Consider the following 144,179-nt stretch of genomic DNA (forward strand, 5'->3'; position numbering starts at 1 on the left):
GGAGTCATTAACATAAACAGGGATAGATCCTTCACCTCAATTAACAGGTCTTAGTAACAGGGGATTAGGTACGTATGCCCAATAGGTATAATTTTTTGCTTCTGCTGAAGCCAGGGGTATATTCACTGCAATGGTTATCAGGACAAGCATAACCATGATGAGGTTGCCTGGAGTCACCGGTTGTTTCTGCTCGGTTTTACTCTACAAGCTGGAATCCACACAGGTTCTAGACTTTCTCCTGGGGAGATACAAGCAAACCCTCTTCCCCCTGTAATTAACTTCCCCAGTGACCAAGTATTTGTTAGTGGATCTTGCCACCAAATCACAGGCTTAGTTGTATTTGTGGATGTAGCCTGAAAATGTCGCTCAGCTGAAGTTTCCATATTTGTGTCAAAATATTCAAAAAATTAGGAGTAAATAAAGCTTTATTCAATATTGTTTATTGTCCCATGGCATCTCCCCCTTTTCGTTTTTGTATCATATGTTTAAGTGATTGATTAGCTATCTCCATTATGGCCTGTCCTTGTGGATTTTAGGGAATGCCAGTAGAATGTTTTATAAACCAAATTTTAAGAAATTGTTGGAATGTTCTACTGGTATAAGCAGGGCCATTATCATTTTTATAGTTTTTGGTAGTTTTATAACAGCAAACAAGCATATGAATGTCTTTGTACATGTTTTTTAGTCTCACTGGATTGAGTAGTGGTCCATATAAAATGAGAGAATGTATCAATTTTCATGTATACATAAGAGGGCTAACCAAAGGAAAATATATGAGTTACATCCATTATAACTATGGATTTCATATGGAATTGTATACCATCATTATATCAATGGCTCAGTCACACATTTGATAATGTTCAGTTCAGTTCAGTTGCTCAGTCATGTCCAACTCTTTGTGACCCCATGAACCACAGCACGCCAGGCCTCCCTGTCCATCACCAACTCCCAGAGTTCACTCAGACTCACGTCCATCGAGTCAGTGATGCCATCTAAGCATCTCATCCTCTGTCGTCCCCTTCTCCTCCTGCCTTCAAACTTTCCCAACATCAGGGTCTTTTCAGATGAGTCAGTTCTTCACATCAGGTGGCCAAAATATTGGGGTTTCAGCTTTTTCAATGTTTTTCTTGCCTTTTCAATGATCCAGTGAATGTTGGCAATTGGATCTCTGGTTCCTCTGCCTTTTCTAAAACTAGCTTGAACATCTGGAAGTTCATGGTTCATGTATTGTTGTAGCCTAGCTTGGAGAATTTTGAGCATTACTTTGCTAGTGTGTGAGATGAGTGCAATTGTGCAGTACTTTGAGCATTCTTTGCCATTGCCTTTCTTTGGGATTGGAATGAAACCTGACCTTTTCCAGTCCTCTGGCCACTGCTGAGCTTTCCAAATTAGCTGGCATATTGAGTGCAGCACTTTCACAGCATTATGTTTAAGGATTTGAAATAGCTCAACTGAAATTCCATCACCTCCACTAGCTTTCTTTGCAGTGATACTTCCTAAGGCCCACTTGACTTCACATTCCAGGATGTCTTGCTCTAGGTAAGTGATCACACCGTTGTGGTTATCTGGGTCATGAAGATCTTGTTTGTACAGTTCTTCTGTGTATTCTTGTCCCCTCTTCTTAATATCTTCTGCTTCTGTTAGGTCCATGCCATTTCTGTCCTTTATTGTGCCCATCTTTGAATGAAATGTTCCCTTGGGATCTCTAATTTTCTTGAAGAGATCTCTAGTTTTTCTCATTCTATTGTTTTCCTCTATTTCTTTGCATTGATCGCTGAGGAAGGCTTTCTTATCTCTCCTTGCTATTCTTTGGAACTCTGCATTCAAATGAGTATATCTTTCCTTTTCTCCTTTGCTTTTCACTTCTCTTCTTTTCACAGCTGTTTGTAAGGCCTCTTCAGACAGCCATTTTGATTTTTGATATTTCTTTTTGTTGAGGATGGTCTTGCTCCCTGTCTCCTGTACAATGTCACGAATCTCTGTCCATAGTTCATCAGGCACTCTGTCTATCAGATCTAGTCCATTAAATCTATTTCTCACTTCCACTGTATAATCATAAAGGATTTGATTTAGGTCATACCTGAATGGTCTAGTGGTTTTCCCCACTTTCTTCAATTTAAGTCTGAATTTGGCAATAAGAAGCTCATGATCTGAGCCTCAGTCAGCTCCCGGTCTTGTTTTTGCTGACTGTATAGAGCTTCTCCATCTTTGGCTGCAAAGAATATAATCAATCTGATTTCAGTGTTGACCATCTGGTGATATCCATGTGTAGAGTCTTCTCTTGTGTTGTTGGAAGAGGGTGTTTGCTATGATCAGTGCATTCTCTTGGTAAAACTCTATTAGTCTTTGCCCTGCTTCATTCCGTATTCCAAGGTCAAATTTGCCTGTTACTCCAGGTGTTTCTTGACTTCCTACTTTTGCATTCCAGTCCCCTATAATGAAAAGGACATCTTTTTTGGGTGTTAGTTCTAATAGGTCTTGTAGGTCTTCATAGAACCGTTCAACTTCAGCTTCTTCAGGGTTACTGGTTGGGGCATAGACTTGGATTACCGTGATATTGAATGGTTTGCCTTGGAAACCAACAGATATCATTCTGTCGTTTTTGAGATTGTATCCAAGTACTGCATTTCAGACTCTTATTGATTATGATGGCTACTCCATTTCTTCTAGGGGGTTCCTGCCCACAGTAGTAGATACAATTGTCATCTGAGTTAAATTCACCCATTCCAGTCCATCTTAATTCGCTGATTCCTAGAATGTTAATGTTCACTCTTGCCATCTCCTGTTTGACCACTTCCAATTTGTCTTGATTCATGGACCTAACATTCCAGGTTCCTATGCAATATTGTTCTTTATAGCATCGGACCTTGCTTCTATCACCACATCCACAACTGGGTGTTGTTTCTGTCACATCCACAACTGGGTGTTATTGCTTTGGCTCTATCCTTTCATTCTTTCTGGAGTTACTTCTCCACTGATCTCTAGTAGCATATTGGGCACCTAATGTAATGGACAACAATTCTTGAAACAGGCAATACAGAAAACAACTTAGTTAGCAGTAATAGTAAAATCATAAGTAAGAACTTAAGTCAAGAACTTTTATTAGGTATAGCCCAGTGACATTTTTAAGTCATCTGACTTAGTTTATTAAATGACTATATCTAGTTGTTAATTTTCTGGTTGCAGAGCATCTGATCTTTATTCAAAGACTGGTACTGAGATAAGCTTTAGAAACAAACTTACAGTGTCCTTTTCAGTGAAGGATATTTTTAACTTAAATTAATGAATGTCCTTCTTAATTTAACTTAATGAAGCCTCTTAGCAATGTAACATAACCACAATTTAACAAGTGAGTCATATGGACATTAATTAACAAAACTAGAACTTAAGATTCAATGAAACATATTAGATGTCATAGACCTGACATCAGTTGGGTGGATTTTTTTTTTAGAGCTCCCCAGTATACTCTGAGGTTTTTGTATATGTCTGGAGACAATCTTTTTTGTACCATGATGAGGGTGTTCAGAACCCAAATGTCTCCAATTTCTGGAGGGATGAGGCAGAGAGGAAAAGAAAAATATTTTAATTTTACTCACAGGTGTAAATCACTAAATTGTTTTAAACCATCAGTGACTTGAGGACAAGAGTTTCTTTATATCTGAAAACAAAGATTAGAAGCCAGTAACACGTCAGACAAAAAAATCATGAAGATTGTAGTCATATTTTGCAGCCTGTTCAATCTCATGAAACCAATCCTTTTGTTTGTGGTCCTTGCCTGACGACAAAGGACGTCAGTGAAAGTAATGGTCTCCAAGAAGCTCATGAAGTTTTTGCAGTGTCTGTACGACCTGACCAGCAAAGTGGGTGCCCTGATCACTGGAGATTGCAGAAAATGTATTTTAACCTTTTTTTTTTTTTCCATTGTGAGATATTAACCCTACAGCCAGGAAAGGCTTTATAGTATCAAATAAAGTGAGGTTTGTCAGGGAGCCAGGAAAAGCCAAGTGGCCATTTTGGACCTCCCGTAGCCCTGCTGTTTGGTTTATAGCCATTATTTATCCATTTTAAATTTCCTGATGAGGCGTTAATTTTGTAGAGGCAGAATGAGCTTTGTCTATGTGTGCTATAGTCTCCATAGATCATTGTGAAATAACACTCATTTATTTTATCGAAGTCACAAAAGATTTTAAAAGCAAGTATGAATCACTTAAAGACTAAGAGATTTACATAGTCTGTAATCAAAAGCTATACTCCAAGAAGACTTTGTTTTTTTAACAGGAAGAGAAAACCAAATTCCAGATTGGTACCAGCTTATATTCATTGTGAAACAATAGTCATTCACCTAGTCAAAGTGACAATAAAAGATTTCAAAGGCAGTGTAATGTCTTAATAAACTTGTATCACGCACAAAATTCTCTTCCACTTGCCACAGACCTTTTTTACACTTCTGGATTCATCACTTTATTTGCCCATTCAGAGAACAGCCACCTATAAGTTCAGATTTACTTCCTTTTTCCTTAATAGAAAGTAATTCCATCCTTATACCTTTTTGTTGAACATACATGTCCTACTTTCCTTCAGCAACCACGAACTATAGTTTATATCATCATTCTGTAGACTGGTAAATATAAATCACCCATAGCTATATCATTTGCAAAATTATCTACACAATGTCTATGTGAATTAGATCAGTAAACACACATTAATACCAGCTATCAACTCAATAGTGAATATTTCCTAGTTCACACAAGCCTGAAATTCATTTTAGTTTAATTTTTTGGAATTTAGAATTGTTTGATTCGTAAGTGCTTACTTCTCTTTAGGCCAATTAAATAGAGCTCATTGACCAATCAGCCTTTAGTAATTTTGTCCAAGGACAAATACACACTGTGAGTCACACATAAATTTAGACAGACATATAGACAGAGATCTCATAGTTTTCTGCTTGATATTTAAAATGTCTTTGTGCCTTCTTTTATTCTTGGTTTGAGTTCTACCAATTTGTTCATGGCTGGAGTCCCAGACAGAGTGGGCTGTTTATCCCAAGGACATGATATGAGTTAACTTTAGGTTTTTTCCCAGACCTGTTTTTGTTTCTCAGGAAGAACTGGAGCTCCAACAAAGTATTTTAACAAGCCAACTTTTTTTCTAATTGCACGTGCAAGGAGAACTGGTTTTGCAATTTCAAATAAAGATTTTATTTTAACCAGTGTTCTCTGGAGTCTAAATAATATCATGGCCATTCAGTGTCAAAAATGTCATCTCTCTCTTTTTGTAGTCATAGTTTCATAGTTAAAAATTAAACCAGAGAATGTTCAAATTGGCTCTGATGACAGGGGTAGCCTGACTAATAAGATGTTGTCCCAGCAGGGATTGTCTTTCTGGGGAGGTAAAGTCTTCTCTTAAAGTAAGGAAAGCCTGTCCTTTAACCTCTATTTTCTCCCAGGCTCTTATGCAGTATCACCTCACCTGTTCTATAGCCTGATCTTCCGTAAGCACTTGATCTTGAGTCCTCCCCCAATTTCCACTGCCTGTCAATTGATCTAAAGACATGGGGATCTATCTGGCTTGGTCATGAGACACCATAATCAAATGGGAACCCTCAGCTAGTCCCTGCACTATTTCCACAGTAAAAGGAGAATTTACTCCATAATTTTGAACAGTTTGCTTAAGTTCATTTAGTATTTTGAAGGGAATCTGCTTGTGTACAGTCTCATACACCCCATTAGGATTATTAGGATCTGTCCCAGGAGCTACTCATTCATGTATTGTCATTGGAAATGTCAAAGTCATAACCTCCAAGTCAGCCCACCAAATACCTTTCTGGAGGGGTGACAGAACTGTTGCCCGTGGCAAAGAAGGAAAAGCTTAAGTCACTCCATTGGTTAAGACAGGAGGGGGAGGAAGTGGAGGTAGAGGAAATTCATCCTCTGCAAAAGCACAGAAGGAACTGTACTTTTAAGAGCCTCCTGTGTTTTTTGTTCTATCCCTGCTGGCTTTGGATATTCAGGTCTTCCCTCTGATGGGGATTCACATTCATCCTCACTCCCTCTGAGTTTTCTGGAGTCTGAAGAGGTTCTAAAATAGATTTTCTCAGTGTCCAAGTTGACCAGATAGATACAGGCAAGGGCACTCCCTTGCAAAGAAGTTTCTCTAATTCACTACCTACCTTCTTCCATGGCCCTAAATCTAAAATACTCAGAGAAGGGAACCATGAGCAATGTTTCTCAATGGTTTGTAAAAGCTCCAGTAGCCGGCCCTCACTTATTTTTGTTCTTCCTGCTTTTAGAACCTGCTGCAAGAGGCATATATATGGCCAGTACTGTTCCAAGCTTTCTGAATTTCCCATGCTTAACTCCAGTTTCAATACCTGAGAGAGCATTACTTACCACAAAGGGGGATTTTCTGAGGCCTCATCCCTCTTCTTCAGGACCGTGAGCCGATATTGATATTTCACCTGCAGTTTCGTTCTCCACAATCCTTCACTTTTCAGCCCCATGTTGGGTGCCACTTGCTGGAACCAGTTCAGCAGGCAGGGATCAAAAGTGGTCGATGCACAGTTTGGGGAAAACAAACTAGAGACAGAATTAAAATTTTAAAGATGGGACTGGGGGACTCAAGCCCTCTTGGATCAAGAGCCCCATTCCTTGGAGCCAAGTAACTTTTATTTAGTATCTTTGTAAGCAGAAAGTATCTGTTGTGGTATGATGAAGTCAGCCTCCTGTGTCCCCAGTCATGCCTCCCGTTTTATTGATTACTTCAAACTATCTTTGAATAGTTCAAAAAACATTCTTTGACTATTTCAAAATATCACAGTAATCCAAGTCTAAGCCCGGATCAGTAACACTGAAGAAGCTGAAGTTGAACGGTTCTATGAAGACCTACAAGACCTATTAGAACTAACACCCAAAAAAGATGTCTTTTTCATTATAGTGGACTGGAATGCAAGGTAGGAAGTCAAGAAACACCTGGAGTAACAGGCAAATTTGACCTTGGAGTACAGAATGAAGCAGGGCAAAGACTAATAGACTTCTGCCAAGAGAATGCACTGATCATAGTAAACACCCTCCACCAACAACACAAGAGAAGACTCTATCCATGGACATCACCAGATGGTCAACACCGAAATCAGATTGATTATATTCTTTGCAGCCAAAGATGGAGAAGCTCTGCTCAGATCATGAGCTCCTTACTGCCAAATTCAGACTTAAATTGAAGAAAGTGGGGAAAACCACTAGACCATTCAGATCAGATCAGTTGCTCAGTCGTGTCCGACTCTTTGCGACCCCATGAATTGCAGCACGCCAGGCCTCCCGGTCCATCACCAACTCCCGGAGTTCACTCAGACTCATGTCCATCGAGTCAGTGATGCCATCCAGCCATCTCATCCTCTTTCGTTCCCTTCTCCTCTTGCCCCCAATCCCTCCCAGCATCAGAATCTTTTCCAATGAGTCAGCTTTTCGCATGAGGTGGCCAAAGTACTGGAGTTTCAGCTTTAGCATCATTGCTTCCAAAGAACACCCAGGGCTGATCTCCTTTATAAGGGACTGGTTGGATCTCCTTGCAGTCCAAGGGACTCTTAAGAGTCTTCTTCAACACCACAGTTCAAAAGCATCAATTCTTTGGCGCTCAGCCTTCTTCACAGTCCAACTCTCACATACATGACCACAGGAAAAACCATAGCCTTGACTAGACGAACCTTTGTTGGCAAAGTAATGTCTGTGCTTTTGAATATGCTATCTAGGTTGGTCATAGACCATTCAGGTATGACCTAAATCAAATCCCTTATGATTATACAGTGGAAGTGAGAAATAGATTTAAGGGCCTAGATCTGATAGACAGAATGCTTGATGAGCTATGGATAGAGGTTCATGACATTGTACAGGAGATAGGGAGCAAGTCCATCCCATGGAAAAGAAAAGCAAAATGGCTGTCTGAGGAGGCCTTACAAACAGCTGTGAAAAGAAGAGAAGCAAAAAGCAAAGGAGAAAAGGAAAGATATACTCATTTGAATGCAGAGTTCCAAAGAATACCAAGGAGAGATAAGAAAGCCTTCCTCAGTGATCAATGCAAAGGAATAGAGGAAAACAATAGAATGGGAAAGACTAGAGATCTCTTCAAGAAAATTAGAGATCCCAAGGGAACATTTCATGCAAAGATGGGCACAATAAAGGACAGAAATGGCATGGACCTAACAGAAGCAGAAGGTATTAAGAAGAGGTGACAAGAATATACAGAAGAACTGTATAAAAAAAGATCTTTATGACCCAGATAACCACGATGGTGTGATCACTCACCTAGAGCCAGATATTCTGGAATGTGAAGTCAAGAGGGCCTTAGAAAGTGTCACTTGAACAAAGCTAGTGGAGGTGATGGAATTCCACTTGAGCTATTTCAAATCCTGAAAGATGATGCTGTGAAAGAGCTGCACTCAATATGCCACCAAATTTGGAAAACTCAGCAGTGGCCACAGGACTGGAAAAGGTCACTTTTTATTCCAATCCCAAAGAAATGCTCAATGCCAAAGAATGCTCAAACTACTGCACAATTGCTCTCATCTCACACACTAGCAAAGTAATGCTCAAAATTCTCCAAGCCAGGCTTCAACAATACATGAACTGTGAATTTCCAGATGTTCAAGCTGGATTTAGAAAAAGAGGAACCAGAGATCAAATTGCCAACATCTTCTGGATCATTGGAAAAGCAAAAGAGTTCCAGAAAAGCATCTATTTCTGCTTTACTGACTATGCCAAAGCCTTTAATTGTGTAGATCACAATAAACTGTGGGAAATTCTGAAAGATATGGGAATACCAGACCACCTGACCTACCTCTTGAGAAATCTGTATGCAGGTCAAGAAGCAACAGTTAGAACCAGACATGGAACAACAGACTGGTTCCAAATAGGAAAAGGAGTACATCAAGGCTGTATATTATCACCCTGCTTATTTAACTTATATGCAGAGTACATCATGAGAAATGCTGGGCTGGAAGAAGCACAAGCTGGAATCAAGATTGCTGGGAGAAATATCAATAACATCAGATATGCAGATGACACCACCCTTATGGCAGAAGTGAAGAAGAACTAAAGAGCCTCTTGATGAAAGTGAAATAGTAGAGTGAAAAAGTTGGCTTAAAGCTCAACAATCAGGAAACAAAGATCATGGCATCTGGTCCCATCACTTCATGACAAATAGATGGGGAAACAGTGGAAACAGTGGCAGACTTTATTTTGGGGGGCTCCAAAATCACTGCATATGATGACTACAGCCATGAAATTAAAAGACTCCTTGGGAGAAAAGTTATGACCAACCTAGATAGCATATTCAAAAGCAGAGACATTACTTTGCCAACAAAGGTCCATCTAGTCAAGGCTTGATTTTTCCAATGGTCATGTGTGGATTTAAGAGCTGGACTATAAAGAAAGCTGAGCACTGAAGAACTGATGCTTTTGAACTGTGGTGTTGGAGAAGACTCTTGAGAGTCCCTTGGACTGCAAGGCGATTCAACCAGTCCATCCTAAAGATCAGTCCTGATGTAAAATATCATGTATGAAATGAGTTGCCAGTCCAGGTTCGATGCATGATACTGGATGCTTGGGGCTGGTGCACTGGGACGACCCAGAGGGATGGAATGGGGAGGGAGGAGGGAGGAGGGTTCAGGTTGGGGAACACATGTATACCTGTGGTGGATTCATTTTGATATTTGGCAAACTAATACAGTTATGTAAAGTTTAAAAATAAAATAAAATTAAAAAAAAAAAAATGAAGGACCGATGTTGAAGCTGAAACTTCAATACTTTGGCTACCTGATGCGAAAAACTGACTCTTTTGAAAAGACCCTGATGCTGGGAAAGATTGAAGGCAGGAGGAGAAGGGGACGATAGAGGATGAGATGGTTGGATGGCATCACCGACTCAATGGACACGAGTTTGCATAAACTCCGGGAGTTGGTGACGGACAGGGCGGCCTGGCATGCTGCAGTCCATTGGGTCACAAAGAGTCAGACACTATTGAGAGACTGAACTGACTGAACTGAACTGATATTTGTTATTTTCTTGTACAAGGGATATCACCTAGCTTAAGGTCATAGACCTGCCTATGCCTTGGGAAAACATTTTGGTTTGTGCACAAGCAGCGTTCTGAACTTGTGCTGACCTGGCATTTCAAGGTCCACGCTGTTCTTCCTTAGTTTATCAGTAAGAACCACAACTGATCTACCTGACATACTTTTATCTGGGTTATGCTGTATTGCTATATTTTGCTTTAATTTTTTTCTCATGGTGAGTTTTTCATGGCTTAGCCAGAGCAATAGACGGCTAACTATTAACCCCTGCACCAAGTGTATCTTTAACTCCCTTCTAGCAGGATCCCCAAACCAGTCACAGCATGCCATTCGATCTGTGAGAAAGTGTGATGCATGAGAAGTTAGAGTAGAAATAGATGGCCCTATTAAGTAGTTTCAGTCATAAACCTTACTTTAGCAGATTTCACAAAATAATCATACAGAAAATGCACATAATACTATATCCCAGTCCCAGAGCCTTAGAATACATCTGTATGAGTCAGGGATCTGAATTCCCCTTCTAACCAGACTTGCCTATTACTGGGATTGGAGGAAGTGTCTGTATTTGATATGAGTAGAAGTTACATTAGGGCTTCCCAGGTGGCTCAGTGGTAAAGAACCAATGCAGGCCACTCAAGAAATGTGGGTTCAACCCCTTAGACAGGAAGATCCCTTAGAGTAGGAAATGGCAACACACTCCAGTTTTCTTGCCGGGAAAATTCCATAGACAGAGGAGTCTGGCAGGTTACAGTCTCTGGGGATGCAAAAAGTTAGACACGAATGAATGAATGAGTGCAAAGGAGTATCTGTTTTTGTTTCAAACAATAATTATGAAGAAGAGTTGCCTGTTGGATAGGGCTGGTGTGAATATTTGACATTTTTAGGACTTAATGTATTTTGAAAACTCTTCTGTATTTGGGAAAATTAACGCTATGAATCTTGCTTGCCTCCCTTCATTGAGGTCAGAACTCAAATACTAACCTCTCCTGCAGGTAGCACTCAGATATGTACCCTTGCATTTGAACTACCCAGGTGAGTGAGACTGATTCAGAGATAAACAGGGTGGCATTCCTGTTTTTGCAGGGGAGCGCTCCCATTTGGCTGGTGTAGGTGGCAGCAGGAATTTCAAGAGCAAATTCCTGATGCACAGACAGCATCAGTGATGGAGGCAGTGGTAGATGTGGGCCATTGGGTTCTGGTGCTTCATGTTTGATGGAGGAGGTATCAGTGGGGTTCATATCAGACCAGTGTACTGCATGCCCTTTGGTGTTCCTGAAAGTGTATCCTTGAGTCTGTTTCTTCAACAATCCACAGTAGTACCTATTAAACTTTAAGAGGTTATTTTTCTGATTAAACTAGCCAGACTGGATTTTGTTGTTTGCAATGTTTATGCATAACATAAAAATGCTATGCATAAAAATGTTTAACTCGACTTATCACTTTTTATAAAGAAGTAAAAATTCAATTGTAAATGCATAGCTTTTCAATTGTCAGATTGGCAAAGATCAAGGATCTGATTTGTTGGCATTACTATAGGGAAACAAACCCTTTCATTGCTGAGAATATAAACTAATAATTTTGAAGAAAAACAATGGTACAGTATTTATCAAAGTATAAAACACAAATATCTTTTGATGAAGAAATATTATTTCCATGATTATATTCTACATATACACCCTTGTATGAGCCACTAAAGAAATGTACAATGACATTGATTTTTAAGCTGCTTGTAAATGGAAGTATTAAGACAAAATAGATGCAGTCAAGCAAGACCTAGTAAATACATAGTTGAAGATTCACAGAATAGAACATTTACCTGCTTAAAGGAGAAAGCTCTATAAGAATGAAACAGATATACTGTTAAAATAGAAAAGCTAGGTGTGGGATAGTGGGCATGGAATGTCATTATCTATATGAAAAGAAATAGGCATTCAGAAATATTTTACATATATTTGGAAAATTCCTGAAGAAGGCAGCACAAATAACCATCATTTCTGGGGAGGGAATCTGGGTTGAGGGACATGCCAAGAGATGGTTACTTTTCAGAGAATATGTGTCGCTTTTGAGTATTTTATTTTATTTGGCTATTCCAGGTCTTAGTTGTGGCATGCGAGATCTAGTTCCCCGATCAGGGGTTGAACCTGGGTCCCCTGCATTGGGAGCTCAGACTCTTAGTCACTGGACCACCAGGGACACTCCATGAGGTTTTTTTCTTTAGTTCAACTCTGTGACAACTGTGTATTGCACATTGTGGCACATGGGATGCAAAGGTAAACCACGCACTGTTTCCATATTTAGGGAGCTAAATAACATAAACAGGTGATGGCTGTTGTTCAGTCATTCAGTTGTATCCGATTATTTGTGACCCCATGGACTGAAGCACACCAGGTTTCCCTGTCCTTCACCACATCCTGGAGCATGCTCAAACTCATGTCCATTGAGTCAGGGATGCCATCGAACCATCTCATCCTCAGTTGGCCCCGTCTTCTCCTGCCTTCAATCTTTCCCAGCATCCCTGTCTTTTCCAATGAGTTGGCTCTGTGCATCAGGTGGCCAAAGTATTGGAACTTCAGCTTCAGCATCAGCACTTCCAATGAATATTCAGGACTGATTTCCTTTAGGATTGACTGGTTTTATCTCCTTGCATTCCTAGGGACTCTCAAAAGTCTTCTCCAACACCTCAGTTCAAGAGCATAATTTCTTTGGTGCTCAGTCTGTGATTAGGGTGTACACAGATGCAGTGGGAGCCAGAGCAGAAGCTCTTGAAATGCACAAAGGGAATTTTCTGGAGTAAAAGGCACATAGAAATTGAAGGAAGAATTAGGCAGTAGAGCTATAAGCAAAGCTATTCCAAGCTTTACAAAAAAAAAAAAAAAAAAGAATCAGATGTTAATTCAGTTAGGTGCATAAAATAGTCAACTTAAGGGGAATTATAAGCATTTTAGGATGAGCATAGTTTGGGTGGAGGAAGATGTGGAAAAATAAATTAAAAAGTTATTTAATGTCCTTAGATATTGGATATTATCCTTACAGAAAAGATGACTAATTAAAGTTAGGAGGTGGAAGGAGAATCCTGTGTGGAGACAGAATGGGAGTTCTAAGGCATAGTGCAAGGCTTTTAATTAAACTAGAGAAGTCCTGGAAGAGATAGGAATGCATTCAACTACTATGAACCAAAATGCCCAATAACAGTGCTATAACTAATAGCTATTATTGGATACAGATCTGGAGGGAGGCATCTCAGGGTTGGTGTAATAGGCTCAGAGATGCACCAAGGAATCGGGTTTCTTTTTTTCATTGTTTTCTGCTATTCTTGGGAAAGTTGGCTGGTCATCACATCATTGCAAAGTTGCCACCATTGATACTGGCATCATGGCTATATTCATGGCAGGAAGAGGGAGTCAAAGGGATGGGGCAGAAAGCCTTTTCTGTTTAAAGTTTTTCTCTTTTTGATGAAGAAAGACATTCACAGTAGATTTGCTCTTGTGTCTCATCTGTTATTCTCTCCTTAGACCACCATTGATAAGGGGAATGAGATTTTTACTCATGGTTTTAGACCAATTATGATTCATCTCCTGGTAGAGGGCTTCCATCACTGAGATCAAAAGATCTCCATACATTGTTTAAATCATTTAGCATTTATTAAATATATATATCTCTGTGTAGTGTGTGTCTATATATATATATATATATACACATGTCTCTTTATATAATACACATGTCTATACAGACATAAGTATGTGCATGTGTGTGTATATATATATATATACACTTTTTCTCCTTTTTCTTCCTCCCAGAGAAGGAGAGCAAATGATTGTTAGAAGGTCATAGGTCCCAATGTAGAAATGATATAACTTTCTAAGTAGCTCTGGAACTTTTTCATCCAATTCTTCTTAATATCCAGAGATGACCAAAGTGGTTTCCTTTTCCTTCCATATCCACTCCTGACCTTATTCAAGTATAGTATTTTTTTTAATTAAAAAAAAATGTAACTAGAATCACTGATGGGCTGCCCTATATTAGTTTGTTACCACTAACTTCATGATTTAACACAAATTTATGATCTCACAATTTCCATGAGGGTCAGAAGAGACAGGCATGGTTAATTGTACCCTCTGCTCAGGGTCTCACCAGGCTGCAAAGTGTTGACCTGGGCTGTGATCTCATCTGAGGCTTGTGGCTTCTTCCAAATACACCCGTTGTTCACAGAATTCAACTCAGAGTTGTGGGCCTGACATGCTCAGTTTCCAGAGGACTGATGGGCAGTTAGTTCACACTGCGGCTGTTTGTTTCTCCATAAAAGCATAAGGGCATCTGCCTCACTAGGAATGTCTCCCTCCCGCCTGCCAAAATAGAGTGCTATCAAATGGAACCTTATCAAAATAGTGACTACCACATCATATTCACAAACCTGCCCGCATTCCAGGGTTACCCCCATGACTATGGGTCAAGAATCTTGGGGGCTACTGCAGAATTTTGCCAACAAGTTCTCATGACTTGTATTTGTATTTTTGCTTGTTTTCTATTAATGGGAAGTAGCAAATTCCATCTTTATATTTAGTACTTTACAAACTAATGTCTGATATAATGCCTTTCTTCAATACAATCTTAAAATTATTTTCAAAAGGAGTTAAGCCATGCCATATTTCCATTTTCATTTTTGCAGTTTCCTAGGATCTATTTGAAATCCTAAAGGATGATGCTGTGAAAGTGCTGCACTCAATATGTCAGCAAATTTGGAAAACTCAGCAGTAGCCACAGGACTGGAAAAAGTTTGTTTTAATTCCAATCCCAAAGAAAAGCAATCCAAAGAATGCTCAAAGTACCACACAAGTGCACTCATCTCACACCCTAGCAAAGTAATGCTCAAAATTCTCCAAGCTAGGCTTCAACAGTACATGAATCGTGAACTTACAGATGTTCAAGCTGGATTTAGAAAAGGCAGAGGAACCAGAGATCAAATTGCCAACATCTGCTGGATCACCAAAAAAGCAAGAGAATTCAAGAAAAACATCTACTTCTGTTTTATTGACTATGCCAAAGTCTTTGTGTGGATCACAACAAATTGTGGAAAATTCTGAAAGAGATGGGAATACCAGACCACCTGACCTGCCTCTTGAGAAATCTGTATGCAGGTCAGGAAGCAACAGTTAGAACCAGATATGGAACAACAGACTGGTTCCAAATCAGGAAAGGCGTACGTCAAAGCTGTATATTGTCACCCTGCTTATTTAACTTATACACAGAGTACATCATGAGAAATGCTGGACTGGATGAAGCAGAAGCTGGAATCAAGATTGCTGGGAGAAATATCAATAACCTCAGGTATGCAGATGACATCACCCTTATGGCAGAAAGTGAAGAGGAACTAAAGAGCCTTTTGATGACAGTGAAAGAGGAGAGTAAAAAAGTTGGCTTAAAGCTCAACATTCAGAAAACTAAGATCATGGCATCCAGTCCCATCACTGCATGGCAAATAGATGGGGAAACAATGAAAACAGTGAGAGACTTTATTTTCTTGGGCTCCAAAATCACTGCAGATGGTGACTGCAAACATGAAATTAAAAGATACTTGCTCCTTGGAAGAAAAGTTACGCTCACTTCATGGGAAATAGATGGGGAAACAGTGGAAACAGTGGCAGACTTTATTTTTGGGGGCTCCAAAATCACTGCTGATGGTGACTGCAGCCATGAAATTAAAAGACGCTTACTCCTTGGAAGGAAAGTTATGACCAACCTAGATAGCATATTAAAAAGCAGAGACCTTACTTTGCCAACAAAGGTCCGTCTAGTGAAGGCTATGGTTTTTCTGGTGGTCAGGTATGGATGTGAAAATTGGACTGTGAAGAAAGCTGAGTGCCAAAGAATTGATGCTTTTGAACTGTTGTGTTGGAGAAGACTCTTGAGGGTCCCTTGGACTGCAAGGACATCCAACCAGTCCATTCTAAAGGAGATCAGTCCTGGGTGTTCTTTGGAAGGACTGATGCTAAAGCTGAAACTCCAGTACTTTGGCCACCTCATGTGAAGAATTGACTCATTGGAAAAGACTCTGATGCTGGGAGGAATTGGGGGCAGGAAGAGAAGGGGATGACAGATGATGAGATGGCTGGATGGCATCACCGACTTGATGGACAAGAGTTTGGGTGAACTCCGGGAGTTGGTGATGGAGGGAGGCCTGGCATGCTGTGATTCATGGGGTCGCAAAGAGTCGGACGTGACTGAGCGACTGAACTGAATTGAACTGAGACAGCATATTAACAAGCAGAGACATTACTTTGTCAACAAAGGTCCATTTAATCAAAGTTATGGTTTTTCCAGTAGTCATGTATGGATGTGAGAGTTGGACTATAAAGAAAGCTGAGAGCTGAAGAATTGATGCTTTTGAACTATGATGTTAGAGAAGACTCTTGAGAGTTCCTTGGACTGCAAGGAGATCAAACCAGTCCATCCTAAAAGATATCAGTCCTGAATATTTATTGGAAAGACTGTTGCTGAAGCTGAAACTCCAATACTTTTGCCATCTGATGCGAAGAACTGACTCATTTGAAAAGGCCCTGATGCTGGCAAAGATTGAAGGTGGGAGGAAAAGGCAATGACAGAGGATGAGATGGTTGGATGGCATCATGGATCTATAGACATAAGTTTGAGTAAACTCCAGGAGATGGTGGTGGACAGGGAAGCCTGGCATGCTGCAGTCCATGGGGTCGCAAAATGTCAGACATGACTGAGTGAACTGAAGATCTTGTCATACCCTTTCCACTCAATGATGGCTTAAGGGGAAAAAAAAAAAAAAAAAAAACCTAAGGATTTTATAGCATTATTTTACTACAAAAAAGGGAAAACACAGAAAACAATATATTTTCCCTATAGTGAGCCTTTAACAAGTAAACAAGTAAAAAACAGAGCACACTAAAAGTATTATTTTTTTTAAGACATGGCAGGACATAAAAAGAACTACTTCCAGGTACTGAAAGAGTTGTAATATAGTTGGGAAAGAAGATATAATTACATAACAACTAAACGTGGTCCACTGGAGAAGGAAATGGCAAACAACTTCAGTGTTCTTGCCTTGAAAATCCCATGAACAGTATGAAAAGCAAAAATATATGACATTGGAAGATGAGCTTCTCCAGATCGGTAGGTGTCCAATATGCTACTGGGAAAAAGAGGATAAATAGCTCCAGGAGGAATGAAGAGTCTGGGCCAAAGAGGAAATGACACCCAGTAATGGATGTGTCTGGTGGTGAAAGTAAAGTCCAATGCTGTAAAGAACAATACTGCATAGGAACCTGGTATTTTAGGTCCATGAATCAAGGTATGATGGACGTGGTCAAGCAGGAGATGGCAAGAGTGAACATTGACATTTCAGGACTCAGTGAACTAAAATGGATGGGAATGGGTGAATTTAATTCAGATGACTATTATAGCTACTACTGTGGGCAAGAATCCCTTAGCAGAAATGGAGTAACCCTCATAGTCAACAAAAGAGTTTGACATGAAGTACTTGTGTACAGTCTCAAAAATGACAGAACTATCCTGGTTCATTTCCAAGTCAAACCATTCAGGATCACAGTAATCCACATCTATGCCTCAACCTTTAATGCCAAAGCTGAAGGGTTCTACAAGACCTTCTAGAACTAACACCAAAAACAAACAAACAAAAAAGTCCTTTTCATCATAAGGGACTGGAATGCAAAAGTAGGAAGTCAAGAGATACCTGGACTAACAGGCAAGCTTGGCCTTGCAGTACAAAATGAAGCCGGGCAAAGTTAACAGAGTTTTGCCAAGAGAACACACTGGTCATTGCAAACACCCACTTCCCACAACACAAGAGGTGACACTACACATGGACATTACCAGATGGTTGATACCAAAATCAGACTGACTATATTATTTGCAGCCAAAGATGGAGAAGCTCTATAAGGTCAGCAAAAACTAGACCTGAGGCTGACTGTGGCACAGATTATGAGCTCCTTATTGCAAAAATCACACATAAAATAGACAAAGGAGGGAAAACCACTAACCATTCAGGCATGACCTAAATCAAATCCCTTATGATTATACAGTGGAAGTGACAAACAGATTCAAGGGATCAGATCTGGTAGACAGAGTGCCTGAAGAATTATGGACAGACGTTCATAACATTGTACAGGAGGCAGTGACCAAAACAATCCCCCCCAAAAAAGAAATGCAAGAAGGCAAAGTGGTTGTCTGAGGAAACCTTACAAATAGTTGAAGAAAGAAAAGAAGCAAAAGGCAAAGAAGAAAGGGAAAGCGATACCCAACTGAAGACAGAATTCCGAAGAATAGCAAGGAGAAATGAGAAAGACTTCCTCAGTGAACAGTGGAATGAAATAGAAGAAAATAATAGAATGGGAAAGAGTAGAGATCTCTTCTGGAGAAGGCAATGGCATCCTACTCCAGTACTCTTGCCTGGAAAATCCCATGGACGGAGGAGCCTGGTAGGCTGCAGTCCATGGGGTCACTAAGAGTTGGACACGACTAAGCGACTTCACTTTCCCTTTTCACTTTCATGCATTGGAGAAGGAAATGGCAACCCAGTCCAGTGTTCTTGCCTGGAGAATCCCAGGGACGCAGGAGCCTGGTGGGCTGCCGTCTATGGGGTCGCACAGAGTCGGACACGACTGAAGTGACTTAGCAGCAGCAGCAGAGATCTCTTCAAGAAAACTGGAGATACCAAGGGAACATTTCATGCAAAGATGGGTGCAATAAAGTATAGAAACAGCATGGACCTAACAGAAGCAAAAGATATTACGACGAGATGGGAAGAACACACAGAACTGGTACACAAAAGTTCTTAAAGAACCAAATAACCATGATGTTGTGTTTCTTCACTTAGAGCCAGACATTCTGAAGTCTGAATTCAAGTGGGCATTAGAAAGCATCACTACAAATGAACCTAGTGGAGGTAATGGAATTCCAGCTGATTTATTTAAAATCCTAAAAGATGATGCTGTTACAGGGCTGCACTCAATATGCCAGCAAATTTGGAAAACTCAGCAGTGGCCAAATGACTCGAAAAGGTCAGTTTTCATTCCAGTCCCAAAGAAGAGCAATGCTAAAGAAAGTTTAAACTACTGCGCAGTCATACTCATTTCACATGCTAGCAAGATTATGCTTAAAATCCTTCAAGTTAGCCTTCAACAGTATGTAAACCAAGAAATTCCAGATGTACAATAGTTAGAAAAGGTAGACGTACCAGAGATCAAATTGCCAACATTCACTAGATCATCGAAAAAGCAAGAGAATTCCAGAAAAAAAATCTACTTCTGCTTCACTGACTACATTAAAGCCTTTGACTGTGTGAATCATAACGAACTGTGGAAAATTCTTAAAGAGATGGGAATACCAGACCACCTTACCTGTCTCCTGAGAAACATGTATGCAGGTCAAGAAGCAACAATTAGAACCAGACATAGAACTGATTCAAAATTGGGAAAGGTGTACATCAAGGCTGTATATTGTCACTCTGCTTATTTAACTTATATGCAGAGAACATCATGCAACATGCTGGGCTGGATGACTGCCAACCTGGAATCAAGATTGCTGGGAGAAATATTAACAACCTTAGATATGCAAGTGATACATCCTAATGGCAGAAAGTGAAGAGAAACTAAAGAGCCTCCTGATGAAGGTGAAAGAGGAGAGTGAAAAAGCTGGCTTAAAATACAACATTCAGAAAACTAAGCTCATGGTATCTGATCCCATCACTTCATGAAAATAGATGAGGAAAAAATAGAAAAAGTAGCAGATTTTATGGAGAAGGCAATGGCACCCCACTCCAGTACTCTTGCCTGGAAAATCCCATGGACAGAGGAGCCTGGCAGGCTGCAGTCCATGGGGTCGCTAAGAGTCGGACACGACCGAGCGACTTGACTTTCACTTTTCACTTTCACGCATTGGAGAAGGAAATGGCAACCCACTCCAGTGTTCTTGCCTGGAGAATCCCAGGGACGCAGGAGCCTGGTGGGCTGCCGTCTCTGGGGTCGCACAGAGTCGGACACGACTGAAGCGACTTAGCAGCAGTAGCAGTAGCAGCAGCAGATTTTATTTTCTGGTGCTTCTAAATCACTGTGGATGGTGACTGCAGCCATGAAATTAACAGATGCTGGCTCCTTGGAAGAAAAGGTATGACAAACCTAGATAGCATATTAAAAAGCGGAGACATTACTTTTCCAACAGAGGTCCGTATAATCAAAGCTATGATTTTTCCTGTTTGTCATGTACGGATGTGAGAGTTGGACCATAAAGAAGGCTGTGCACTGAAGAATTGACAACTTTGAATTGTGGTGCTGGAGAAGACTCTTGAGGGTCCCTTGGACTTCAAGGAGATCAAACCAGTCAATCCTAAAAAAATTAACCCTGAATATATTCATTGGAAGGACTGGTGCTGACTGAAACTGAAGCTCCAATACTTTGGCTACCTGATACGATGAGCTGCCTCATTGGAAAAGATACTGATGCTGGGAAAGATCGAATACAGGAGGAGAAGAGGGTGACAGAGGATGAGATGGTTGCATAGCTTCACCAATTCAGTGGATATGAGTTTGAGTGAGCTCCGGGAGATAGTGAAGGACAGGGAAGCCTGGTGTACCGCAGTCCATGGGGTTGCAAAGAGTTGGACATGACTTAATAACTGCTGCTGCTGCTAAGTCGCTTCAGTCGTGTCCGACTCTGTGCGACCCCATAGACAGCAGCCAACCAGGCTCCCCCTTCCCTGGGATTCTCCAGGCAAGAACACTGGAGTGGGTTGCCATTTCCTTCTCCAATGCATGAAAGGGAAAAGTGAAAGTGAAGTCACTCAATCGTGTCTGACTCTTAGCGACCCCATGGACTGCAGCCTACCAGGCTCCTCTGTCCATGGGATTTTCCAGGCAAGAGTACTGGAGTGGGGTGCCACTGCCTTCTCCCTTAACAAATGAATAACAACAAATATTTAAATGGAGATTGAATGCAACAATGAAGGCCACAGACAAGGATATAAATTATTAATTATCAAATTAACCTCAGGGACAGCATGAGTTTAGAGGAAAGCGTTTGGATAATTTATTGTGGAGAATAAGCTACCCTTAATTTAGTGGCTTAAAGCAATAGTGTTCTTGTATGTCACAATTGTGTGGGACAGGCATTCAGGCAGGGATCAGCAGAGCAATTATTCTGCTTCAAGGAGCATCATGTGGCACTCATTGGGTCTTGTTTTAAGCTTCAAGAAGTGTCCTGCAAAAATCTAGTACCTTACTGACCTTCACACCCTCTTTCTTTATGGCATCTCATCCTTCCGGTCCTCCATGTAGTTTGGGCTTCTCACAGCATGGTGATCTCAAGGTTTTCACACTTCTGGCGTGACAGCTGTCTTGTAAGAGAAGGGAGGAAGGAAATGGAGGCTCCTGTGGTCTAGATCCGGAAACTCACACAGTGTCACTTCAGCAACATTCAGTATTTCAACAGGAGTCACAGAGACCACTCAGCCTGAGGAGAGGAAGTGCAGGACACTCAGCATACCTCGTGACAAGGACCATGTCAAAGCAGGTGTGGCCTTATTTAATTCACCATGGAGGGAAAGGTTAGTTTGGACCAGAAAGATCAGAAAAAACTGTATATGGAAGGAGTATATAAACTGGTTTCAAAGGATATGAATCATTTGAAAATAATGGAATGGGAATAAGGCTAAAAAATATTAAGTATATAAATATAAGACAGGAGTAATAGGGAAAACTTTCAAAATACTTAGCAAAACAAGAATTATATTTCTTCATCAATTTATTTTGCTCTAACAACAAAAGGCAAGTGGGAATTAGCTTCAACGTGGCAAGTTACTTTTTCCTGGTCATAGACACATTGATTTGCCTGGGAAGATAATTTTTCTTTAAATGTGGTCAGCTTATTTGAAAAAAGGTGACTTTGAGCTTAAGGAGATAATAGGGTTAATTGGGGAAGGTAGGTCAGAGAACATTTTATTTTGAGAAGTGTTTACTGTTAGAACTCTCCAAAGGCCTAGGGAAACTTTTGTATATAGTCCTGAGACAGGAGGCAGGGCAGCAAGACAAGGGTGTGATTTAGCAAACAGTGATCTGGCAGTTTGGGTTTAGCAAGTCTGCTCAAAGGTCCTAAGAGTGTAATGGTGAAAAGTGTTTAGTCCTTTTGGGTCTCGAAAAAGCTTTCCTTCAGGAAGGTTTAATCATTATAGCCATAATTTCCTGACTGAGAAGAGGACTTCCTTAGATTTGTAGATCACAGATAAATAGCTCTCTAGACTAATAGGCATACAGTACATGCACCGAACACTGAGCCTGGTATTTGGTAGATATTTAATACTGCTTAACAAATTGTACTACTCATATTCTGTCTTCAAATTTAGATAACCTACCTTTTCCCTCAAAGTTTTGTCTATGTAATAAACTGGAAACAGAGGAATATTTTTACAATACATACCAATTAAAAATTAGTCATTCCTGTAGGAGGGGAGCATAGCTCTTGTTCAGTGCTCCAATTTTCAAAATGTGGATCTAACATTTTCTTTCTTTTTTTGTTTTTGATACTGATAAATTTTCAATGCATGACTATCAAACGACATTGGAAAGACAAGGGGAGAGGGAACAAATTTCATGAAAAATACTTTAAAATGTATCTTTTAACGCATTATAACATCTTGGAGAATTATCACATCTTACCGCTCTTTTATGTTGTGAAAATTACTCTTTATATATTTAATAATTTTTAGCCTTATCCCCAGTCCATTTTTTTTTTCAATGATCCATAGCCTTCATCCTCCTCCTCAGATAAAGCAGTAGCTTTTAGTTGTTGTATTTCATTGGGAGCACTGAAAAATTCCAAGCTACAGTAAGCAAGGGATAACATTAGTGTCGGAGTTTGACAAAGGTCAACAGGCTTGTGCATTTTACACAGTTGTCTACTTTTGATAGTTTTGTTTCTGGAGCTCTAGGTGGCTCCTCAGAAACTGCTAGGCTAAGCAAACTAAAGGAAAACATACACTGGGACACCCTGAGACTCCGAAAGCTTAATCTAGAGTGAACCGGTTAAGCCTTCAGAGACCAGAGCCAAGGCTGTGTACGATTGGTGGGCAGAGTAAAGACTGATTAGCCCAGATGCAGAGCGGAGGGACACGGCCTTCCACCAGCGCATACATAAGCCTCCTTAATAACACAGGATGGCCGGGAGGAAGAAGTGTTCTCCATCCTCAGTCCCACTAAAGTAAATAAGTGAACCTTGGTGCATATGAGCTGCAGAGGTGTGTGCACCTCTGCACATATAGTGTGCTGATGAATGTATAGATATCAAGGGTTTCACTCTCTCCCCCAGGAAATGGGCTAGGCGTCGCCTGCCAGCGTCTTTAGCAACCTCCCTCCCTGACCTGCCCGGGCGGAGAGGACGGAGGCGGGGGAGGCGTCGGCGCGGGTGTGATCACCGCACGTCCGGGAGCGCCTGCAGGCGGCAGCGCGCTGCATAATTGATGGAGAGCCGGACGGTGTTCTGGGTCGGCTGCGGGAGCGGTGCGAGTGTCTCGGCGTAGGAGGGCAGGGCGGCCGGCCCCTCCCACTCCGCCTTTTCTCGAGTGTCCATACCCCGGCCTGGCAGCGGGCGCCGGGCTGCGGGCGAGTGTGCGCGGCGACCCCGGGCACCGAAGGCGGTGCGTGGACGAGAACCGCGGCTGACCTGTTGGCGTCATGCGCGCCCTCCAGGGTCTGCGGGGGCCTCGGGCCCTGTCCCTGCCGCTGCTCCTCCTGTGCTTCCTCGCCGCGGTGCGCCGGAGCTTGGAGGACGGCCTTTCCACAGGTGTGATGGTTGCAGGGCCAAGGAGCGGGCGGAGAGCGCGCCGGGATCGGGAGGCAGAAGTCCAGGGATGCTGGCGGCCGCGGGCGGGGGCGACGGCCGCCTCCGCCTATTGGCCACGCGTGGGTTATCGCAACCTGCCGGGAGACTGGGGCGCCCCGCGAGACGGGGACGTGGGTAGTAGGGCAGTGTTTGTGTGTTTCTAGGAGAGGGCGTGAGGTTGCGGGTGGGAGCAAGGCGGCGACTTGGCCTGTCTAAAGTGGCAGGATTTCTGAAAGACACATTTTCCAAGGCCACCTCCCTTCACTTGAATCGATGCGTGTGTGCTCAGTCGCGATAGTGAGGCTTAAATACCACCTCCTCCTTCCTAGCAGGCGGGTGGCTTTGAGGATGTATTTTAGAGCTGAGTTTAAATAACAACACAACACAACCAACCAACCAACTAACCAAACAAAGCCCCACGACCGGAGGATAATGTGAGTGTGTATCTTCTTTTACACCTTGGTCTTTTAAAACAAAGACTGTAGGTTTTTCGTTTGTTTATTTTTGTTTTTGGTTTTTTTTTTGGTGGTGTAAGACACTTTGAAAGAGGGATTTTTGGTGCAAAGCAACACCGGATTTGCCATTTTAGCTTCACCTGTTTATAATTTTTATGATGAAAGTATTCCATCTCACGTGCTTTCTAATGTAAGTCTCTGTGTTATACATTATTACCTGCTAATTAGGATAGTATATCACCTCTAGCTTGGCAAATATTGCCCATCAGTAACTCAAGTCAGGATCTTACCCTACACAAGGTTTTGAACGTTTCATAGGCATTCATTTTTATGAGCTTATTGCATGTAGACTTGTAACATATTTTAAAAATGGAAAGATAATCAAATAATAAGATTATTCATTTTTTAAATAAATGTACTTTAACAGGTCTAGCTGTTAACTACTTGGACAAAACATTTTGGGTTGCCTCAGTTTCCAGATTTCCTTGCCTCACTTTCTCATTCATACCACTTATAAAGAATGGTCAAGGACATTCTTTTTTCCCACCCTGGGGCTATCCCGCATTCACCCGTCGTTCACCTGAGAGTATGGCACTTCTGAGGACCAGTGCATCTTAGGTGTGTCCTAGAACTTGGTTTCTCAACTTGACTGTATGTTCGAATTACTAGTGAGCATTAAAAATACTGATATGGTGGATCCTGCCTTAAAAATTCTGATTCAATTGTCCTGGGATTCAGTCTAGATGTCAGGAGGTTTAAAAGTTCCCATGTGAGTTTTATCATAAGATCCTAAGCAGGTTGAAAACCACTGCTTTAAAATGATACGACCTAGAGAGTGCACTGTTAGATAGGTATTCCATTGGTATCAGGGAGTCAGGTTTAAATTGACACTTAGAGTAGACTTCTAAAGAGAAAAAAAGTAGGAAGCAAATGAAGGTGGAATAAATTAACAAATGTCTTAAATAGAATGATGTATACCACGTATGTTTTGTTGAATGTCTGTGTATATATGTAGTCTAAGTCCTGAACTTTTAACTGCCGCTTAAGCTAAAATTATGGAAGAATGTGACATATCAAAAACATGAGGTTAGCATCTCATTTCAAGGGAGAATTAAAAATTGTGAGGCAGCCTCATCTCACTTTATAGATTCTGTATCGAACTTGATGAGATTCAGTTTCCTCTTTGCTAAAGACCATTGTGAAGTTTACCGCCTTTTTTTTTTTTTAAACCTAGGTGCTTTTGAACTACTTGAAAAGAGATGTTCTATAAACCTAAGATTTGGGGCCATATTTAAATAATAAAAATGGTTATTGTGTTTTTTTATCATAAATGTATCATATTTACTATGTAACAACTGCATGCCAGGCATTGCACTATGTAATTTACAACTCTGTGGGTTAGTTTTTATTATCTCTGACTTTCAGATGAGGAAATTGGAATTTTAAGGAGCTAAATAGTTGCCCAAGTACACATAATTAGTTAAGCAGTAGAGCAGGAAGTTTAGCATTGTTCAGTCCGACTCCAAATACTGTTTTCTTACACACAATACTCACTTGTCTCTCTGAAGTGGGTGTGTATGTGTGTGAAAGTTTGGAATCACTGACAGAGAGCAGAGTGTGTAGATGTAAATACTTGATTTGGACTGAAGGGCATGATGACAGTCTGAGTCCTAGAATAAAGTTTGGCACAAGGACTCACCTTAACTCTTTTAGGCTGTTTCTTAATTAAATAAGAAATGTAAAATAGCTTTATCGAAGGAGAAATATTACATAAGTGGGAATATTTAAATGCCATTATTACTCTTTGGGGGAAACAAATTGAAGGAACGAGCCATGCTTATCTACTGAAAAATGTTTGCAGGGGAGTCATTTGAAATGATCGTTTTTAACCTCTAGATGATGTTGCTTACATGTTTCCTTGATCAACGCTCCCTTCTTTTCAAGAGATACGCAGAGCAACTGCCCACTAATAAGTATTCATTGCAATAAATATTATTCAAGCACCTACATATGTCTGACATTGCTAGTCTGTATCTAAGAAGAAAACCTTAGCTGTTTTTACTTTTCATAGAATTTAAACTTTAAAGGAACAGATTGATTGTAAACCTGTCTTTAGTAGGGTTGTATCTGATGGATCAAAATTTTGACCCTAAATTGTTACATTTACAGTTACATTATTTACACATTGTTCAACTGGCTCTTCCTCTTCCTGGTCTTTTGTCCCCACCTTCTTCCCTCCCTTCTGGGAGGCGGGTCTAATAGCCTTTAGGTGGGGAAAGGCAGACATCATCCCCCTTGGTGAAGAGAACCTGAGGTTTCAGGTCAGGGCATTAGAAGCTGAGCCAGTCAGGATGGCCTCCGAGTAGAAGAGCAGCCATGTGTGAAGTGTTAGAGCCTAGGCACAGGAGGTGGCTGTTCATGAAGAAAGGTGGCACCAGACCTCAGGCCTTATAAGCAAGGGCTTCTAAACAGCCATGACATGGGGGTCTGATCCTGATCATGGGATGGAAGTCAAGTATGCAGGAGCAGACAGGGCAGGCCGCTGGAGCCTGAGTGGGTGAGGAAGACACTTCTTGGACCTATGAGTGGCAGCGGCAGTGGGAGATTAGATTAATCTAAGTAAAGTTGGCAAGGATAATAGAACCCCGGTTTTCCTCTAGAGAAGAAGGAAATAAACAGGGAAAACTAAAGTGAATCTTGCAGTGTTAGATTGCAACTGGCAGCATTAGTGTGAAGTTGTAACTTTAAATATCTATCTGTATCTCTTATGTCTCTCTCTGTGGCGGATTCATTTCGATATTTGGCAAAACTAATACAATATTGTAAAGTTTAAAAATAAAATTTAAAAAAAAAGTGAAAAAAAATGGTTGCATCAATATGAACGTGTATGTATAAATATATGTATAATGCATATGCATGCATGCATGCTAAGTCGCTTCAGTTGTGTCCAACCCTTTGTGACCCTATGGACTGTAGCCTGCCAGGCTCCTCTGTCCCTGGGATTCTCCAGGCAAGAATACTGGAGTGGATTGCCATGCCCTCCTCCAGGGGATCTTCCCAGCCCAAGGATGGAACCTGCATCTCCTGCATTGGCAGGCAGGTTCTTTACCACTAGCACCATCTGCTGCTGCTGCTGCTAAGTCGCTTCAGTTGTGTCCGACTCTGTGCGACCCCAGAGATGGCAGCCCACCCATCTCTGGGATTCTCCAGGCAAGAACACTGGAGTGGGTTGCCATTTCCTTCTCCAATGCACGAAAGTGAGAAGTGAAAGTGAAGTTGCACAGTCGTGTCCGACTCTTAGCGACCCCATGGACTGCAGCCTACCAGGCTCCTCCGTCCATGGGATTTTCCAGGCAGGAGTACTGGAGTGGGGTGCCATTGCTTCTCTCACCTGGGAAGCTCATATAATGCATATATATGTCATATATATTTACAGGTGACCACTCTACAACACAGCTTAATCTGTGTACAATTTATAGTCAGCCTTCTGTATCAGTGTGGTTCCTTTGCATCCAAGGATTGAATCAACCGTGGACCACATAGTAATGTGTTATTTACTACTGAAAAAATATGTGTAGACTTGGATCCTTAAAGTTTGAATCCTCATTGTTCATGGCCAACTGTATATATATTATACCCATTACATATAGGTGTATATAAATATGTGTTATGCATCTGTGTATATGAATATACACAATGATTTCTTAGCTCTGTCCACTGAAATGGAGCAACAATTTTCCCATAGTGATGAGCATACTTAGTACCCAAATCTTCATTCTAAATACATTTCTTCCTAATAATAACTAGAACTTTGTATAGAAATGGCTGATTTTAGGACTGGAATGGGGAGAGGATGTGATGAGCTTGGACCCTTTTGTTCCAGAAAGCAATGAAGTGTTCAAAAAATGGTGAGTAATGTGAAAAGGATACAGAAGGCAGAGGGAAGGGGCTCCCACTTGATGAACAGAGCATCAAAGTAAATAATAATACTGATGGACTAGTATCCATAGCCGCTGAAAAATGTCCATTGCTTTATATAGGTATTCATGAGAACATACTTAACTAAATTAATTGAGTCAATTGAAAGTTTGATGAGGCACAAATTATATAGTTTCAAAGTGGGTCAGAGAGTGATAATTGTGTAGTCATGTCCGACTCTTTGTGATCCCATGGGCTGTAGCCTGCTAGGCTTCTCTGTCCATGGAATTCTCTAGGTAAGAATACTGGAGTGTGTTGTCATTTCCTTCTTCAGTTGCAAAGTAACTTCCCACAAAGTTTTGGGAAGTAGCTTGCCAGAAAGTATTAATGAAAAGAGAAAAAGAATAATTTAAAGTGGAGAATCCTGGCTGACATCACTTGAGTCAAATGATCAAAGTGTAAATCAGTAAGGAAAAGAAATAAAAATTGTGTGTCCTCTGATAGGATGCTGTGAGAGGAAGGCATTGTCTCCTCTATGATATTCCTGCCAAAGATGTCTACTCTGAATCTAATTGTATTACAACGTAACTATCCTGGAACTTGCATAAGCATCAAGGTCATGAAAGTCAGGAGAGACCAAAGCTGTGAGAGTGAAGAGAATAGAGGGACATGGTGGCTCAAGGCAGCTCCTGTGATCCTGAGCTGAAACCTTTGAATAAAAAGTGCATTATAAAGACTTGTGTTGAAACTCCGGTGAAGTGTGGGATGAGATCAGAGGGCATAAAATCCTAATTTCCTGATTTTCACAGCAGTATTGGGGTGTTGTGAGGTGTGTCCTTTGTAGGAAATATACTGTCTTTTTTCCAAGGTCAAGTGAGTCTTTAGGTCAGCAACTTATTCTCCAGTGGGGGAAACATTCTTTATTCTGAACTTAAAACTTTTCTGTTAGTTTGAGATGGCTTGAAAAGAAACAAACAAAAAAAAAAAAAAAAAAGAAAGTTACCTCTGAGAACTCTTGACTGATGCACCACAAGTATGGTTGAGAAACAGTCATTGGTTTATATAATTAGGTACTGTTTCTCAAAGGAGTATTTGTCCTCAAACAGAGACAGATTATAAGTGTTGAGACTGTTTGTCCTGGACTGTAATCGTTTCAAGTTACTTTTATATAGCTGGCCTCACATATTTCACAATATCAGGTGAACCTTAGAAATAAACAACTTTGGACACACACATTGACATAGAGGGAAAAAAACCTCACTGTATTTTACTAAAAATAAACTCTCTACTCCCAATAAAACGTCACTATTCAGGCACATCTCAATATATTTTAGTATAGAAATAATAGATATTATGTTTAAAAATGGTGTTTCTCTTTTACTTGGAAATAATATTTTTCTGTTATCTGTAAAGTTATTGTGGTTTTATCATTACTAATGTATCCCTACTGTCAAGATAGAATATTTTTTTATGACAGCCTCATAATTACGTTTCTGAGATCCTGCAAAGGAATTTGAATGTCTTATCTGATTGATCTTGAAGCCTAGAGTGCTTTTGTGAGGTAGCCAAGAGCCTGGAGCTAGCTAATGACTGTAAATGGTTTCTTGGTTTGCATTTTAAAACCACATACAGCACTTGGTGCAAATTCTCAAAATAGGCCCCAGCCATGAAGGTTGTAAGAAAAGTTCAATCTTTAAAATAGCTGCACTTAAACCTGTAAAATAGGAACTCAGAGCCACAGGGTCATATGAAGATTTTTAAATACTGTGTTGAGAAATCAGGGTTGAAGATGTACCTGTTTTGAAATCAGGGTTTCTCAACCTTGGCAGTATTGACCTTTGGGGCTGGAGAATTCTCTGCTGGGGCGGTGCAGGGGTTGGCAGGGGGCATCCTTTCGAATGCTTGGCAGTATCACTGGTCTCTACCTGTGAATGGGTGTGTTGTGTCCCCACCCCATCAAGTGTTCAAGCCTTGACCATTGGTACCTATGACAGTGGACTTGAGAGTAGGGTCTTTGTAGATGTAATCATGGTAAAATGAGGTCATAGTAGATTAGGGTTGACCCTTAACCGAGTGACTGGTTTTTATGAAAGAAGGGAAAGGGAGATTTGGATAAAGAGACACAGACACACGGAGGAAAGATGGCCAAATAAAGATGGAGCCAGAGACTGGAGTGATGCACCTACAAGCCAGGGAATCCCAAGGAATGCTGGCAACTACCAGAAGCTAGCAGGGGCTCCCCAGGTTGCTCAGTGGTAGAGAATCTGCCTGTCCTTGCAGGAAATGCAGGAGGGTTTAATCCCTGGTTTGGGACGATTCCCTGGAGAAGGAAATGGCAACCTACTCCAGTATTCTTGCCTGGAAATCCCATGGGCAGAGGAGCCTGGTGAGCTACTGTCCATGGGGTGGCAAAAAGTAGGATACAACTTAGTGACTAAACCACCATACCCTATATAAATAAAGGGAGAAATGAAAAGAAGAGGAAAAAATTGTGAAGATATATAAATATATACAAGACAATACAAGAAAGAAAACGTGGGTGGAAGTCAAGGCCCTTCTTTCTGTGGATGGTCACCAGGTCACTACTGCCATCTATGACCATGTGTCCTCAGCTAACATCTCTGCTAATTGGGTTTTACATTGTAAAACCTTTGAGGTTGCAAAGTTGGACACGACTTAGTGACTGAACACGCACATACTTTCTCTCTCTCTCACTCTCGCTTGCTCTCGCTCTCTTTTACCCTCTGATCCACCCCCTGACCCACCCATCCCAGAAGCTAGGAGAGGCAAGGAAGAATCCTTACCTAGTACCTTTAGAAGGAACAGGCCCTGCACCTTGATTTCAGGCTTCTAGCCTCTAGAACTATGAGAAAATAAACTTCTGTTGTTTTATGGCACCGTATTTGTGGTAATTTGGTATAGCAACCCTATGAAACTAATGTAACCTACTAGATACAAGTAGTACCCTACAAATTGTGACAACTTGAATGTCTCCAGACATTGCTAAGTATTCCCTGGGCATGGTGATGGTGGGGGGCAGAATCACCCCTAGTTGAAAACCATCGAACAATATCTCAGTCTCCAAAGAATAACCTAGTCAGTGAAACATTTAAAAAACCCAGTCTCTAGAAAGAGCAGAAATGCTAGTTTTATTTGGCATAAGTTCACTGTTAAAATATCTTGATGACCCATGTAAAGGTAGTTTAAAATATGGGTTTCCACACTGCCCTTCAAAATATATTTTATTGCAAACATCATATTTAAAGAGAAGTTCAATTTGCATTTCTGTGTGACCAAGTTTTAAAAGTAGGTTTATAAGGCTGTGTAAAAGTATACATTGCTTTTGTCATTAGGCTTTTAAATTGTTTTTTAATTTTAAAAAGAATCTAAAAATCACCTTCTTGTCTAATAGTTCCCATACTATGTAAAAAAAAAAAATGCATTCCCTATATAGACTGTTATCTGTCCATGACATAGAAAGTCTGACTTATAAATGTTCCCATCAGAAGCCTATTTTCTTACCAAACGTTTTGACACACTCTCTCTGGGGTCTGTAGGAATCAAGATAGCCTTATTCCTTTTCTTTTTTGTAATGAAGCTATAGATAGGGGATAGAAATATAGAAATACTATATTTCTAGAACCCAGAGGTAGAACTCTAAATGTATTGCTTACAAGCAGTATTGGTAATTAGATGTTTTAATGCTATAGTTCAGCTGTATCATGACTTAAATGACTTTTAGAATTTGGCCTGGGATCTCATGGTTATATATAGTATTCCTTCCATGGGGAAATATATTCTGATGAAATATATTCTGATGAAACCTTTGTTTCATAAATAGTATACATTATCTATTCCTAGGTTATTTTGTTTTTGTAACTGGGTTGCTCATTTATAATGCTATATGTGTGCTAAGTCGCTTTAGTTGTCTGACTCTTTGCAGCCCTATGGACTGTAGCCTGCCAGTTTCCTCTGTTCATGGGATTCTCCAGGCAAGAATATGAGAGTGGGATACCATGCCCTCCTCCAGGGGATCTTCCCAACCCAGGGATTGAACCCATGTCTGTTGCATCCACCTGCATTGGCAGGCAGGTTCTTCTCCACTAGCACCAGCTGGGAAGCCCATAATGCTATATATCAGAATGCTAAAACTAAGACTTCTTAAAATGTTAATTTTATAGTTGATAGCAACCAATACAGGCTTCCCTGGTGGCTCAGACAGAAAAGAATCCACGTGCAATGTGGGAGACCTGGGTTCCATCCCTGGGTTGGGAAGATCCCTTTGGAGAGGGCATGGCAGTCCACTCCAGTATTCTTGCCTGGAGAATCCCTGTGGACAGAAGAGCCTGGTGGGCTACAGTTCATGGAGTCATGAAGAGTCAGACAAGACTGAATGACTAAGCACAGCACAGCAATCAATACATTATGTGGATAAGAGAGAGGAAGACAAGGAATGGTGTTTATCCTACTAATAGCTTTTTCTTACACTTTTTTTCTAAATGGAGTTCAGATCCTTCTGAAATTATAAAATTTAAGATTTTCAGGAGGGGTTAGAGAAAATGCTTATTCTTAAACAGAGATATAGTTGAACTTATTTTCTGACTTAAGTAAAAGCAAATCTTAAAACCCAATGCAGTTTTCTAGTGTTACTTATCACAAGCTGGAATCAAGATTGACCAGAGAAATATCAATAACCTCAGATATGCAGATGACACCACTGTTATGACAAAAAGTGAAGAACTAAAGAGCCTCTTGATGAAAGTGAAAGAGGAGAGTGAAAAAGTTGGCTTAAAGCTCAACATGTAGAAAACTAAGATCATGGCATCTGGTCCCATCACTTCATGGCAAATAGATGGGGAAACGGTGGAAACAGTGAAAGACTTTATTTTCTTGGTTTCCAAAATCACTGCAGATGGTGACTGCAGCCATAAAATTAAAAGACGCTTACTCCTTGAAAGAAAAGCTATGACCAACTTAGACAGCATATTAAAAAGCAAAGACATTACTTTGTAAACAAAGGTCCATCTAGTCAAGGCTATGGTTTTTCCAGTGGTCATGTATGGATGTGAGAGTTGGACTATAAAGAAAGGTGAGCACAGAAGAATTGATGCTTTTGAACTGTGGTGTTGGAGAAGACTTGAGAGTCCCTTGGACTGAAAGGAGATCCAACCAGTCCATCCTAAAGGAGATCAGTCCTGGGTGTTCATAAGAAGGACTGATGTTGAAGCTGAAACTCCAATACTCTGGCCACCTGTTGCAAAGAACTGACTCATTTGAAAAGACCCTGATGCTGGGAAAGATTGAAGGCAGGAGGAGAAGGGGATGACAGAGAATGAGATGGCGGGATGGCATCACCAACTCAATGGACATGAGTTTGGGTAAACTCCGTGAGTTGGTGATGGACAGGGAGGGCTGGCTTGCTGCAGTCCATGGGGTCACAAAGAGTCGGACACAACTGAGTGACTAAACTGAACTGATCCTTTTATTTTTTTGAATTTACTTCAATTGAGTAGGGCCCCATTTAAATATGTAAAAATGTTTCCTTAATATTAGGTAGAAAGCATGGCATGCTTATTTCATTTAAAAAAATGTTAATGGCATAAATTATAAACCCTTCCAGCAATGCCTATTTTAAAAGGTAACATGTTAAAGATATCTAAATAGAGACCATTTTGCGATTTTCCATGAAACAATAATAACAGGTGAAAATTAGATGTTACTCAGTTCTTTGATGCAACACCCTCATGCTCCATTTGCCAAGTGAGGTGTGCATGCTCAGTCACTCAGTCATGTGTGACTGTTACCCCCGGAATGTAGCCCTCAAGGCTCCTCTGTCCATGGGATTCTCCAGGCAAGAATACTGGAGTGGATTGCCATTTCCTTCTCCAGGGGATCTTCCCCACCCAGGGATCGAACCCACGTTTCTTGCATCTTCTGCGTTGGCCGGTTGATCCTTTACCATTGTGCTGCCTGGGAAACCCAATTCCTTGAGGAGAGAAAGAAAATGTTTTAATCTCTGGCACAACTACTAGAAGCTAGCTAACTCTCTTACGTTGGCATTTTGGCCACTACCTGTAAAAGAATACTGAGTGGAACGCCTCCAGCAATGACTAAGAAAGGAGTGGGCATGGTAACTTGAGGAATGTGTGTTCCGATCTTGGTGCCATCACTCAATATTATGCAGCTTTTCTATCCTCCTTTCTTTCCTCTATGAAATGAAGCCCCAAGGAACACGTCGGTGGCAGTATTTGGATCAGGATACAAATTTTGCCTCTCCGTTTTGTGTACTTCTCTTTGTGACTCAGCTAATCCTTTCGGGGAAGTATTCAAACCACATCTGCCTGACTCTCCTGCCAGTTTCCCTCAAATACCATCGTTGGCTGAGTCAGTTTCCTGTCGTCCTACTGAAAGCAATAAGGTTTACATTCTCACTTTTTTGATTAAAACATATCTTGGCTAAACAAAGAGCTTCTCACTTTGCTTTTCTGACACCTTGTGCAGACTGCCCTGCTCTTGTACTGAAGACTCTTAAAGGTCTTCCCAAGACAAAATTCACAACAGTAGACATGCCCTTTTGCACTTGGGACTTCAGTGGAATCTGGAGCCTGATCATGAATGCTTTAAAGGCAATACGAAGTTAGGATACAGGTGATGGCTGATTTACGGATGTCTGGTTGTATTTTTAATATCAGATGAGATCAGATCAGTCGCTCAGTCGTGTCCAACTCTTTGCGACCCCATGAATCGCAGCACGCCAGGCCTCCCTGTCCATCACCATCCCCCTGAGTTCATTGAGACTCACGTCCATCGTGTCAGTGATGCCATCCAGCCATCTCATCCTATGTCATCCCCTTCTTCTCCTGCCCCCAATCCCTTCCAGCATCAGAGTCTTTTCCAATGAGTCAACTCTTCGCATGAAGTGGCCAAAGTACTGGAGTTTCAGCTTTAGCATCATTCCTTCCAAAGAAATCCCAGGGCTGATCTCTTTCAGAATGGACTGGTTGGATGTCCTTGCAGTCCAAGGGACTCTCAAGAGTCTTCTCCAACACCACAGTTCAAAGGCGTCAATTCTTCGGCGCTTAGCCTTCTTCACAGTCCAACTCTCACATCCATACATGACCACAGGAAAAACCATAGCCTTGACTAGACGAACCTTTGTTTGCAAAGTAATGTCTCTGCTTTTGAATATGCTATCTAGGTTGGTCAGGAGCTGGCAGTTGGAAGTAGTCACAACAGCTAGAATAACTGGAATTATTTCAGTTTTCCTACTCTTTCAGCTTGCTGTTTCCTTTTTCTCCTATTCCTTCAACTTTTGTAAATTCAGATTTTTGTCCAAGCCAAGCCTAGACCCCTTTTTTCTTCTTGCTCTAATGTAGGCCCTAGGTGGACCCATCCATCCACGTCCTGCTGATGCAAAATGTGAAGATAACCCAGCCTCATCTCCCTGGTGTGTTATCTCCAGTTCTCTTCCAACACCAGAGTCATTCAAAGATGTAGATCAAGCTTCATATTCTGGAGGTCACATGCAAGCTTGTATACAACACACAGGCTAGTTATAGTCAACATTATGAATGGGTGCTACTCTGAAATTTTAATGACTGTCACAAATGGTGGGCCTCAGTCAATATCATTATGAGCCATGTAGCTTTATATTCCATATTGACATCCTGCATGTATGCTCTGTATGTTCACTTATTTAAGTGAAATGAGAATGACAGTGTTTCTTCCAGCTTATGTCACTCATATTGTTGTTGATAGTGTGGATAATAATAATGATAATAAGTGTCAGACCATCTCAAAAGGGTTATGAGCTTGTTTCAGGGATAGAGTGTGATGAAGACCTTCATGATGATATTCCACTCTGCAGTAGGCTAGGCCAAGTGGAAAGACCTCCTGAGCAAAGAAAGTACAAATATCCAAGCTTGTGTCTGCAGGCTTCACAGAACAGATAATAGAGTGGAGCATCTGTCTTGATCTCCTTGAGATACTTTCTCTTTAATGCAACCTCTAAGTGAGCTATGCCCAATAACAACAAAAAAAGGAACTTTCATGTTGATAAACTTTTTGGCTATGTCTGTGTGTTTGAGAGAGAGTGACAGAGAATATGAATGAATGAATATTAGGTGTGGATGAAGGAGAAGTTTGTATTCTTGACAGCCTAGTGAGAAACTCAGGGCATATTTTCCTAAATGATCACTGTCAGAGAGCAGTGTGATTTACGTATGTTATTTGTTAAAGGATATGAGAAACTGCATTCCACCTTCTAAGATTGTATTCAGTTCAGTTCAGTCGCTCAGTTGTGTCTGACTCTTTGCAACCCCAAGAATCGCAGCACGCCAGGCCTCCCTGTCCATCACCAACTCCTGGAGTTCACTCATACTCACGTTCCTCAAGTCAGTGATGCCATCCAGCCATCTCATCCTCTGTTGTCCCCTTTTCTTCCTGCTCCCAATCCCTCCAGCATCAGAGTCTTTTCCAATGAGTCAACTCTTCCCATGAGGTGGCCAAGTACTGGAGTTTCAGCTTTAGCATCATTCCTTCAAAAGAACACCCAGGGCTGATTTCCTTCAGAATGGACTGGTTGGATCTCTTGCAGTCCAAGGGACTCTCAAGAGTCTTCTCCAACACCACAGTTCAAAAGCATCAATTCTTTGGCACTCAGCTTTCTTCACAGTCCAACTCTCACATCCATACATGACCACTGGAAAAACCATAGCCTTGACTAGACGGACCTTTGTTGGCAAAGTAATGTCTCTGCATTTCAATATGCTATCTAAGATTGTATTAGAAGTGATCAAATCTTTGGACCATGGGCTTATTTGAGAGTTAGGCTCCTCTGTCTTTGGGGATTCTCAAGGCAAGAATACTGGAGTGGGTTCTATGTCCTCCTCCAGGGGATTTTCCCAACCCAGGGATGAAACCCAGGTTTCCTGCATTGCAGGTGGCTTCTTTACCATCTGAGCCACTGGGGAAGCCCAGCATAAATATAAAGTGTACATATACTATACAGTCCATGGAATCCTCTAGGTCACAATACTGGAGTGGGTAGCTGTTCCCTTCTCCAGGGGATCTTCCCAGCCCAGGGATCGAACCCAGGTTTCCCTCATTGCAGGTGGGTTCTTTACCAGCTGAGCCACCAGGGAAGCCCTGGAGAGCAGTGTGATTTAGATATGTTATTTGTTAAAGGATGATTTTATGAGAAACTGCATCCTACCTTCCAAGATTGTATTAGAAGTGACCAAATCTTTGTAACATGGTATATTGGAGAGTTAGGTTCTTCAAAATACTTTTTTAAAAAATTAGGCAATATTGTAAAGGCAGTGTGTAAGCTGAAGCAACAAAAATGATAACTTGCTTTGGTAACATTTTTCATACATGTTAGAAAAAAAACAACTAGAAATCTAATCTTGCAAATGGAATAACTTTTTAAGCAGAGAATTTAAAAAAATGTGGTATAAAAGAGGCTCAAGTTTAATTTAAAGTAAATGAAAAGTTTTCAGAATGCAGTCAAGTTTACAGTAATGAGCCTTTCTCCTTCTCTGCCTTGTTTGGTAGAGTTGGGGTAGACTTCCTGGGAGGTAATGTCTGTGTCCTAAAGTCAAACAGAGAATAGCTGGTGTTTAGGAAAAAAAAAAAAAAAAAAGGAATCTTTGAGGAGAATGCGACAGATGGAAACAGAAACTTTGCTTTTTTGATGAAAGTTTTCGAGAGAAGAGATGAGTGACGCAGCAAGACTGGAAGTCAGTTTGGTGGAGGGCAGGCTGGGTTGTGACCGTAAAGCGGAGAGCAGCGCAGACTCTCCTGTGGATCCGCTGCATGCTCCCTGTCCTCTAGCAGCCAGCACACTCTCTCCTTCCTTTGTTAATGTACTTTATTATGGTCTCTCTGTCCGTTTTTGTCGTCTCACCTTCTCTCTGCCTTTCTATGCCTTCCCCCCACCCCACCCCCGATACTCTTTATCTAATTCCTCAATGTCATCATTTATATTTTATAAAGAAATTACAAATCGTAGGATAAGAGAAGGTTTGTTTTTTAAGCCGCTTGATGTAAAGCAATAGGGATTTTTGAGTAAAAAAATAGAAAGATGGGAAATTTTGGTACATTTAGTAGCTCAGTGTATTTCTGAATGTCTGTGGAACATAGAAGACCTAGTGAATGAGAGTTTCCTGAAAACATTATTTTTCATTAATAGTATACAGTACAGCATTTTAGCTGTTGTGTGAAGTAGCTTTTAGGCAGTCATTTAACTGTGATAATAATATGTAATCACGTGTTCTTTTTTCTTACAGCTGCACCTTTTAAAAGTCTACCTGTCCAGGAAGAAATGATGACAAAGGACTCTAATCTTTCTTTGGAGAGTCATAACATATCAGTGACTGGTAAATGCATTGTGTTTCTAGTAATTTAATAACCAGATAATTTTTTATTTAATTAACCCACTGTATTTTCCTTATGGAGTACTAATCTCTACTCACAGGTTGGAGGAAGAAACACACCAGTACCTAATAGAGTTATAATATAGTGAGATGGGAGTCAAATGTGAAGAGGGCAGTGTGCCCTAGTGCAGGGAGGAGGCGGCCAGTCAGCTGGGAGGATTAAGGAAGGCTCTCTAAAAGGACAGCTGAGGAGAGGGGAGGGTTCATTTTAATTTGCAGATGCTCTTCTGCTGTCCTCACACCTTGCTGGTACAGCCATTCAAGTCACGCTGCCTTGAGAGGAGAATTCAGGTATCTACTGGAAGACCTTTAGACAAAGAAATTAAAGATGTTACCTTTAAGTCAGGGACAGTGCTATGGAAAAACAAGTAAGGAATCCTGAAATAAAATGCAGTCTGCTTTCTCCTCACAGTTTTGGATTCCAGTGTTTTAAAAGTAATCTCAGAGCCTTTTAAATGTTATCTGTTTTAGTAACCATATTAGAAGTATAATTAGAATTCTAATCCTGTTTTTTAAGTCACTGATAAGTTTTATCCAATCCTATGTCCAGTCTTTAACTGTCCTCTAGTCTTAAGAATGGTTTCCCTGTTTCTGTTTAATGTGAGTAAAAGGTGTGCCCTCCCTGAAATCTGATGCCATTGGAATGTTTGCAGTGAGTTTTCTGACAGAAGAACATCTTTATGCCTTTGTGCCACTCCTGTTTGTTTCCAGATGTCCCCACTCTAGTATTTGGAGTGTATTCCTTCTTGTAAAAAAGGAATCATCACACTCCTGTGTTGCTGCTTGTTGGTTTACTTTTCACAAGTTTTAATGGTTGGTTTCCTTTGTTAGGACGGAGTGTTTCTTTAAGAGAGATTTATGTAAGGACATAAGTTTGCAAATCTATTCATTAACCTGGTAATGCTGGCAGGAGCACACCCCTCATTTATCCTGTATAGCTGGAGCTCAGGTGCAAAAAGGATCAGGTGCCCACAGAAGGAGTAAAAATTGGACTTTTAGTTGATGTCAAGCTGATTATTTACTTACTTAACCTGTTTGGAGGGTTTCTTTCCTAACCACTCTTTTGTTCTGATAACTGCTATTAAAACCAGCATTCCTACAGTATCCAAGAGAGCAGGTGTTCACAACTGTCCATTACTCACTGTCTGCCTTGGCCTGATCAAACTGGAATCAGGCTTTTCTTTTCCTCTCAGACCCCTGACCTTCGGCTTGCCCCCCGTCTGAATCCAGTGCTGCCGTCTGCTTTTCCCCCCTAGGTTGCCCCACTGCTTCTTAAAAGTTCTTTCCAGTCCTCTTACCCCTCTGTGTACAAGAAAAGTGTTTTTTTTCTGTTTGACACTGAGATGCCTGTAGATCCAAAGCTTGTAGCATTTCCCCGATTACAGTAGAATTTTTGGAATAAAGACTCCTTATTTGGGCGCTCCTGGTGGCTCAGTGGTAAAGAACCTGCCTGCCAATGCAGGAGATGCGGGTTCCATCCCTGGGTCAGGAAGATGCCCTGGAGAAGGAAATGGCCACCCACTCTAGTATTCTTGCCTGGGAAATCCCATGGACAGAGCATCCTGGCGGGCTATAGTTGATGGGGTCACCAAAGAGCTGGGCACGAAACAACTAAAAACAAAAGCAAACAAGGCTGTACTGTCCCCAGAGCTGGAAAACAGCAGCACAGACTTTGCTGCGCAGGTATTGTGTGCTGTCTGCCCTCCAGCACCCAGTACATCCTCTCTGTCTTCACTGTTTATGTCCTTTATTATGATCTGTCTGTCCGTTTTGTCCTCTCATCTTCTCCCTGCCTTTCGATGTCTTTTATTTTCTGGCACTCTTTATCTAATTTCTCAATGTCTTCATTTATATATTAGAAAGAAATGACAAATTGTAGAATAAGGAAAGTTTTTTTTTTTTTTTTTAAGTCAGCTGATACACGTCAGTAGGGATTTTTCAGGAAAAAACATAGACTGGAAATTTTGTTACATTCATTAGCTCAGTGTGTTTCTAAATGTCTATGGAGCATATAAAACATAATGAATCAGAGATTCCTGAAAACATTAATATTGTGTATATACATTAATATTTCATTAATATTGTGTATATACAATATAGTATGTTAGCTGCTGTGAAATAGCTTTTATGCAGTCATTTAACCTTGAAAATAACATGTAATCATATTTCTTTTTCTTACAGCTGCACCTTTTACAAGTCTACCTGTCCAGGAAGAAATGATGACAAAGTCCTCTAACCTTTCCTTGGAGAGTCATAGCTTATCAATGACTGGTAAATGTATCATGTTTCATGTTTCAAATAATATAATACCCAGATAATTTTTATTTTTAATTAAGCCACTGTATTTTGCCTTATGCAGTACTAAATTCTGCTCACAGTCTGGTGGGAGAAACACCCCAGTATCTCATACAGGTAAAACCTGTGAGGTATTCCAGTGCAGGGAGGAGGCAGCCAGTCCAGCTGAGAGGGTTAAGAAAAGTTCTCTAGAAGAAAGACAGCTGAGGAGAAGGGAGGGTTCATTTTAATTTGCAGATGCTCTTTGTTGTCCTCACACCTTACTGGTACAGCCATTCAAGTCACTCTGCCTTGAGAGGAGAATTCATGTATCTACTGGAAGACCTTTAGGCAAAGAAATTAAAGATGTTACCTATAAGTCAGGAACAGTGCTACGGAAAAACAAGTAAAGAATCCTGAAATAAAATGCAGGTCTGCTTTCTCCTCACAGTTTTGGATTCCAGTGTTTTAAAAGTAATCTCAGGGCCCTTAAATGACTCAGAGTTCAGTCGCTCAGTCGTGTCCAACTCTTTGCGACCCCATGAATCGCAGCATGCCAGGCCTCCCTGTCCATCACCGACTCCCAGAGTTCACCCAGACTCACGTCCATCGAGTCAGTGATGCCATCCAGCCATCTCATCCTCTGCCGTCCCCTTCTCCTTCTGCCCCCAATTCCTCCCAGCATCAGAGTCTTTTCCAATGAGTCAACTCTTCGCATGAAGTGGCCAAAGTACTGGAGTTTCAGCTTTAGCATCATTCCTTCCAAAGAAATCCCAGGGCTGATCTCCTTCAGAATGGACTGGTTGGATGTCCTTGCAGTCCAAGGGACTCTCAAGAGTCTTCTCCAACACCACAGTTCAAAAGCATCAATTCTTCGGTGCTCAACCTTCTTCACAGTCCAACTCTCACATCCATACATGACCACAGGAAAAACCATAGCCGTGAATAGACGAACCTTTGTGGGCAAAGTAATGTCTCTGCTTTTGAATATGCTATCTAGGTTGGTCATAACTTTCCTTCCAAGGAGTAAGCGTCTTTTAATTTCATGGCTGCAGTCACCATCTGCAGTGATTTTGGAACCCAAGAAAATAAAGTCTGACACTGTTTCCCCATCTATTTCCCATGAAGTGATGGGACCAGATGCCATGATCTTAGTTTGCTGAATGTTGAGCTTTAAGCCAACGTTTTCACTCTCCACTTTCACTTTCATCAAGAGGCTTTTTAGTTCCTCTTCACTTTCTGCCATAACGGTGGTGTCATCTGCATATCTGAGGTTATTGATATTTCTCCCGGCAATCTTGATTCCAGCTTGTGTTTCTTCCAGTCCAGCGTTTCTCATGATGTACTCTGCATAAATGACTCAGAGTAGTTATCTGTTTTAGTAACAATATTAGAACCATATTAGAAGTATAATTAGAATTCTAATCCTGTTTTTTAAGTCACTGATGAGTTTTATCCAATCCTATGTCCAGTCTTTAACTGTCCTCTAGTCTTAAGAAAGGTTTCCCTGTTTCTCTTTAATGTGAGTAAAAGGTGTGCCCTCCCTGAAATCTGATACCATTGGAATGTTTGCAGTGAGTTTTCTGACAGAAGAACATCTTTATGCCTTTGTGCCACTCCTGTTTGTTTCCAGATGTCCCCACTCTAGTATTTGGAGTGTATTCCTTCTTGTAAAAAGGAGTCACCACACTCCTGTGTTGCTGCTTGTTGGTTTACTTTTCACAAGTTTTAATGGTTGGTTTCCTTTGTTAGGATGGAGTGTTTCTTTAAGAGAGATTTATGTAAGGACATAAGATTGCAAATCTATTCATTAACCTGGTAATGCTGGCAGGAGCACACCCCTCATTTATCCTGTATAGCTGGAGCTCAGGTGCAAAAAGGATCAGGTGCCCACAGAAGGAGTAAAAATTGGACTTTTAGTTGATGTCAGGCTGATTATTTACTTACTTAACCTGTTTGGAGGGTTTCTTTCCTAACCACTCTTTTGTTCTGATAACTGCTATTAAAACCAGCATTCCTACAGTATCCAAGAGAGCAGGTGTTCACAACTGTCTATTACTCACTGTCTGCCTTGGCCTGATCAAACTGGAATCAGGCTTTTCTTTTCCTCTCAGACCCCTGACCTTCGGCTTGCCCCCGTCTGAGTCCAGTGCTGCCGTCTGCTTTTCCCCCCTAGGTTGCCCCATTGCTTCTTAAAAGTTCTTTCCAGTCCTCTTACCCCTTTGTGTACAAGAAAAGTGTTTTTTTTTTTTCTGTTTGACACTGAGATGCTGTAGATCCAAAGCTTGTAGCATTTCCCCGATTACAGTAGAATTTTTGGAATAAAGACTCCTTATTTGGGCGCTCCTGGTGGCTCAGTGGTAAAGAACCTGCCTGCCAATGCAGGAGATGCGGGTTCTATCCCTGGGTCAGGAAGATGCCCTGGAGAAGGAAATGGCCACCCACTCTAGTATTCTTGCCTGGGAAATCCCGTGGACAGAGCATCCTGGCAGGCTATAGTTGATGGCGTCACCAAAGAGCTGGACACGAAACAACTAAAAACAAAAGCAAACAAGGCTGTACTGTCCCCAGAGCTGGAAAACAGCAGCACAGACTTTGCTGCACAGGTATTGTGTGCTGTCTGCCCTCCAGCACCCAGTACATCCTCTCTGTCTTCACTTTTTATGTCCTTTATTATGATCTGTCTGTCCGTTTTGTCCTCTCATCTTCTCCCTGCCTTTCGATGTCTTTTATTTTCTGGCACTCTTTATCTAATTTCTCCATGTCTTCATTTATGTATTAGAAAGAAATGACAAATTGTAGGATAAGGAAAGTTTTTTTTTTTTTTTTTTTTTTTATGTCAACTGATACAAGTCAGTAGGGATTTTTCAGGAAAAAACATAGACTGGAAATTTTGTTACACTCATTAGCTCAGTGTGTTTCTAAATGTCTGTGGAGCATATAAAACATAATGAATCAGAGATTCCTGAAAACATTGTGTATATACATTAATATTTCATTAATATTGTATATATACAATATAGTATGTTAGCTGCTGTGAAATAGCTTTTATGCAGTCATTTAACCTTGAAAATAACATGTAATCATATTTCTTTTTCTTACAGCTGCACCTTTTACAAGTCTACCTGTCCAGGAAGAAATGATGACAAAGTCCTCTAACCTTTCCTTGGAGAGTCATAGCTTATCAATGACTGGTAAATGTTTCATGTTTCAAATAATATAATACCCAGATAATTTTTATTTTTAATTAAGCCACTGTATTTTGCCTTATGCAGTACTAAATTCTGCTCACAGTCTGGTGGGAGAAACACCCCAGTATCTCATACAGGTAAAACCTGTGAGGTATTCCAGTGCAGGGAGGAGGCAGCCAGTCCAGCTGAGAGGGTTAAGAAAAGTTCTCTAGAAGAAAGACAGCTGAGGAGAGGGGAGGGTTCATTTTAATTTGCAGATGCTCTTCTGCTGTCCTCAGACCTTGCTGGTACAGGCATTCAAGTCACTCTGCCTTGAGAGGAGAATTCAGGTATCTACTGGAAGACCTTTAGGCAAAGAAATTAAAGATGTTACCTATAAGTCAGGGACAGTGCTACGGAAAAACAAGTAAAGAATCCTGAAATAAAATGCAGGTCTGCTTTCTCCTCACAGTTTTGGATTCCAGTGTTTTAAAAGTAATCTCAGGGCCCTTTAAATGACTCAGAGTGGTTATCTGTTTTAGTAACAATATTAGAACCATATTAGAAGTATAATTAGAATTCTAATCCTGTTTTTTAAGTCACTGATAAGTTTTATCCAATCCTATGTCCAGTCTTTAACTGTCCTGTAGTCTTAAGAAGGGTTTCCCTGTTTCTCTTTAATGTGAGTAAAAGGTGTGCCCTCCCTGAAATCTGATGCTATTGGAATGTTTGCAGTGAGTTTTCTGACAGAAGAACATCTTTATGCCTTTGTGCCACTCCTGTTTGTTTCCAGATGTCCCCACTCTAGTATTTGGAGTGTATTCCGTCTTGTAAAAAGTAATCATCACACTCCTGTGTGCTGCTTGTTGGTTTACTTTTCACAAGTTTTAATGGTTGGTTTCCTTTGTTAGGACGGAGTGTTTCTTTAAGAGAGATTTATGTAAGGACATAAGATTGCAAATCTATTCATTAACCTGGTAATGCTGGCAGGAGCACACCCCTCATTTATCCTGTATAGCTGGAGCTCAGGTGCAAAAAGGATCAGGTGCCCACAGAAAGAGTAAAAATTGGACTTTTAGTTGATGTCAGGCTGATTATTTACTTACTTAACCTGTTTGGAGGGTTTCACTCCTAGCCACTCTTTTTTTCTGATACTGCTATTAAAACCAGTGTTCATACAGTATCCAAGAGAGCAGGTGTTCACAACTATCCATTACTCATTGTCTGCCTTAGGGCTTCCCTGGTGGCTCAGATGGTAAAGAATCTGCCTGCAATGCAGGAGACCCAGGTTTGATCTCTGGGTTAGGAAGATCCCCTGGAGAAGGAATGGCATCCCACTCCAATATTCTTGCCTGAGTTTTCCATGGACAGAGGTTGTCTACAATCCATGGGGTCACAAAAGAGTCGGACATGACTGAGCAACTAACACAACACCCTGTCCACCTTGGCCTGATCAAACTTGAGTCATGCTTTTCTCTTCCTCTCAGACCCCTGGACTTTGGCTTGCCCCAAGTCTGTGTAAGCAGTAAATGCATTACCCCAGTCCAGTGGTGCTGTCTGCTTTTACCACTGGGTAAAAGCTTCATTTCTTCTCAAGAGTTCCTTCCAGCCCTCTTACTCCTTCTTATAAAATTGTTTTTTTCTATTTGACGTTGAGATGCCTGTAGATCCAAAGCTTGCAGCATTTCCCTTATTGCAGTAGATGTTTGGAATACAATTGTTCCTTAAGTCTGGATTTGATTTTACTCAAAAAATAAAAAAAAAAATTGACATTAACTTTGGGCTTCCCTTGGCTCAGCTGGTAAAGAATCCGCCTGCAATGCAGAAGACCTGGGTTTGATCCCTGTGTCGGGAAGATCCTACCCACTCTAGTATTCTAGCCTGGAGAATTCCATGGACTGTATAGTCCATGGGGTTGCAAAGAGTCAGACAAGACTGACCGACCTTCACTTTCACTTTTCTTTGAAACACAGCGTCTCTGAGCTGTGACCCTTTTTATGGTAGGCTGTTGTTCTGGTTGCCTTTGCATCTAAAAGTTTGGTTTTAGGAACTGCCTTTATTGAAATATAGAATTTAAATCTGAAGGTGTACTCAAGTTTATTAGGAACCATAGGCTTTCTTCTTCTTGTTATCACTAGGATTTTTAAGGTACTTCATAAAGAGAATGTTTTCATATATTTTCACCTTGTTTATTTGAATTGTGCTTAGCAACATTTCTGTTTTGTTGCTTATTATTTTTTCTTTTCCTGTGGCCTTTTAAAAAATTCATCTCTTTTGGGACAAAATGTCTCTTTTAGAGAGATCTAAATGTGGACATTGGTTGCAGAGTTGGCTCCAGTTCATAGCATACTTACTCAAAGATGCTTGAGACTGAGAAACAGGTCCTGTGCCTTGGAGAGTGAACAGCATGACCTTTGAGTCATGATAGCAAATTGTCTACTGATTTTATGTTTTAAAAATATTGCTAGTAATTTACCTAACAGATACAAGGTAATGTCTAGGTGTGTATTTTTACACATAACTGAGTTTAAACCTCATAAGAACCCTAAACAATAGATACGGCTACTATTTGCCACTTGCTCATGAGGAAAAAGAAGCACTGAGAGACCAAGTGAAGGGACCACAGTCACAGGTGGGAAGTTGGGAGTTTGATTTTCAAACCAGACTCTCTGGCACCAGGGGCTTATGCTATTAACCATTATACTATGTACGCAGCCTTTCTTAATGCCCCGTTACTCATTTCTTTCAACAATGTTCCTAATATAATTATACCTATTTTAAGGAAACTTAGCTTTGTTTTTGAGACTATGGAAAAAGTTTCAAAAACAATGAAAAGGAGGGTATTTTAATTGTTCTTTGCTAAACAGTTTGTCTTGGAAATTGCACTTGCTAAGATAGTGGATATATTGTTAAAGTATAACTGACCTAAGAATAAGGTATGCTTTTTTTCCAGTTGTCTGATACCACTGGGTTTCAAAATTGATCTTTTACTAATGGACTATTTTTACATCACTGTGCGAGGTTTCCCAGTGTCAATATTCGGAAGTCATTGTTTGTATTACAGCAATCAGAGTGTTTCTTTATTGTTTTATTTTTTTCTTTCTCTGTGTATGTTATGGTGATTGGTGTCTCCATCAGTGTGTTACAGTTTAACCAAAGAGGTTATAAATCAAAACATCTGCTGGCAGTTTTCTTGACTACCCTGGTAATGCTGGCATAGGCTGTCCCCACTGGCACATTTTATTTACCATTTTAAGATGTGATTAGCTGTCCTGGCAAGGACCTGATGAGACAGGGAGTAGACAAAGCAGGCATTGGAGGTACAGATGAGTATATTAAAGCACAGAGTGAAGTTTGGGAAGATTAGTCTAGGTAGGGAAAGGCAGCCATGTTGTTTAGACCAGCTAGGCAGGAAGGCTAGGGTTAGGATTCAGATTCCATGTTCAAGTGACTGGTCAGTGAGTTTGAGAAAACGTAAAGAACTGATGTTGAAGCTGAAACGCCAAAACTTTGGCCACCTGATGCGAAGAGCTGACTCATTTGAAAAGACCCTGATGCTGGGAAAGATTGAAGGCAGGAGGAGAAGGGAACGACAGAGGATGAGATGGCTGGATGGCATCACCAACTCAATGGACATGGGTTTGGGTGGACTGCGGGAGTTGGCGTTGGACAGGGAGGCCTGGCGTGCTGCGGTTCTTGGGATCACAAGGAGTCGGACACAACTGAGCAACTGAACTGAAAGAAACGAGTGTCCCTTATGTTTGGCTGCTCAGACACTTTGTTGCTGAGAAGATCTGAGGATGATTCCAGTGAGGTGTACTTGTTTAGGATGTTTCTCAGAAGCAGATCACCAGTTATCAAATCTTACGTAGACTGTTGATGTAGAGAGGAAAAGGATTGAGAATCCTAATATACACAGAGAGTGAAAGAGAAGGTGGAAGAGGATCCGTCATAGAACACAATTGATAGTAGCTGTCAGCAGCCTTTGTTTTATGCTCGAGTTTCTCATTATCATAAACATTAACATTTTGGGCTGGATAACTCTCTGTTGCTGGGGTCAGGGGCTGCATGTTTGCGGGCACTGTAGGATGTTCAGCATCATCCCTGGCCTCTCTATCCACTACGTTTGAGCAGCACCTACGAAGTTGTGACAACCAAAAATGTCTCCAGATATTGTCACATGTCCCCTAGTAGACAAAAGTATCCTCAATTGTAAACCACTGGTTGACACATAAAAAAGAATAGCTGTATTACTGTTCCCTGTCCCCTCAGCGTGGGGAGACAGATGATTTAATAATCACATGGTTGTTAACATTTAATAAAAAATTTCACCAAAAAGTTAGATGATGGTGCTGAGCATAAGTGGGACAGGGAACCTGATCAATTAAAAGCCTTTTCCCTGCCCTTTTGCTGATTTCAGATCCTCCCCATCTTTGAGAATTAAGTTAAAAGCTATGTCCCCAGTAAAGCGCAAATAGAGAAGTACTGTTTCTGTTTCTCTGATATGTATCCAGCATCTTTTAATGAATTTTAAATTACATAAATAAAAATGAATTCATTTGAAGAAATACTAAAATGTTATTTCTAGCCCACGATAAATTAGAGAATCTGACAGTTCTCTTGACACATCTAGAAAATCTAAAATATAGCAAACATTGATTCTTTTAAATATAAAATCTTTTAAGTATATAGCTAAGTACTGCCAAAAGATATAATCAATAAACCAGTCTATAATAGGAATGGAAAAGAGTGTTACTTGAGCCAAATGGAAGACTATAGCCCAGGAGACAGATTCAGGAAGCACTTGAATTGTGTTTTACTGGACTACAAAATGGGGAAGTTTATAAAGGCAAACACTGCAAAATTAACTTAAGTTGTTTGTCAAGAATTATAATTAGACTAGGGATCCAATTGTGAATTGATGTCATATTAGGTTTCCTTGTGTTTGTTGCCAAGGCACTTGAGTTCTCATAGCCACAGACTTAGAACAAGGCCTTGAATTTAGGCAAAGAGGGGAGTTGGAACTGAAAAGCCCCAGAAAGCTGGAGCTGAAAACCCTCAGAATTCTATAAACACAGAGAAAGGATTCACATAGTGTAAAAAACAGCTGATTAGCACAAGGAGATGCTCAGCTGGCTTCTTGGTTGTAGCTCTGTTCTGCACCAAAACAAAAGACTTCCATGAGTTTTCTAAGACAAGAGCCTGCTCTCCCTAAGGCTGCAATTCAGATTTACATTACTTGCATGATACAGGAGCTTCCAACCTGAGAAATAACACAAAAATGACCCTGACAGGTGATACTTCTGCAGGAAAGCAAATGAAAAACATCTGTGGAAGGAGGAATCGTTCTCCTTGGCTGTGCAGTTCATATTTGGACCTGCTTGCGAGACAGAAATGTGAAGTGCAGTGAAGCAGTTCTAACACTGAGCATCCACTAAGGAGCAGTGGGATTACACCTTCCAGAACTTCAGACTCTAGAATACCAGGGAAGGACGTGAAGGAAGCAATACTTGAAACATGAGAAAAGAACATTATGCTATTAAAAAAAAAAAAAAATATATATATATATATATGTTGGGGGGTATCTGTATAAGGTGATGGATAATCATTTTCCAATATATATAGGTCTAGTCATTATGATGTACACACTGAACTTACACAGGGTTGTATGTCAAGCATGTCTCAGTAAAACTGAAAGGGAAAAAAAATCACTTTTGAAAAATAGCTGAATAGAACTTCTGGGGATAAAAACAAAACTTGTCAGACTTGACTATTCACTGCTTCCATTCTCAGATCTCTCTCTTTTTGCCAGTGGTAATCTCTGTTCAATGTATGTGTTTATGTGTGTAGTAACCATAGAAGCTATATAGTATTTTTGGCTATTCTTTAATATTAATATTATAAACCCATATGTATCCATCTGAAAATTGTTTTTTTTTGGTCATCTTTCAACATTAATTCTGGGGGCTCTAGCCATATCATCTATGCATGTAGCATGTTCTTTTAGCTGTGTGTACAGTATAGATACACAGGCTTGGGTATTTTTCTCTCAAGAGACCTTAGTTTGCTTAAATTTTTTTCTAATGTAACCATAGAGCAACAGACACTTCTACATATCTCTTTCTGGGCATGGTTGTCTGTGTTCTTCTAGGATAAATACCACAAAATAGAATTGCTGAATTAGAAACTATGCACATTTTAACACCTACTTGCAAACTACCCTCCAAAGTATCTTGATAATTTACTCCTTCCCCCCATTTGCATATTTGAGTATAATTTTCTCTAGATCCTGACCAGCCTTGATGTTATTAAGCTCTTTGCTATTATGAGCATGAAAAGGTCTACCTGTTGTTTTAATTTGCATTCTGGAGTTAGACATATATGTGTGCATTTATATGTTAATATCATTTATTCAGTTGTCTGTTGGGCTTATGAAAAAAGTGAAAGTGTTAGTTGCTCAGTAGTGTCTGACTCTTTGCGACCCAAGAGATGGTAGCCGACCAGGCTCTTCTGTCTATGGAATTCTCCAGGCAACAACACTAAAGTGGATAGCCATTCCCTTCTCCAGGGGATCTTCCAGACTCAGGGATGGAACCCAGGTCTCCTGCATTGCGGGAAGATTCTTTACTGTCTGAGTCACCAAGGAAGCCATTGGGCTTATATGGTCTTCAATTTATACAAATGAGACAGCTATAAATTTTGAGTAGTAATTTTTACTTTTTATAAAAATTGCAAATATTCTTTCTTTAATTTTTTACATGGTTTTTTTTATTGTGTATTAAATTTTATTTACACATTTCTGTTAATATTTTCATAGGAGTTTTTTAACCTTCCATTTTTAAACCATTTAAAACATAGTTCTTTGTATTGTGTGTGATAGAACACTAACATTATTATATAGATGTATTATTTTATATAGACATATTATTTTATATATGTCCCCAAATGTCCCTAAATCCTTGCCTGAATAGTTCTTTTTTTCCCTACTATTTTGAAATACCACCCTGATCATATTACAAATTCCCCTATGCTATTTTGTTTCTCTACCATTTAAATGTTTTTCAAACTTTTAATAGTGCTCTACAAAGTAAGGAATGATTTACCTTGTGAACTGATGTACTACCATGCATGCATGCACATGTCAAGCAACACCCACACGTAATAGATGTATTACACTTTGATGATTTCTATCTTACAACCCATTAAAAAACAAATCTGATGGTAATTAAGTTGATTTTCTGTTCTACTGTTTCCAACTTGCAATCTGAAAATTTCTGCTTATTTTATATCATTAATTTTCTTGGTGTTTTCCAGCATCACTAACAAATTAATATTACTTCTTGAAACATTATACTTTTGTTACTTTTTTTCAAAAAATAGCTTTTTCTAATTCCTGTACTTTTACTCTTTCAAGTGGATTTTTTGTTTGGAACCAAGTTCCATAAAAAATCCTTTTTGGATCTGACTGACTTTTAACTGAATCTATGGATTATTTTAGGGGGGAGAATATTAGTATTTTTATAATCCCGCTATGGTTTTTCCAGTAGTCATGTATGGATGTGAGAGTTGGACTGTGAAGAAGGTTGAGCACCGAAGAATTGATGCTTTTGAACTGTGGTGTTGGAGAAGACTCTTGAGAGTCCCTTGGACTGCAAGGAGATCCAACCAGTCCGTTCTAAAGGAGATCTGTCCTGGGATTTCTTTGGAAGGACTGATGCTAAAGCTGAAACTGCAGTACGTTGGCCGCCTCATGCGAAGAGTTGACTCACTGGAAAAGACTCTGATTCTGGGAGGGATTGGACGCAGGAGGAGAAGGGGACGACAGAGGATGAGATGGCTGGATGGCATCACTGACTCGATGGACGTGAGTCTGAGTGAACTCCGGGAGTTGGTGATGGACAGGGAGGCCTGGCGTGCTGTGATTCATGGGGTCGCAAAGAGTCAGAGACGACTGAGCGACTGAACTGAGCTGAATACTGTGTTGTCACCTGTGATTTAGATCTCATTTGACTTGGAATATCTATTTAGTTAAATTTTTCCACACATATGTATATATATACTTAAAATTTGTACATAGATATACAACATGACTATACACACACACACACACACACATGTTGCTACAGTCAAGCTAATTAACATGTCATCTTCTCACATAGTTATCATTTTTTGTGTGTGAAGAATGCACTTGAAACCTACTGTCTTAGCATATTTCCAGTGTTCTATACAGAATTATTAATTATAGTCTTTATGCCTATATATAGTAGCTATAAAGTCTTAGACTCTCTAGTCTTACTCATTCTATGTAACTGCAACCTCATACATACCCTTTGATCACCCCGTCCCTACCCCTCTTCTGTCCCTGATAACATCAACATTCTGCTCTCTGCTTGTTTGAATTTGACTTTCTTTTTAGATTCCACATATTAGTGAAGGGGCTTCCCTCATAGCTCAATTGGTAAAGAATTTGCCTGCAATGCAGGAGACCTGGGTCCAATTCCTGGGTTGGGGAGATCTGCTGGAGAAGGAAAAGACTACCCACTCCAATATTCTTGGGCTTCCCTTGTGGCTCAGCAGGTAAAGAATTTGCTTGCAATGTGGGAGACCTGGATTTGATCCCTGGGTTGGGAAGATTCCTTGGAGAAGGGAAAAGCTACCCATTCCAGTATTCTGGCCTGGAGAATTCCATGGACTATACAGTCCATGGGGTCACAAAGCGTCGGAGATGATTGGGCTACATTCACTTTCATATTAGTGAAATCATACAGTATTTTTTTCTCTGTCTCTTGAGTTATTTCACTTAGCATAATGTCCTTAATGTACTTACCTCTTTTTAATAAGAGTTTCTATTTTTAAGGCATGTTTGGAAACACTGTCCTATGTGAAAAATTTTAATTTGCTTTTTCCATTTGTTTCTTTTTTTTAAATGTAAGAACAAAGTAGATTTTTATTTCACATGATATGATTCCTAAATGAACCCATTAAGGTCTGCTGCTGCTGCTGCTGCTGCTAAGTCTCTTCAGTCGTGTCCGACTCTGTGCGACCCCATAGACGGCGGCCCACCAGGCTCCCCCATCCCTGGGATTCTCCAGGCGAGAACACTGGAGTGGGTTGCCATTTCCTTCTCCAATGCATGAAAGGGAAAAGTGAAAGTGAAGTTGCTCAGTTGTATCCGACTCTTCATGACCCCATGGTCTGCAGCCTACCAGGCTCCTCCGTCCATGGGATTTTCCAGGCAAGAGTACTGGAGTGGAAGGTTACAAATGGCTTAAAGGTCCACATACTTTTTTTCCCCTTCCAGTTTTATTGAGATATCATTGACATATAGCACTGTTTAAGGTATACATCATAATATGACTTATATACATCATGAAATTATTACCATATAAGTTTATTGAATAGCCACTATCCTATGTAGATAAAAAAATTGAGAGAGTTCCCTAGTAGCCTAGTGGTTAGAATTCCAGGCTTTCACTTCTGTGACCCAGATTCAATTGCAGGTTAGAGAACTGAGATCCTGCAAGCCATGTGGTATGAGCAAAAAAAGAAAAAGTTTCATTATGATGAGAACTGTTAGGCTTTACTTTCTTAACAACTCATATATAACATACAGCAGGTGTTAATCATATTTATCCTGTTGTACAGGATAACATCCCTTTTTGTTGTTGTTGAGTGGCTATGTTGTGTCCAACTCTTTGCCATTCCATGGACTGCAGCATACCAGGCTTCCCTGTTGTTCACTATCTCCCGGAGTTTGCTCAAACTCATGTCCATTGAGTCAGTGATGCCATCCAACCATCTCATCTTCTGTCATCCCCTTCTTCTCTTGCCCTCAATCTTTCCTTGCATGAGAGTCTTTTCCAATGATTCTGCTCTTCACATCAAATGGCCAGAGTATTGGAGCTTCAGCTCTAGCATCAGTCCTTCCAATGAATATTTAGGGTTGATGTTCTTTAGGATTGAATGGTTTGATCTCCTTGTTGTCCCAGGGACTTTCAAGAGTCTTCTCCAGCACCACAATTCAAAAGCATCAATTGTTCAGCACTCAGTGCTTTTTATGGTCCAACTCTCACATCTGTACGTGATTGGAAAAGTCATAGTTTTGACTATATGGACTTCGTTGGCAAAGTAATATCTCTGCTTTTTAATATGCTGTCTATGTTTGCCATTGTTTTTTTCCAAGGACAAGTGTCTTTTAATTTTATGGCTTCAGTCACTAATTGCAGTGATTTTGGAGCCCAAGAAAATGAAATCTGTTACTATTTCCACTTTTCCTCCATCTATTTGCTGTGATGTGATAGGACCAGTTTCTATGATCTTAGTTTTTTGAATGTTGAGTTTCAAACCTGCTTTTTCAGTCTCCTCTTTCACCCTCATCAAGAGTCTCTTTAGTTCCTCACATTCTGCTATTTGAATGGTATCATCTGCCTATCTGAGGTTGTTGATAATTCTCTTGGAAATCTTGATTCCAGCTTGTGATTCATTCAACCCAGCATTTCGCATGATGCACTCTGCATTTAAGTTAAATAAGCCGGGTGACGATATATAGCCTTGACATACTCCTTTCCCAATTTTGAACCCGGTTCATTGTTCCATATCTGGTTCTAACTGTTGCTTTTTGATCTGCAGGACAGTAGGAGGGCACAATCACATTAAAATCAAATCCCATATTCGCTGGGTAGGCAAACCACAAACTGGAGAACAGTAATGCCAAAGAATTTCTCACAATGTTATGAAGGTTCTAGGCTCCACATCAGACTTCCCAACCTGGGGATACAGCAAAGGGACTGGGAATCCCCAAAGAATCTGACTCTGAAGGCCAGCTAGATTTGATTATAGGACTTCCATGGGATGCAGGGAAGCAGAAACTCTTTGAGGGCACAAACAAAACCTTGTGCAGGGGCCCCAGGGGGAAAGGGGCAGTGACCCCTCGGGAGACTGAACTAGACCTGCCTGTGTGTGTTTGAGGGTCTCTTGTGGAGTCATGGGTTAGCAGTGGCCTGCTGTGGGGACCGGGACACTGGCAGCACCAATCCTGGAAGGCACGTGTTGGCATAAGTCCCCTTGGTGGTCAACATTAGCTCTACCACAGAGCCTGTAGACTCCAGGACTGGGTCGTCTCAGGCCAAACAACTAACAGCAAGGGAGCACTGCTCTACCTAGGATTAAAGATTTACTGAGCAGGGCCCTACCCATCGGAGCAAGACCCAGTTTTCCCCACAGGCAGTCCCTCCCATCATGAAGCTTGCACAAGCCTCTTACCCTCATCCAACAGAGGGCAGACAGAAGAAGCAAGAAGTACATTACATCCCTAGTACTTATCTATCTTATAATTGGAAGTTTGTACCTTTTGGCCACCATCCTGTTTCCCTTCCCCAGACCCCCGCCTCTGGTCATCACAGGTCTGATACCTTTTTCTATGAGTTTGTTTGTTTTTAAAGTATAACACTACAACACTATTTTAGTTCCTGGTGCATATTACAGGGATTATATATTTCTCTATATTTCAAAATGATCAACACTATAAGTCTAGTTAAGTCTACACCATCTGTAACCATATAAAGATGTTACATTATTATTGGCTATATTCCCCACACTGTATATTTCTCATCTGTGACTTCTGTATTTTGTAAGAAAGTTTATACCTCCTATTCTCTCTCACCTATTTTTCTCAACCCTCTACCCACCTCCCCTCTGGCAACCATATGTTTGTTCTCTGTTTCTGTGACTATGTTTCTGGTTGGTTGTGTTTGTTCAGTTGTTCTGCTTTTTATATGCCATATAGAAGTGGAATCATTTAGTAATTTTCTTTCTCTGACATATTTTGGTTTGCATAATACCCTCTAGGTCATTCGTGTTGCAAATGGAACTGTCTTGTTTTAACTTACTTTGGTTTGCATAATACCCTCTAAGTCATTCATGTTGTTGCAAAATGGCAAGATTTCATTTTTTTTGTTTTTTTTATGGCTGAGTAACATTCCTGTGTGGGTGTGTGCGTGTGTAGATTACATCTTCTTTATCAATCATCTCTTATTGGGCACTTAGGGTGCTTCCATATCTTGGCTATTGTAAATAATGCTGCAGCGGCTATAGGGGTGCATATATCTTTTAGAATTAATGCTTCTGGTTTTTTTTGAATAAATACCCAGGAACGGAGTTTCTGGATTGTATGGTGTTTCTATATTTAATTTTTTGAGAAACCTCCATAGTGTTTTCCATAATGGGTGCACCACTTCACGTGTCCACCAATAGTGCGCAAGGGTTCCCTTTTCCCCACATTCTTATCAGTACTTGCTATTTGTTGTCTTTTGGGTAATAGCCGTTTTGATAGGTGTGATATCTCACTGTGCTTTTGATGTGCATGCCCCTTTATGATTAGTGATGTTGAGCATCTCTTCATGTGCATGTTGACCATCTGTATGCCTTCTTTGGAAAAGTTTCTTTTCAGGTCCTTTGCCAATTTTTTATGCAATTTTTTTTTTTATGTTGAGAAAGGTTCATATACGTTTAAAATGTTAAGACTGTATTGGGACAGAGGTAAATTACTCTGAATTAAAGAACATTCTTTTTAAAAATATAATTCAGGAACTGAGCAAATGAGTATGGTTTGAGAGATGTAGATGTCATGGATGCTTTTATAACACAGTAAAACAGCCGAAATGCATTGCGCTTGTGGAGTTTTGGGGAAGTTGACACATTGTCCATTGAGTTAAATAGACAGACTATTTTTTTGCTAACCAAAAATATTTTCATGTTAGAGATAAAACTTTTTACATGTTTTTAATGCTTGTGATTTCTTCACGGGAAGGAAATCAGGCTGCAGAAACACTAGCATATATAAAAAGCAGTGAGATAACAGTTAAGGCTTGGAGAGTGACTTGGCAAGAAGAAAGACTACACTGCAGTTTTAATGGAAGCATTTAGTTGAAAGTATAAATGTTTAAAATATGTTGATCAAGGTAAAATATTTTTTCTTTTTCATTTTATTTTCTATCTGTATAAGGTGATGGATGTCCCTTAAACATTTATGGTCATCATTTCATAATGTACATAAATCAGAACATTATACTGTAAACTTATTATAGTGTTATATGGCAATTATGTCTCAAACTGGAGAAGAAAAGAATTTTTAATTAAAAATGTTAATCACATCATTCATCTAGTAACACACTGCTGTATTGCTTTGTTGTTGTTGCTCAGTTGTGTCCGACTCTTTGCTACCCCATGCACTGCAGCATGCCAGGCTTCCCTGTCCTTTACTATCTCCCGGAGTTTGTTCAAACTCATGTCCATTGAGTCAATGATGCCATCCAACCATCTCATCCTCTGTTGCCCTCTTCTCCTCCTGCCCTCAGTCTTTCCCATCAGCAGTGTCTTTCCCAATGACTTGGCTCTTCCCATCAGGTGGCCAAAGTATTGGAGCTTCAGTTTCAGCATCTGTCCTTTCAATGAATATTGAAGGTTGATTTCTTTTAGGATTGACTGGTTTGATCCTTTCTGTCCAAGGGACTCTCAAGAGTCTTCTCCAGCACAATTCAAAAGCATCAGTTTTTCAGTGCTCAGCCTTCTTTATGGTACAGTTCTCACATCCGTACATGACTACTGAAAAAAACCATAGCTTTGACTATATGGACCTTTGTTGGCAAAGTGATGTCTCTGCTTTTTAATACACTGTCTAGGTTTGTCACAGCTTTTCTTCTGAGGAGCAAGCAGAAGAAATATATTGCTATGTTATAAATTTGTTTCATCTTCTATTAATGTTTTCTTTCATTTAAAATCTTGGTTCAGTAGTTTGAAAGTGATGAAGTTATTTCCATTGTTATGAGCATTTCACATCTTTGAGAGCTGGGATATACTATTTATTGGTTATAAGAATCTGGACTCAGCCACACCTAAGTTTGAGATTTTCTGCTATTATTAAATTTATGCTTGATTTTGGGCAAGATAGTCAAACTCTGCTGGCTTTAGCTTCCTCATCCATGAAATAGTGAGAGAATAATGGCACTTAACCCTGTGGAACTGCTGTGAGGATTAAATGATATAATTAATATATAACTTTCAGCAACATACATGATAACTTTGTTATAACCCCCAGTGAGATAAATGGTGAGAGGAAAGAAGTGGGTAATTATTCAGCAATTACTATGTTATATGACTACTACTTTTTCATGATAGCTCATTTAATTCTTTCTACTGTCTCGTAAAATATATATTGTCCCATTTTATCAATGGGGAAATTGAAGTGTCCAGTACACTTTGTTTTGCCCTCCCCCTACAAGAGCCCCTGACATCAGGCCGCTCTCTTGTGAAATGGGGGAATGATTCATATTCTAACTTCCTGCTATGTTGGGAGGCTCCAGTTAACCGCATCACCGAGAAGAGCGTGGTGCCCTGGAACCACCTTCTGGAACATAAATACCTCTACACTGCTTCCCGCTAGGAGTGATAATGGCACTCATCTCTCTGCCAGTTCTCCCCGGAAAAGTTTGTCATCAGCCTTAAGAGGGGCCAAAGATAGAATGCAAGAGTCAAGTAGCCTTTTCTGGGTTCTCTGACCTTGAGCATCTCTTGCCCTGCAGCAAGGCCCAGCTCTCTTCGCTCTGAACAGGGGAACCCTGCAGAAGTTAAGACTTGGGCTGAGCAGCATTCAGCAGGAATAAACTCAACTCAGACCTGGGAAAGAGATTCACAGATGTCCACAAAGACTTTATCCCTAAAGCAGAGTTTTGTCAGATATGAAAGGGTGTTTTGGAGATTTGAGTGATGGTGCATGTCCGCATGTCCACCATGCTCATGTCTGCCACGTGTCCTAGACATTTTGACTTCCTGAGACTTTCTTTACAAACTAAGCTTTCCTTTCAGAAATGAAGGAGGGGAATAAACCAAACCAGTTCAGTCTTCTGAGGAGCCATGCAGTACCAGCAAAGGCTGTGACTGCTATGAGCAGAGACTACAGAGACGCAGACCCCTCCATATGTGTGGAATTGTGTAGTGTTTGTCCTGTGGCTGCCTTATTTCACATGGTGTGGTGTCCATGGGCATGGTATCCTTAGAGTTCATCAATGTTGCTGTATACTGTTGCTGAATGAATTACCTTCTTTTTTTAAGGCTGAGTGATGTGTCACTGTTTGTATATACCCCATTGTTTTTGTCTGTTCATCACTGATGGATGGATGGAGTGTTTCTGTATCTTGGCTGTTGTGATATGAGGTATCCAAAATAGTCAAATTCAAAGAAGCAAGGGCTTCCCTGGTGGCTCAGATGGTAAAGAATCCACCTGTAATGCAGGAGACCCAGGTTTGAGCCCTAAGTTGAGAAGATCCCCTGGAGAAGAGAATGGCTACCCACCTCTGTATTCTTGCCTGGAGAATTCCATGGACAGACGAGCATGGTGGGCTTCAATCCATGGGATCACAAAGAGTCAGACACAAGTGAGTGACTGACAGTTTCATGGAAGCAAGAATATAGTGGTAGTTGCCAGAGGCTAGTGGGAGGGGGAAATGGGGAGGTATTAGTCAAATGTACTAAGTTTCAGTTACGCAAGATGAGTCAGTTCTATACTGTGCCTACAGATGAGATGGAAGGTCTCATGGTAAGTGTCCCTTCTATGATTAAAAGAAAAAGAATACCCCCCCTTTTTTTTGGCAAATGAAAGGTATCTAATCAGAGCAGATAAATAATCCAAGTTTTGCTTTAGAAGGACAACTTTTTTGTTGTTATAGAGAACAAGCAGAAGAGGAACTGTAGTCAAGAGAAGTTAGGAAATCATTTTTCTGGTCCTGGTGAAAGATAATGAAAGTGTAGGGGAGGAGAAGGTTTTCCTGGACCCTCTTAGGGGGTCCCTGACTGGGTCTGAAAATTAAACTGAAAAAATAGATTAATAGGAGAAAAGCATGAATATTAATTTAATGTAAGTTTTATGTGACACACATCCTTCATAAGGAAATGAAGACCCAAGGAAACAGTTAAATCTGCATATTTTTATGCTAGGCTTGATGAAAAGTGAATAGTTGTAGGGAATATGATAGAGAGTATGAGATACATGTGATAAACTGGGAGAATTTTAGAAAATCCTGTTGTTAGAATTCTTCTATGTGTCCCTTTGTCTTTGGAGTTAAAGATGCTCCTTTCCCCCAGGTACAGAGAGGGCACCTCTGCATCAGGATTTTATGAGCTGTTTCAGGAGAGGTGGGCAAGGGGAATGCCAGTGACCTTCCTGCTTCTGCTATTTTCACAAACTCCTTCAGCTTAAGATAGTTAGTATACCAAGGTGCCATATTTTGGGGGTAGCGTGTTCTCAATCTCATCAAAGCCCCTAAGTAAGGGGGTTAGAGACAACTGGGCAAATCTGACATTTCAGAGATAAAAATCAATTGAATTCTACTGGATGTGATTTTCTTAGGGGTCAGGAGAAGAGAAGGCTAATGCATCTCCCTTGGCCCTTTTGAAATTGAAGAACATTTGGGATATCTAGATTTAGATGCTCAGTAGACAGCTGGAGCTGTGGGCCTGGAGGTCAGGAAGAAAGTCTTGAATGGAGCCAACAGTTTTACAAATAAAGGATATTAGAAATAATAATTGAGTCCAACATGGGAAGGTCAAGTTGAAAAGTAAAAAGACTAGAGAGCAAAGTCCCAAGGGAGACCAACATTTAGGGGTAATTGGAAGAATTAATGTACACATTAATTAATGTACACATTTTCACAATGTTAGGATTGTGAAACAAGAGCAAAGTTAAGGGAATTTTGGTTTTCCCAGGTGGCTCAGTGGTAAAGAATCCTCCTGCCAATGCAGGAGATACAGGAGACACTGGTTTGGATCCCTGGGTCAGGAAGATCCCATGGAGAAGGAAGTGGCAACTCATTCCAGTATTCTTGTCTGGAGAATACCATGGACAGAGGAGCCTGGTGGGTTATAGACCATGAGGTCCCAAAGAGTTGGACATGAGTTAGTGACTGAGCACACAAAGGGAATTTTGAGGAGTGGGGCTTCCCTGGTGGTTCAGATGGTAAAGAATCCATCTGCAATGTGGGAGACTTGATTTCGATCCCTGAGTTGGGAAGATCCCCTGGAGGAGGGTATGGCAATCCACTCCAATATTCTTGCTTGGAGAATCCCCATGGACAGAGGAGCCTGGTGGGCTACAGTCCATAGGGTCGCAAAGAGTTGGATATGACTGAGCACGTAGAAGTAGTCTCTGGCAACATCTGATGTTTCGAAGACATCAGACAAAAACGAGCTTGGAAAAGAAGTCATCAGGTTAAATAGGCCATTTTTAACCCAAGAGAAAGCACTTTCTGTAATGTGGTAGGATAGAATATTCTATATTGAAATGAGGGTGTGGGTGAAGACAGAGACTCTTAGGAAGAAGTAGATTTCTTTGACAGACAGGTCTAAGATTTATGGCTGTCCTAGAGCGAGGAAAATTTACAGAAAACAGAAGCTCAGGACCAAATACAGCAGATCTATAAACATTTTCTCCTGTTATTAGTACCTGGTATAATTTGTGCATGTACATCTGCTGAAATGTATAAATCCCTTCAGTTTTACCTGACTCATATTTTTTTCTCCTGTATAATTGGATTTTGTTAAGGTCTTTCCATACCTAGGAGTTTTGTTTTGTTTTGCTTTTTGGGCATAAAATTCAACTCAGCAGTTTTGGAATTACATGGGTAGTCATTTCAAGCATGTGCTCGCTCACAAAGCGCTTCACACTAGCTGTACTTCACTGTTCGAAAAACTTTGCACCAGCCATTGCTTAAGGAAGCATTTTTGTAAAGTTTTAAATGTAATTAAGAGTGATGTTATGGTGTTTTAAATTCAGTTTTTTTTCTTTCTACATTGTGGCTCTGTATTACGCTTTTAATGATACTATACTATTGAACATGAGATGGAAAATGTGTTTCTATAAAGCAATGTCCTCTCCCAAACCCAGCCCTTTCCTTCCCAGTAGAAGTAAGCATCCCTGGTCTGATTTTTGTATAGTCTCTTCCGTGCTTTTTAAAATTGTTTTATCACTTAGGTGTACATCCCTAAATATTATAATTTATTTTACTTTTTTAAAAATGCATGTTTTAAAATGTTTTTCTATTCTCTGTATTTCCCAAAAACTAGTAATTGGATTGAGAGACTTAGTTTTAGGCCTCCCTTCCACTTTACTTTTTTTTTTTTTGGACAAACTTAATTCTTAGGTAATGTGGTGTTCCTCCTCAGCAGACACACAATTCTGTTGTTGAGATGATTGCAGCGGTTGATGCAGAATGCCTGTTCCTGTGATTTCTGCATTTATTTGTTGAAATTCTATAAAGAGAAAGTTATCCTTCTTTCTTATTTGGTTACCAGTGGTACAATTAGTATAGAAAGAGCAGTGTGCGTACTTGATTTTTGTTTTTAATTTACCACTGTTCAAAATTTTAATAAGTCGGCTCTATGTATCTTCCTAAAGTTTGATATATAAATGTTTATATCTTCCTATTTATATATAGATATATCACCTAATGGCGTTTTACTGGTATTTCAAATGCAGTGAAAACTCAGAATTGCAGGATGTTTATTTAAATTCTTCTGTCTCACAACTGCATCTTTATCCCATTCCTACAAGTTCTTACGGATTTCAGAAAACTGGGAATGAGAGAATTAGTATATCATACAAAGTATATTCACAAAACATTCTTGTAGTAACTACCAATAGCATGATCAGTAAAAGGAGTTACAACAGTCACTCCTTTCTGTTCCCGCTGCTGCTAAGTCACTTCAGTCGTGTCTGACTCTGTGTGACCCCATAGACAGCAGCCCACCAAGCTCCTTTGTCCCTGGGATTCTCCAGGCAAAAACACTGGAGTGGGTTGCCATTTCCTTCTCCAATGCATGAAAGTGAAAAGTGAAAGTGAAGTCGCTCAGTCGTGTCAGACTCTTAGCGACTCCACTAACTGCAGCCTACCAGGCTCCTCTGTCCATGGGATTTTGCAGGCAAGAGTACTGGAGTGGGGTGCCATTGCCTTCTCCATCTGTTCCCACTAGTTTTTGTGTTTCCAGTTGTACTGTTTCTACCCCGTCAGGAGCATATGGCACTTCTTTAAATAGAACTCTTCCCCCTATATCCTTGTCAGCTAGCAAGAGTTTGAGTAGATTAAGATCTTAGAGTTAGGCTTTTGTGATTCTATTACTGTTGCAACAAACCTTTTTTTTTCAGCTTTGCCTATCAAAGAAAATAATAAAGGGAACCAAATCTGTGTTGACAGAGGAATAATGCTTCAAAGGAATGTTACATTAGGTAACTGTAGATATAGCACTATTGTTGATTATTTAAACTTTTTATATGTTGAATTTTCCCTAAATGTAACTTGTACATCTTTTTTCGTTTGTTTTATTTTGTGGCTAGTAGAACACTCCAATATACCAGTAGAAAAAAATATCACTTTAGAAAGACCTTCTAATGTAGAACTCATATGCCAATTCACACCATCTGGAGATTTGAATTCAGTAAATGTGACTTGGAAAAAAGGTGATAAACTACTTGAGGATAATTATCTCGTCAATGCAACGGGAGGTATCCTGTATACCCAATATAGGTGAGTATACACGATTTTAACCTGTATGAAATCGGTTAAATTCTAGATACTTTTGCTGACTGAGCATTCTTTCCTTTGCTGTCGCTTGAATGTTATGCTAATACTCTAATTTGCATATTTACAGAATTGTTTCTTTTTTAAAATTTTGACTAAAGGCTGAGTCTTTTGGTTTTCATTAAGAAGCATTTTTGAGAACTAAGCCTGTATTAATAACATAAATTATCTTTAGGGTCGCCGTCATTAACAGCAAACAGATGGGAAGCTATTCTTGTTTCTTTGGTGAGAAAAAGCAACAAAGGGGCACATTTAATTTGAAAGGTCAGTACTAACCATTTATAGAGTAATAACTTTAAGTAATCTAGCATTATACTCATAGAATTCTGAATCCTCAAATTTTAAAATGATTATTACAATACTAAGAAAGTCATCATATGCTTTCTGTGGAATTATAAGTGGTGATATTGAAAATGGAGTTTCCCAGTGCCTTCCCGGTTGAAAATACAGGTTTTAGTTTGAAAGACCAGGCTGCCAGGTCATTTATACATTTCTTGTAGCACTCTTTTGAATGTATTTATTTATTTAGCTCTCTAAACCCGGAGCTTTCATAATATTCTTCTGGGTGTCTGAGTTATTGCACTCCTAACCTGTGAGATTATGCTTTTGGTGTTCTGTATCAGTGGCCCTAGGACTTGAGATTTTAGGGACCTATAAGATTTAAAAATAATACGAGGATGCATAAAGGTTGCCTGCTTTTGATTTAATCAAATAAGGCCAAACCCTAGACTGTAATCCACAGCTCTCCCCCATGGGAAAAAAAAAAAAAAAACAAAAAAACAAGTCAAAGTATTTTACTCTTGCCACCATTAAACCAAAATTTTAAAGGTCTTAATCTCATAATATAGACTAGTTGTTCAAATTGGGTAATTATCTTCACAAAAAAATCATATTTTATGATATTAACAGCTAGCTGCTCTGACAAAGTATACTGTCCCCAGAGTCCTATCAACAGCAGGATGGCCTGCTCCGTCATTGCCATGATTTCAGATCGTTGCCTCACTCATGCCCCCCTGTAGTCCCTCTGCAAGCAGACTCATTTCCTTCAGGTGGTTTAGTATATGTTCCTACTGAATAAATATAATAAATCCTGTATTTATGCACTTTGGTCTTTGCAAAGGCAGAATCTGTTATCATCTTTTGATTATTTTGATCATGGATGTTCTCTTTTAACCATCTTTCCTCTATTTGCCTAATTTAACCTAGTGAATGTTAGATACGTCATATAAATTTCCTTCCCTTATTTCTTTTCTTCCTTTCTCTTTTCCTTTCTTTCCCCAGTCTTTTTCTCTGCCCCCTGAAACCATTCTAATGAGCTAACAGATACTAAACTTGTGGACACACACACAACCCTAGTAAACAATTTATTGTGTCTCCTTTAAATGCATAAAGAAAGGCTAAAGGTCTTGAGGAAATGCCTATCAAATCTTGAGGCTCAAAGTGCCTCCAGGAGATTCAGCTTTAAAAATTGCTTTTTCTCTTCTTCTAAATAGCACGGTTTTCTCGAAGTATGTACTGTCATACCTGTTCAAAGTTTGAATATTAAATTCATTTTTTCTTACTAGCACTCATAATAAATTACTTACATTACTACTTGGAACTGATCATTCTGGCCTCTAATGTGAAGAGAAGCATTTTCATTTACAATGTACCATGTTTTGGGGACTTCCCTGGTGGCTCAGACAGTAAAGAATATGCCTGCAATGCAGAAGACCCTGGTTTGATCATCCCTGGGTTGGGAAGGTCCCTGGAGAAGAGAATGGCTACCCATTCCAGAATTCTTGCCTGGAGAATTCCACGCACAGAGGAGCCTGGTAGGCTACAGTCCATAGGGTGGCAGAGTCAGACATGACTGAGTGACTAACACTTTAACACTAATAAATTTAATGCCAGTCTTAAAGAAGGCCTCTTGATTTATATCTGTTTTGATTAACTAGGCTGATGCTGGCTTTTGTTAGAAGCACCTACATAAGGTCTAAGTTTGAAATCAAGTTCTTGAGGAATACAAAGAGCCACTGAATATTTACTTTTTTGCTTTTGATAGATTTCTTGAAACAGTTTATTTTCAGTTTATTAGTTTTAAATGCCCACTTAACAGTGTAACTTTTAAGTGTGTTCTATATCTTAAAGATTTTATATAATTAATAATTTGGGCCCTTCCAGATTCTTGTTGGTAAAATAATTCTGTTTATTTAAGGTGACTATTACTTGGAGGAATTATTTCATTTGAGGATAATTTAACAGCATTTGAGAATAATTCATATTATGGTTGTTTAGATCTTATAAGACTTCTAGACTAGTGTATATTTTTTACAAATATCCTGTATTACTATTTTTCCATGTGGATTGTTTATGACTTTTCCTAAGAAAGGTTATCTTTTCAATTGAGTGTAGATGAAAAGCCCATTTTATCCTCTATTTGAGCCTATTTTATCCTCTAATTGAGCACCGCCCCCCACCAAATTCTGCTACATGAGTCAACTGGAGTGCATGTGCCTGAGACTTCCAAACAGTTTATCAGCAAAGTCCCTTTTTCTCCTTTTATGGGAATTGGTTGATTTATTACTGTTGTTTTTCAGTCAGTAAGTCGTGTCCAACTCTCTGTGACCCCACCGATTGCAGCACACCAGGCTCCTTTGTTCTCCACTGTCTCCTGGAGTTTGGTCAAATTCATGTACATTGAGTTGGTGATGCCATCTCACCCTCTCATCCTCTGCTGCTTCCTTCTCCTCTTGCCTTCAGTCTTTCTAAGCATCAAGGTCTTTTCTAATTAAAATTAGTAATTCCTGCTAAGGCCCACTTGACTTCAGACTCCAGGATGTCAGGCTCTAGGTGAGTGACTATACCATCCTGGTTATCTGTGTTAGTAAGACCTTATCTGTAAAGTTCTTTTGTGTATTCTTGCCACCTGTTCTTAATCTCTTTTGCTTTGTTAGGTTCTTACTGTTTCTGTCCTTTATCATGATCCTTGCATGAAATGTTCCCTTGAGATCTCCGATGCTCTTGAAGAGAGATCTCCCATCTTTCCCATTCTATTGTTTTCCTCTGTTTCTTTGCATTGTTCTTTTAAGAAGGCCTTCTTATTTTTCCTTGCTGTTCTTTGGAACGCTGCATTCAGATGGATATATCTTTCACCTTACTCCTTTGCCTTTCACTTCTCCTCTTTCCTCAGCTATTTGTCAGGCCTCCTCAGACACCCATTTTGCCTTTTTGGATTTCGTTTTCTTTGTGATGGTTTTGGTCACTGCCTCCTGTACAATGTTACAAACCTCCATCCATAGTTCTTCAGGCTCTCTGTCTACCAGATCTAATCCCTTGAACCTATTTGTCACCTCCACTGTATAGTCATAGGGATTTGATTTAGCTCATCCCTGAATGGCCTAGTGGTTTTCCCTACTTTCTTCAATTTAAGCCTGAATTTTGCAATAAGGAGCTCATGATCTGAGCAGCAGTCAGTTCCAGGTCTTGTTTTTACTAACTCTATAGAGCTTCTCCATCTTTGACTGTACTACAAGATTATAAAAAACCTGAACATCCCTGATTAGTATGTTGTGAAAAAAACCTGCTGACTGTGTGTTTGTCTGTTGGTGACAGTACAGGGAGAAAGCAAAGGTCACACCTGAAGCTTGCAACTGCTAATATGTCAGTGACTACCTTTCACCGAGAAAGAGCAGTGATGGTCTACCATGTTTTTCAGCAGAAGGTGAAATATTCTAAAGTGGATACTGAACATGTCTATAATAACAATCAGTGTTAAAAGTTCTTAGTACCAAGATGCAGAAATTTTGTTGGTAAAGAATAAGTAATAGGACAAAGAACTTAGAAGAAACAGTGAGATTTTGATAGTACCAAGAAATCTCTCTTCTCCCAGCCATCTGTCCTTACCTGGGAGCATCCAACAAGTCAAAGTAGGGAAGAACAGAATAATAGAAACAGTTGGAACTTCATCTTCAAAGTGTATTGATAGAAGTGTATAGTGTATTAATAGAATGCTAGTTAGCTGGCTTTGACTACATGGGAGAATCTTTTTCTAATTCAATAACACCTAAACGTCCTTGAGCCAAAAGTGACACAGGCTGATGTTTTCTAGTCCACAAATGTGCAAATAGAAATCTCTAAGCTTACAACTCCATAGGGCTTTCACTTCCACTAAGTGGTTCCTAGACCTTACCTTCCTTGACACGTCTGAATCAGCAAATTTACTATCTTAAAAGTTGAATTCTTTCAACTCAAAGAGTGTGTGTCCTACTTTATCCAGAGTTCCATAAAGTCAACAGGACACATTAGAATGCTCTAACACTGTCCTTCTATTCGTAAATATTTCTAAACATAAGCAGAAGCCCAGAACCAGCTGTTACCTCTAGAAGTTTGAACAAATCAGTGTTCCCTGAGTATAGTGCCTTTTCTAATTTGGATGCACATCACTCTTATCAGCCAAAGAAAGCATACCAGAGCAGTGATTAATATTATTTGGCTTTTAGTTTAGGGTATCATCAAGGAAACAGAAGAGATGCAAAGAATACAGAATGTGAATTTTGTTTCCCTGTGGTATCCCTCAGTCACTGCCAGTTATCTGCAGTTAACATTTAACCTGGGATGCTTTCATAGCATACCCATGTGTTCCTCACCCAAACGTCATAAAATAGCCAGGATTTTCTTGAAAAGCACACTTCAGCTACCAGTTGTGCCTCCCAAACCTGTGCCTCTTAGAGGCTTACTGCAGGCCAATGTATCTTCTGCCATCTCAAATGTTACCTGTCTTCCACTTTTGATTCTTAGCTTGTGGGTGAATTTCAATATTTTGATCATATTTCAACACACATTCCCATGCTGAAGCATGGCCTGATTAATTTCCAAAAAGAAGCATGCTGAAATTGAGAAGCAGGATAGGTGTCTGGGAGATCCACAAGCTGGGAAAGCAGAAACTGTGCCCTTAACTGGTGCTCAACCAAACCAGTTTCACAGTTTATCTTCAAAGCAGTGCTTGTTTTAAGGTGAGCCTAGCTTGGCTCCAGAAATATCTGTATCAGAGCTACACTATGAAAAAGAAGCACCAAATATGTACATGTTGTACCTCTCCATGTGGAACTCAAGAAGGGTGGCTCTGTTCCATCTGAGGTTTGGAAGGAACCTTGTGGCTTCAGAAAAGAATCCCAATGTTAACCAAGCTCAAAACTACTTAATCTGCAGGTCTGTAGTTGCTTAGTCACTCAGTCGTGTCTGATTCTTTGCAATTCCATGGACTGTAGCCTGCCAGGTTCCTCTCCATGGGATTTTCCAGGCAACAATACTGGAGTGGGTTGCCATTTTCTTCTCCAAGGAATCTTCCCGACCCAGGGATTGAACCCATGTCTCTTGCATTGGCAGGCAGATTCTTTTACTCTCAGCCACCAGGGAAGCCAGTCTTTTAATTGAGGCCTCTCCAAAAGTAGAGTTGATCTTTCCAGGTAGGACTTTATCCCTCAAAGTGCTTCTGTGTTCTCATACTCCATTTAGTAGTAAAACCACATCAGCTCTTGGGAATATTGGAATGGAGTCCAATTGGAAAGTGCTCCTGAGCTGATAGTGTTTTGTCAGGAGACCCAAGAATAACTCCATTCTTACCTGGCACAGTCGTTCCTCTTCACAGCAAAATCTCAAATATAGAAATACACACAGAAAAGAGACACCAGAGAAAAATAACATCTCATTATCGGCCAGACCTGGCTACAAACCTTGCTGAAATCCTTGGGTGGCTTCTTTTTTCTCAGTTAGGTCTTACTAACCTTAAACCGAAGCACAGTCACCTAGGCTTTCACAGTCCAAGCTCAATTTGGTACTTATTTCCCCAGATAGGAGGAGCTGCTGCTGCTGCTAAGTCGCTTCAGTCGTGTCCGACTCTGTGCGACCCCATAGACAGCAGCCCACCAGGCTCCCCCGTCCCTGGGATTCTCCAGGCAAGAACACTGGAGTGGGTTGCCATTTCCTTCTCCAATGCATGAAAGGGAAAAGTGAAAGTGAAGTCACTCAATCGTGTCCGACTCTTAGCGACCCCATGGACTGCAGCCTACCAGGCTCCTCTGTCCATGGGATTTTCCAGGCAAGAGTACTGGAGTGGGGTACCATTGCTTTCTCCGAGATAGGAGGAGAGACCCTCCCAAACCAGAAAAAAACATGCTGAGTATGAAGCTGAGTTATTTACACCTCCAGATTCCTAGCCTTAGAAAACAAGGCCCAATCTGTGCCCTGGAATATGACCCATCCAGGACTCACCCCCCATCTAGGACTGAAAAACTGGAGGGTTGAATGAGAGTAGGGAATTTAATACCGAGGTCACCAGGGAAATCAGTCCAGCCCCTCCCCAGACTTCTGTTGTCTTATTCTCCAGTGCCTCCTGAGGAAACTGGCTCTACCATAAGAAAAATGAAATAAAATATGTTCTTTGGTTCAGGCTAAATTAAACCTTTTAACATTGTGACGTTTAAAGTTATTGTCTTATTTTTCAGGAACTTAAAATACAGTTCTCATGTTCATGTCAGTATGTGTAGTCAGTCTTCTTTTGGGTGCTAGCTTTGCTTCTGGTTTTCTTGTATGGCTAGGCTAAGGCTAAGTCACTTCAGTCGTGTCCGACTCTGTGCGACCCCATAGACGGCAGCCCACCAGGCTCCCCCGTCCCTGGGATTCTCCAGGCAAGAACACTGGAGTAGGTTGCCATTTCCTTCTCCAGTGCATGAAAGTGAAAAGTGAAAGTGAAGTCGCTCAGTCGTGTCCGACCCTCAGCGACTCCATGGCCTGCAGCCTTCCAGGCTCCTCCATCCATGGGATTTTCCAGGCAAGAGTACTGGAGTGGGGTACCATTGCTTTCTCCTTTCTTGTATGGGTTCTTCTATTAGAGTGCTGTCTGGACCTACAGATGGCCCTGAGGAGTAGCCACAGAGGAAATTGAACTGGATAAAAAAAATGATCTAGTAACAACACTTACGTGAGAGATACCCTCTTTACTTGTATTATAAAAAGACACATGTATAGTATTTAAAAATTTAGCTCACGGTGTATCAAAGTATTACTTGCTTTATTCTGCCTTGTTAAATTCAGTATGTGTTGAATGGGCCATTTCCTTTATATTCTTAGGTTTTATAATAATATGTAAAGTTATTATTCCATTTATTCTTTCTGCTCCATATACTACATAGTTCTGGAAACAATAATTTCTTTTTAACTTTTAACCAATTTCATTTCTTTTTATGGTAAGGAGAGGTAATTAGGTCCCCTGATTTAAATTGTTCTAATTTATACTTAAATTGTAATTCTTATACAAACAAACTCTTATTCATCTGTGTTAGCCAAGGACTTGAATGAGTTTTTCAAGCAGTAGAATTTGTTTTACAGCTTCACAGCAAATTTTTTAATGTAAATATTATTAAAGGATGAATTGGTACCAACGCCAGCATCTCGAAGGTACTGTTTCATCATTCTTCTGGGCCTTGTCCCCTGTGAATTCATTTTTTATTTTCCATCATTTAAATCACCTTTCTCAGGTGAGCGGGGTGTTCTGTAAAAGACTCAGTTTGAATGCTTTTCCTCATTCAGGGGTGTTTTTATACATTCTTAAAGTTCTGAAATGAATTCAGATGAATTTCCAGTTCTCCTTTCATTCTGTGTTTTATTTTTTCTGTCTTCCACATGGCCTAGAAATCATTCTTGCACATGACAATAATCTACACCATTAAGCTGGCTAATGTAGGAAGGCCATGGGTGTTATAAATTATAAGAAAGCTCTATTAATAAGAGCAGTACCACTACATGGACACAACAAAAGTTTGAATTTTGTGGTGTTCATTCTACACCAAGGGCTTTCCTGGTGGCTCAGCAGTAAAGAATCCTCCTGCCAGTGCAGAGGAGATGTGGATTTGATCCCTGGGTCAGCAAGATCCCTTGAGGAAGGAAATGGAAACCCACTCCAATTATTGTTGCCTGAGAAATCCCATGGACAGAGGAGCCTGGTGGGCTACATTCCATGGAGTCGCAAAAGAGTTGGACACGACTTAGCAACTAAACCACAGCAACTGCTCTACACCGAGCAATGTGATGCATTGTGTTCCTGTACTTAGTTCTTTACGTAGCGGGGGGTATAATCTGCCTATGTCCTCAACACTAGTGACTCTGAAACTATAATTCTAACTCAGATATTTCCTGGATCTAAATCTTACGTTTGTCACATCACCGTCACATTGTGCTGACTAATTCAAACACTCATGGTCTGATCTTTGAAATGGACAAATAATGACCCCATTTCCCTTAAAGGCCCTCAGCCTCATGGTGACCGAAAGGGAATATGGGACGCTAGTAGGCTCTCAGAAGGAGTGCTCAGAATATTCTCTGGCAAGCTCAGCTCACCAGTTTCTTGTGACTGGGATGAGCTCAGTTACAACAGTCACATGTGTCTCACGTCTCTCCTTCCTCAGGAGCGCCCTAGTGGTACCTCACTAGGTGCTCATAAACTGTTAGTGGGGGTGATTATAAATTATGATTGGCAGTTCACACATTTGGTTAATGTAAAATTGTACCTCATTCCATCTTGTCTAAACAGGTTTCCTTGGTTATAACAGGTACAGTAATCATTGACTTATAGATTGCTCTGCCATCTTAATATTGCTGGACCATTTGCACTGGTGATATATCTTTCTCATTTGCATCTCTTTATTTTTAGCAGTGCCACATTCAACACTACGCTGGGCAGATTTACTGAGGAAGGAGAGGGTGATGTGTGCAATTATATTTAGCCCCATGTGAAACCATAAGGAAAATGGAAGACTTCCCACATTCGTCACCATAACATTCATCACCTAAAGACAAACTGTGAAGAAATCCAATCCTATTTTTATCCCCTATACAAGTGGTTATGTGGAGGAGTGTGTGTGTGTGTGTGTGTGTGTGTGTGGTGTGTGTGTGTTAGTTGCTCAGTTGTGTCTGACTCTTTGCAACTCCATAGACTGTAGCCCTCCAGGCTTCTCTGTCCATGGAATTCTCTAGGCAAGAATACTGGAGTGGGTTGTCATTCCCTTCTCCAGGGGATCGTCCCGATTCAGGGATCAAACCCTGGTCTCCTGCGTTGCAGGCAGATTCTTTACCATCTGAGCCACCAGGGAAGCCCATACAAGTGGATATAGAAGTCAGAATTTATTTTCTAGTTATTATGATTATTTTCCCCTTCCTCATGTTTATAATTCACATATCCATAAAATGCTGTTATCTTTGGGGAGTAGAAAGCCAAGAGCATTTAGAAAATATATTTAATCTGGAAACCTAATTTTAGCAACTAAAATTGATCGTTCCATTTTCCACCCTGACCTTCCCCAAAATAAAATCTAAAAATAGGATAATGAATAGCAAACAATATATATAAAATTTGTCAACATAATATTATTAAAATGTACATATAATTTCAAATACTCTCTGCTAGCAAACCAACAAAAAGGAAAAACAAAACACAAAACCTGCTAAAATTAGTAAAAGAAAAAATATCAACGAAAGTCATCTTTGTTGATAAGTTTCTATCTCCAGTATAAATGTACATTCTCTAATACATGCCTTGAAGTCCATCAGAAGGAATTGATTTCATCATGGAGGCTACTGGTTGACCTTTATTGCTTTGCTTATGTTGTTCTGTTTTAATTTTCTTACCAAATTATTCTGGAGAAGGAAATGACAACCAACTCCAGTATTGCCTGGAGAATTCCATGGACAGAGGAGCCTGGAGGGCTAGAGTTCATACGGTTGCAAAGAGTCGGACACGACTAAAGTGACTTAGCACACACATACCAAGTTATTCATAGCCTTAAAACTTAATTTTTCTACATTTAGTACTCAATTTTAGTCTGTTACTAATGACATCTGTTTCTAACTTTATGAAATAGATTATCACAGTGACTATTAGGTGTTTTTTTTTTTTTAACAAAACAACATGAAATAATTTTTAATCTCATTTTCTTTCTTAAATTTCCTGTTTGTTTCTCATCGTCTCACCTTCTCCAACCCTTTTCATAAATTTGTATGAACTAAGAATTTTAAATCCTAAAAATTTTGTCTCCTTACTTAAGTGCCATCTAAGGGTAAACTTTAAGAGAAATATTTGTTCTAAAGCAATTTAGTAGGTGGGACGAAAAAATAGACTTGAAAAACATCAAGTTTCTTTCATATCCAAAGTATGTAACAGTTTAATACAATATTTATAACTGTTATTAGGCTCATAATAGAAGACTTTTCTTCTCTTTCTATGCTATGCTATGCTAAGTCACTTCAGTCGTGTCCGACTCTGTGCGACCCCATAAACGGCAGCCCACCAGGCTCCCCGTCCCTGGGATTCTCCAGGCAAGACTACTGACAATTACATTGCACTACCTACCTACTCTGATCCTTGGAGGGATTGGGGGCAGGAGGAGAAGGGGACGACAGAGGAGGAGATGGCTGGATGGCATCACCGCCTCGATGGACATGAGTTTAAGTGAACTCTGGGAGTTGGTGATGGACAGGGAGGCCTCGCATGCTGCAATTCATGGGGTCGCAAAGAGTCCGACACGACTGAGTGACTGAACTGAACTGAACTGAACTGACTATTCCTCTCATTAAATGTGCAAAGAACCTACCTACTACAACGGTCCATCCTAAATACTGTACATTGATTTCATTTTATATAGAACTAAAACTACAGAAAGAAAATCATATATAAATGAAAAAATGAAAGGATAAATTATATTGAACTTGAATACATCCCGCTATTCAGACTTTTTAGTAATATGTATATTTCTACATTTTCCTTAGTTCCTGAAATTAATGGACAAAACAAACCATTGATCACTTACTTGGGGGATTCAGTTGTCTTGATGTGTAAATGTCAAGGTTGTCTTCCTTTAAATTGGACCTGGTACGGTGGCAATGGGAGTGTACAGGTAAGATAATATTTCTTTGACTTACAAAATAAACACACATTTATTTGATAAGTAATAAGATTGTATTATACTCAAAGTTCTTAGGACTATTTCTACTTCTCTTATCTTATTCTTAAATACATGATCATGGAGAAAGAAGAGTGATAAATGGAGTTGTTTGATGTTTTCAGCACTTTACATTATACATCTGAAGATACTCCCAATGTTTCATTAGCTGGTGCTTTGTTTTTACATTTAGCAATTTATTTAAATTCACTGAAAGTTACAATTCATTTTTAGTTGATAAGCTTAGGTATAACCCCAACAAAAATGATTCTTTTTTTTCCTTATCATTTCATGAAAGTAACTTGAAAAAAAGGAAGTTATCTTTTCCTGCTTCTGTCTCTGGACACATTTGTGATAGAATGCAATATAGTGGCACTATTTAAGGAAAGAATGAAAAAAAGGTAACTTAAACTTAGGTTTTGGGTTCTTTTAGTGTCACTGACCTCTTTTATGCCTCCAGGGACCTAGGGGAAGCCAGATACTTTAAATTCCTACTAAAAAATGAATGGCTTTTCAAAGACCTGATATTAAGAAAAACATGCTGCTGCTGACAAGTGCTCAGTCCTGTCTGACTCTTTGCAACCTCATAGACCGTAGCCCGCCAGACTCCTCTGTCCAGGGGGATTCTCCAGGCAAGAATACTAGAGTGGGTTGCCATGACCTTTCCAGGGGATCGTCCCACCCAGGGATTGAATCCAGGTCTCCTGCATTCCAGGCATATTCTTTACCATCTGAACCACCAGAGAAGCCCAAGAATACTGGAGTGGGTAGCCTATCCCTTCTCCAGGGGAACTTTTGGACCTAGGAATTGAACCAGGGTCTCCTGCATTGCAGGTGGATTCTTTACCAGCTAAGCTACCTGGAAAGCCCGCATATGTCATACTAGACAAAAAATAGCCAAATCTAATTATATTGAACTTTTAGAATACAGTCTGTGCTTCTTTCCATCTTACTAAAGGTCTCTCAATTTAGCCCCAAGCATGGATCATATTAGGATATAAGAAAAGTGCAGCGAAGAGAGTACAAGTCAAAACTTTAGGTCAAGTGTTTTTTCAAAATGTACATGAACCATCTGCATTGGACTCAACCTGGGGTGCCTACTAAACATGAGGTGCTTTGATTTATCAGCCCTGAGTTAGAGAGTACCTTTGTAACAAGATCACAGGCAATGCTGTGCACAGAGAGCTAGGTTGATATAATTTTTGGCAAATAATAAACTCACAGTTCTTCATCAGATGATCTCCAAGAATACTTATTCAGATTAGCATTTATTGATCACTGCAGTTGAATGATAGAGCAATGAAGGCAGCAAATGGCCTAAGAATAAAATTTAATTTAAATGATTAAATAAATCAGCCCCCAAATAGCTTGGTATGGATCTTAAAAGACTGAAGAAAACCCAGTGAATTCCAGAAACCGACCTGATTGATAGAGAAATTCAGCTTTGAAAAGACAGAAAGTATACAGACCACCATGCTTACCAAGCTCACAGGAAGGTCTGCTAGTCCTTCTACATCAGCTTCAAAGGCCCGAAGATTTCCGTTCCAGTCTGAGGAACTCCCAGTGTCAAGAACCAGGAAGCTTCCTTAATAGGAATGATCAGTTTAATAGCTTTATTAACTTAATAGTTGATTTAATGAATGTATGCCTGCACTTGTGAAGGAGTAAGTACTTTGAACAACTAGTCAGGTATTCTAACATGAAACCTGGATGGCTGGAATTTTCCTGTATGTTTACTTTCAATAGACTATTTACCCATGATGACTTGCATGCCGTAGTTTCAAACGCTCAGTGCTAAGCACTTAAAGCAAAGTATCCTTTTCCTTTGTTTGCTACCTCCGAAAGGTCAAACTCTGATAAGAATTGAGCTATGTTATGTATCATTTCAATTCAGTTCAGTTGCTCAGTGGTGTCTGATTCTTTGCAACCCCATGGACTACAGCACGCCAGGCATGCCTGTCATCACCAACTCCCAGAGCTTACTCAAACTCATGTCCATTGAGTCAGTGGTGGCATTCAACCATCTCATCCTCTGTTGTCCCCTTCTCCTCCTGCCTTCAATTTTTGCCAGCGTCAGGGTCTTTCAGATGAGTCAGTTCTTCGTATGAGGCAGCCAAAATATTGGAGTTTCAGCTTCAGCATCAGTCCTTTCAGTGAATATTCAGGACTGATCTCCTTTAGGATGGACAGGTTGAATCTCCTTGCAGTCCAAAAGTGACTCTCAAGAGGCTTCTCCAACACCACAGTTCTAAAGCATCAATTCTTTGGTGCTCAGCTTTCTTTATAGTCCATCTCTCACCTCCATACATGACTACTGGAAAAACCATAGCTTTGAATAAGTGGACCATTGTTGGCAAAATAATGTCTCTGCTTTTTAATATGCTGTCTAGATTGTTCATAGCTTTTCTTCCAAGGAGCAAGCGTCTTTTAATTTCATGGCTGCAGTCAGCATTGGCAGTGATTTTGGAGCCCCCCAAAATAAAGTCTCTCACTATTTGCACTGTTTCCCCATCTATTTGCCATGAAGTGATGGAACTGGATGCCATGATCTTAGTTTTCTGAATGTTGAGCCAACTTTTTCACTCCTCTTTAACTTTCATCATGAGGCTCTTTGGTTCTTCTTTACTTTCTGCCATAAGGGTGGTGTTATCTGCATATCTGAGGTTGTAGATATTCCTCCTGACAATCTTAATTCCAGCTTGTGCTTCATCCAGTCCACCATTTCTCATGAAGTACTCTGCATATAAGTTGAATAAGCAGGGTGACAATATACAGCCTTGATGTGCTCCTTTCCCGATTTGGAACCAGTCTGTTGTTCCATGTCTGGTTCTAAGAGTTTCTTCTTGACCTGCATACATATTTCTCAAGAGCAGGTAAGGTGGTCTGGTATTCCCATCTCTTGAAGAATTTTTCACAGGTTGTTGTGATCCACACAGTCAAAGGCTTTGGCATAGTCAATAAAGCAGAATTACATGTTTTTCTGGAACTCTCTTGCTTTTTTTTTATGATCCAATGGATGTTGGCAATTTGATCTCTGGTTCCTCTGCCTTTTCTAAATCCAGCTTGAACATCAATAAGTTCATAGTTAAAGTATTGTTGAAGCCTGACTTGGAGAATTTTGAGCATTACTTTGCCTGCCTGTGAGATGAGTGCAATTGTGTGGTAGTTTGAACATTCTTTGGCATTGTCTTTCTTTAGGATTGGAATGAAAACTGACCTTTTCCAGTCCTGTGGCCACTGCTGAGTTTTCCAAATTTGCTTGCATATTGAGTGTAGCATTTTAACAGCATCGTCTTTTAAGATTTGAAATAGCTCAACTGGAATTCCTTCACCTCCACTAGCTTTTTTCTAGTGATGCTTCCTAAGGCCCCCTGACTTTGCATTCCAGGATTTCTGGCTCTAGGTGAGTGATCACACCATCGTGGTTATCTGGGTCATGAAGATCTTTTTTGTCTAATTCTTCTGTGTTCTTTCCACCTCTTCTTAATATCTTCTGCTTCTGTTAGGTCCATACCATTTCTGTTCTTTATTGTGCCCATCTTTGCATAAAATTTTCTCTTGGCATCTCTAATTTTCTTGAAGAGATCTCTGTCTTTCCCATTCTGTTGTTTTCCTTTGTTTCTTTGCACTGATTACTTAGGAAGGCTTTCTTATCTCTCCTTGCTATTTGGAACTCTGCATTCAAATGGGTATGTTTTTCCTTTTCTCCTTTGCTTTTAGCTTCTCTTCTTTTTACAGCTATTTTTAAGGCCTGCTCAGACAACCATTTTGCCTTTTTGCATTTCTTATTCTTGGGGATGGTCTTGACCACTGCCTCCTGTACAGTGTCATGAACCTCCATCCATAGTTCTTCAGGCAATCTATGAGATCTAATCCCTTAAATCTATTTATCATTTCTACTGTATAATTGTAAGGGATTTGATTCAGGTCATACCTGAATGGTCTAGTGATTTTCCCTGCTTTCTTTAATTTAAGTCTGAATTTGGCATTAAGGAGTTCATGATCTGAGCCACAGTCAGCTCCCGGTCTTGTTTTTGCTGACTGTATAGAGCTTCTCCATCTTTGGCTGCAGATAGTATAGTCAATCTGATTTCAGTATTGACCATCTGGTGATGTCCATGTATAGAGAATTCTCTTGTGTTGTTGGAAGAGGGTGTTTGCTATGACATTGTGTTCTTAGGAAAAACTCTGTTAACCTTGGACCTGCTTCATTCCGTATTCCAAGGCCAAATTTGCCTGTTAGTCCGGTATTTCTTGATTTCCTACTATTCATTCCAGTCACCTATAATGAAATGGACCTCTTTTTTGGGTGTTAGTTATAGAAGGTCTTGTAAGTCTTCATAGAACCATTCAACTTCAGCTTCTTCAGTATTACTGGTTGGGGCATAGACTTGGATTACTGTGATATTGAATGGTTTGCCTTGGAAATGAACAGAGATCATTCTGTCATTTTTGTGACTGCATCCAAGTACTGCATTCCAGACTGTTTTGTATACTATGATGGCTACTCCATTTCTTCTAAGGGATTCTTGTCCACAGTAGTAGATATCATGGTCATCTGAGTTAAATTCACCCATTGCAGTCCATTTTAGTTCACTGATCCCTAAAATGTCGATGTTCACTCTTGCCATCTCCTGTTTGGCCACTTCCAATTTGCCTTGATTCATGTACCTAACATTCCAGTTTCCTGTGTAATATTGCTCTTTACAGCATCGGATTTTACTTCCATTACCCATCACATCTGCAACTGGGTGTTGTTTTTGCTTTGGCTCCGTCCCTTCATTCTTTTTGGAATTATTTCTCCACTGATCTCCAGTAGCATATTTGGCACCTACCGACCTGGGGAGTTCATCTTTCAGTATCCTATCTTCTTGCCTTTTCATACTGTTCATGGGGTTCTCAAGGCAAGAATACCGAAGTGTTTTGCCATTCCCTTCTCCAGTGGACCACGTTTTGTCAGAACTCTACACCATGACCCGTCCATCTTGGGTGGTCCTACATAGCATGGCTCATAGTTTCATTGAGTTAGACAAGGCTGTTAACGTATAACTTCTCACAAATTTCAATATGCCCTTTTGCTACTAAGCTGTTTTCTTGGTACTGTCTTATAGCTTTCACTCAAAACTAGATCATTCAGGACATATATTTTTTTATGGAATATGACAGGAATGAATTTTAATGTCTCCTTATATTAGGTTCCTGTTGGTGTTCCAGTGAATGATAAGTATGTGATCAGTGGAAACCATGCTAATGAAACAAGGCTCAAGATAACGCACCTTTCAGAGGACGACCAGGGAACTTACTGGTGCCATGCAATATTCGAGTTAGGGGAGAGTGAAGGACACGTTAAACTCGTCGTGCTCAGCTATTTGGTACCCCTTAAAGCATTTTGTGCAATAGCTGCTGAGGTTGTTCTCTTAGTGGCTATTATTCTGCTTTTTGAAATGTATACTCAAAAGAAAAAGAAGCCCTCAGGTAAGATTTCTTTTTTAGATAACATTCTCATGTTATGGCTTACTACATTACAGTGGCTTTAGAGTTTTGGGGGAAAAAACCTAACTTGTGTTATTTGTAGTGGTATTTATGTTAATATCAGTGATGACTGTGAGCTAGGAGCTTATATTGATGGACTTCTTTTTTCAACTTCCTAAAAAGCTTTAGTGTTAAAATATGCCTTTTATCCCCCTTTCTTTGGTGTTACTGGTACCAACACACCAATTAAGTGATAACATGCTTTGGTACTAGAATATTAGAAAATTCTGTGGTAACTTAATAGAAAAGATCTCAAAGATAAACAGTTATTCTTCCACTTAGATAACTCGTTTTTAAAAATGTTTTATCAAACATTTTTGAATTCTCATCAAAGAGACATTGCCTGCCAGATCTGTTTTCATAGCCTGTTCCTAATGGTTTACAGACTGAGAAACTACTGGCCCCCTAGGAAAATTTATCTTGCACTCTGTATTTTTTCCTATTTTGTGCTATTTAGTAACTTTAATCATTACAAGTCAGCCAGTCCTGTTTTTGATGATCCCAGGCACTAGACGAGGCTTGATCAATTCTTGTCAGTTATACCTCAGCATGCACCTTCTGTTTAGTCATGTCTGACGCTTTGTGACCCCATGGACTGTCACCAGCCAGGTTCCTCTGTCGATGGGATTTTCCAGGCAAGAATACTGGAGCAGATTGCCATTTCCTTCTCCTGGGGATCTTCCCCACCCAGGGACTGAACCCGTGTCTTCCGAGTCTCCTGCATTGCAGGTGGATTCCTTATGCGCCGAGCCATCAGGGAAGCCAATGTTTTGCTTGATCAAAGCAGCAAGTCAGGGGAGCAGGGAAGGAGTAGACATGACGGACGTGCAGCTGTCCCCTCTCGTTGCAGAGCAGCGTGGGCAGTCAGGGATGTAGAAGTCAGGGGAAAGTAGAATTGCACATATATGTTCCACAAAAATAATAAACCAGCCTAACAGTTAAGTTCTTCTTTTGTTACACAGATGATGGGAAAGAATTTGAACAAGGTGAACAGCTGTAAGTATTATTTTTTATAGAATAATTTTCCCTTGAATAAAATACAGATAAATATGAAATTAAATAAAATGTTTGCAGTTAGAGAAAAAAGGTACAAGAGTATATTGTGTGTTATTTTCTGTACATGTCCATTTGTGGTGAAGAGTGGCATTTACTGTCTGCAACACCTCGCTGTACTTCTGTTTTCTCTTCAACAAATGGGTTTAATGACATTGCCACATAAGGTTTCAGGATTAAATGACTTTCTCTGTGTAAAAGTGCTTAGCATAAGCTTTGGTTATTGAATGCCTTCTATGCCTGAGCATCTATATTTCTTTAAAGTATCCATCACTGATTCTGATTCTCTGTCATGTTGAAAAGCATTGATCTAGGATTCTATTTGTTACTATTTTTCTGAGAACACAAATTGTGTCACTATTTCTTTTACAGCCCCCTTTGTTTAGAGTTGAGCTGAGCAGGAGGAGAACTAGAAAGAAAATGACCAGTGATGTCATTTGGTTTGGTGACAGTGGGAGTTGGTTCCACCATGCCAGGGAACTGAGAGCGGCACCCAGCTCCGCTGGGCTGAGGGAATTGCCCAAAACTGGGTTTGAAGTTCAAGTCATAGAGCCGGGGTCTGGAAAATGAGACCAGAGTAAAGCAGCCAAAGGAAACCTAGGAAAAGGGAAGCCTGAGCAACTATTACCAACCCAAACGGACACTTGCAATTTATCTTTATCAGTCAAGACGAGCTCTGAGGTGTGAGCGCTATAACCACAGTTAAATAGCAAGACTAGAGCGGATAGTTGTCATGCATATATTCATAGACATTTTTCAAATAGTTATTTTTACTCAGTTCACTCAAATCGACAGGACAAAGCTTCTAAAGTGAGGGCATAAAATAATTATATCAGGAGTTCCATAACCCCAGATAAGGAAAAAAAAAATGTTAATCTTAGAATCAGACTTTTATGATTGAAAAGGATGTGAACCTCTTTCTGGAGAACTTGTTCATATTAATTTAAACATTTTATCTTTCTGGTTTGCATGTGCTGATTACCTTTCTTACACTTGGAATCATGAAAAACATGATGGTTATTCAGATATTGGAAACAATTATACCCTTGCCTGGATTCTTTTGTTCTCCCAGCTCAGCCTCCACAGTGTTCCCCTCCATTCCCCTGCAAGTCACATTTTTCATCTTTAGGTTTTGTTAGTATCTTTAGATTTAATTCAAGTATGAAGGGCTCTTGGACTCCTTTAGAGAAGCCTTTTACCAATGCTTTTTTTAGAATATTTAGTTTAGGAGATAAATTTGTCTTTAAAGAGAATATTGTTTATCAATATATTTTGTATTTGATGCATATATATGTGTTTAGATACCAGCCATTCACAGAATGAATGACTTTTAAAATGACTTTTAAAAATAATACTAAGAGTATAACAAGCTAGTCAGTTCAATGAAGAGCTCATTGATTTATCTGATCCACCAAGATATTTAATCCACACAATTTTACCTAAAACTTCTTCTCCCAGTTTTTATGTAACTGATTATATGGTTCAATTTATTATCTGGTGAGACTAGTTTAACAAGCTCAAGGCTGCCCATAAGATCTAGAAGGGTATTAATTATGTACCCTTGTAACCTAGTTTAGTCTTCCTTGTCTTAAGAATCTGGAGCCCATGTTGTGGTCTTATTTTGATGCACTTTGAGGAGACAAAGAGCCATTCTTAACCTCTAATTCAGTGTATAAACATGTTGGATTATAGCACCTTTATCTACGTACTGGCTGACCTCCAGATTGGCTATTATCTTGATGGGTCAAAGCAACATATGTTAGGCCATATACTGAAGCCTTCACTCATGCTTGGGGAAAAGCAATTCTCTCTGCACAAAATAAACAAGCCTTTGTCACTCATCTGTGGCATTGGTTCCTCTCCAAGCAATGGCATGCAAATAAAATCAACATTATGAGTAAAACACCATTTTTAGCAAGAATAAATCCTATCTCTATTGACCTCATATTTTAACTTGATGGCCATGATATAGATGGTGTACTGACTTAGTCTGATACTGTGTAAACATATAGTAATTTTCTTTTTTGTTTTCTATACAGGAAATTGGATGACAGCAATGGTATAGAAAATAGTGGCCCTAGGCACAGAAAAAGTGTAAGTTGCTTCCAAATGCTTACCTTCTAAATAAAATGTAAAATTCAATATGCACAGCCTGTTAATCCATCTCCTTTTTTTTAGTTTCATAAAAGACCTAGTCATTCACTAGGTGCTTGGATATTATAGGAGAATATACTCATTACACAATAAATAAATGGCATCCTTTTTCCACCAGAGAACATGTAACAACCAATCTAAAAGTGAATCAGTTGCACTGTAGATACATATTTTTTCTTCTGTCAACACAGGCCAAGTTATTTTATAACTTATGTAGTCTTATTTTTTTCTCTATTTTTTTGGATTCTCCTATTTTATTCTCATATATTCCTATACATCTAGTCTGTGAATGAATCAATATTAGTTTATTTTCTTTACTGATGAGGATCACAATTTCCATATTTCATCATTTTTCTCTTGAGTAGGAACTGTTTGGTTTAGCAATTTTGGATCACCTCCTTCCAGAAATTTTTGCTTTGCTAAAATGATAATAAGTTGTTACAGAATAACCAGGATGTGCTAATTATGTTTCATTATGCTTTATGTAACTCAGGAATCCATGGGGCAGTGAGTGACAAACATCATGTCAAGAGTCACAGGAAGATGTACAAAGAGTTTGCATTTCAGCTTTATTTCTGCTTCCTGTTAAGAACGTGTGATTTTTTACTTTTAAAAGGATGAAAAGTTTATGTAAAATGCTCAGTAGTAGCTTTGTAAATAATATATGCAATTTCAGATCTACAAATATATTTTCATTCTGTATTTTACACTAAAGCAAGGTAAATTGTATTAAGTATGTGCTATGAGCTATAACCCAGGATAATTAATTTCATTCCAGTCCTTAAGGGACACGCAGAATAGACACCAGCAAAACCAAACAGTACACAGAGTGAATGTCACTCTGGACCTGTTTATAACCAAAGAATTCATTAAAAACAAAGCTTTGCCATTTGTCTTAAAAAGGTTTTTTTCCCAGTCATGTTTACTAGGTGTAGAAGTATTTGTAATAATTTCATGTAAAGTTCATTCTTCAGTCGTATTGAAAAGAAGTGTCATCAAGGGGAGATGAGCACTGTCTACCTTTGCTAATGATGGTTACTGTGCAGTCACCGCAAGGAAAACGTACTTTTCCTATGAAAACATTGGTTGAAGGCAAAGAAATAAAACCGTACACTTGCCCATCTCCGTCTCCACAGAAGCTAATTTCTCAGTCTCATTCCACTCATCTCCACTGTTTTCCCACATTAAGCTAAAGTGATTCTTAGACTTCCTAGAGAGCAATTTTTTATTTTAAGCTGTGGGTTTTGGATTTCTTAAGTTACAGCTGTTGTTGATGTTGTAGGACTAAGGTTCACATGGACATGATGTCTCACTGCTATAGGTATGCTTCTGTGTTTCATGGTGGTATCCATGGCTGGCTAAATATCTCAAAAAGCGTCGTTAGTGGTTTCTAATACTAATGTCTTTGTCTGAAATCAAGAAGTGTTCGAGTTGTTCTATGTTGTTGACAGTGCCTTAGGCTTTCTATTGTGTGTATAACTAAATTATTTTATAAAACTCACTGTAACCAAGTCGATAGAAATCTGAATAGCCATGAAAAGTTGTCAGTGGCTTTGAATGGAATATTGGTATCATACAGCAGGATACTAGGTTAGGTTGAAGACAATATGTGAATCCTGCTGGGGGATCCTTGGTACTTAGGAGTCCACTGTCCCCCAGCTCACAGTGCAGCGGGGATCAGAACAATTACAGGCAAAGAGGGAGGGTTTGGGATGGTGGTGAAGACCCACAGTCTTGGTGACCAAGGGGACTAATGCTTGAAAAAGAGAAGTTCAATTATTTGAAAAAAATACTTTACAGAAATTTGTATGATATTCTGGGTGAAAAAATTAGAATAAAATTGAGATAGTGAAAAATTATGCTTTATATGGCATCTTAACTAATGTTAAATAGTATGAATAATACACATGAAGTGTGACTTGGAAGCTTCTCTGTTTGTTGCAGCGCTGTTTTGCATAAAACGTGTGAACTGTCCACAAAAGTTTTACTGAATAGACTACATCATTTAAGTAATGGCAGGTTTCATATATTCTTGTCTCAGAGCCACGAGCCAGGCATTTGTTTTGGTTTAGTTAATTATTAATTTGACCAAATGATCTTGGGTGGTATCTATATGATGGCACCCAAGCAGTTCACTTAGTTAATCTGAACAATTTGAATTCAATGAAAAATTAGTCAGACCCGCTTTTTGACTAAATCCAATTCAAATGCATTTGTGACTAGATATATACAAATCCCCATACAATTTGTAGCTCATATGCAGTATGTATTCTTCTATTTTACCACCATTATTTAGATTAAAATGGTTCTCAGGCAGAAAAATTGCCGTCCCAATGTAAAATAATCTGAAATATTTATGTAGTAAATTGAAATTTTAAGTGTCAGTGTTTGCTATTTTTCCTAACAAAGAAAATTAAGTTCAGTAACTTTAAGCAGAAAAGTTACTCAGGAAATTAAAGTAAATGAAAGGAAATTAAAGTTGAATTTTGACTTTTCAGAGTCTCCCTGGGGAACCTCCAGAAAATTATTTCACCACTGTTAGGTTAAAAAATGGAATGCTTCCATTAAGTAACCTCATGGAAATGAATGGATTAACTAAAAATGACCAATTGTAAATTGCCTAAAAATACAGAGCAAGCAGAAAAGCTAAAGTAGGAAAATTACGCCACGTTTATATATTAGACACCTTGGGAATTCTGTTCATCTTTCCAGCTAACAGAGTTTTGCTGCATATTAAGTAGATTTAATGATGTCTTAAATTCCCAGATATTTTCATATTCAGTTTATGCTCTAATGTAAATCTTCACTTTGTAGTCTTTTTCTCTCTTTTTTTCTCTTAGCATCCAGTTACCCAGGCCAAAACCTAAAGTTCACTGTGCCATTTTCTTTTCCTCTATTAACTAATATTTATTAGTCATGAATCTCTGTTCCTTTGTCCTCTTTAATAGCTCATCAATCCACTCATTGCCTCCCCTACCCCCATGCTCACCAGCTGCAACAGCTAAGGTCTTGATTTTCCTACATCAGCCTCATCTACTGTTCATCCATTTTTTGCATTGCTTTGTGTGTGTGTGTGCACTTAGTTGCTCAGTCTTGTCCAACTCTTCGCAACGCCATGGACTGTAGCCTACCAGGCTCCTATGTCCATGGGATTTTCCAGGCAAGAATACTGGAGTGGGTTGCCATTTCCTTCTCTAGAGGATCTTTCCACCTCAGGGATTGAACCCACATCTCCTGCCTTGGCAGGCAGGTTCTTTACCACTGAACCACCTGAGATGCCCCTTTAGCATTGGTGCCAGGCCATGTTTCTAAAACACAAATCTCACTATGGAGCATAATGTGCCAGTTCCATGACAGACCTCTTTAGGCTCCCCTTTGCCATATCTTAATGCTGCAGTTTTCCAAGTCACTAATCTTTCTTCACTGTCTTGATTTAGCCTTGACAAAGAGAGAGTCTATCCAGAGAGCTGCCCTGCTCTGTGCCTCCCCTTTGATGAACTCAAGTTGAGCCTTCAAGACTTGAATCTGATGTTACTTCCTGGCAGATCCCTCATTCCCAGTTGACTCTGTACCATCATATGTGCTCAAATAACTCCACATTTTTTGTGCTTATTTACCTGTATTATACATATGCTTTTATATGTCTCCTTCCTGGATTCTGATTTTATTTGCTTGTCCCATACCTACCACAGAGAAGGTACATTGTAGATGTCATAGATGTGTAGTGAATGGATAAATGTATAGGTGAAAATAAAATTTTATAAATTTATACTTATTTTTAGAAGTCCAGGTTCGATGCACGATACTGGATGCTTGGGGCTGGTGCACTGGGATGACCCAGGGGGATGGTATGGGGAGGGAGGAGGGTGGAGGGTTCAGGATGGGGAACACATGTATACCTGTGGTGGATTCATTTCGATATATGGCAAAACCAATACAATATTGTAAAGGTAAAAAATAAAATAAAAAAAAGAAGAATCTAAATTGTGACATCAGAAGTGAAACAAAATATTTTAACAGAGATAAACCAATCCTTTGTAACTTCAGTGTTTGCTTCTACTTCTTTGAAAAACAGTAGCAATATAATAAAAACTTCTGTCAAATTTGAATAATGTGTAATAATCTAATGAGCAAAGAGTTGTGACTCCTAAACTATTATACAAGGTATGTTGCTTTCAACTTATCTAAATTCCCCTTGTCCTTTATCTTTTATTGGCAGTACAAATGTTAACCTTATTTTTCTCCTTTATTTCAGTATGGTAATGTGTTGACTTTATATATATGTAAAGAATTTTAGCAATTGTAGTTCTCTGCATGGCACTGTAGATATCAGTGTCCACTCCACTAACTTTCTCATTCCTCCTCCCTGCCAATACCTCATAGTACCTTAGAATATCTCAGAATCCAATTCAAAACTTTATCTTAAATATATTTTTTAGAAAGCTTTCATTGTTTAGTTTTGGTCCCTGTAAGTTTATCTTTACTTTGGTCTCTGTAAGTTTGTATTTGATAATCAGATACATAAAAAAAGAAATGTCAGTTCTGCTCACATACTCCCTGGATTTTCATCTTTGAGGCATTTAAGTAGATTTATGCAAAATTATTTACTGAATCTACTTGTTTATAGAAAATGAATCTTCTCTAATGCAACAAGTTTTGCATTGAATTAGGTACTTCCGATTAATATTTTTAGGTGGGAGCAAGTTCAAAAGTGTGTGTTCTAGTATTAATTAAAAGGCACACTCACCTATTATAGCTTTCTCTGAATTAATATTTATTGAATGAATGAAAAATAGATGAATGACTCAATTATTTTGGAATCTTAAATTATATATATGTATGTTATCTACTTTGATTTTGATTAACTGAATTTATCTTCTCTAGCAGAGATATAAAGAAAACTGGAACTCTCTGTGTATTTCTTTCACATGATATTTAGGAATATATTTGCAATATATCTGGAAGGTCAGTTACATGTGCAGCTTATCAACTGATTTCTTTATTGATGGTATATCATATTGTTAAATAGTAATGACTCACATTTGTTGAGTGCTTAGCGTGTAACAGGTACTGCACTAAATACTTTGAAATGTTTTATCTCATTTAATTTCCACATCATCTTATGCTATAGAGACTATTACATATTGTGTTATACATGAGGAAACAAGCTTGAGAGATTAAGTATTTGGAGCTGGGAATTGAAATCCAAGGAGTTCTCCATAATGAGTCTAGGTTAAACAACTATGGTGAACACCTTTGGCCTTCTACTAAGGAGAGTCTTAGAAAAATCAGGCTATTATCTATAAAATATTGTCTTTTTTTAAAAAAAATTTGACTCCTTTAGATGATTAGTTATATAATAAGTTCCATAATTTTATTCTTAAGGCTTATAGAACCTATGCTGTGGCATATTTATGCTATCCCTGCAGTGGTGCTAAGGAATCAATATATTTTTGCTTGTTTGGAGCGTCTTTATTTTTTTCCCTAATTTTACTTCTCAATAACTAGTGAGACCATAAAATTTATCATCAAACAATGAGAATGAAAGAAGGTGCTATTTATAATTTTATAAGGACAAATGGAAAACAGATGGTAAGTCACATTTTTACCTGTAGGTAGGAGCAAAGAATTGAATGGATAATCTAGCCTAGGCACAGCAGTAACATCTTAAGTCTGAATAATAAACACTTTGAAATTCACCTTCAGGGAAAGAACTATCCTTAGTAAATGCCAGGTGAGATGCCTATGAGACAATTTAGTAAGCTTAAAGATTTATTACTTTTCAGCAGTACTATAAATGTATCAGCATTCAAAAATGTGATTCACAAGTTGTAAGAGAAGCTAGGAAGCAAAGTTGTATTTTTGATGGCCTGTGAAATGAACTGGACAATTCTTTGGATTTGCTTATCTTCATGATTAATGTGTCATAATGATAATATCCATATGATTCTCAATAAGTCAGGAATGCCTGATTATGCCTTTATAATAAAATTTATTTTTGAAATCAGTGAAGCTCACTCATGACTAATATTGTCAAAATTACTTTTAATCATGTGATTAACCTATAACACCTATTTCTTCATTTCTCATGTCCCAAATGGGAGAAAGCTAGTGAAATTTGTTTATGGTATTGGTTAAAGTCCTTGTATTATTTGGTGTGTTATCTATTATGTTTAAGCACTTTTATTCATAAAAATTGATTCTGCTATTTAATTTGTAATTTACTTCAGAATATAATTAGCACAAATTATTTTTTAAAGATTATTTGATAAACAAATGAAAGTATTAGACTTAATAGCATTTGTAATTAACTGTAATGGTACATAATGCTACAAAAATATCACACAGTATGATTACATGAACTGCTTTTGTGTCTTTTAAGATAGAAATTTGCCCATAAATTTTACTTAAAAAAAAAAAGCACCATGGATTTATTACAACATATTTTCAAATAATTGTGGTTTTCTTTTTTTAACATGTGTGTCTAAATTCTCACTAATGCCATCCTGCATTATGTAAACAGTACAGAAAATGTTTGTATTAGAATGTTTAAAGTTTTTTTGTTGTGTTAACTCAAAGGATATGCCTAATATGTAATTAAATTCAATAAAATGTACTCTGGATTAAAAATTTAAGCATTATAGAATGTATTTTAAATTTTTAATTATTTAAATGTGAATTTAAAGGCACTAGATAATAGAAAACTCTGACTTTTTAAATTATACACACAGGAGATTCAAGTCTTGTAAAACAATTCATCCTTCCCAAGCCCAGCAAAAAAAGTGTACCTACAGCTGGGAATCTGTATTTTAACACATCAAATAGGAAGTTAGGAAGGAATTTTCAAAACATAGCAAGATATATTTAGAAATAAAAAAGACAACAGTGGCCTTGACATAAATGGACATTTAAATAAAATTAATGTATAGGACATATTTGTCCTGCACAAATTTTTTTTTCAACATTGCAGTGTCATTTTCAATTGATTTTAGTAAAACTGGTTACAAAATATTTCAAAATTTGTAATCTACAAAAATGTTTACTGCTACAAAAGAGAATCAATATTCCAAATAAAGCATTTTAATGATCCTAACAGTCAAGGCAAAAAGAAAAACTCATTAGGAAGGATAATAGCATATTTCACTATATATTTATATTTGACTCAACTGAATTATATACACATATTAAAGTGACTAATGGCTAATAAATGTTTGTGTTGTAAAGCATTTTAGGTCAATTTAAAGGGGGTGAGTGACTGTATTTGGGTAATGCCTAGAATAAACAAACAAACAATGATTGGGGAGATCCACTTCTGGAAAGATGTAGTTGACATATTTTCCCCTATTCTGCTCCCTAAATTAGATAACAACATTTTGCCTTGTTAAAAAACCAGTAAAATATTCTGAAATGTGAAGAGAAGAATGCAGACCAACTAGGAACTTTGGGACACAAGGTATGACGCACCAGTGAGATTCCTGATTTTTCTTGTTGCCTCATATATCCCAGACTAGGTGCTACAGAAGCCAACAGCCTGGAAATACCAATGAGTTCAGATCCAGGAAACTCTCTCCCGTGAAAGAAATAATCTAGTAAGGCAGAAAAACATTTAGATAGTAACTGTTCTACTCCAGCCAAACACTACCACTGTGGCCCCACCCCCACAACCAGCACAAAAAGCTGAGTGGGGAGACGTTTACCCCACCTGGGGGGGTAACACCTGGAAGGTTAACAAGGCCCCCCTTCTCACTCCTAGTGGAAGGCTGAAATCTCACTTCCATCCTAGAGGAGCAAGGTACCCCTCCTTCCTTAGATGTCAGTCAAGGCAAAAGAATTCACCGTTCCGACTTCCTGACAGTAATGAGTAATCAGTAATCTTTCCCCACTAAAGTGTCTCACAATACCTAAAGAATCCAAATTTGGATAAAAACCTCACTTGTTATTATATAAATCATGAACATCTCTCTTTGAATAAGAAAAAACAATCAACAGATGCTAATATCAAGATGAAAAGAGAATTATATGATGATAATTTTAAAGCAGCCATCATCAAAACACTTCAGTGAACATTTATGAACAAATGTAAAAATAATGAACAGAAAGCATCAGAAAATAAATAGAAGATATAAGGAAAACCCAGATAGAAATTTCACAACTGAAAAATGGAATAACTGAAATTTTAAAAGAAACTTAGTGGATAAGCTCAACCTCAGGATGGAGGTGACCAAAGAACAAATCAGTGATAACTGAAGACAACAACAGAAATTGCCCAATCTACAACATAGATAATGTAGACTAAAAAACATGGACAGAGCCTTAGGGACCTGTGGGATGATGACAAAAGACAAACATTTGTGTCATTTGAGTGCCAGAAGGAAAACGGAAATAGTAGCGCTGAAAAAGTACTCCAAGAAATAAATAATGGCTGAAACTTTCCCCAAATTTGGCAAGTGACATAAACCAACAGATTTAAGAAGCTGTGCAAATAACAAACCAAAAACCTGAAGAAGAAATCTATGCCAAGACACACTGTAATCAATGCTGTGAAAACTAAGAATAAAAAAATAATCCTGAAAGCAGCAATACGGAAACACTTTATCTACTGAGGAAAAAAATGAATGACAGCAGATTTTTTATCGAAAACCATGAAGGACAGACACAAGTGCCACAACATTTTTCAAATGCTCAAAATTCTGTAAATCTCGTGCTCTATGTCTGCTGATCCTTCAATTATGAAGGATCTCGTGCTCTATGTCTGGTGAAATGATCCTTCAATAATGAAGTAGAAATCGAGAGGCATATTCTCAATGAGGCATAACTAAAAAACTGCCACCAGAAGACCAACCCTAAAAGAATGATTAAAAGAAATTCTCTGAGGAGACAGGAATTATAAAAGAAGAAATTCTGGAATATTATAAACAGAGAATAATGGGAAGAGTTAAAATATCAGTGAATTCAGTAGACTTTCTTTCCCTTTTGACTTTTCTCTATTGTTTTTGATTATTAAAGCAAAAATCACATTTCCTGATCTGGTTGCCAGTGTAATGTAAATGTAAAGAAAATATTTAATATCCTTACATTATAAACAGGAGTATAAAGGGACGTAAGAGAAGATAAAGTTGCTACACTTCACTCAAACTGGTGAAATGTCTATATCAGTAAACTGTAATAAATTATATATTATGATACCTGAGCAACAACTAACAAAAATATAAAAAGCCATTTTGGATAAATCAAAATGGAGTGTAAAGCAATGTTCTAGTAACCCACAGGAATGCGAGAAAAAGAAAACGGAACGATGAAACAGTAAAGTAAAAGAATGGAAATATATGCCATGTAAAATTTAAAAAGAAAGTAGGAGTGCCAGTTCTCCCCAGAGTGATACACAGATTTACTCATTATAATCCAATAAGATTTTATCCTGAAGATATTTACTAAACAATAAATAAATAAAGCAAAATTATTCTAAAATTTATTTGGAAAGGGAAAAAGAAAAGCTGAAATAATATTTAAAAATCAGGATAAAGTTGGAGGAATTGCTTCATTCAATTTTAAGATTTATTACACAACTGTTAACACAAGACTGTGTGGTTCTGACAGAAGGACAGATATACAGAAAAATGGAACAGAATAAAGAAATCAGAAATAGCCCCATACAAGTACTGCCAAAGAGTCTTTCAACAAATGTTGCTGGAGGAATTGATTATACAAATGATGACACGCATCTTAAACCACACATGTTTTGCAAAAATATCTCAAAATGGATCACAAATTTCATTATAAGGCTTACACCTAAATCTTCCACAACCATGTTCATACAGCAAGCACTATTCACAATGGCCAAGAGGTGGAAGCAAAGCAAAAATCTGTTAACTTGATGAATTGGATAAACAAAGTATAGTATATCCATACTGTTGTTGCCGTTCAGTTGCCAAGTTGTGTCTGACTCTTTGCAATCCCATGGACTACAGCACGCCAGGTTTCTCTATCCATCACCATCTCCTGGAGTTTACCCAAGTTCATGTCCAATGCATCAGTGATGCCATCCAACCATCTCATCCTCTGTCATCCCCTTCTCCTCCTGCCTTCAGTCTTTCCCAGCATCAGGGTCTTTTCCAGTGAGTCAGCTCTTTGCATCAGGTGGCCAAAGTATTGGAGTTTCAGCTTTAGCATCAGTCCTTCCAAAGAATATTCAGGGTTGATTTCCTTTAAGATTAACTGGTTTGATCTCCTTACTTTTCAAGAGACTCTCAAGAGTCTTCTTCAGCACCACAGTTTGGAAGCATGAATTCTTTGGTGCTCTGCCTTATTGTTCAGCTCTCACACCCATACATGACCATTGGAAAGACCATAGCTTTGACTATACAGACTTTTGTTGGCAAAGCGATGTCCTTGCTTTTTAACACATTGTCTAGGTTTCTCATAGCTTTTCTTTCAAGAAGAAATTGTCAACTAATTTCACGGCTGCAATCACCATCCACAGTGATTTTAGAGCCTAAGAGGAAATCTCTCACTGCTTCCACCTTTTCCTCTTCTATTTGCCATGAAGTGATGGGACTGGATGCCATGATCTTAGTTTTTTAAATATTGAGCTTTAAATTGGCTTTTTCACCTCTCCTCCTTCACCCTCATCAAGAGGCTCTTTAGTTCTTCTTCACTTTCTGCCATTAGAATGGTATCATCTACATATCTGAGGTTGTTGTTGTTTCTCCTGGAAATCTTGATTCCAGCTTGTAATTCATCCAGTTTCGCATTTCACATGATGTGCTCTATGTGTAAGTTAAATAAACAGGGTGACAATAAAAAGCATTGCTGTACTCCTTTCTCAATCCTGAACCAGTTGTTTCATATAGGGTTCTGACTGTTGCTTCTTGACCAGTATACTAGTTGTGAGAACACCACGAATTGTATAAACAGCATAGCCATACAATGCAATTTATTCAGCTTTAAAAGAGAATGAAATCCTGTTTCCTGCTACAACATGGATGAACCTTGAGGACATTATGCTAAGTGAAATAAGTCAGTCACAAACACTGTATGATTTCACTTCTGTGAGGTATCTAAAATTGTCAAATCCATAGGAAAAAAAGGAGAATCATGGTTACTAGGGGCTGGGGAGGAGGGGGGAAAGAAGGTTTATTTGAGAGTACAGAGTTTTAGTCTTGCAAGATGAAAAAGTTCAGACCTTTGTAACAACAATGTGAGTATACCTAATACTACTAAACTGTACTCTTAAAAATGGATAAGTTGGCAAATTTTATGTACTTTTTAAAAAAACTACAGTGAACAAACTTAAAGGCAAAAAAATAACCTATGAATCCTTTAGTAGAAAAATAGGAGAAAATCTTTGGAACCTAGGGCTTGGTAAAGAGTACACAGAAATGATATCAAAAGTACAATCTGTAAAAGAAAAAAATGGTTAATTATGATCCATCAAAATTATAAACCTTTACTCTGCAAAAGACGTTTTTAAGAAGATGAAAAGACAAACTACGCACTGGGTGAAAATATTTGCAAGTCACATATCTGGCAAAGAACTCATTTAGAAAATATAAAGAACCCTCAAAACGCAATACTAACAACAAAACAAACAATCCAAGTAGAAAATGAGCAAAAGGCATGAAGAAGCATTTCACAAAAGAGTACATATAAATGGTAAATAAGTACATACAAAGGTGTTCAACATCACTAGTTATTATGGAAATAAAGATCACAAAGAGCTATCACTACATACATATAAGAATAGCTAAAATAAAGAATATTGACAATACAGATGCTGACACGGATGCACAGAATGAGATCTTATATATTGTTTGTAGGAATGTACAGACCTGGAGAATCCCATGGGCGGAGGAGCCTGGTAGGCTGCAGTCCATGGGGTCGCGAAGAGTCGGACACGACTGAGTGACTTCACTTTGACTTTTCACTTTCATGCATTGGAGAAGGAAACAGCAACCCACTCCAGTGTTCTTGCCTGGAGAATCCCAGGGATGGGGGAGCCTGATGGGCTGCCGTCTATGGGGTCGCACAGAGTCGGACACGACTGAAGTGACTTAGCAGCAGCACAGACACTGAAAGATGGTGCAGCAGTCTCTTAAAAATAATAAACATGACACAGCAACCACATTCTTAGGCATTTATCTCAGAGGAATGAAAACATAGGTTCACACTAAAAACCAGTCATGACTGTACACAGCAGCTTTAATTATCGTAGCCTGAAACTGGAAGCAACTAAATTGTTTTGCAAGGGTAACTATTGATATTTAAGCAATCTGCACTACATCCACACCATGGAATATTGCTTAGAAATAAAAAGGAACAAATATGCAACAACTTAGATGGATTTCAAGGTTTGCAGTTAATTATGTAACTAATTATGCTGAGTGAAGAAACCCATCTCAAAAGGTCTGATTCCATTTCTATGAAATTCTTGAAATGAGAAGATGATAAAGATGGAAAACAAACTAATGTCTGCAATGACAGTAAAGAGGTAGAATTAAGATACTTGTAATGATGTCTTACTTTTGTATCTCAGTGTTTACATGAACCTTGTTGTTGTTCAGTCCCTAAATCTTGTCCAAATCTGCTACCCCATGGACTGTAGCATGCCAGGCTCCTCTGTCCTCCACTATCTCCCAGAGTTTGCTCAAATTCATGTCCACTGAGTCACTGAAGACTAGAGATCTCTTCAGGAAAATTAGAGATACCAAGGGAACAATTCATGCAAAGATGGGCTTAATAAAGGACAGAAATGGTATGGACCTAACAGAAGCAGAAGATATTAAGAGGTGGAAAGAATCCACAGAATAACTATACAAAAAAGATCTTCATGATATAGATAATCACAATGGTGTGATCACTCACCTAGAGCCAGATATCCAGGAATGTGAAGCCAAGTGGGCCTTAGGAAGCCTCACTACTAACAAAGCTAGTGGAGGGGAAGGAATTCCAGTTGAGCTATTTCAATACTAAAAGATGATTCTGTGAAAGTGCTGCACTCAATCTGCCAGCAAATTGGAAAACTCAGCAGTGGCCACAGGACTGGAAAAGGTCAGTTTGCATTCCAATCCCAAAGAAAGGCAGTGCCAAAGAATGCTCAAACTACCACACAATTGCACTCATCTCACATGCTAGTAAAGTAATGCTCAAAATTCTCCAAGCCAGGCTTCAACAATAAGTGAATGTGAACTTCCAGATGTTCAGGCTGGTTTTAGAAAAGGCAGAGGAACCAGAGATGAAATTGCCAACATCCACTGGATCATCGAAAAAGCAAGAGAGTTCCAGAAAAACATCTATTTCTGCTTTATTGACTATGCCAAAGCCTTTGACTCTGTGGATCACAGTAAACTGGAAAATTCTTCAAGAGATGGGAATACCAGACCACCTGACCTGCTTCTTGAGAAATCTGTATACAGGTCAGGAAGCAACAGTTAGAACAGATTTCTCAGGAGGCAGGTCAGGTGGTCTGGCATTCCCATCTCTTGAAGAATTTTCCACAGTTTATTGTGATCCACACAGTCAAAGGCTTTGGCATAGTCAATAAAGCAGAAATAGATGTTTTTCTGGAACTCTCTTGCTTTTTCAATGATCCAGCAGATGTTGGCAATTTGATCTCTGGTTCCTCTGCCTTTTCTAAAATCAGCTTGAACATCTGGAAGTTCACGGTTCAGGTATTGCTGAAGACTAGCTGGAGAATTTTGAGCATTCCTTTACTAGTATATGAGATAAGTGCAATTGTGCAGTAGTTTGAGCATTCTTTGGCATTGCCTTTCTTTGGAATTGGAATGAAAACTGACCTTTTCCAGTCCTGTGGCCACTGCTGAGTTTTCCACATTTGCTGACATATTGAGTGCAGCACTTTCACAGCATCATCTTTCAGGATTTGAAATAGCTCAACTGGAATTCCATCACCTCCACTAGCTTTGTTAGTAGTCATGCTTCCTAAGGCCCACTTGACTTCACATTCCAGGATGTCTGGCTCTAGGTGAGTGATCACACTGTCGTGATGAACTGTGGTGTTGGAGAAGACTCTTGAGATTCCCTTGGACTGCAAGGAGATCCAACCAGTCCATCCTAAAGGAGATCAGTCCTGGGTGTTCATTGGAAGGACTGATGTTGAAACTGAAACTCCAATACTTTGGCTATCTGATGCGAAGAGCTGACTCATTTGAAAAAACCCTGATGCTGGGAAAGATTGAAGGCAGGAGGAGAAGGGGACAACAGATGATGAAATGATTGGATGTTATCACTGACTTAATAGACATGGGTTTGGGTGGACTCCGGGAGTTGGTGATGGACAGGGCAGCCTGGTGTGCTGTGGGTTCATGAGGTCGCAAAGAGTCCGACATGACCGAGCGACTAAACTAAAATTATTTACAATATTGTAGTGGTTTTGGCATACATTGACATGAATCAGCCATGGGTGTACATGTGTTCTCCATCCTGAACCCCTCTGCCACCTCTCTACCGATCCCTCGCTCAGGGTCATCCCAGTGCACCAGTCCTGAGCACCCTGTCTCATGCACCAAACCTGGACTGGCGATCTATTTCACATGTGGTAATACAAGTGTTTCAATGCTATTCTCTCAAATCGTCTCACCCTTGCCTTCTCCCATAGGGTCCAAAAGTCTGTTCTTTATATCTGTGTCTCTTTTGCGGTCTCGCATATAGGGTCATTGTTACCATCTTTCTAAATTCCATATATATGCGTTAATGTACTGTTCTGATGTTTTTCTTTCTGACTTACTTCACTCTGTATAATAGGCTCCAGTTTCATCCACCTCATAAGAACTGATTCAAATGTATTCTTTTTAATGGTTGAGTAAAATTCCATTGTGTATACGTACCACAGCTTTCTTATCCATTCATCTGCCTATGGACATCTAGGTTGCTTCCATGTCCTGGCTATTATAAACAGTGCTGTGATGAACATTGAGGTACACGTGTCTCTTTCAATTCTGGTTTCCTTGGTGTGTATGCCCAGCAGTGGGATTGCTGGGTCATATGGCAGTTCTATTTCCAGTTTTTTAAGGAATCTCCACACTGTTCTCCATAGTGGCTGTACTAGTTTGCATTCCCACCAACAGTGTAAGAGGGTTCCCTTTTCTCCACACCCTCTCCAGCATTTATTGCTTGTAGACTTTTGGATCGCAGCCATTCTGACTGGTGTGAGAGGGTATCTCATAGTGGTTTTGATTTGCATTTCTCTGGTAATGAGTGATGTTGACAATCTTTTCATGTGTTTGTTATCCATCTGTATGTCTTCTTTGGAAAAATGTCTATTTAGTTCTTTGGCCCATTTTTTGATTGGGTCCTTTATTTTCCTGGAATTGAGCTGCATGAGCTCCGTGTATATTTTTGAGATTAATTCTTTGTCAGTTGCTTCATTTGCTATTATTTTCTCCCAATCTGAAGGCTGTCTTTTTACCTTGCTTATAGTCTCCTTCGTTGTGCAAAAGCTTTTAAGTTTAACTAGGTCCCATTTGTTTATTTTTGCTTTTATTTCCATTACTCTGGTGTGGGCCATAGAGGATCCTGCTGTGATTTATGTCAGAGAGTGTTTTGCCTGTGTTTTCCTCTAACTCACAACTTTTAAGTGTGCTTTTTTCTTCAGTTGACAGCAGTTATACAAAAGGTAGAAATTATTTATAAATAATATATATAATATAATTTGCATATATAAATTATATATAAATAATTTCTATTAAATCTCTCATTGTTCCCCACCAGAGCTACAAGAGCCAGTTTAGATTTCTGCTGACAAGAAAAAAAAGTTATTTTATTTTGGAAATAAATCCATCATCAAGGTTCAATCAAAACATTGCCCATATATAAAAATATATCTGCACACACAAAATATGAGAGTATATATATATATGTATATATATATTACCATTCGTGTCATCTCCCTATCCTAATTACATTCACTCATGTATTTGTTTCTTTGAATAGGGGCTCTGGGGCCGTTATAGTAGCTGTCATGTGGAGCAGGAGATAAGGGTGATCAACCAGGGTTCACAGTGATTATAGTGGCCGGAGACAGTTTGTGGCTAAGACAGTATTCAACACTCTAAGTTTGCAAGTGAGACAGACACCAGTCTCTTGATGACACTCTTCTAGGTCAGAGAGCTCAGAAAGCATTAAAATTCTGACTTAAGAAATATTCTGTTTTAAAAACGTCTCCTGAAATTCTGAAAACAATGATCAAATTATAGTCTAATTCTGCTTTCAGTGATGCACTGAAGTTTCCTTAGCTGGTGCAAAGAAAAATCTTTAGTTAAATTAAAAAAAAAAAAGAGTTAAAGCTCTATAAAATATGTATATTTTATCTAAAGAGAAATAAAAGTTTTGTGCTCTTTTAAAATGTTACAAAAGTATACGAAGAAATGACAGAAATAATACAAATTTATATGGAGAAAACCACAATTCACAAAACTGGCTCTTATTTATGGATATTAGATTTCTGGCTTCACACCTATTAAGTGGTGCCTTGCTATTTTCTATGGTATTGTTTGGATTTAATTCATGGTACAGTCTGGGTTCATGATGCAAAAATGTGTACGTTAAAGTCAGTTGTAGAAAGAAATGATATTCCTTTGTTAAATGGCAGCAGACATTGTATTATTTGGGGCACTTCTGAAAGAGATGGGAATACCAGACCACCTGACCTGCCTCTTGAGAAACCTATATGCAGGTCAGGAAGCAACAGTTCGAACTGGACATGGAACAACAGACTGGTTTCAAATAGGAAAAGGAGTACGTCAAGGCTGTATATTGTCACCCTGCTTATTTAACTTATATGCAGAGTACATCATGAGAAACGCTGGGCTGGAAGAAGCACAAGCTGGAATCAAGATTGCTGGGAGAAATATCAATCACCTCAGATATGCAGATGACACCACCCTTATGGCAGAAAGTGAAGAGGAACTAAAAAGCCTCTTGATGAAAGTGAAAGAGGAGAGTGAAAAAGTTGGCTTAAAGCTCAACATTCAGAAAACGAAGATCGTGGCATCTGGTCCCATCACTTCATGGGAAATAGATGGGGAAACAGTGGAAACAGTGAAAGACTTTATTTTTTTAGGCTCCAAAATCACTGCAGATGGTGACTGCAGCCATGAAATTAAAAGACACTTACTCCTTGGAAGGAAAGTTACGGCCAACCTAGATAGCATATTCAAAAGCAGAGACATTACTTTGCCAACAAAGGTCCGTCTAGTCACGGCTATGGTTTTTCCTGTGGTCATGTATGGATGTGAGAGTTGGACTGTGAAGAAAGCTGAGCACCAAAGAATTGATGCTTTTGAACTGTGGCGTTGGAGAAGACTCTTGAGAGTCCCTTGGACTGCAAGGAGATCCAACCAGTCCATTCTAAAGGAGATCAGTCCTGGGTGTTTTTTGGAAGGAATGATGCTAAAGCTGAAACTCCAGTACTTTGGCCACCTCATGCGAAGAGTTGACTCATTGGAAAAGACTCTGATGCTGGGAAGGATTAGGGGCAGGAGGAGAAGGGGACGACAGAGGATGAGATGGCTGGATGGCATCACCGACTCGATGGACGTGAGTCTGAGTGAACTCTGGGAGTTGGTGATGGACAGGGAGGCCTGGCGTGCTGCGATTTATGGGGTCGCAAAGAGTCGGACACGACTGAGCGACTGAACTGAACTGAACCTGACTTTAAACCATGTGAAATGTGTCTACCATTCTTACTTTTCTGTTTTAATCATAGAAATTTGCCAAAGTACTAATTATTTTGTATCTGTGCCCCTACCATTGTGGACTAAATGGGCCCCAATTACATAATACGTTTCAGAAAAGAAATCAGTATCCATAGGATTGAGTCTAGGCTGGAAACTTCTCAACCCAAATGAGACATTAAAAGACAGGCGCCCTTATACTGGAGAGACTTGAGAAAGAATGTTGCCAAATGAATGGACTAGGACACAGCTGAATTGCAAAATCCTGTGATCTGTGGCAAACAGTTGACTTCTATGAGTTTTGAACCACTGAGAATCAAACAAAAACTTAACGTGTTCATTTTCTACCTGGCTTTCCTTTTACACCACATAGAATTCGGTAGAGTTTACTAATTTATACCTAGCAAAACTCTTGTAAACTAGTTATCTAGTGAGGGAGAAAGCTGGGCATCAGCCAGTCCTTTGCTTTAGCCTCAGAAACCTCAAGGACTTACCTTTGGGGAAGGAAATTAAGGTATTTAAGAGAGATCATAATTTGAAGCTGGGTTGTTTTTTTAGAATTAGGTCACAGTTGGGCTGAGAGAAAGGCATCCATGTATTCCCGTGTTTCTTCCCAGGCTCCATGCTCACATGCTTGGTTTCTAAGCCCTGTCTAACTGCGACCCCAAGGACTGTAACCCACCAGGGTCCTCTGTCCATGGAACTTTTTCTGGCAAGAGTAGTGGAGTGGGTTGACATCCTACTCCAGGGGATCTTCTCAACCCATGGAACAAACCCAGCATTGTCTCCTGCTTTGCAGGCGGATTCTTTACTGCTGAGCCACCAGGGAAGTTCCAGGCTCTCTCCCATTCCAAATTCTAGTTTTGTGTGTCTTGAAAGACAGAATAGGAATAGCAAGAATGTAGGAATTAAATTCTTGTATTTAAGTGATACAGAGCATTCTTTTCACTTCATTTCATATCCTCTTCTGTGACAATACCAAGAGCATTTTTGCAATAAGTGTTACTGAAATTTTCTTTGCTCATTTTTCAGTGTGTGTTTATAAAAGGCCCTCAGCACCACTTAAGATTCAATTAACATTGTTATGAAGATATTTTATGTACATTATTTCATTCAAATCATGGGAATGACTATAAATGCTCTGAGAAAGGCTTGTTTATGCCTTCCACAAGCAATTATTGAAGATTTACTTTGCTCAGTAGGGTGCTAGCCACTGGGAATACATAGATGAAGGAAGCAGGTCCTAAAGAATTTACAGGCTAGACCTGGGGGCGGTGGGGGGTGGGGGAGGAATTAAGCAGCAATTTTCAGTACATGTGAAAAATGCTTTCTTCTTTGCTGAAAACTTTCTGGACAAGAAAAGAAAAGAAAATACAGAAGAGATCTTATCTAGGTAGCCTTCATTAAAATGGAATTACCCTCCCAAAGGCTTTAGTGCAAAAATGAATACCTTCTCAAAAATTCTCAATTTTGACAATTCGTGACAGTTTTTCAGAGTTCAGGCTCTGGTTTGTCCCTCCAACTTCCTTTTTAGGCTATGATGATGCTGCCTCAGCTGTACTGCCTGGGTTAATTGCCACTATTTTGGGGACAGACCTGGCACCATGAATCTTGGAAGAGGCTTCTGCTTTCTTTGTGATTCATTCTGAGATGTGGAATAGTTTCCTTTCTCTTTATTCATCATGACATAGAAAATATTTACCCAGATGTTATTGAAGGCTTGATCATACTGGAAGGGAAATATCACATATAAAATAATTTATAATTACTCAATGATAAGCCCTATACTACAGAGTTCTTACCTAACTTCATTCCTGCTTAAATCCAGCCTTCCTCTACCAATAGCACTCCCAGTGTCTCTCTTAGAGCCCAGGCTGCATGTCCAAAATGTTTAGAGAAGAGGAAAGCTTTTCAAACTCTTCTGCCTGTGGCACACCACTGCAGGTTGATTTTCTTCCCCAGAATTAACATCTTACCAGTATGACTGACTGTACAATAATTCACTGAGGGAAAATTCCACTCTTGCTCATAAAACAATACAGCCAAACAATCCCATAGTAGTGTGAGATCAGTATATTTCCTGAATTCTGAATTGTAATAATGTGAGATTATACCTTGTCAAAAACAGTCAAATTCAGGATGGGATACATGGAATTCACTGCATTTCCATTTTGGTCTCTTCCCATCAAAAACAAACAAAGAAAACTAAATTTAGGGTCTTATTTCAGCAAGATTCTTCCTGTTTCCTGTGTGTAAAAATGAAACCAACAACACGAAAGTGAACAAAATGGAACCTTGAAGGATATAGGGAACTTTAACAAACTCATCATCAAAAAATGACGAGCATCATATTAGTTTGCCAGCCTAAACTATCCTGGGTATAACAGGTAGGATAATAATATAAGAAGAATAAATCGGTATGTACATGAATAGTCAACTATTCATATGCTCATACATTCAAGAATGCACACTGGAATGTGCATTCTTGGTCTTCGGATGGACCAAATGCCTGGAATGGTTCTTGGTCTGGGAGACAGAGGGGCAATTAAATGTGTATGTCATGGAATTTAGCTTCTAGGGGGAAGATAGATAAACTAAGAGGCAAATAAAAAATACATTAACTGGGATTAATACATGCTATAAAAAATAAAGTAGATGATGAAAGATTAACTTGTGCTTTTATTTGAGATATACTGGTTAGAAGTCTTTTCTAGAGGAAGTCCAAACAGAGACCAGACATGCACAGGAGTCCTGTACTCCAGGACAGAATGACAGACTGAAGGATAAAAAGCACCTAGACCCAAAGGTAATAATGTGCTTGATGTGTCCAGTGAGTAGCAAGAAGTTCAGTATAGCTGGAATAGACTGAATGTGGATGAAGGGCAGGAAATAAGGGATAAAATTAGCCAAGGAACACATAGGGCATAGAGAGAATTTTAATTTCATTCTCAGTCACGTGAAAGTTAGAATTAGGTACAGCTGCAAATGATGAAAAATTTATATTTAGACTAGCTTCTGAAAGACAGAAGATTGCTTGTCTTTCATATAAAGACATCAATATACAGGCATCAAAAATTTCAAAAAATTGGCAGGGTTATAGCTCCTTCTATCTTGCTCTTCAGTTACGCTCAGAATGGCTTTTAGCCTCAGGAACTGAGATGACTGAAGGAGCTCCAGCTATCAACTCTGCATTTCAATAATCAGCAAGTACAAGGGAACAAAGAAAATGCTTCTGCAGTTAAGTCCCCTGCATACAAATGTTGCAAAATTTCAGATGTGAACGTGTGTTCAAATGTCCAATCATATAAGTTAGTTCACGCATCTAGTGTACATTGTCACGTGCATTCATCCTCTACAAGTAGTTGTGCTTTTGTGTATTTTATTATACAGTATTTTATTAGAGTAGGGCTTCCCCTGTGGCTCAGATGGTAAAGAATCTGCCTGCAGTGTGGGAGATCTAGGTTTGATCCCTGGGCTGGGAAGATCCCCTGGAGAAGGGAATAGCTACCTACTCCAGTATTTCTGCCTAAAGAATTCCATGGACAGAGGAGTCTGGCAGGAAATAGTCAATGGTGTTGCAAAGAGTCAGACGTGACTGAGCAACTAACACACACACACTGTTGTATAGAGTGCAGTAGTACCAGATCTTCATTTCAAGGCCAGGATGTCCAGAAGCAAGTGTAAAAGCAGCAGTGATGTAGCTGGTACTGCTAAGAAGCATCAGCAGTTGTTCTGTACTACTGCATTCTTCAAGGTACTGTACTGTAAGATTAAAAATGTTTTATTTTTGTTTGCTTTTTAATGTATTACTTGTGTAAACATATTGTAAACCTATTACAGTACAGTACTAAATAGCCAATTGTGCTAGGTGGGTACCTAGGCTAACTGTTGGATGAACAAATTGGACTTAACGAAAGTGCTCTTGGAATGGAACTCGTTCCTATGAAAGGGACTTACTCTATTTATAAAGTTATATCCCCAAAAGTGTTCAAGATATTTTTAAATTAAAAAACACACTTGACTTAAATGCTGTTTTAATTTCTGGTGTACGGCAAAGTCATTCAGTTATAAATACATACACATTTTTTTTTTCCATGATGGTTTATTTCAGGCTATTGAATACAGTTTCCTGGGCTATCCAGTAGTAGGTCCAATGGTTTATCTATTTCATATATAATAGCTTGTATCTGCTAATTCCAAACTCCTAATTTATCCCTGCCCCATGCATTTTTCCCCTTGGTAACCATAAGTTTGCTTTCTATGTCTGTGAGTCTGTTTCTATGTCATAAATAAGTTCATTTGTGTCCTGTCTCAGATTCCACACACAAGTGATATCATATAGTGTTTGCCTTTCTCTTTCTGACTCAGTATGCTAATCTCTAGGTCATGTATGCTGCTGCAAACGGCATTATTTCATTATTTTTTAAGGCCAAGTAGTATTCCTTTGTATATTATACCACATCTTCTTTATCCATTCATCTGTAGGAGGACATTTAGGTTGCTACCATGTCTCAGCTATTACAGTGCTGCTATGAACACTGGAGTACATATATCCTTTTTTTTCCAGATATATGCCCAGGAGTAGGATTGGTGGATCATATGGCAACTTTATTTTTAGTTGTTTTAAGGAACTTCCATACTGTTTTCCACAGTGACTGCACCAATTTATGTTCCCATCAACACTGTGGGAAGGTGCTTTCTCCACACTCTCTCCAGCATTTGTTTTTTAATGATGGCCATTCTGATTTAGTATGTGGTGGTACTTCATTGTAGTTTGATCTGCATTTCTCTAATAATTAGTGACGGCCATCTGTATGGCCTAAGAGAAATGTCTGTTTAGGTCTTCTGCCCATTTTTGGATTCTATTGTTTGTGTTTTTTCTGCTATTGAGTTGTATGAGCTATTTGTATATTTTGGAAATTATACCTTTGTAGTTTGCATGGTTTGCAAATGTTTTCTCCTAGTCCGTAGGTTTCCTTTGCTTATGGTTTCCTTTGCTGTGCAAAAGCTTGTAAGTTTTGATAAAGTTCTACTGTTTATGTTTGCCTTTATTTTTAGTCCTGGAGACTGACGTAAAAAACATTTCTATGATTTATGTCAGAGCATGTTTTGCCTATGTTCTCATCTAGGAGTGTCATGGCATCAAGGCATAATTACATTTCATTGAATAAAACTTTGTCTTATGGCCACACCTATCTCTGAGAGAAAGTAGAAGATGTAGTGTTCATTTTAGACATTTGTGAATATACCAAGGGTTAAGCTCTCAAAGAAGAATGGCAAATAGGTACTGGTAAATAGGTATTTTCTTATGTCAGAAACACACAGGCTCTGACATAAGAGTCACAGAAAATGATGCTGAGCAGAAGCATGGCATGACCTGATTTACATTATTAAAGGATTGCTTTGACTGCTGTGTGGAGAATGGAGGATAGCAAATGTTGCAGGGAGATGAGCTGAAAGTGTACAGTAGTTATCTAAATTCTTTAAGGTCACCTTAGTTATGGTTTGACTTCCCTGGTGGCTCAGATGGTAAAGAATCTGCCTGCAATGCAGGAGACCAGGGTTCGATTCCCGGGTCAGGAAGATCCCCTGGAGAAGGGAATGGCAATCCACTCCAGTACTCTTGCCTGGAGAATTTGAATTCCATGGACTGAGGAGCCCAGGAGGCTACAGTCCATGGGGTCACAGAGAGACACGACTGAGAGACTAACACTTTCACTGGTTACGGTTTAATAGATACATATATTCAATCTTTGTAGAGTTTACTTTGGAACAAGCCAAATACCAGTTGTTGGTGTTAATTCCCCAAGTTTATATTTCCTTAATTATTTACTTAATACTTGCTTCAAAAACAAGGTAAAGTCAATTGACAATACAGAAGTCTTTTTCTGAACCCTATTCCAATGAGGTGCACATCAAATCTCATTGATAGGAAATTCTATCTGTATATTAAATATATAAACTAGTTTTATGATAAACTAAAATTATGATAAAACAAATTAATGTATGTTTGGTGATATTAGCAGTCTTTAGAGAAATCACTGAAATCAATCTGAAACACTGCAGAGTACAATCTTGGTACAAAGAATTTTGCCATCATTCTCCTGCCAGTCTACATGGATTAGAATTTGAAATATATTTCCACTTAGTACAAATCTCTTTCCAGTTCTCCTATTCTAATCTATTCTCCTGCATGAGAATGCAGGCAATGGTTGAGAGTGAGGTAAAGACAAAAAGAAGGAAGGAATAAAGGAAAGAAGAGAGAAAAAGAAAGAAAAGATGATAGTCATCCTTAAGGAAGGAAGGTCATGGCTAAAAGGCAGCAAAGATAATAATCTGGCAAGGTTACTAACAGTTTTGACCGTTTTCCTACTATTTTTCATATTAATAATTCTTACCAAATTTTTAAAATAACAAATGTCTTTTTTTTTGACCGAGGAGAGAAAAATTATGCTCTGCCTCTGAGCAGACACATCTTCCAACTTGGCTGGAAAAAATGCAGTTCGTGTGCATGCTTGAGGGCAAGGTAGAAGGAGAGAAAAATAGAAAGTAAGAAAAGTAGCCAGGAAACAAGTCATTATTTTTTCATCAGCTAAAGAGCATTAAACTTGATTTCTGAAAAGGCTTGTGTTTGGTGTCTTGATATCAAGGCCAGCTGTCTGTGCAGTGGTCTGATTTGAGGGGTATAAGGAAAATTCCACCAATTATAAAAATTACCTACACTCCAGTGAAATGGTTGATTTGGCAAAGCACCATTTAGAAGTCAGGGGCATTTAAGAAGACACCAAAAATCAGTTTTCTAAGGGGCAGTTTGGTAGATGATGCAGTGCCTGCCTATATATAGGCTAGGAAGAATAATGTTTCAATATTTTTATACTTCATTTTAGTATACTTTGGGGCTTACCAGAATTATATCAAGAAGCTGTTCAATAAACAAAATACAAAAAATCACTATCAAACTTATGCCATAAAGTTAGATCTATAAGGACCAGGTAAATTTAAGTTGACAAGAACAATCCCCACAGTCTAAGAATGGTTAGGAACTTAAATGCAGTAGTTGCTTCAGAATCTTGATAGAGTCATAATGGATTGTCAGAGAATTAGACTTCCCCAAAGTTTTATTTCCTTCTTATTCTGCTGTAAATGTTTGTATATAATGCAAAAACACCCAAGTTCATGAATCCAGGGACAGTATAGGTCAATTACCCCACAGTTATAAATTAAACAATATCAAAGTGGTGTATTTTTACAAAAGCCTGGCTTTCTAAAAAAAACCTGAAATGGGCATTCAAGCTCCTGATTATGTTTCATGTAGCAGTTGGACAAAAGTAGAAAATATTCATTCTAGGAATAAAAATTCAGGTATTTAATAATACAATTTTTCTGTGTCTTTAAAATGTCTCTTTGGAAGAATATGAAATATTGCAGGAATTGAAACTTGATAATTATAATGTTTATCAAGGAAAAGTTCACCATATGTTATCAAAATGCTAAGTGGGAATTCAACTTTAATGAGTCAGAGATGATTGATTTACTTGAATTTACTCATTTTGTAGAGAAAGAGAAAAATACTCTCTTGTATGTTACTTCTAGTGATCCCATGCTGAGGTACCAATATGAAGAGTGGGAAATGACTCCTAATTTGAGTTCTTTTTATATGATCATAGAGTACGCATTTGATTACAACTAAAGGAAGGAAAAGGTAGAAACTCAATGGACAAAAAGTATTTTTAACTACTGAATAATTAATGGAGACATTTGTCAAGGAGAAAAAAGCGTAAAGAAATGTACAGAGATAAGAAGTACAAGGCAAAATCAAGGAATGCTAAAAATTCTAACACCAATTAATAGAAGGAAGGACAAAAAGAGGAGACTGGGAGTTAAGTGTTGGTTAATGAACCTACAAAAGTAAATTAGATCCATAATATGAAAAATCTTAAAATCTTCAGGAGTCAATTAAGAGCTTACTGATAGAATGCAATTATTATTCTTTAAATTATGTACCTTAATTTGGGATAGTCAAAGTAATGGGAGCCACCTAAATTAATATTTCCCAACATATCTTTCAAAACTATACAAATCAACAATGATAACAAAAAAACCACACAAATCTGAAGCCTTCAGTGTATGTGGAAAACAGAGGACACTACAACTTCAACTTGCCTGTAAGCAGAAAAATAAGAACCACTTTGAGATGAGCTGTTTCTTGAGTTCCTACCAAATGTTTGCATGCAGTAAAGGGTAGACATCTTGAAAAAACTGTCTGGAAGATAGGAGAAGGAAATAGAGGGCCTAATATTGAACTAAAATCACCACCATAAAAAAGGAAGTCTATACTAAGTGCTAAAATACTGCCAAAAAACTCTTGTATATTAGAGTACTGGCTATAGATAAAGGACTCAAACGTATGCAGTTTAGAAAGTTATCTCTTCTGTGAAAAATAGGATAGAAAGGAAGAGAGGAGCAGACTCTGGAAATTGTACACAGGGAGAGAAAAAGGAGCAAGTATGGATAAATTTTGAAAGACACAACAAAAACAATAAACTCAAAACACAAATATTGCCCCCAAAGTGCCATACTATTAAAAATACTGCATTATCCTATGCTGAAAAATGGGCAAAGGAGAGTCACTTTTTTAATAAGAATATTCTAGACCACCATAAACCAGTAGCTTTGCTCATAAAATGCAATGCAAATGAATTTTTTGATCTCCACAAAGCTATTATAAGACCACAGTTCAGTTCAGTTCAGTCGCTCAGTCATATCTGATTCCTTGCGACCCCATGAACCGCAGCATGCCAGGCCCTCTGTCCATCACCAACACCTGGAGTCCACCCAAACCCATGTCCTTTGAGTCAGTGATGCCATCCAACCATCTCATCCTCTGTCATCCCCTTCTCCTCCTGCTCTCAATCTTTCCCAGCATCAGGGTCTTTTCAAATGAGAGCTCTTCGCATCAGGTGGCCAAGTATTGGAGTTTCAGCTTCAACATCAGTCCTTCCAATGAATACCCAGGCCTGATCTCCTTTAGGATGGACTGGTTGGATCTCCTTGCAGTCCAAGGGACTCTCAAGAGTCTTCTCCAACACCACAGTTCAAAAGCATCAATTCTTTGGTGCTCAGCTTTCTTTATAGTCCAACTCACACATCCATACATTACTACTGGAAAAACCATAGCCTTGACTAGACAAGACTTTTGTTGACAAAGTAATGTCTCTGCTTTTTAATATGCTGTCTAGGTTGGTCATAACTTTCCTTCTAAGGAGTAAGCATCTTTTAATTTCATGGCTGCAATCACCATCTGCAGTGATTTTGGAGCCCCCCAAAATAAAGTCAGCCACTGTTTCCCCATCTATTTGCTATGAAGTGATAAGACCACAAATGAGAATTAAACTGTTATAGCTAATGAAATACACACACATGTATGTACACACACACACACATCACAGAAGGAAACTAGACAATATTCTGAAATAAAATATTCCCAAATATTTTTTAATATAACAAAATCCCAATAATAGTGAATTAGAAATTTTAAAAAGAACAGAACTGCACCAAACCTATAAAAAGATAAAATGATGATTGATCTGAAAAAAAGAAATAGAAAAGAGAGGAAAATAATATAAGACTAAATTATAAGATACCTCAGAAATAAAACTAGGAAAACAGCAAAGAGAATAAAAATTAAAGTAAGGAGTAAAATTCATCAGAGAGGCAATGGTTGAAATAGACAAGCAAAGAAAATCTACATAAATATAACAAATTACTAAAGAAGGAAAAACACTGGAATAATATTAATATCCTACATTTATTGGATAAGAACACTTTCCTGAAATAAAATATAAATCTGCAGAGCTTCCCAATTATCTGTGAAAACTGATCTAGAATAAGCAAGCCATAGGCATATTTCAGTAAACTACTGAACTTTAAAAATAAAGAAATTATCATGGCCTCCAGGCCTAACCAGACAAACAAATCAAAATTAGACTGTCACCAGTTTCCTCAAAAGCTATTATAAAGAAAGAAAACAATTAGCACTATTTTCAGACTACTCAAGAAAAAAACTTATGAATAAGGACTTTTTTTTAACCTATTTAACTATCTTTCAAGTGTTAAAGCTACAGATGAAAAATGTGAAGCGTTCAAGATACTAGGGATTACTTTTTAAGCAATCTAAGAAAGCAGAAACTTTATTCAACCAAGAGGAAACTGGAGCAAAAGAACAAATAGTGAGCATTTAATATTTTAAATTGATGATCTAAGACTGAAAAAACTGTGGAATGGAGCATTAAAGAATAACTTAATAGCATATTTTATGATGATAGAAATAATAGAGTGGGAGAAGGGGGTGAGAAAAAGAGTAACAATAAATTCATTAACTGTTGTACAGACAATACGTGTAGTTAAAGGGTACCATTACAAACTAATTAGATAGGATAAATTAAATAAGAAAACTAGAATAAAGGGACTCTTGAAAAGGTATAAGGATAACCATTAGGACAAGAATACAATTATTTACTTTTAAAAATAAACATGTAAAGAAATCATATCTCTTAGAGAAAGTAAATATAATAGACATAGTAATTGTAACATGAATAGTTGGACAGATAAGAGACTAAACATATTAGACTTAAAAAAAATATGCATGGGCGTAACTCATCTATTGAAAGAAAAAGATTTTCAGCTTAACCGACAAAGTGGGATTGAACTCTGTAATGCATTCAAGAGCACACCCAAAAAAAAGATTTATGAAGGTTAAAAACAAAAGGATGGACAAAGGTATACCAGGCAAATGGAAACAGTAAGAAAGCATGGGTTGCAATTCTGATATCAGACAAGAAGAACTTTAGTCAACATGTATTAAACATGGAAAAAAGTTACATCTTATCTCAAAGCCAAAATTTAAATTGAAAATGTAATCATTATGAATATCTATGTACCAAATAACTATATAAAGTGGACATTACACACAATGTAAGGAAGACACTGATAGAAACATACTTTTAAAAATAAGAGACTTTTTACATACTTCTCTAAGATTAAAATCTTCTCTGGTGACTCAGATGGTAAAGACTCTCCTTGCAATGCAGAAGACCTGGGTTGGGAAGATCCCCTAGAGGAGGGCATGGCAACTCACTCCAGTATTTTTGCCTAGAGAATTCCCATGGACAGAGGTGCCTGGTGGGCTACAGTCCATGGGGCCATGAAGAGAACAAACACTTAAGTATATAAAAGATCTGTATAATGAAATTAACTAGGTAGACCTTATAGTTAGATTCTGTTTTCTACACACTGATTAAACAGAATAGACTGATTTTTTTACAATGCAATAAATCTAGAAATCAGTTACAAGGCACAGAAATCAAGAGTCTTTCCACCAGAAATAAAAGATTTCTATTAAACAACTGTTTGATTATTTTAAAATATGGGTTTTATTATTATTTAGGTATAACAACATCAACAGATTGGGAGATAATTGCCATTGAAAAGATAGTTTGTTACACTCACAGGTCCCAAGAAAAAGGGGCATACCTTGCTTTAGGGGTCCACAGAGAAGCACCAGGGCTGGTCAGAAAGCAGACAGTGTAAAAAATAATATATATATATAATATAAATATATATATTATATAAGTATTACATATATTATATATAATATATATATATATATATATATATATAGGCAAGAACTTTTATTGTGGTTTCTGCTGGAAGGAACAGCAAGGCTGTTCCAGGATAAACAGGTTTTGGATTGGCTTGTTGTTATTGTTCAGTTGCTCAGTCATGTCCAATTTTTGTGACTACATGGACTGCAGCATCAGGCTTCCCTGTTCTTCACTATCTCCTGGAGCTTGCTCAAACTCATATCCATTGAGTCAGTGATGCTATCCAACTAGCTCATCCTCTGTCGTCCCCTTCTGCTTCTGCCCTCAATCTTTCCCAGCATCAGGGTCTTTTCCAATGAGTTGGCTCTGTGCATCAGGTAGCCAAAGTACTGGAGATTTGAGCTTCAGCATCAGTCATTCTAATGAATATTCAGGAGTGATTTCCTTTAGGATTGACTGGTTTGATCTCCTTGCAGTCCAAGGGACTCTCAAGAATCTTCTCCAACCCCACAGTTCAAAAGCATTGATCCTTCGGCATTCATTCTTCTTTATGTTCCAACTCTCACATCCATCATAACTACTGGAAAAACCACAAGTTTGATGATACAACAGACCTTGGCAGGCAAAGTATTGTCTTTGCTTTTTAATATGTTGTCTATGCATTGACTAGTGCAAAGAATTTTAGCAGACTCTAGAGCAAAGGGCTTGTCTCTAGTTGTCTGATACCAGGCTTTGGGGCATTTAGGACCAGAAGACAGTGGCCCAGATTGTGAAAACCTGATAAAAGAAGTAGTTGGGAGTGTGGGCTTTGAATTGTTTGATTTTCATATGAAAGACGTGCTCCAGGTAAGTTGTTTACCGTCTATAGGAATTAGGTTGCCTTGAGAGGGCAGTCTCTCCTGAGTTAGTAAGTCTCCAAGATGTCAAAGGATGAAAAATACGTAAAAGACAATTTACATATCTGTCAAAGAGAAAACACAATTTAAAATGAAAGAACTTCAAAAAATAATGATAAAAACTATAGCCAGTGCAATAAGGTAAGAAAAATAATAAAAATGTTTACAGATGGAAAGAAAGAAGTAAATGGTTTATATTTACTGTTGCCATTATTATGTAAAATATTACAAGAGGCTTCCCAGATGGTCCTAGTAGTAAAGAACACACCTGCCAATGAAGGAGATATAAGAGATGTGAGTTTGATCCCTGGGTGGGGAAGATCCCCTGGAGAAGGAAATGAAAACCCACTCCATTATTCTTAATTAGAGAAACCCACGGACAGAGCAGCCAGGCAGGCTACAGTCCATAGGGTTCCAAAGAGTCAGACATGACAAAAACAACTTAGCATAGCACAGCACACAGAAAAAGAAATTTCTCAAACTAAAAAAGTGAACACGGGTTACAGGATACAAGGTTAACAGACAAAAATTAATTCGTGTACTAAGAATGAAATCAAACCAAAAAACAATATCACAGTTGCTCCAGAGAAAATGAAATTCTTAAGTAATAAATGTGCAAAAATATAAAATGCATGTATGGTTAAAATTACAAAATATTGATGAAATATAAAAAGATCTAAATAAATGAAGGTGCAAACTATGTTTATTTACTGAAGCCTCAGATGGTAAAGAATCTGCCTGCAATGCAAGAGACCTGGGTTGCTTCTCTGAGTTCGGAAGATCCCCTGGAGAGGGGAATGGCTACCCACTCCAATATTCTTGCTTGGAGAACTCTATGGACAGAGGAGCCTGATGAGCTACAGTCCATGGAGCCATAAAGAGTTGGTTATGACTGAACAACTTAACACTTTCACTTCTCACTTTGAGTATAACAAAAAAGTCAGTTCTCCCCAAAATGACCTATAGTTATAATGTAATGTCTATTTAAAAAAAAAATTCCAGCAAGTTTCTTTTGTAGACATAGATAAGCATGTCCTAAAATCTACATGGAAAATCACTGGACCTAGAATAGTGAAAATACTTTAGAAAAAAAAAAAGAATAAAGTGGGAGGAATGAGTTTACCTGATATTAAAGCTTTTTTATACAGCTATAGGAATCAGGACTATGTGGTATTGGTATAAGAACAGCTATATTTTTGCAAACATAGTTTGGGCAAAGATGTAATAGCAATGCAATGGTAGAAGGATAGACTTTTCAACAAACAATGCTGGAGCAACTGGGCATAGCAGAAAAAATAAACCTTAATCTAAATTTCATATCTTTTACAAAAATTAACCAAAATTGATTATGAACTTAAGTGTAAAGTACAACTCTATCAGATTTTAGAAAAAAATATAGAAGAAAAATCTTCAAGATAAAGGACTAGGTGAAAAATTCTTAGATTTGATACAAGAAGCATAGGAGTAAAAACCGATAAAATGGATCTCATCAATGTTATAAATCTTTGCTCTACAATACCTTTGCTCTATCCTGTGAAGAGGATGAAATGACAAGCTAGCAGTTGGGAGAAAATATTTGTAACCTCATATGTGAAAAAGAACTTGTAGCTAGAATATGTAAAACAAAACTCTCAAATTCAACTCTAAAATAATAAAAATATCCAATTAGAAAATTGATGAAAGACATGAGAAGACATTTCACTGAAGAGGATATACAGATGGCAAATAAGCATGTGAAAAGAGGTACAACATTACTTACCATTAGGAAAATGCAAATTCAAACCAAATTGAGGTAGTCCTATACATGTGTATGGAGTGGGTTGCCATTTCCTTCTCCAATGCATGAAAGTGAAAAGTGAAAGGGAAGTCGCTCAGTTGCGTCCGACTCTTCGCGACCCCATAGACTGCAGCCCACCAGGCTCCTCCGTCCATGGGATTTTCCAGGCAAGAGTACTGGAGTGGGGTGCCATCGCCTTCTCCATACATGTGTCAGAATGGCTAAAATAAAAAAGTAGTTATAACACCAAATGCTAATGAGGATGTTGAGAAACCAGACCACTCATATATTGCTAATGGGAATGTAAAATGATACAATCACTCTGGACAAAAATATGGCAGTTTTTCATAAAACTAAACTTGTTTACTGTACAACCTAATAATTAAACTCTTGGATATGATTTCAAGGGGAACAAAAATGTATATCCATGCAAAATCCTGTACATGAATGTTTGTGAGAAGTTTTATTCATAACAGCTAAACCTTGGAAACAATTCAGATGTCCTACCATAGGTGGCATCCTACAATCATGATCCTAAGATCATGGCATCCAGTCCCATCCCTTCATGGCAAATAGATGGGGAAATAATGGAAATAGTGAGAGACTATTTTTTGGGGCTCTGAAATCACTGCAGATGGTGACTGCAGCCATGAAATGCTTGCTCCTTGGAAGGAAAGCTATGACCAACCTAGAAAGCATATTAAAAAGCAGAGACATTACTTTGCCAACAAAAGTCTCTCTAGCCAAAGCTATGGTTCTTCTAGTAGTCATGTATGCATGTGGGAGTTGGACTATAAAGCAAGCTGAGTGCTAAATAATAGATGCTTTTGAACTGTGGTGTTGGAGAAGATTCTTGAGAGTCCCTTGGACTGCAAGGAAATTCAACCAGTCATTCCTAAAGGAAATCAGTCCTGAATATTCATTGGAAGGACTGATGCTGAAGATGAAACTCCAATACTTTGGCCACCTGATGTGAAGAACTGACTCATTGGAAAAGACCTTGATGCTGGGAAAGATTGAGGGCAGGAAGAGAAGGGGATGACAGAGGATGAGATGGTTGGATGGCATCAATGACTCAATGGACATGGGTTTGAGTAAACTCAGGGAGCTGGTGATGGACAGGGAATCCTGGCGTGCTGCAGTCCATGGGGTCGCAAAGAGTTGGACACGACTGAGTGACTGAACTGAACTGAACCATAGGCAAATGGTGAAACAAAGGGTCCTACATACACTTTGTAGTGTATGTTGTAGTAGTAGCAGTGGTAGTCATGGACTACTCTCTGCAATAATAAAAAGGAATGAGCTATAGATGTACACCACTTGGAAGGATTTTAAAGTGAAACCAATCTGAAAAGACTATATACTGTTTCCTTCCATTTATACAGGATTCTTGAAATCACAAAATTATAGAAATGAGGACCAGATTTATTTGTTGCTAAGGTCAGACTGGCAACACAAGGGGTCTTTGTAATAAAACTGCTGAGTATCTTGATTGTGATGGGTAGTTACACAAATCTATACAAGTGATAAAATTGCATAGAATTAAATACACACGAACACATGAAAAACTGGTGAAGTGAATAAGGTCGATAGATATGCAAATTGTTATCACTGGGGGAAGGTGTACGAAGGATACACTGGGTCTCTGTATCACTTTTATAAAGTGCATGTAAATCTACAATTATCTTAAAATAAAATGTTAAATAATTGCTATATCTCAGAATTTATGAAAAATCAATGAAAAATGTATATATAACCTTAAACATTTGTATTAATAAAAATGAACAAATGAAAATTAATACAATCCCCAACTCAAAAATCTAATAAAAGAACACCAAATAAAGCAACACATACATATCAAACACACACAAGGAACTAATAAATATAAAAATGGAAATTAAATGAGGTAGGAATATAAAAACATTGTATCTAATTTATAACTCAAATTCTTGTTTTTTGAAAAGAATAAACTGCTAACAGATTTCATTAGAAAAATGGAAAGAAACACCAAAAATGGAAGAAAAATGGAACAAAACAGAAAATGTAATACATGACAGTGAGTAAAATAAGATATTGAGAATAAATTTTAAGCATATGAAACTTCTGACATTTCCTATAAATAATGTAAAAGCCTAGATTAAAAAGATACTGTTTCTAGAAGACATAACAAATTCTGTAGAAGAAATAGAGAAAATTTTCTAGGAAATACTCTACAGAAAAGCACCAATGTCAGATATTTTTATAGGAAAATTCTACAAAACCTTTAAAAATAAAATTTTCCCAATGCTTTCTTAATTCTTTTTTAGATGAAAATGTAACAGTGATGCCTATACCTGATGAGGTCAGTACAACAATATAAAATTACTGTCTAATTACACTTATAAATGTTATTGCAAAAATATGAAATAAAATATTGGTGAACAAGATCTATTACCACAATAATGAAATAATGTATTATCCATAAATGGAATTTACTTCAGGAATTCAAGGGTTCAATATTTTAAAAACGTAATAATATAAAACACTTAGCAATCCTGCCTTCATGAATTAACTGAAGATACAGCTCCAAAAAGACAAAAACTTGTTTGCTTAAACTGAATTGCAACAGTATTTGTTAGTGTGAGACTGGTTACTTAAAGTGAAAGGGTGGGATCACAGTGGGAGAATTAAGGGTTATGAATGAGGGAAAGGGACCTGGAGAGCATTTATAGTTCTCTGAGTGTAGGTTTTGTATAGGTTTGACTTGTGGAACCATGTTATGTTTCCCAAACCAGAGTGAAGGAGTGAATGAATGAATAAAATTAACAGAGACTGAAGAAAAAATCCTAAAATGAAATACAAACAGAAACAATCCAATCTAAGTGTATTTCAAATAAATACCAAAAGCACACTGAAGGGAAGAAAAAAAGAACACTAGTAACCTCTGAACACAGTGATTGAATTACATACCTTAAGATGAGAAAAACAGCTAAACCAATGTTGAACTCTAATTACCAGTTTTCCTCCTTCAAACCCTCAATGAGATAGGTTGGCAGTTTTGAAAATATTTTTGGTATATTCTAGCATTGAACAAATAAGTAAATATATATTGATGGCAATCAGATTTGGGTATGTTAAAATGAGGATCATACTGAAAACTGTGTGTCCCCAAATCCCCTTTTTGGACTAAAGGAATTTTTCTCAAAAATTGCTGGGAATGCTGCAGGCAGTCAGCCCTCAGCTGTCAGCAATCCAGGAGAATTACCCTTGGCTAAATAGAACTGCCTAGCCAATTATGGAGTGCCGGATCCAAAAATACAACTTTCTACTTACAGAACTCTTTGATTCTTATTTTAAATAATGTGCAGGAAAAATAATGTTAATCAGGGATTGGCAATCTATGACCCATGAGCCAAATCCAGACTACTATATGTCTTAGAGTTAAAATGTTACTGAGCTATAGGCATGTCCAATTGTTTATACATTGTCCATGGTCACGTCCTTCTGTATCTTCAGAGCTGAGTAGCTGCAACAGAGACATATGGCTCACAAAGCCTGAAATATTTGCTATCTGGTTTCTTCCAAAAAAGCTGACTTCTGGTCTAAACTACGATATTATAAATTTAGTTGCTATAAAATATGAATCAAGGTAAAAGGACTTATAGGACTTAAGTCAACTACATTTTATCATCTCTATAATTAACAACAACAAGAAGGAACACACTCAATGCATATTTTATTGATAGGTGAAGTCAGAATTTTCTAACATTTCTTGTGGGAAATATTGGTCTCTGAGGATATTCTTTTTTAAAAAAGTTCTGCAGTTAAATAATTTTGAAACATTACATACATCTTCCTCTCCTGCAAAGTCCTCACACTCACAGCCATGATTAAGGCCCTAAGCAGCCAGACTTCCAATTTTCTTTGTTATGTACCTGTGACTTATGATTCTTTTTAAAAAAGCACATAATAGTCTAGAAAGGAAAAGATTAGATTAGCCTCTAATCTCACTTTACACATAACACTAGTGGTATTAAAAGCAATTAGAAACAATAGTAAAAACTATAGACACACAAAGATAGATAACTAAGCAGTATGGAAAGTTACAGGATTAAAAAATAAAAATTTCCTCCCCTATTTTCTCTCATTCCACCTCCCAAAGGCAGTTATCATTAAACTTTTTTTTTTTTCTGAGTTCTTCCAGTTTTTTCAAAGAGAAGGAAAAAGAAAATTGAGGTGTATCTTCTCATATATTCTTTTTGTTGTTGTTTCATACAAAAAGGAGATCATATAGTACATCACGTTTTGCACCTTGAATTTTACGTTTGACTATGCACTTTGAAGAGCTTTAACTATTAGCAATCATTTTTATTTTCCATTTTGGTAACTAAGTATCCCCAAACGCATTAATCTCCTGTAGACAAAACAGATTTTGTTCTTGGTGTTTTGTTGTTGCTATTTATTTACAAATACAAAGATGCTGGAATGACATCATTGACCATATATTTTGATACAATTTGTGGATCTATCTATAAATACAAAATCCTGACACTGGGATTTCTAGTTGAAAATTTGAAATATAATTAAATCATCATTAATAAATATATAGGGGTAAGCATTGGGCTGTTATACACTCAACAGTGAATGTGGTTTTCTTTCTCTGTACTCCTACCAGCAATACAAATCTTTTCATTTGAGAAACACCTTTAAGTGTCTTATATTTAAAGGTAAATATTGAGGAAATATAATGCTCTATTATAATTAATTTTTTTCTGAAATAATGCACATGAATAGTGAGATGAATAAGTCAATAAATATGAATTAAGTAAGCACATTATATTTATTATTTATAAGGATATTATCTATTCCTTATATGATATTTAGAAAGTTGAAATTTATAAAGATGTATCATTGAGTTCAAGAATTTAAATAGCATTATTTAAGAACGATTTCAGCTGATTATTTAGGAAAATTAATATTATGTGATTATTAAATTTTAAACTTATCAGTATAATTCCTAAGAATTCCTTCCTAAAATTAGATGGCTCAAATACTAGAGAAAGTATACTGGTGTCCTGTAGATGTTATTTTTACATTGTTTACATTTGTTTGCTAGAGTCAAATGGCCAGGGATTTGAAACATAACTCATGACCTCCATCTGTTTTCCTGTTTGTCCTTATTGTTAGGTAGTAACCCTGTTGGGTATTTTATATTTCTCTCAGGAATATCAAGCTTACATTAACCACACGCCAACAATGAGAGGCTATAGCCATGGAAAGAATCAGGTGTAGAGCTGAGGCTTGTGTTAGCGAGACTCAGGTTTCCTCCTGTGTTTCTCTCCAGTGTGTCTACTTTACTCACACAGAACACCTCATTTCTGACTCTTCAGGTCACAAAATGTGTGACATTTTCCCCCCTTCACTAAGCAATTTTCTGTAACACCAGTTGGGTATCCTACAACTGAACTAAATTCTAATACTCTGAAAGCAGAGATAGTGTCAGATGGCACAGATTAAGGGCTCAGTCCCGCAAGATAGCTCCCACTCTACTTCAGACTAAGTTAAGTGATTCTAACTTAAGTAATCATCTAACTGCAAGTAGAAGGTCCCTAGGTTGTCCAAAACTTCTACAAATCAAAGATTCCCCATGACACTCTCCTGAGGTTTAATTAATTTGCTAGAGTAGCTTACAGAACACAAGGAAATACTTACATTTACCAGTTTATTAAAGAAAATGATAAAGGATACAGATGAAAAGATATATGGGGCGAAGTCTGGGAGGGCTGTGTGGGACCTTCTGTCCCACAGATTTGGGGGAGGGGGTGTTACCCTCCTGGCAGGTGGAGATGTTCACTCACTTGGAAGCTCCTACACTATTGGGATTTTTATAGTGGCTTCTGTATATTATTGTTGTTTAGCTGTTAAGTCATGACCTCATGATTCTTTTGTGACCTCCTGGACTATAGCCGCCAGGCTCCTCTGGCCATGGAATTTTCCAGGCAAGAATACTGGAGTGAGTTGCCAGCCATTCCTTCTCCAGGGGATCTTCCTGACCCAGGGATCGAACCCAAGTCTCCAGCATTTCAGGCAGATTCTTTCCTGCCTGAGCCACCAGGGAATGGGCATGATCAGTTATTAACTACATTTTCAGCCTCTTTCCATTCTCTGGAGAAGTGGGGGTTGGGGGAGGTTGAAAATTCCAAGCTTCTAGTCATGGCTTGTTCTTTGTGGTGACAAGCCCCTATCAAAGAGTGCCCCCAAGGTCACCTCATTAGAAGAAAAGATGTTCCTAGTGTTTTCATTTCGGAGAAGGAAATGGCAACCCACTCCAGTATTCTTGCTTGGAGAATCCCAGGGACAGAGGAGCCTGGTGGGCTGCCATCTATGAGGTCGCACAGAGTTGGACATGACTGAAGTGACTTAGCAGCAGCAGCAGTGTTTTCATTACTTAAGGAAATACAAGGGTTTTAGGAGCACTATGCAAGGAACTAGTGGCAGAGAACAGCGGGTTTATCTTTTGTAACTGAGCAGGACCCTATGGGGCTTTCCTGGAACAGACCCTGCACCCATGTCCTCTGATCTACTAGTTCCTTTCTGACTACTTAGATAACAGTATCTCATGCACATTTCCTGAGTTGCTTTACAGATCCCATCAAACAGAAGAAGTTAAGCACTTGATGATCATGAGTACGTAGCCCCAAGACCTACAGGAGTTTGAGGATTAATAACCTTAACTTCTGTCATACTGCCCTGCTACTTCACCATCAACCAATCAGAGGATCACGCATGAGTGGATTTGATCACAAACCCTGTGATCACCTTGCCTTTAAAAATGCCTCCCTGAAAACCCACTGGGGAACTTGGGCTTTTTGAACATTAGTTGCCCCAGGCTCCTTGTCTAGCACATTGCAATAAACTCTGTCTTCTCCTTCACCACAACCCAGTGTCAGTAGATTGACTTTACTGCTTGTGGGCTAGTAGATTCAAGTTTGGCTCAGTAGCATTTTCTCTTATCTCACAGGACTATAGCTGTTTTCACAAAGAACTTCTCTCTGGCAGCCTTTCTGTAGCCTTCTGTTTGGCAGACAGTCTGACTCTTCGGAATGCAGGCTTTTGGACATTGGTGCCATTTTGGCACTAAATGCATTTATATGTGTATTATGATGAATGTAATGATACAGTAGGAATTTATATTTAAAGGAGATTGTGAAAGCTTGTCATATGTAAGTTGGTCTCTTGTCTGATTTAGAAAGTTAAGATATTCTCTTAACTAAAGTGGTAAGAACCAGATAGTTTCTTACTGTTCCTTCCCTTTCTGTGATTTTTAACTCCTGACATCTCATGGAGTCAGAGTTGAGAATCACTTAAAACACTGGAAAATCCCACACTTCCAACTGTCAAGAGTCACGACGAAAGTCTTCTTTTTTCCAATCACATTTGACAGGAATGAGTGTAGGTTAGGCTGTTTTTCTTGTGGTTCAAGGAAAATGTTATATTACTTCTTGAACTTTTGGCCTTCCTCCCTTCCCCCAGCTGGAACAACTTTTTTTTTCCAGCTCCTCATTCTAAGGGTATTCACACTTAAAATCTCAGCTATTCTCTCCTCTTGCAAGTGTTCCCTAAAAACTTCAGAATCTGTTGCCAGATTCTCTGAATTTCTATATGAATGTCTTTACTTTTGAAAACACTTCATTCTAATTGATTCCACAATTGAATGTGAGGCACAGCATATAGAAATTTGCTTATTTTATAGAGTGTGTAACAGAGAAGAACAAACCTGAGTCTATATTGAATCTATCCCTCTAACTCTAACCTTTGTGCTCTGTTGCCTGTGTTTACTCACGTTGGCTCAGTCCCTCTGTAAAAGAATGTTGCCTATGGACTGAATTATAAATGACAGCCCATTTTCAAGGGACTGCCTCCCAGGCTTAACTTTTAAAGGTATAATGAACAGTCTCAGAAAACAAAATAACAATTGTCTTGCTGGAGTTTTATAGGATCACTGTAACCAGACCTCAGACAGCTGCAAGAAAAAAGGATTCCAGAATAGAAAAGTTTTCAATAACCAGCCACATCTTCTCCTCTTTTAGTATAAAAGCAGTTTGAATTCTAATTCGGGTAAAATGGTTCTCTGGGACACTACACTAGTTCACCATCTTCTCAGTCTGCTGACCTTCCAGATAAAGTTGCTATTTCTTGCCCCAACACCTCATCTCTTGATTGATGCCTGTCCTGTGATGAGCAGTATGAGCTTGGACTCAGTAACAATAGTAATAATGAGGCTTGTAGGTTAAATAACTTGTGCAAAATTGGCCAGTGAGTAAGAGAGTGGGCTGATATTAAAGGCACAAGTCTATTTTCAACTTCATTGCTCTTTGCCTCAAAATGTTGCCTATTTGATGATAATGGGATTATCCTGCAATTGTTTATGGAGTGCAAATTATGTGCTTGATAATCTATTTGATACTGAAGGCAGATACGAAAGATGTTAAACATATCCTGAGCTTCTAATGTATGTATAATCTAGTTGGATTGAAATAAACATAGATAATTGAAGAATAAAGTAAATTAAAGGAATATTGAGGGGGGGAGAAAATGTGATTCAGAAAGGTTAAACGTCAATTGTGAGTAAGACCCAAAACATGAGTAGAGAATGAGTTACTAGGGTGAAAGACAAAGGGAATGTACTTGAGATGCCATTTTGAGGAATATCCTACTTGGAGTTGAGGGCAATAAAAATTAGAAAACTGGAACTGAATGTAGTAGACATTTGTTCATTTCTTCCCTGACATTTATTCCACCTTTATGATGTTCAAAGTAGTCTTTCGTGTTTTCAGCTATTGGGATTAAATTATTTAAGATAATAAATTTGTACACCTTCTATCCTCAGTGATTAGTACAGGATGGGGCAAATTAAAGTCATTTATATGTGGTATCTAAAAAAATAAAGCAAACAGGAAACAGACTTACAGATATAGAGAACAAGCTAGCAGTTACCAGCAGGTAGAGGAGACAGGGGAGGGGCAATACTGGGGTAGGGGATTAAGAGGTACAAGCTATTACGTATAAAATAAGCTACAAAAACATATTGTACATAGAGAATATAGGCAATATTTTGCACTAAGTATAAATGGAGTATATGTATGTGCACTCAGTCATGTGTGACTCTTTGTAACCCTATGGACTGTAGCCCACCAGGCTCCTCTGTCCATGGAATTTTCCAGGCAAGAATACTAGAGTGGGTTGCCATTTCCTCTTCCAGGGGAATCTTCCCCACCCAGGGATTGAACTTGTGTCTCTTCATTGGTAGGCTGATTCTTTACTACTGCACCACCTGGGAAGCACCCCCCAAACCCCTGCTCCACAAATGGAGCATAACCTTTAAAATTTTTGAATCATTATATAGTTTACTTGTAATATATAATATTGTACATCAATTATAACTTTTATATGACTGAACTGAACTGATATGTTTATGTATATAAAGTATATATAAGTTATATAAAGTATATAACTCAACTATATACTTATAAAAAGTATAATAAAAATACTCAGTTACACACAAAAAGTAAAGTCAGTGAGATATGAGAGATGTTTATGGGACTATGGGAAATGGGAAATATCTCTTTCTTTTCTAGGAAGTGAGGTCTACATCTTTGATAACCACTTTCCCCCATAAGGGAAGGGCTCAGATATTCCAGAGACAACTAAGTCAAGTCTAAGGATCAACAGAGGACCTCAGAAGACAAGAGGAAGGAAAACGTTAAAAAAAAAATGTTATTGGTGATAAAAGTTTGAGCAGGACCAAGTCTTGCCTGAAGATGTCCTTACTTTTTTCTAGACAACAGATCTCACTTTTGGTTTAAATCATGAGGGAGGGAGGAAAGGGGGAGGGGGAGAGAGAAAATGAATTGGATACATAAGTTTGAAAATGAAATGTGTGGCAGGTTTATTTAAAGTCATAAATTGGATGTGTTCATGAACACCAAAACTGAGCTTTGTAGAATATCCATTGTTTGAAGGCAAGAGGTATAAGTGAAAGTTGCTCAGTTGTGTGCAACTCTTTGTGACCCCCTGGACAGTAGCTCCCTCAGGCTCCTCTGTCCATGGGGATTCTCCAGGCAAGGATACTATAGTGGGTTGTCATGCCTTTCTCCAGGAGATCTTCCCAGCCCAGGGATCAAACTCAGGTCTCTGGCATTGCAGGTGGATTCTTTACCAACTCAGACATCAGGGAAGCCCAAGAACACTGGAGTGGTTAGCCAGGGTCTAACCAGGGTCTCCTGCATTGCTGGTGGATTCTTTAACAACTGAGCTACCAGGAAAGCCCCTAAGAGGTATCAATTCAGTTCAGTCTCTCAGTCGTGTCCAACTCTGCAACCCCATGGACTGCAGCACTCCAGGCTTCCTTGTCTGTCACCAACTGCCGGAGTTTACTCAAACTCATATCCATTGAGTTGGTGAAGCCATCCAACTATCTCCTCCTCTGTCATCCCCTTCTCCTCCCACCTTCAATCTTTCCCAGAATTAGGGTCTTTTCAAATGAGTTAGTTCTTCATATCAGGTGGCCAAAGGATTGGAGTTTCAGCTTCAGCTTCAGTCCTTTCAATGAATATTCAGGACTGATTTCCTTTAGTATGGACTTGTTGGATTTCCTTGCATCTAAGGGACTCTCAAGAGTCTTCTCCAACACCACAGTTCAAAAGCATCAATTCTTCGGCACTCAGCTTTCTTTATAGTCCAACTCTCATATCTGTACATGACTACTGGAAAAACTATAGCCTTGACTAGATGGACCTTTGTTAGCAAAGTAATGTCTCTGCTTTTTAATATGCTGTCTAGGTTGGTCATACCTTTTCTTCCAAGGAGTAAGTGTCTCTTAAATTCATGGCTGCAGTCACCACTGGCAGTGATTTTGAAGCCCCTCAAAATAAAGTCAGCCACTGCTTCCATTGTTTCCCCATCTATTTGCCATGAAGTGATGGAACTGGATGCCATGATCTTAGTTTTCTGAATATAAAGCTTTAAGCCAACTTTTTCAGTCTCCACTTTCACCTTCATCAAGAGGATCTTTAAGTTCTTCTTTGCTTTCTGCCATAAGGGTAGTGTCATCTGCATATCTGAGGTTATTGATATTTCTCCTGGCAATTTTGATTCCAGCCTGTGCTTCATGCAGCCCAGTATTTCTTGATGTACTCTGTATGTAAGTTAAATAAGCAGGGTCACAATATACAACTTTGACATACTTCTTCCCCAATTTGGAAGCAGTCTGTTGTTCCATGTCCAGTTCTAACTGTTGCTTCCTGACCTGCATACAGGTTTCTCAAGAGGCAGGTCGGATGGTCTGCTACTCCCATCTCTTTCAGAATTTTCCACAGTTTGTGGTGATCCACACAGTCAAGGGCTTTGGCATAGTCAATAAAGCAGAAATAGATGTTTTTCTGCTACTGCTAAGTCACTTCAGTTGTGCTCAACTCTGTGCAACCCCATAGACGGCAGCCCACCAGACTCCCTCGTCTCTGGGATTCTCCAGGCAAGAACACTGGAGTGGGCTGCCATTTCCTTCTCCAATTTCTTCTCCATTTCTTTCGCTTTAGACAAAGATAAAGTCAGGTATATCATAGTACAGATGGATCGTAACCAAAAATAATGATTATTTCAAATATTATTTTCAAAGCATAAATTTAATTTAGTCTTCATTTGTTCAATAATTAATTAATTCTTTCAACAATATTTTCTGACTATAGACTATTCTACTCATTGTTCTAGATTCTAATTATACAACAGTAAACAAAATAGCCAAAGTTTCTTGCTCTCTTATGACTTACATTCCAGTTGGCAAAGCAGAAGAGAAATATAAAAATGTATTAATTGTATGGAATGTTAGAAAGTGATGAGTGTTATGGAAAATTATACTGCTGATAAGAAAGGTGGTATGGAAGTGCTAGGAGATTTGTCATTTAAATGGGATGATTATACAGGCATCAGTGAAAAAGTGCTATTTGAGTACAAACTTGAAGGAGGTGAAGAGCCATATAAAGATTTTTCCCAGCATAGAAAACAGTCAGCATAATATTCTGAGGTTGGAGTATACTTGGAATACTCAGAAAAACAGCCAACAAATCAGTGTGGCTATATAACAGTGAGCAGCAGAAGCAGACAAAGATGAGAGTGAAGAAGTCACATAATAAAATTGTGAAAAATCACTGATATAGAGATAAATATTAAAAGTCCTCCCCTTCTTCCAGGCAGATTGGGGACCAAGTTACATTTGAAGAAATAAAAATAAAGATGACAGCATATTTGTCTTAGGAAACAAAAGGAGTGAAAATATCAAATGTTTAAGGAAGAAAAACGTGCTTATAGAAAACAGGAGTGGAGGGGTTGCTTCTAAACTATTTTATGAGGCAAATATCACCCTAATATCCAAACTAGACAGGGAGGTTACAATAAAAAGCTGAACAAACTATAGACCAACATCTCTCATGATATGCATGAACAATTCTTAACAAAATTTCACCAAAATCAAATCCAACAATATATTAAAAGAATAACACATCATGATCAAATGCGTATGCTAAATTGCTTCAGTCGTGTCTTACTTTTGCAACCCTATGGACTGTCACCCACCCGGCTCCTCTCTCCTCCGTCCACCAGGCTCCACCAGGATTCTCCAGGCAAGAATACTGGAATAGGTTGTCATGCCCTCCTCCAGTGGATCTTCCCAACCCAGGGCTTGAACCTGCATCTCTTATGTCTCGGGCATTAGCAGGCAAGTTCTTTACCATTCATGCCACCTGGGAAGACCAAACTGGATTACCCCCAAAATGCAAAGTTGGTTTAATATTAAAAAATTAATCAATTTACCTTAGTAACAAACTAAAAGAGAAAAGTATATGAGCATCTTAATTCATGTAGGAAAAAGCATTTCAAAAAATTCCAATAGTCGCTTCTAATTTAAACTCTTTTGAAAGTAAAAATAGAAAGGAACTTTCTTAACTTAATAAATGGCATCGATTAAAACTACAATTAATATTGTACTTAATAGTGAGAAACTACTTTCCCTCTAAGATCAGGAACAAAGATTCATACTCTGAGCCCTTTTATTATTAACAGCTAGCCAGTGAAATACAAAAAATAAAAGGTGCTCAGACTGGAAAGGAAAAAGCAAAACTCTTTGTTTATGGGCAATACGACAGTCAACAGAAAATTGTTGAATTGGAAAAACAACCAAATATAACACCTAGAAAAATTAATTCATGAGTTAAGCTTGCAGGATACAAGATTAACATAAAAGTTAATTGTACTTCTCGATCAAAGACCACCAGTAACACACACTGGAAGTGTATATACCATAGGAAACCATGGGGGTCTCAAAAAGAGTGTGTTGGAAAGAACTTGAGTTTCAGTTAGGTGATTGGAGGAAGGGTCTAAGTGAGCATAAAGTATATTACTATATAGTATATCATTCTAGAGAAGAAATATACTCAATGTAGTCATATTAGCTTGGAGAGGAAGCTATTAGATATTTTGCTGTTTGCTTAGCGACCTTGTTTTTTCTCTGCTTAGACAAAACTATTAAGCAGTCTTGTTTTGTCACACAGCTTCATGGTTGAAGAGTGATCTTCTTGTTCTGTGAGATTCTTTATGTCCAGCAAGACAAGAACACGAGCACCCAGACAGCTTCTAAAAACGCTGTGGCTGTGGCGTCGAGTTGGTTCTCTAATGTCAGGGGCTGCTTTTTTCTTTCTGCTATAGCGCCTCGAAGAAAGGCAAGTTTCAGTGAGAGGAAACAAGAGTGGAGGTAAGTGTTGGGGAAGTCTGACCAGCTCTTTCACAGGCTTCTTCCCACGTGGTTTAACACAGGAGCTGCAATTTAAGCCACTTTGTATGTTGAGCATCTTCCTAAAATTCCTTCTATTACTTGAAAGCCACACTGTATCTTTATTACTATGTCGCAACAGAGGCAGTGATTGTGTAATGTGTGGATTGAATCTGATCTTGCAAGGAATGGGTAAATCTGGGAAAAATAGCCATATCTGTAGAAAGTCATCCCTACTAGTATTCCTTTGAACACAATGTGCCACAATTTTTAAAAAATAATTAACCATAGAAAATTATGCAGCAAATTCTACCTAATCCCACTTCAATGTCTAATAATAGTACCTCATAGGTTTCTCATGTGATTCAGACCATAAAAATCATAATTTTGCTAACATGTAGAAATGGAATGGGTAAAAGAAGAAACATGAAATTCATATTTTGCTATAGATGAAGCCTTCCTTGAATATTCTTTCTGGAAGTCACATCTTTCTTTGGCCTTTTCCATTCAGTGATTCACTTCTGCTTTGCATTAGAAATGGTCATTGAATCTCATCTCCACAAAAAATGGTATTTTTCAGTGCAAGAAATGAGATAACTGTGTCTCATTCCTTCTTATGCTTAGGTCAGTTTTTCACACAAATGCAGATCAAATGAATAGTTGTCCATTAGAAATATTTCAGATCACAACATAAATCCCTATCATACCTAGTTGGCTTTAGAATTTACATATATTTAATACTAGTTTTAAATGCCTAAATAATATTCATCTTGGACACTACTTTAAATCTCTGAAGTGTAAGAACGTCTAATTTTTTAAAATAAAGTATCTATGATAAATGATTAATTTGCTTAATTTTGAGTCAAACAAAATTGGAAACAGTGAGCACTTAAATAAAAAGATGGATGATTAAATAAATCAGGATGTACTCAAAGCATCCATGAAAAGTAAAGATGCTAATGATTATGTGGGGGAAAAAAATTCTAAGTAGTGCAAAGATCAAAATACTGATACACTGTTATTATAATTACAATACTGGTAAGCTGATAGGTTTCAGCTTTAGAAACTAATAATAAAAATTCCTGAATGGGAGTTTTATTTTCTATTTGACTGGTGGAGTAATATTTCTTTGTTTTAAAAAATGTTTTAAAGAATAATTAATTTGGTAATATTAATTTTAAAAAGATTGTTAATATATTATACTTGATAGTAAGTTAAAATATTATCAAATGACGGTTTTTAAATAAAATTTAAGTAATATTGAGTTTTAAGACTTTCTTAAGCTGCAACTTAAAATATTGACCCATTTCAAGAATCAAAAATATGAAGTAATAAATAAGTTTATTAAGAAAATTAGAATCCAAAATACCTGCCAAAAATGACAAATGATCTTTATTTCACAAAGAAACACTGAAACCAGATTCTCCTTGTTCTGTAAAGTGAAATTACAATTTAAGTTTAAACAGGTAATTGTGCAACTTCACAAGGAACCAGCAGGTGTCAGACTCATACTGCCTTATGTTATATCACAAATTCCTGTCAGACAAGCAGCTAGCTTTGAGACTCTTTGAGAGATATTCAAAAAAGAAATTAGACTATAGGGAGGAAAATGTACAATACTGTACTGGTGGAAGAGAACATTTAAGACACGTTTCTAGATAATAAATATCTACTTATTACAAAATGGCAAAATCTAGAAAGTAATTTGGCATTATTTATTCATAATCAAGATAAAAATTCATAGTGTTTGAATTAAAAGTGAAGTAAACATTTATGTAAAAATATTAAAATGATTTTATAGTGGTGTTAGGTGAAAAATAGTATAAACAATATAAAGTACACATATATTGTTATATAATAAAATGGGTATTATGATATATGTTAAAGAATGAGAATTTTTAAAAATGTATATCGTAAAGGGCATCACATTGTTAACAGTGATGGTTTATGAATGGTGATGTTGTATTTAAATGTCTCACTTCTCTGCACATTTTTTCAATACATGATGGGGACCTTTAATGAAGAAATGTAGTTTGTGACTGGCATGGTTTTGAAATTTGATTTGTGCATTCCCTTACCCTGCTTTCCACAGTGCTTTACTTAGCATTTGTACTATCCTTGAGCAAACTGGTTCAGTTTCTTAATTTTTGATGTCACCTATTTTTTTAAATTATGAAAGTAAGATAACACATTTACAGGAGACTTGGAAAATACAGAACAAGTTTATATATAGTTCCATTATATATTACACTCTTTTTAAGTAGATAAATTAAGTTTTAGTTGGAGTTTAAATATCAAGCTCTCAAAAATTAACAGAATGAATATACAGAGAAGTAGAAGGATATAGTAGACCTGAAAACTCTGTGAACCAATTCAACATAATTAAGATTTATATAATTTTTACATAACAGAGGAAACAAATTCTATTCACCTTCTCATAGACTGTAAAGCAGGAGACAGTGGAACATATCAAGGACATAAAACCAGGTGAAAAAATGTCATGGTCTAAAAATGTATTGAAATTGTACAGAGTCTGTTCTCTTATTACTGTGGCATTATGTTAGAAATCAATATCAAAAGATATATGAAAATAATCCACATATTTTCAAGAGAAATGTGACATTTACCAAGAGAGATCTTCAACTTAGCCATCAAAAGCCTCACTAAAGTCAGACTGAAAAAATACACAGAGGGTGATTGCAAAGAAGAAAGCATTTAAATGAGGAATTAGTATCAAAGTGAGATATTAATATTAAAGATACTTTAAACAAAATCCCATGTATCTGGAAATTAAATGTCCACTTTTAAATAATGGATGTATCTAAGAAGCCATAACAAGGAAAATTAGAAAATACTTCTAATAGAATAAAAATGATAAGAGAATTTACCAGAATTTATTGCATGTAGTTGAAGCTGCTCAATGCAATTAAATGCAATGTGGAGTCTTGAATAAAGTAAAAAAACAAATAATGGACACTAGCATAAAATTTTGTGAAATTTGAAAAAAAATCTGTAATGAGTTAATAACACTGTATCACTTGTTAATTTTCTTTTTTATTTTTTTACAAGATAGCATTTCTTTATATTCTCAGGACAGAATTAGAAGTGTTTTTTTTAATTACTGAAAGAAAGTGAAAGTTAGTCACACAGTCGTGCCCGACTCTTTCCTATCCTATGGGCTGTAGTCTGCCAGGCTCCTCTGTCCATGGAATTCTCCAGGCAAGAGTACTGGAGTGGGTTGCCATTTCCTTCTCCAGGGGATCTTCCGGACCCAGGGATTGAATCCAGGTCTCCTGCACTGCAAGGAGATTCTTTTGCCAACTGAGTTACTAGGGAAGCCTTTAAATAACTAAGATAATAAATTTCCTAGACTTTTAGCAGTAATACTAGTTGCTAAAATACATGGAACTATATCAAAGTTTTGAGTGACTATAAATTAGAAATCTAGAATTCTACTCACACAAAATCAAACAACTGGAACCAAAATGTCATGCATTTTTTTTTAGGTAAGCAAAAATTAATATATTTAAAATATATATATACTATATTATACATACTATATATGCATACATACAGAAGCTTTTCTACAACAGTTGATAAAGGCTTAAGAAAGAACACCAACAACAAAAAGACAGAGAAACTGGGAAATATAAACTAGATGAAATGGGAGAACTGAATATGAAACAGAAAAAGTGAAACAAACTAAATAAAAGTAAAAGATCATCATATAGTACAATTGTTTTTAAACATGGCTGCTTATTGTTTAACATGGCTGCTCATGGATGCTCAAAAAATACATCTGGAAATTTGGAGAAAAATAGCACTACCTGGGCATTTGCATTTTTCAAAAATTTCTAAGATAATTCAGTTATGCATCTGATTAAAAAAAGATTAAAAGTTTTTGTATTAATGGGTAGTTTTAGTGATATAGAATTTTATTATTTTATGTTGACAAATCATGATACAATGGTATTAAGTGAATAATAGTTACATAACACAATAGTAAAAGATGTTTATCAGTTTTCACAATCAAGAGCCAGATAAAAAATAAACGATAATTACAATTGCAAGCCATGATGGAAAATAGTTCAGTTCAGTTCAGTTGCTCAGTCGTGTCCGACTCTTTGTGACCCCATGAATTGCAGCATACCAGGCCTCCCTGTCCATCACCAACTCCCAGAGTTCACTCAAACTCATGTGCGTCAAGTCGGTGATGCCATCCAGCCGTCTCATCCTCTGTCGTCCCCTTCTCCTCCTGCCCCCAATCCCTCCTAGCATCAGAGTCTTTTCCAATGAGTCAACTCTTCGCATGAGGTGGCCAAAGTACTGGAGTTTCAGCCTCAGCATCAATCCTTCTAATGAACTTTCTTTGGGACTGGAATGAAAACTGACCTTTTCCAGTCCTGTGGCCACTGCTGAGTTTTCCACATTTGCTGGCATATTGAGTGCAGCACTTTCACAGCATCATCTTTCAGGATTTGAAATAGCTCAACTGGAATTCGGTCACCTCCACTAGCTTTGTTCATAGTGATGCTTTCTAAGGCCCACTTGACTTCACATTCCAGGATGTCTGGCTCCAGGTCAGTGATCACACCAACATGATTATCTGGGTTGTGAAGATCTTTTTTGTACAGTTTTTCTGTGTGTTCTTGCCACCTCTTGTTAATATCTTCTGCTTCTGTTAAGTCCATACCACTTCTGTCCTTTATTGAGCCCATCTTTGCATGAAATGTTCCTTTGGTATCTCTGATTTTCTTGAAGAGATCTCTAGTCTTTCCCATTCTGCTGTTTTCCTCTATTTCTTTGCATTGATCATTGAGGAAGGCTTTCTTATCTCTCCTTGCTATTCTTTGGAACTCTGCATTCAGATGCTTATATCTTTCCTTTTCTCTTTGCTTTTTGCTTCTCTCCTTTTCACAGCTATTTGTAAGGCCTTCCCAGACAGCCATTTTGCTTTTTTGCATTTCTTTTCCATGGGGATGGTCTTGATCCCTGTCTGCTGTACAATGTCACGAACCTCAATTCTTAGTTCATCAGGCACTCTATCTATCAGATCTAGGCCCTTAAATCTATTTCTCACTTCCACTGTATAATCATAAGGGATTTGATTTAGGTCATACCTGAATGGTCTAGTGGTTTTCCCTACTTTCTTCAATTTCAGTCTGAATTTGGCAATAAGGAGTTCATGATCTGAGCCACAGTCAGCTCCCGGTCTTGTTTTTGTTGACTGTGTAGAGCTTCTCCATCTTTGGCTGCAAAGAATATAATCAGTCTGATTTCGATATTGACCATCTGGTGATGTCCATGTGTAGAGTCTTCTCTTGTGCTGTTGGAAGAGGATATTTTCTATGACCAGTGCGTTCTCTTGGCAAAATTCTATTAGCCTTTGCCCTGCTTCATTCCATATTCCAAGGCCAAATTTGCCTGTTACTCCAGGTGTTTCTTGACTTCCTACTTTTGCATTCCAGTCCCCTATAATGAAAAAGCCATCTTTTTTGGTGTTAGTTCTACTAGGTCTTGTAGGGTTCATAGAGCCATTCAACTTCAGCTTCTTCAGCGTTACTACTGAAGAAATGGCTACTCTATTTCTTCTAAGGGATTCCTGCCCAGAGTAGTAGTAGGTCATCTGAGTTAAAGTCACCCATTCCTGTCCATTTTAGTTTGCTGATTCCTAGAATGTCCACGTTCACTCCTGCTATCTCCTGTTTGACTACTTCCAATTTGCCTTGATTCATGGACCTGACATTCCAGGTTCCTATGCAATATTGCTCTTTACAGCATTGGACCTTGCTACTCTCACCAGTCACATCCACAACTGGGTACTGTTTTTTTTGCTTTAGCTCCATCCCTTCATGCTTTCTGGAGTTATTTCTCCACTGATCTCCAGTAGCATATGAGCACCTACCGACCTGGGGAGTTCTTCTTTCAGTATCCTATAATTTTGCCTTTTCATACTGTTCATGAATAACCTAACAATATAAAATAATTACATACAATTTTAGGGGTTAAGTAGAGTGATGTGATAAGTCGAAGTGCATACATGCCATGTTCTCATCTGCCCAGCCAATCTGTCTTTTATTTAGTGCATTTAATCCATTAACAGATAAGGTAATTATCGATATGTATGATCCTATTACCATTTTCTTAATTGTTTTGGGTTTATTTTGTGTAGGTCTTTACCCTCTCTTGTGCTTCCCTGCCTAGGGCAGTTCCTTTAGTATTTGTTGTAAAGCTGGTTTGGTGGTGCTGAATTCTCTTAACTTTTGCTTATCTGGAAAACTCTTGATTCTGCATCAAATCTGTGAGAAAGTCTTGCTGGGTAGAGTATTCTTGGTTGCAGTTTCTTCCCTTTTATCATTTTAAATATAGCATGCCATTCTTTCCTGGCTTGTAGAGTTTCTGTTGAGAAATCACCTGATAACCTCATGGGAGTTCCTTTGTATGTTATTTGCAACTTTTTCCTTGTTGCTTTTCACAGTTTATTTGTCTTTAATTTTCATCATTATGAATGCTATGTGTCTCAGTGTGTTCCTCCTTGGGTTTATCCTGCCTGGGCTTCTCTGTGCTTCCTGGCCTTGTTTGACTATTTCCTTTCCCATGTTAGGGAAGTTTTCAGCTATTATTTCTTCAAATATTTTCTCACATCCTTTTCCTCTCTCTTCTCCTTCCAGGACAACTATAATGTGAATGTTGATGCATTTAATGTTGTCCCAGAGGTCTCTTATGCTATATTCATTTTTTTTCTTTCTTTTTTCTATATTCTGTTCTGCATCATTGATTTTCACCATTCTGTCCTCCAGGTCACGTATCCGTTCATTTGCATCAGTTATTCTGCTATTGATTCTGGACTTCCTGATAGCTCAGCTGGTAAAAACCTGCCTGCGATGCAGGAGACCCTGGGTCGATTCCTGGGTCAGGAAGATCCCCTGGAAAAGGGATAGGCTACCCACTCCAATATTCTTGGGCTGCCCTGGTGGCTTAGACAGTAAAGAATCTGTCTGCAATATGGGAGATATGAGTTCAATCCCTGGGTTGGGAAGATTCCCTGGAGAAGGACATGGGAACCCACTCCAGTATTCTTGCCTAGAGAATCCCATGGACAGAGGAACCCAGTGGGCTATAGTCCATGGGGTTGCAAAGAGTTGGAAATGACTGAGTGATTAAGCACAGTAGAGTATATTATTCATCTCTGTTTGTTTGTACTTTAGTTCTAGGCCTTTGGCAAACATTTCTTGCATCTTCTCAATCTTTGCCTCTATTCTTTTCCAAGATTTTGAATTATCTTCACTATCATTATTCTGAATTTTTTTTTTCTGGAAAATTGGCCTATCTCCACGTCATTTGGTTATCTTTCTGGGATTTTATCTTGTCTCTTCATTTGGGACAAAATCCTCTGTTTTTTCTTCCTGGTTAACTTCCTGTAATGTGGTTTTGGTTCTAGCTGCTGAGGTATTGTGGTTCTTTTTGTTTCTTCTGTCTACCCTTTAGTGCATGGGGCTAAGGGGCTAGTAAAAGCTTTCTGATGGGAGGGATTTGTGGTGGGAAAAACTGGGTCTTGCTCTGGTGGGCAACTTTAATCCAATTATCCACTGATGGGTGGGGCTATGCACACTCCCTGTTAGTTGTTTGACCTGAGGTGACCCAGACCTGGGGTCTACTGGCTGTATGGTAGGGATAATGGCAACCTCCAAGAGTACTTATGCCAAGAGGCCTCTTCCAGGACTGATGATGTCAGTTCCCCTGTCTCCATGGCAAGTCACTGCCAACCCACAGTTCCACAGGAGACCCTACATCACTAACAAGTAGATCTGGTACAGTCTCCTGTGAGGTCACTGCTCCTTTCCCCTGGGTCCTGGCTTGCACAAGATTTTGTTTGTGCCCTCCAAGAGTAGAGTCTGTGTTTCCCCTAGTCCTGTGTTGTTGTTCAGTTGCTCACTTGTGTCTGACTATTTGCTACCCCATGGACTGCAGCATGCCAGGCTTCCCATCCTTCACTATCTTCTGGAGTTTACTCAAGCTCATGTCCATTGAGTTGGTGATGCCATCCAACCATCTCATCCTCTGTTGATGTCTTCTCCTCCTGCTCTTAATCTTTCCCAGCATCAGGGTATTTTCCAATGAGTTTGATCATCACATCAGGTGGCCAAAGTACTGGAACTTCAGCTTCACTATCAATCCTTCCAGTGAATATTCAGGGTTCAGTTCCTTTAGAATTGACTGGTTTGATCTCTGTGCTATCCAAAGGACTTTCAAGAGACTTCTTCAGTACCACAATTTGAAAGCATCAATTTTTTGATGCTCAACCTTCTTTATGGTCCAAATTTCACATCTGTACATGACTACTGGAAAAACCATAGCTTGGACTATATGGATCATTGTCAGCAAAGTGATGTCTCTGCTTTTCAATATGCTGTCTAGGTTTATCATAGCTATTCTTCCAAGGAGCAAGCATCTTTTAATTTCATAGCTGCAGTCACTGTCCGTAGTGATTTTGGAACCCAAGCAAATACAATCTGTCAGTTTTCCCCATCTATTTGCCAAAAAGTGATGGGACAAGATGCCATGATCTTAGGTTTTTGAATGTTGAGTTTTAAGCCAGCTTTTTCACTCTCCTCTTTGACACTTATCAAGAGGCTCTTTAGTTCCTTTTAGCTTTCTGCCATTAGAGTGCTATCATCTCCATATCTGAGGAGAGGATATCCATATCCATATTATCTCTATATTTCTCCCAGCAATTTTGATACCAGTTTCGCATGATGTACTCTGTGAATGTTAAAAAAGGAGGGGGACAGTATATAACCATGACATACTCCTTTCCCTATTTAGAACCAGTCTGTTGTTTCATGCATGTCTGGTTCTAACTGTTGCTTCTTGACCTGCATACAGGTTTCTCAGGAGACAGGTGGGGTAGTCTGGTATTCCCATCTCTTTAAGAATTTTCCACAGTTCATTGTGATCCACACAGTCAAAGTCTCTAGTGTAGTCAATGAAGCAGAAGTACACGTTTTCCTGGAATTCCCTTGTTTTTCTATGATCCAATGGATGGTAGCATTTTGATCTCTGGTTCCTCTGCCTTTTCTAAATCTAACTTGTACATCTGGAAGTTCTCAGTTCACATACCAAAGCATTGCTACAAATAAAGCTAGTGGAGGTGATATAATTTCAGCTGAGCTATTTCAAATCCTAAAAGATGCTGTGAAAGTGCTGCACTCAATATGCCAGCAAATTTGGAAAACTCAGCACTGGCCAGAGGACTGGAAAGGGTCAGTTTTCTTTCTAATCCTAAGGAAAGGCAATGCCAAAGGATGTTCAAACTACCATACAAATGCTGTCATTTCACATGCTAGCAAGGTAATGCTCAAAGTCCTTGAAGCTAGTCTTCAGCAGTATGTGAACCAGCCCTGTGGATACTATGTAATCAAATCCCACTGGTCTTCAAAGTCAGATTCTCTGGTGATTCCCAGTCTTCTTTCCACATCCCCAGGCTGGGAAGCCTGATGTAAGACTCAGAACCTTCAAAACAGTGAGAGAACTTCCTTGGTATTATTGTTTTCTAGATTGTGGGTCGCCCAGCCAGCAGTTAAGGGATTTAATTTTATCATGTTTTCACCCCTCCTACCATCTTTTTGCAGCTTCTTTTTTATCTTTGAATGTGGGGTGTATTTTTTGGCAGGTTCTCCTGTCTTCCTCCTATCTATGATTGTTCAACAGCTAGTTGTGATTTCAGTGGTCTCACAGGAGGAGATGAGTCCACATCCTTCTACTCCACCATCTTGAATTGGAAGCCCCATCTCTCGACGTCATCTGTTTTTATATATTATTTCTTGTTTCATTATTAAGTATTTAAGTAGCACAGATATTGACATTAATTCTCATAATGACTTTAGAAAGTAGGTGTTATTTTTATTAAATTAGGAGACTGAAGCACAGAGCAGCTAAATAACTTTCTCAGCTCATAAGCAGAGGAGGTAGGATTTGAAATGAAGCAGTCAGATTCCATGTTCTAACTCCTCAGCTAAACCCAGAAATGCCATATGGATGGAGGATGACATTTTAAAGTGATAATTATTTTGAAAATTAGCTGGATACAAATCTCAGTCCATGGAAATTAGATGTAAAGAAATATAACTTTATGTTCTGTCTTTAACATTATTTTAGATCAGCGGGTACTTCTGTTTGCATGCCATTCTTGTGATAATGGGAATTGTCTGACTGCTTTCTTGCCTCACCAGCTCAGGGAGCCCTCTCTGAGAATTTGGTCTACAGCCCTGTCTGCCCATGCCCTGCTCAGTTGTGTCCAACTCTTTCCAACACCACGAACTGTGCCTGCCAGGCTCCTCTGCCTATGGAATTTTCTAGGCAAAAATACTGGATTAGGTTGCCATTTCCTTCTCTAGGGGATCTTTCTGACTCAGGTATTGAGCCTGTATCTCTATCACCATGTTACCTGGGAAGCCCATGCACAATAGATATCTATTTTTTCCCCTGGGGTCTCGCTGCTTCTGGGGTGTTTTATTCTCCAAGTAGCATACTGACCTTCCTATTGTCAGATTCCACTAATTTATCCGTGGTGTTGATACTCTCTTATGACTCTCTGGACTACTGAGCAGCCGTTCTTTGTTTCCCAGACCCTCAAATTCCTTTTATCTAATGTATCCCTCTCCTGAGGAAATGGGCATTAAAAAAAGAAACTAATAGTAGTTTGAACATGGCAAAAGGCAAAAAGGACAGTATGGGAGAAAATAGCACGAAAAAGATTGATTAATATTTCACAAATATTTTCCAGTACATCAAGAAACATTAAAAGGAGAAAATTAAATTTTAAAAGTCAAATGTGTATTTATTACATCAGTGCAATTGTTTATAGATCTCATGTTGCATTATTAACTCAGATGAAGCTTCCCACAATTTCTAAGATGTATGGGAATAATTTTATTTGTGGACTGGTTAAGAGTAGTCACATGAAAAACTATCATTTTCAAATTCTTCTTTCTTTGTTTCATAAAGGCAAGAGAGAATCAGAGGCAGGGGCAGAGACTGAAAGAGGGAGAGAGAGACTCATGATTAATCCAGGACAAATTAATCTTTTTCATGGTGCTGCTATTTCCTAGGTCTCCATTGTTTGGAGCCATTTCTTCATACTTCAACGGGGTTTTGTTTTTTTAATTTTCATATGCTATTTTTTTTTACAATATTTACATTTTAGTTTCTCAGATATGCAGTTTGCATTTCCCATTAGCATATGTCTTTTCAGTGGAATTATCATTTAATTGCACCTTGTCTGATTGAAAAGATAAACAAGGATATTAAGTTGTGCAGAACACTAGCTAAAGTATTTAAGAAGTTGTGGAGATAGTGAAGGACAGGGAAGCCTAGCATGCTGTAGTCTATGGGATCTCAAAGAACAGGACACAACTGAGTGATTCAACAACAACAACTGTGAAATGTTAGGCATTCTGAAGCTTTGTCATTGGTTTTTCATTATCTGTTGAATTGCATTATGGTACTTTACCTGGAACTCAACACATGTACCCTGGTGGTGCAGAGGTTAAAGCGTCTGCCTGCAATGTGGAAGACCTGGGTTCGACCCCTGGGTCGGGAAGATCCCCTGGAGAAGGAAATGGCAACCCACTCCAGTATTCTTGCCTGGAGAATCCCATGGACAGAGGAGCTTGGTGGACTACAGTCCACAGGTCGCAAAGAGTCGGACACAACTGAGCGACTTCACTTCACTTCACAACACATGTATATGTAGTCAAGGTTTATTGTTGTTTATATTCATTTGCTTGCTTTCTTTTTGATGTGAGGGGACACGATATGGGCAAAGAACCCTGGAAAGAAATGTAAATGTGTTGTTGAAATCGATATGCGAGATTCTTGTCCCCAACTATTTCTTGCTAGAGTACAACTTTCATATCTGCTGAGATGAGGATGTACTATTCATAGTACAGCATTATGGAATATACTTCCCTATGTATGAAGAATGATGACTTTGGAATTAACAAGCCAGATTAATTTTTTATAGGAGAAACCATGGGCAAAAGTACAATGTATTCTTCATAACTTTCAGAAATCTTTGTCCATTAGAAGATAATTTACATATTCCTTAAAATAAAAATTCTGACAGGAAGTGTTACAATTGCTGTCATCTATGATTCAACGGTTCTTAGAATTTTTTACGTGATAAATAAAGTTCTGAAAAGAGCTGGCCACTATCCAAAATGTAATTTAAAATGTATCTTAATTGTGAAGCCATATAGAAAGGCTTCTAACTAAATATATTCAGTTCTGAACCCTAAAAACTTCTGGGCTACTCACGTAGCCATCAGCTGTCTAGACATATTATTTTTGTCTCTTGTGAATGCATGTAATCAATGCAACATTTATGCAAAAAAGTACATTAAATATTAGAAGTATATATGAATTCATTTTCTATCTTATTTCAAAATTACTGGAGTTTTTGGTAAGCTTTATTGCTTTTTGTAAAGATTAAATTTTCCTTTCTGAAATTTTAAGCATGGCTTTGAAGTAAAGTCAACTCAAAAGAATTTTAAGTGACAATTATTATTTCAAGTATTTAAAATTAACCTAAATTTATAATACCAATTATACTTTATTGTTTTTTGGTTACAATATATTTTGTCCAAATGCTTCTGATGAGAAATCATTCTACATGGAAAGAAAATCTCTATAATCATCAGTAGTAAAAAGCAAAACAAAACCAAAACATTTTGTACTGGGAGTTGGAAGGGATCCAGAAGTGAAGGAAGGAAGAAGAAAAAGAATAGAAAGGAAGGGGAAAACTTCTTTCATGAAGGTTGACCAAACTTGTTGAGACAATGTTTCAAGCTTCTCATGAAAACAAACAGAACAAATGGACCCTTAGGGTCTACAGCCCACATGAAAAGAGCTGAAGCACAGAATCAACAGTGGGAAAAATTAAGTTTATGAAACAACAGACCAGGTCTACCTATTGTTAGCCATGGAGGACAGATTCAATGAATGAAGATTTTGAAAATACCCACTCATCTTTTTTTCTGATAACATATGCACTGACTCTTAAATCTTTCTATGAAGACTGGATTACTTGACTATATTTGTTAGTTGATTTTTATACACACAAATTTGTTTTTACACTCAATTGGTTTTTATTTTCTTCCTTCTTTCCTTTATTTCTCTATTTCCTTTTCTTTCCCTTCCTTTCTTTTTATTTTTAACCTCCCATCTTTTTTTTTTTATAGGAGTAAGGCTTATGGAATGGCATAGAAGAAATAACATTTGTTGTTTTGAGAAAGAACTTACCAAGCAGCCAATAGTCTCAAAACATGAAAAACATGTTCTTTCTCTAGGAAGCCTATCTTATTGATTCCCCTTAATTCCTACTTTCACAAGTTTCAAAATATTTTTGCATAACACATTATCAGAGGATGTCTGAATGGTCTTGAACTCCATAAAATAAAATAGTGATTTATGTTACTCTAAGTGTCCTTTAAAACATTTAAAGTAGTTTCATGTTTTTAAAAATCTTTATCGAATTCACAGTATGATCAACCAAATTATTAATGGAAATCTCTTTTTTATAACATCCAGAAATTTCTTTTTTATAACATCCAGTGGTAGCTCATAATTAGACAAACAATAATTGAGTTTTGAGACTCTAAAGTAGTTTGACATTACTGTATGAATTAAAAGAATCTGCTCTTCATTTGCATATATCTGTAGTTGTCTGACTCAGCCCCTATCTTCTTTGACTCTACAAAAGAGCCCACTTCTGAAATGTCAAGGAGACTTCTGTTACAAGAACAAGTTGTCTTAACTACTTAAGTTTGTTTCCTCAAGGACTGTGATCTTGAGTCTAACTTTACCTTTTCTCCTTTTTTGTATCACCAAACTTCCTGCAATGGAACCACATATCAATATTATTCACTATTGCCGTGTATTGGATATTGACTTGCGAAAGCAGTTATCTGTTAAGATGAGTAAACTTTCATTTGTATACAGAAATGATTCCACCATAGGTTAGTTTCCAGAAATTGTACTACATTTCTATTTCTTTCTTCATCTTTTCTTCGATTTCTTTGCTTTTTTTCCTACTTTTATAGTTTGGCCAGATGGAATCAGGGGCACAGTCAATTGAACATGCTCTTTGATTGCAAAGACTTGTCCTAACTAAGCACTTATCTCTCCTTAGACTGTGGCCCAGGCTTGGCCAATACTAAGCACTTAATAAATGGCTGAATGAATGACTATCTCATGTTCCGGATGAGAAACAAAAGAAGCTAATTGGTCTATGAGGGAATCGAACTTGTAATCTTAGTTTCATCAGTATGTCTCAATACTGAATGTGATTGTCTAGATCCTATGCATTTAAAAAAAGAAGCTTTAGCAGCAACAGTTTGAATTTTCCAAATATAACTTTTTTCTTTTTTTAATCACTTAATAAATCAAAATGTGCAAATAAAATAATAATAAAATAAATTTTTAAAATTTAGAATAAAAATTGAGCTCAGACAAGAGAGATAACCATGCTTGTCAGGCTACTGAATCAAGTCTTTGCATGAAGTCTGACAGAGCAAGTGCTGTCTTGGGCCCTGAAATTGTTGAAGGACATGAACTGCAGCTTATGCATACAGCCTTCTGGGGAGAAATCCAGCCACAGACATTGTCACACTATATAGGGACATCCTTTGTCACTGAGGAAGGCATCAGGGTGAGCTCAAATGCTGCAAATTCTGTTTATTTTCTCCTAGTTTTAAGCCACAAGGTATTTGAGTCTACTTATTTGTATTGCCTTGTCTTTACCTCATTCAAAGACCCCTATTTCACAACACCAACAGTTTAAAAAACAAACCCAGTCTGAGAAATGGAAGGTTCCTAGCACCAGAAATTACCATGTTAGTTAGAA

The 144,179-nt window shown here is 38.5% G+C and overlaps 1 protein-coding gene across 10 annotated transcripts; it reads left to right on the plus strand.

Annotated features, from left to right (window-relative positions):
* The first annotated feature begins 37,405 nt into the window (after positions 1 to 37,405).
* On the plus strand, positions 37,406 to 87,413 carry EMB (embigin). 10 transcript variants are annotated; one of them, XM_055554644.1, is made up of 12 exons: positions 37,406 to 37,649; positions 38,580 to 38,669; positions 40,908 to 40,997; positions 44,105 to 44,194; positions 63,363 to 63,443; positions 63,552 to 63,741; positions 63,971 to 64,059; positions 74,596 to 74,723; positions 79,964 to 80,243; positions 81,263 to 81,296; positions 83,393 to 83,447; positions 84,001 to 85,145. In XM_055554644.1, the coding sequence occupies exons 1-12, from the start codon at positions 37,634 to 37,636 to the stop codon at positions 84,016 to 84,018; spliced, it is 1,161 nt and encodes a 386-aa protein (XP_055410619.1). In that variant the 5' UTR covers positions 37,406 to 37,633; the 3' UTR covers positions 84,019 to 85,145. The 10 variants fall into 10 exon arrangements, with proteins under 10 accessions (XP_055410619.1, XP_055410621.1, XP_055410616.1 ...); XM_055554646.1 differs by having other exon boundaries at positions 37,516 to 37,546; XM_055554641.1 differs by lacking the exons at positions 37,406 to 37,649; positions 84,001 to 85,145 and adding exons at positions 37,992 to 38,313; positions 86,945 to 87,413.
* Positions 87,414 to 144,179: the final 56,766 nt, after the last annotated feature.

The sequence above is a fragment of the Bubalus kerabau genome, chromosome 18 (genome assembly GCF_029407905.1).
Source record: "Bubalus kerabau isolate K-KA32 ecotype Philippines breed swamp buffalo chromosome 18, PCC_UOA_SB_1v2, whole genome shotgun sequence".
NCBI classification, from domain to species: domain Eukaryota; kingdom Metazoa; phylum Chordata; class Mammalia; order Artiodactyla; family Bovidae; genus Bubalus; species Bubalus kerabau.

What these genes read in the sequence shown, in the direction of transcription:
- EMB (XM_055554639.1), top strand. Translation starts at nt 38,007, where the DNA reads ATGAGTGACGCAGCAAGACTGGAAGTCAGTTTGGTGGAGGGCAGGCTG. An exon ending in AAATCGTAGGATAAGAGAAG is followed by an intron (nt 38,314 to 38,579) that starts GTTTGTTTTTTA and finishes TTTTTCTTACAG; the next exon opens with CTGCACCTTTTAAAAGTCTA. An exon ending in TCATAGCTTATCAATGACTG is followed by an intron (nt 44,195 to 63,362) that starts GTAAATGTTTCA and finishes TTTTTTTTTCAG; the next exon opens with CTTTGCCTATCAAAGAAAAT.